Source organism: Rhinatrema bivittatum, unplaced genomic scaffold, assembly GCF_901001135.1.
Source record: "Rhinatrema bivittatum unplaced genomic scaffold, aRhiBiv1.1, whole genome shotgun sequence".
NCBI lineage: Eukaryota > Metazoa > Chordata > Amphibia > Gymnophiona > Rhinatrematidae > Rhinatrema > Rhinatrema bivittatum.
Genome location: NW_021820962.1, coordinates 1 through 127,425, shown reverse-complemented (window position 1 = coordinate 127,425; position 127,425 = coordinate 1). Strand labels below are relative to the sequence as shown.

At 42.0% G+C, this 127,425-nt stretch overlaps 1 protein-coding gene across 1 annotated transcript; it reads left to right on the top strand.

The window, feature by feature from the left end:
- Window positions 1-8,422: 8,422 nt before the first annotated feature.
- LOC115082331 (P protein-like) lies at window positions 8,423-117,503 on the top strand. Its single transcript, XM_029586568.1, has 23 exons — window positions 8,423-8,724; window positions 13,441-13,536; window positions 19,905-20,093; window positions 26,410-26,467; window positions 27,210-27,282; window positions 34,907-35,064; window positions 41,709-41,791; window positions 45,426-45,579; window positions 52,576-52,647; window positions 64,662-64,727; window positions 68,849-68,905; window positions 72,037-72,161; window positions 82,529-82,667; window positions 87,702-87,834; window positions 88,884-89,031; window positions 94,941-94,998; window positions 98,370-98,478; window positions 100,652-100,779; window positions 105,504-105,563; window positions 109,254-109,358; window positions 111,255-111,348; window positions 114,422-114,515; window positions 115,880-117,503. Exons 1-23 carry the CDS (start codon window positions 8,456-8,458, stop codon window positions 115,965-115,967), a joined length of 2,556 nt encoding a protein of 851 aa, XP_029442428.1. The 5' UTR covers window positions 8,423-8,455; the 3' UTR covers window positions 115,968-117,503.
- Window positions 117,504-127,425: the final 9,922 nt, after the last annotated feature.

Sequence of the window (127,425 nt, the reverse complement as noted above, 5' to 3'; positions counted from 1 at the left end):
TTTCTCATCTTGTCTCTCCGGGGTTTCCAATGATTATACGAGCTATCTAACAACCACATTGTTGGAGTTAGAGTTTCTAACTGTGTAGCCATATAGGCATTCTCAATTAGCCTATTTTTGGCACTATATGAGTTTTCCCCGGCCTAACCATATACAATTTCTTTCAATTTGAGCTAGCTCTGTTAGACTCTGCAGGATCAGATAGGAGGATTTTCACCTGATGCCCATATCCTGAATAAGCCAGTGCAGAGGCAACCCCATTGCATTATGGACCTGGTGTGAAAATGTCCCGCTATTTCCCTGCATCTCTCTTATCAGTTCCTTCAGAACTAAACTGCCACATTCCTTGGTTCCCAGGACATCTCTTATTGCCAGATACCCCCGTGTGCCAAAGATAGTCCCCATCTTCCACTGCTCTTTTTTTTGGTTACAGTCACAATTTATATAATAATAATAAAAAATAAAAAACACCCCACAAGGAGCAGCAGTTGTGTGTCTATGAGCTCGCTGCCAGGCCTGCCTTATTGCCACTGAGATATGTCCTGAAATTTGGTTCTGCTCTCTCTGGACGTGCAGCCCAGCCTGCCTGTGCTCTGCTGGTCCACCTCCCGTGCTCTGCTATCTATTCCTGCCTTTTGAAGCTGCTACCTTTGTGCCAATAGGGAGAGGTAGGCATGCAAATGTTCTTCTTGTAGGTAGTTGTCTAAAATCCTATCTAGGTGACGATTCTCCAATTTTTTTTTAACATCAGTAAATCAGTTTGGTACTAAAACTCTAGAACCTATTGAGTGCAGGATTTGCTTATTAAATTTACTAGTAATTCTTAATTGTCTGCTTCCCTTGTGTGGTAAAAGCTGGTTTAGGGCTGGAAGGGACCCTAATTATCACCAGCGATAGCTGAAAAAACCCAAATGTTGGCTTTTAACTTGGAATCACATGAGAGTAAATCCAGGAATTTGTCCATGAGTGAGCATGTGCATAAAGCAAAATGTGATGGTCACTTGTTCTAGTTTGAGGGGAACTGATTACAAAGAGCTAATTCTAATTCTTCAGTGACCTTTTTTTTTTTTTTTTTTAAACTTCAAGCAAAGCCTTGATTCAGAAAACACGAGACTGCTTTCTCACTCGCAGTTCAAAGGGACGAGGAGTATGTTCTCTTTCTCCTCTTCTTTTCCTTTCTCCTTTATTTTATATTTTATTTTGGACAATTCATCACAGAAAATAAAAACCTCCTCATTTGTGCTGCAAGCCGAGAAATAAAGGTAAACATTTTTTTTATTAAAAAAAAATTCTTTTATGAAACAGTGTTAGCCTAGCACCTCACATTCTATAGACTGTCAGAATAGCCTAGTCAAGTGTATTTACATTTATTTATTTAAACCATCTCATCTTCCGCCATTTCCATATTCAATGTGGTTTACAGTAAAAATGTATATAATGAAACAAAAATAAGATACGTAAAATGGATTTGAAAACGTTACGCTATGATGTATGAAATCCTTAACATAAAAAAAACTCAGAATTTACAAAGACGCCATAAGACTTGGAGAACACTTGTGCAAATTTCTAAAAAAAATTATAATTTAAATAACTTCTTTAAAAGTGGGAAATTAGTAGTTAACCGGATATCACTGTAAACTGGTGTAAGTAAATTAATAATGTACAATTTTAGGGCATAGATATCACAAGCATATTTCTCTGTATATTTGAGATGGATCATTTAAAACATTCTCTGAAATGTCACATTTTGCACAAGTTGGGAATTTATTTGTATAAATTGAACTATATTGCCCAGAATTTTGGAGCAAAACGTTTGGCATTATAAAGGTGTAATTTATTCACAACCAGAACATTATGCACTTCTCATGGAAACCTGTTTTTTGTGATTACTGATCCTATTGAAACTTGGCAATGCTGTGTTGCATGTGATATTGGAAGCTAAACTCAAGATGGTACAGGGAACATCCAGACGTTTCTGAAATAGCTTGTGATCATCGAAGAGGAAAGGGCTGTTTAATTAATCGTCCTTTCTGTCAGCATCATTGGAACCACGTAAGGAACTATTCTTTCTCGGAAATATTCCGTTGCTGGAGGCTAAGATGCTTTACTGTTTTTTTGCTGCCACTTTTTCCATGCAATTACACGGAGGCAAGAAATTGCAAACAGGTTGAAGTGGCATAAAAATGGCACGGTGCATTTTGTTTGCTTAATGAAGGAGAAGCAGCTGTGATTTCTGCAGTCCATAGAAAGGTAATAGGCAGGTGTCGCTGGTCGTCTGCATTTCCCTGGCAATGAAAAGTCTGCCCCTGCCTGCAAGAGGCACTGGTCACCGTGGAATTGCCATGAGATACCCGGGTCCAAGCAGATTCTCCTCCTCCCGCTCTGAGGCAGCAGCAGCGTCTCAGACTGCATTCTCTCCTCCTTTGACACCCTCAGCCTGACTGGTGCTTTGTAAGCATGGCAGTACGATATCCTGCACAGATAAGAGCAGCGCTTGGGCCCTTGGATGACACATGAAGAACTAGTCTTGAGGTGCTGCTGTTTCTTCCTCTTTCTGTTGGCCCAATCTGTGCAGGAGGGGGAATGGGGAGATTCTAGGTAAAACAGGGGCTTGGGGATGGATGGGTTATGAGAGATGGCAGCTGTGGGGTGATGGGAGGGGATGTAAAAGAGAGGATCAGTATGTGTGTATGTTTTAGCACTTGGGCTGTGAATGAAGGTACTAAGATGAGAGAAAAAGACCAGGGGAGGAGGGGGAGAAAGATTAGGAAGGGGAGCAGAGCTGAAGCCGGGGAAGGGACCCCTCATTGCTCTGGATTCCCCCCAAGATCCCAGAACTCCTCCTCCTCCACGTCTGGATAGGTGGCAAGCTGGGACATTCTAAGCAAGGCATTATGTAAACGTGCAACATATCCTACCCCTACCCCCTGGTGTAATCACCTACATTTCTCTGTCCCCATCCCTCATCTCAAAGAGTGAGTTTTAACCTCACTAAGTGAGAATGAAGGCCAAAGAGCGAGATTTTTCTGGTGGTGTGTCTGTTTTAAATCTGAAAAGATATGAGTAATATATTGTTTTGCAAGCAATACAAAATGATATTTAGCTTTAATTTAATCCTTTAATTACACAGAAAATATCCTACATTCTTTCCTTTTCTCCTCAACAAAATCCTAAATATTCCCCTCCCCCCCCCCGCTTCATCCTAGACTCGTTCCTTCCTTCCACTTCCCCTCAACTCCAGCCAAGGTCCTTTCCTAATAGATTTTACATGAAAAATTACATTCAATGACATCCTGCCTTCTGAGGTAAAAATACCACTTAGAACATGTATACCCTAGAGGAAAGGCGAAATAAGGGAGAGATGATAGAGACATGCACAGCAGGTGGGTATCTTTCAACAGAAAGGAGGCTCTAGGTCATGGGATGAGGGTAAAATTGGGTAGACTCAGGAGTAATCTTAGGAATCGTTTCTTTACAGAGCTTCTTAGTGAAGGTGGTGGAGAAAAGAGCATACCTTTTCAAAAAAGTATTTTTGGAATCAGATTCTTAATGCGTTCTGAGCATATAGCCCTTGTGCATGATATTAAATATGTCTTAAGTTGATTATGAACCGTGTGTATCTTACATATGATTGTGACTGCTGGATTCCATTCAGAGCAATATGTACTGTGTGTTCACTAAGTCTAGCCAGCCCTTGCTCCCAAGGGCTCAACCTGCGGGGAATGAGGGCTGGTATTGGTGAAGGTCCTGTTGGGTCTCCGCACAGGTCAGTTCCACCAGCCAGCAGTGAGGACCTGCAGTGCTCCTCCCTTTAGGTAGTGACAACCTCGCTTCAGTCCAAGGGTCCACCTTTATAACACTTCTCAGCCTTTTTACTGCTGACCGTTAGATGATTGAGGGGTTAAAGGGGCACTTAGAAAAGATAAGGCCATTGCTTAAAGATTAAATGATTTCTTTGCTTCGATGTTTACTGAAGAGGATGTTGGGGAGATACCCGTTCCAGAGAAGGTTTATGGGTAATGATTCAGATGAACTGAACCAAATCACTGTGAACCTAGAAGATGTGGTAGGCCTGATTGAGAAACTGAAGAGTAGTAAATCACCTGGACCGGATGGTATATACCCCAGAGTTCTAAAAGAACTCAAAAATGAAATTTCAGATCTATTAGTTAAAATTTGTAACCTATCTTTAAAATCATCCATTGTACTTGAAGACTGAAGGTGGCTAATATTTAAAACAGGCTCCAGGAGCGATCCAGAAAACTACAGACCAGTTAGCCTGACTTCAGTGCCAGGAAAAATAGTGGAAAGTGTTCTAACTATCAAAATCACAGAACATATAGAAAGACATGTTTTAATGGAACAAAGTCAGCATGGCTTTACCCAAGGCAATTTTTGCCTCACAAATCTGCTTCACTTTTTTGAAGGGATTGGATGTAATGTATTTGGATTTTCAAAAGGCATTTGACAAAGTTCCTCATGAAAGGCTTCTAAGAAAAATAAAAAGTCATGGGATAGGTGGCTATGTCCTTTCATGGATTACAAACTGGTTAAAAGACACAAAACAGTAGGATTAAATGGACAATTTTTTCAGTGGAAAAGGGTATACAGAGGAATGCCTCAAGGATCTGTACTTGGATCCTTGCTTTTCAATATATTTATTATTTATAAATGATCTGGAAAGGAATATAACGAGTGAGGTTTGTCAAATTTGCAGATGACACAAAATTGTTCAGAGTAGTTAAATCACAAGCAGATTGTGATAAATTGCAGGAGGACTTTTGTGAGACTGGAAAATTGGGCATCGAAATGGCAGATGAAATTTAATGTGGATAAGTACAAGGTGATGCATATAGGGAAAAATACAATGTTAGGTTCCATATTAGGAGCTACCGCCCAGGGAAGAGATCTAGACATCATAGTGGATAACACATTGAAATCGTCGGCTCAGTGTGCTGTGTCAGTCAAAAAAGCAAACAGAATGTTGGGAATTATTAGAAAGGGAATGGTGAATAAAACGGAAAATGTCATAATGCCTCTGTATCACTCCATGGGGAGACTGCACTTTGAATACTGTGTACAATTCTGGTTGCCGCATCTCAAGAAAGATATAGTTGCAATGGAGAAGGTACAGAGAAAGGCGACCAAAATGATAAAGGGGATGGAACTGCTCCCTATGAGGAAAGACTAAAGAGGTTAGGGCTGTTTAGCTTGGAGAGGGAGTGTTTAAAATCTTGAGAGGTCTAGAACAGGTAAATGTGAATCGGTTATTTACTCTTTCAGATAATAGAAGGGGCACTCCATGAAGTTGTATCTATTAATTTAATGTTTGGGTACTTGCCAGGTACATATGAATTGGATTGGCCTCTGTTGGAAACAGGATGCTGGGCTTGATGGACCCTTGGTCTGACCCAGTATGGCATGTTCTTATGTTCTTATTCTTTAGTAGTTTGCTTTAGGCAATTATATGGATTTGTGTAATTCATACCAGTCTCTCTTTCCCTGTTTCTTCAAATCCTGGTGGTTGATATATATTTAGATTTTCTCCTTTAAGCTCACCGTGCAGAATGCCAGTCTTTGTCAAGATGTTCTACTTGCAAATTTTTGCTTGTTGCCACAATAAGTAAGATACTTATGGTTGTGTGCTTCACAACTGGTTCAATTGTTTTGTGTGTAGCGTTTGGCTACCAATCTTGCTTTGTGTTTCTGCACATTTTCCTCTCATTATACTTAATTAGGTTTATATGTTGTATCATTATATTTGCAAGTTTGTCAATTAAAGCTTTAAATTAAATAAATAAATAAATAAAAAATTCAGCAGCATCCTCCAGCCTCTTGGCAATTGAGTCAGTGCCCATGTCTTATTTTTATGAAGTGCCTCTTTTTCTTCTTTTGCTGCATTTCTTCTCCATTTTTCTGCCTCAGCAGGAGATAACATTATTAATGTTTCTCCTTTGGCTCTGGTTCTATAGCTACAGCATCTCCTTCTGTCTGATTATCATTGTCATGCTCTTCAGGTTCTGAAACGGTGAAGGAAAAACATCACCAGCATCTACGTCTTCTTCTTGTAGGTCATTATCCCTGAAAGCTGTGTATGTCTCTGCTTGCACTTCAGCATTGTCAGCCTCATGCTCAGGAGTGTTTTCATGCTTTCAGGATAGGGCCATGTGCTACTTGTGGATCTTACTGATTCATCCTTTCTTTTTTATTAAAATATCCCTCATAGCATATTTTTACTTCTTTTGTTTTGAGATCCAGGATTCTATAATCTTTAGTTCCTACTGCATATCCCAGCATGAGTCCCAATTTACTCCTGCATTGTCGTTTATTTCTCTTCTCTTTGGGACTATAGACATGAGCTTTGCAGCCATACACGCTCAGATGAGATAAATTAAGCTTGCACTCGTTCCACAGCTCATAAGTGTTCTGGGAACGCTAGGAGAACGGTCCCATCTTGAGGGGACTGTGTGCCCTTGGGCCTCGGCACGACCACAGAAGACTCCAGGACAGCGGCGGCCTGCCGCACAGGAAGGAAACAAGGAGCAGGCCCTGACAGAAGGAGGTGGCTTCCCTGCCGCATGAAGAGGATCCGGGGCGGCTCCTTGCCTCGAGGGACCGGCAGGGGCGGCACTAGGCCGCAGTACAGGGCCTCAGCGATGGAGGATCCCTGCCACTGAAGACAGCCGACTGGCGCCTTCCCCCGCGAGGAACAACAAAGCCGGGAGCGGCCTCCTGGCCGCCTAGGAAGTTGAAGGTGCGGCGGTCCAGGCCACGGAAACATGGCAGCGGCCTCGGAGCTTCGGCGGTTTACCAGCGCATGGGGGGAAGGCAGCAGCAGTAGAATAGAGGTGAGGGGCCTGCTCACGGGGGAAACTGTGGGAGGAATCATAACAATAAGGTAGTTTGTAGTCAATTTTATAAATAATCATCAGATAAATGTACATCCAACTGTAGGCATCTAGTCATGTTTAGCAAGCTCTAATTCTTTCTTTCTATCTGTCCATTCCATTCAGGGCTATAGATTTTTCATATTTTATGCCTTTTTCTCTTGTAAATTCCTTCATTTCTTTGCTGCAGAATTCCACTCTGTTGTCAGTTCAAAATCTCTTTTCTCTGAAATTTATTTTCAACATAGGCGCAGTAATTTTTAAGCTTTTCAACAACTTCTCTTTTATTTGACATCAGATAAGTGTTAGTGTATTTTTGAATAGCAGTCTATAAAAATAAGAACATTTTATCATCCTTTGTTTTTATTTAGGGGGCCGCAAACATCTGTACAAGCCAGTTCCAGTGTTTTGTTTGCTATCTTTTGTTTGCAGCACAGGATATTAACTTTGTTTTGCTTTTGCTCTTACACAGCATTCACAGGGATGTTCTTATCTTTGCAGTTGCAAAGATCAAGTCCATCTGCAAGTTCTTTTCTTCTTCCTTTCTTTAGGTATTCATAATTAACATACTCCTGCCTCTGTGCCATAAATTTATCCCTCGGTTTCCATGTAAGCAAGCCTTAATTACATTGCACCTGTCTGTAGGCTTCACCAATTCCAGAAGACTTGCACTAGTCCTTTTTTGCTTTTAGCAATATCTCACCATCTCTCTCCACTATATATTCATTGTTCTTGAGATGGATTTCACTGCCTCTTTGCATCACATAAAGACTTAGATAATTCTTATCCAGTTCAGGCATCCAATAAGCATCCATAATAGTTCTAACTTCCTCCTCATTAATCAAGCAAATTATCTGGGTTTATCCTTTTCCCATTTCTTCAACAGACCTGCCATTTGCAAGGGAAATCTCTGCTTTGTAGTTTGTGTATGAGGCATCCGAATCCAAGTAACCTGTTGACAATCCAATAGCATGTATTATAGTAATTTTCAAAGGCTTTTGCAAATTGCTATAATATGAATTGTCAATAGGTATTACTCGTGCTAAGTGCACAATGCAGGTAAATCTGCTTCTGAAAATTGCTATGATAGTATGTTACATTTAAATTTACATTTTCCTTTGAAAATTGCCCTAATACATTTAAAACTTATGAATGCAAGATGAAGTTCGCATCAGCCATTTTGAGGACTATTTCAAAGTTATTTACTGGGATATAGAGCAATTTAATTAGGAAACACGACCTTTAAAAATTGCCCTCCTCTGGCTGGCTGAAAGTGTACCTGATCTGCAAGTACTTGTACAATTTGCAATTACATAGACCATATGAAAATTATCCCCTTCCTGTTCATTAGTGTCTCTAACAAATCTGCTTTCTTCAGCAAAGCATTAATTCCAAACATTTAGATAAGTCTCCAAGGTTTAGTTTTAATGGATGGAGTTTGTCATAAGTTTTCGTATCAATATTGAACAATTTATCTAGTGTCTTATGTCCATTTATCACTTTGTCTGCATATATTTTCTCTTTTGTAGGCAATCTGTGTATAAGGACTGCTCAGTGGCCACAGAAATATGTACTTGGAAAACAACAACGATGGACATCTCCCTAGAAAGCTGCAGATGGAGCTAACCTTGACATCATGTTTGCATCATGCCGCTTTGAATGGAGAAGTGGGTATGGAACCTGTAACCGGTAGCATCAGCGAGCTGAGCCTGTTTCAGGGCTTGCGGGCAACCGGCGTCATGCAAGATGAACAGAAAAAGCCTTCCCAGAGTATGATACAACAGGGTTACTGTGTTATGGTTGGAGAAGATTTCAATTCACTTGCCATGCAAGGGAGGTAAGATCCCGAATAACTAAATCCGGTACCTTTATCCACTGTCAAGTTTATAAATTGCGCTTTATTTAGATGTGTTCTCACTAAACTTTGTGGGCATCTATGCAGGAATAAATGGCTTATTTTTAGAGGTGTTAGCCATGAATATGGGGTTTATTCAAGGGTTTTCAGGTTTGGTAATGCATGCATGCTACCAGCACCCAAAGGGGGAAAGCAGCCCCTTCCTCGCAAGCAGATTTCCTCTCACTTCCCAACAGATAATCCTCCAAGAGGATACCAGCTTTGCCAAGCAAGCTCCACACCATGAACTCAAATCCCATGCCCATCTGAATGTCATAAAACATCCCATGTCTGGGAAACTCTTCTAGGTGCCCCCCTTCTCACTAGGACCCTTCCCCCTTATCCACAGTGCATGTGGCAGGGTCCTGAGGGGCAGGTATGATGCTTCTGCTCTGTTGGTGCTGACATTCAAGATGGTGCTGGGTGATCCAAGGTTCCCTTTGCTCTGCACAAGCAGGGGGTGGGGATGGGATTGTAGGGAATTTAATAAACGCAAGCTGCAGTCTGGACTTCACTGAGGAAGGGGGGGGGGGAGTAGGGACTGCCGGACAGTTACACACAGGAGGAGGGAAAGGGTAAAAGAGTCGCCGAGCCAGTCCGTCCTGTGGTAGAGAGATCCACAGCTGGGGCCCGGCAATGGAAATGGCCCTTTCTCTCACATTATGTAAATGAGCAATTTTTAGGAGAAGGGATGGGTAACATCCCTGTACCTGCTGATCTTGTAATTCTTGATGGGATATGAAAATGTAATGTTGAGGTTAACCATTCTATCTTTTCGTTGTAGAGGGTTTTATGAATTAGCAGTAGAACGTTATGCTGAGTCCTGTATTTAACAGGCAACCAATGAAGGTCCTTTAATATTGGCGTAATATGATCAGATCTTCTAGTTCCTGTGAAAAGTCTAGCCGCTGAGTTCTGTAATAATTGCAATGGTCTTGTAAGCCCAAAAACATCGAATTACAGGAATCCAATTTTGACGAAACAAGTGCTTGTAAAACTGTTCTAAAATCTTTTGGAAATAAAAGAGGCTTCAATCTTTTAAGAACATTCAATTTAAAATACCCATCGTTAATGATTTTTTTAACACACGCTTTCAGTGTGAATTCACAATCTAGGAAGATCCCTAGATCTCGGACCTCCAGGAAAATGGAATAATTTTTAGCAGTTTCCTGAATTTCAAGTTCCTTTGCCTGGCTTAATTTAGGGGAGATATATAAAATTTCTGTCTTTTTTGCATTCAGAGAGATTCATGTAAATATCTTGAAATTTTATCAAAAGAAAGTTTTATTTATTTATTTGAAGCTTTTTTTATACCAGTATTAGTAGTTACATCATACCGGTTTACATCAGAACTGCAGGTAGAAAATACATCAAATGGGTACTGGGGATGGGACTACAGAGAAAAAGGAGAAGTAGCCGAAAACTGGCAAACAAGAGCAGCAAACTGTGAAAGATAACGGGTGAACAGTGTAAAATAACTTTGTACATAGGTTCAGGTTAAGTACTGATGCAGCAAAGGGTCAAAGGTGCAGGGGATCTAATTTGATGGTGAATTTGATGGTGCAAGGCTCAAGTCAAAGGTATGTGGGAAGTGAGTTCCAGCCTTCTCCAGCAATGGAGAAGGCTCAATCCCTTGTGGAGGTGAGGTGTGCCTTCTTGAGGGATGGCACATGGAGGGTTCCTTTATAGGTTGCTCTGGTGGGACGGTTAGAGAGTATGAGGCGGAACGGTTCATCAAGCCAGTTGGAGTTGTGTCTGTAGATGAATTTATGAATAATAGTAAGGGTTTTATAGAGGATGCGTGAGGGGGATCGGGAGCCAATGGAGGTCTTTAAGGATGGGGGTGATATGGTCAGATTTACGGGCATTTGTGATGATCCTCGCTACCACATTCTGGAGTATTTGAAGCGGTTTTATGGTGGAAAAGGAGACCTAGGAGAAGGGAGTTGCAGTAGTCCATTTTAGAAGAGAGGGTGGCCTGAATGACTGTATGGAAATCATGGGTATGAAGTAAGGTTTTAGTTTTTTTTAGGACATTGAGCTTAGAGAAACCTGCCTTGATGATTCTGTTGATGTATTTCTTTAGGTTCAGTTGCTGGTCAATCAGGACACCGAGGTCTCGTACAAAGGGCTGAGTGGAGCTGGAAATAAATTCTCTACTTGCCTCCCCTCACTCACCGGTGACCCTCTCACTTCTTCTCTGCTGCTGGGGGTTGGGGTCTTAAGAACATAAGAAGTTGCCATGCTGGGTCAGACCAAGCCCAGCATCCTGTTTCCAACAGTGGCCAATCCAGGCCAACATTTCCCTCCTCCTCCTGCCACTGGGCGAGACTTTTACTGTCTTGCTGGTGAGGACTGGGGACCCTGCTAGTGCTTCCGGCTTCTGTCACCAAGCGAGAGTTGCTGTCTGACTGGTGGGAGTTGGGTGCCCATCAAAACTTTCTCTTTCCACTACTGTCAGCCTGAACAAAATTTCTCTGGAGGCTGGATGTGGCCCATGGGCCATACTGTGGTGACCCCTGATCTAGGTGATTAGGTTGATACATTTTTAATCTCTGTATTTGTTATTTTATGTTTTATGTTGTTTACTTCCACCCTGGGTCTTTGGGGAGTGGTGGGTTCTGAATGTGAAATAAAATACATACATACTACAGTATTGAGCAGAGTGGGGTCTAGTCGGTGAGATGCTACCAATTTCTTATCACAGAGCACTGACTCTCATTGCCTCTCTCATACATCCCCTCCCTTAAACTCTCACTCACCTCCAAGCAAACCTCTATTACCCCCCCACGCATGCACTCCCGTACATATCTACCTTCATTTACCTACCCCAGCACACCCCACACCTACCTGCCCCACAGGGACAGGGACAACAATTGATGCAGCTTTTCAATTCACTCCCCCCCCCTCTATACACACTCAATACCTCTCCATATGCACAAACACTCACACCTGCACAAACTACACCCTAACATCCTCACACATACACCTATACTCCCCCAAAAGACACTGCTGATAACCCCCACAGAAGCCCCGTCTGTACAATAAAACTCATCCACATCCAACCTCCCACACACATGTACCCACACCTCCACATCTCATCTTGCAACTCCCCCATATTTATACACACACCATACCCCCAAAACAGACTTTATCATAAACACAACACTCCAAAACACATCCCACTTACATAAAACTCTTTCCAACAAATACTCATATACAACTTGTCACTCACCCACCCACACACTGTCTCACAGCCATATCCACTGCATACAATAATACATAGCCATATCTCCTAATATAAAACTTGTACAACTCCCTGCCTTGTACAGACTCAATGTCACACACATTCATTCCCACAGATCCACACCCACAATACAGATCATCCTATCCCCCAAGTTCACACATGCACACTTTGTACTCTGCACACTCATACGCCTCTCTCAAAGGCCTCCCCCATTGTGCATGGACACATACAGAGGTCCCCTTACACAAATCCCCCCCACGCACATACCCACACCCTGCATTCCTCCCAGTATCCCCACTGCAACATCCCAGGCCCCCATTTGCGCCCTTCTACAGATCAATGTTGGAAAGCATTCCCAAAGCCCTGGCCTCTGCAGCCTTTCCTTGATACAATTTGGGGAAGATTTTCAAAGGCTACGCGCGTAACTCGAGAAAATCTGCCCCTGCGCGCCGAGCCTGTTTTGCATAGGCTCGGCGGCGCGTGCAAGCCCCGGAATGCCATATGTCCTGGGGCTTGCAAAAAGGGGCGTTCCAGGGGCGGGATCATGGGCGGGGCACTGGCCTGGGGGCGTGCCAGGGGCGGGACCGAGGCCTCCGGCACAGCCGCCATGCCGAGGGATGGCGTGCAAGTTACGCCTGCCCAGAGGCAGGCGTAACTTTCGAAATAAAGGTCAGGAGGGAGTTTTAGTTAGGGCTGGGGGGCAGGTTAGGGGAAGGGAGGGGAAGGTTGGGGGGGGTGGAGGGAATGGGGCTCCCCTAGGGCTCGGTGTGCACCCCCTTGTGCGCGCCGACCCCGGATTTTATAACATGCGTGCGGCTCCACGCGCATGTTATAAAATCGGGCGTAGATTTGTTCGCGCCGGGTTGCGCGAACAAATCTACGCCCTCGCGCTTTTTTTAAAATCTGGCCCTTTGTATTCAGTAAAGCTGGAGAATATTTTTCTGACGGTTTCCTAAGTTTAAATTTGGGTGAATCAAACTCCCAGAGAATAATCTACAATGCCTATAATGCTTTACAATGAACATCGTTTGTTAAATGAATGTTTATGATTATATCACTTGCAGCACTGACTACTATATTATATTTCATCTCTGTTGAAAGAATATTAATTAAATATGTTGATCTGTCATTTTTATTTAATAGAACTGTGTGTATATATATATATATATTTATTTATTTATTTGCGTTTTTTCTATACCGGCATTCATGGTTAGAAACCACATCAAGCCGGTTTACATGTAACAAGGGGTGAGAACAGAGAACGGAACATAAACAAGTGCAAGGAGATCAAAAGTTACATTACAACAAGGGTCTTAAACTTGGAGGAGAGATAAGAATAAGAGAGCTGAACTGTAATATATATATATATATATATATATATATGTAATAAAAGCCTTTTATTTTATTTTTAGGTGCTTGTATACATTGCCTAAATTGAACAGCAAAAAGTCAGAGGGTAACTGTCTAACAGAGAAGACACCTTTATTGAAGATTTCATCTGAGAATGGGTTGGTGACCTTTAAGCAAAATTCTTAATTTTCTTTACTATGAATAAGTGATAAGAATAATTTGTGACAGAAAAGCAGACAGACTTGCCTTGAAACACCCAAAGGCAGGGAAGGATTTACAATTCTGACACCCAAAGGCTCTTTTGGTGCTTTTACCCTACCACTCTTCTATAAGGGTCTATTACAAGGTCACAGAAAGCTGTTCCTTGTTGAATGAGATTCAGCAGAGCTGGAGGCAGTAAATCTTAAATACATTGAGCTTGGTACTTAATATCAATCTCTCATTCCATCAACATTGCAATGTTTGAAACCTTCAACATACAAATATGTCTGATTTACTGCCCTCCAAGCCTCCTTGAACTAAATATATCACCGCTAATAGAATTCTTCACAACACACTTAAATATAAAAAACCCACAATAGTGTTAGGAGATTTTAATTTACATATGGACGTCCACCCTTTATCAAACACCTGCCGAACTTTAATGGACATAATGACAGCCCTAGGGTTCACCTTAATTAGACAAGCCAACACACAAAGCAGGATACTCCCTCGACCTGACATTCATAAATAGAAGTTTCTTAGAACACATTAAAAAAAATTACTCACAAATTCCATGGTCCGATCATTTTCTAATACAATCCACCATTAAATATGCTAGTCCCCAGGTAAAACATAGAATAGAACCAATAGAATTTAAGTATCGACCACCATATAACACTGAAACATTAGGAAATGAATTAGACGAAAAACTAAAAGAATTTGAGTTTAAGGATTGCCACTCAGCAACAAAAACATGGATAGAAACAATGAATAAACTAGCAGACGAAATTAACCCAATGAAACACACTCTCATCAGAGAACCAAAACAAACAAATCCATGGTACAACCAAAAGATAAAAGAAACCAAGCAAAATCTGAGAAAAAAAGAAAAAGATTGGAAAAAAACACAAAACAAATGAAAACCTAACTAGATACAGAAAACACCTAGCTTACCACAAGCAAATAATCCTTGATGCAAAAAAACAATACTATAGATCAAACATTGAAAAAATTTTCAAATAATCCTAGAACATTATTCACCATAGTCAAAAACCTAACCAGCGATAGAACAGAAGCTCCCACAGACTTACCTGAAAACAAATGTAATGAAATAGCACAGTTCTTCCATGACAAAATTAGAAACCTAAAAACCAAAATTCCAAATACAACAAAACAAGAAATTAAATGCACAAAAGAAACAGTGCACATTGATCCAAATTTGAGGAAACAACAGAACCTGAAGTAGAAGCTATGCTAAAAAAGATAAACCCAGCCCCACATATAATTGACACCCTACCAACAAACGACATAAAAAAATTAGCATAGTCTCCCCCACATTAACAAAGATCATAAACCTATCCTTAGAGGAAGGATCCCTACCAGATAACCTGAAAGGAGCAATAATTAAACCAATAATAAAGAAAAAAAACAGTGACCCACTTGGTAACTACAGACCAGTCTCAAATCTTCCACTAATAGCAAAATTAATAGAAAAAAAGTTCAAAAACAACTAGCTGAGCACCTAGACAACAATAATATACCGTACCCCTCACAGCACGGATTTCGCAAACATTACAGCACAGAGACCTTACTACTCTCATTGACTGACAGCATAATGAGAGGTTTTGACAATGGTAAACATTATATCCTACTAATGCTTGACCTATCTTCTGCCTTTGACACAGTAAATCATGACATACTGCTAAAGAGACTCGACAAAATTGGATTAAAGGGAAAAACTAAAGCCTAGTTCAGATCATATCTAAGTAACAGATATTATGAAGTTCAAATAAAAAACACACTGTCAGAGAAAATAAATCTAGTAACTGGAGTACCACAAGGATCAGCACTTTCTGCCACACTCTTTAATATCTACCTACTTCCACTGTGCCATCTCCTAGCTTGCCTGGGTATCATACACTACATATATGCCGATGATGTTCAAATATTACTACCAATCAAAGACTCACTGGAAAAAACACTAAACCTAGCAATCATGTACCTTGACATCATTAAACAGCTACTAAACCAAATGGAGCTAGTCATTAACATAGAAAAAACTGAATTCCTTCATCTAGAACGAAAAAAACATGACGGTCATCCAATCTCCAATACTGCTAAAAAAAAACTATCATAAAATTGAAATAGCCGAGAAAGTGCGGAACCTCGGTGTAATAATTGACACAGAACTTAGCCTCAAACAACACATATCATTAAAAGTCAAAGAAGGATATGCCAAACTAATGGTCCTCAGGAAACTTAAACTGTTACTAAATCAAACAAATTTCTGAACAGTCCTACAAGCACTAATATTTGCTAGCACTGATTACTGTAATGCTCTGCTATTAGGATTACTATACACGACAATAAGACCACTCCAAATACTGCAAAACTCAGCCGCAAGAATTCTGGCAAAAGAAAAAGAGATCATATCACTGAAACACTAGCTGACTTACACTGGCCGCCAATTGAATACAGGGTAAAATATAAAACTGTTTGTACAATACATAAACTAATCCACAACGAAAAAGCTGAATGGCTAAACACAGCGCTCCGTGTCCATGTCCCACACAGAAACTTGAGATCCGCCAACAAAGCCCTCCTAACCATCCCCTCAGTCAAAACTGCAAAACTAACACAAGTCAGAGAAAGAGCACTATCATTGGCCGGGCTGATACTATGGAACACCCTGCCCATAGAGGTAAGACTACAGAAAGATTTCAAGACCTTCAAAAAGAGCTTAAAGACCTGGCTCTTTAGAGAAGCCTTTTCACAAAGAGAGCGAGAAAGAGAGAAACTCTGAAAGCTGTACACACAAAATCTTCATACAGCATATTATATGTATGTATGTTTCGGTTGGTTTATTGCACCTTTTAACTTGAATGTATAATCTAACAGAGGTTTTATTGTAGTTAAAGGACAGATTAGACAACATTGGCCATTATTATGAAACTATGCTACCAAGCTTAAAAGGCACCTCCATTACCAATAATAGGAGCAGATACACGTACAATTTACTCTATGTGCCTCCATGTAAACAGTTGTGACGGTATATTACTGAACAACGGTATAGAAAAGATTTTAAATAAATAAATATTATATGAGAGAATATTTATAACAGAACAAACACAGAATGAAAAATACAAAAATATCAAAATATTTATTACAATTATTTAAAAGCTTTTATATACCGGTATTCATAGGAACATCATATCGGTTTACAAGGATCTTAACACAATACATGGAACATGGTGCATGGTAACTTGGAAGAAGAGATGTCAACGGAACATGATAATAATAGAGAATATACAGTAATAATACAATAATAATAGAGAAAATACAATATAGAATTATTAGTGTAATTAACATAAGGCAATTGTTACACTCCTGCACTTACCTTTGTGGCACAGAGCCGCCTTCACAGCGATCCTCTCGCGGCAGGGAGTGCTGCCAACGCCCTCTTCAGCCTCGCGGCCCAGAGGTCGCAGCCCCGGACTCGCCTACATGGCAGGGGCCACCCTCAGCTGATTCTCAGAGGCCTGGATGCTGCTGCTATTTTCGGGGCCTGTGCAGAGGCCCAGCTTCTCCCTGCACTGCTCGCGGCGAGGACGCCACTCTCCATGGTCCTGCAAAACTTCCTGTTCCTGTCTTCCTAAAGTGCGGGCCGCGCCTCCTTCACTGATTTAAAGGGCCCACAGCCGGATATGCCCCGGGCCCCAGCTGGATTCCTCCCAGGGCATTTCCTGATCTTCAGCCTTATTTAAGGGCCCAGCTTCCTGTCCTTAGTTGCCTTCGCAAGGAATTAGTTCCTCTCAAAGGCTTCTCATCTTCGCTCCTGCTGGTATTTCCTGTTCTTCGTGGGATCCCTCATTGTTCTTCATGTTCCTGGTCTCTTCTGGATATCCCTAGTCTTCTCCTGATGTTTTGTGGTCTTCCTGATGTTCCTTCCTGATGCCTCGCCTCCGCTTCTGCTTCCTGGACCCATGGTTCCTCATTGCTATCTCTTCTGGCGTGCCATGTCATGTCTCGTCACCTCATGGCATGAGTCTTCTCGTCTGCAGCGCAAGCCTCCGGAGGGTCATCCTCGCCTGAAGCCAAGTCTCATCTTGGTCCCCTGTTTCATGCCTGACGCCAGGTCTCGTCTTGGTCCCTTACCCTGAATCTCGTCTCGGCCCTCAGATGTGCTTGTGGCTGCTCCATCCATGCCTAAGACTCTGACTGAACCTGCTCCATTCCAGCATGGTCCGTGACCAGCCATGGGTGGCTGTATAGGGCGAGTCTCGGTGCAGGCTTCTACTGAATCTTCGCCATGTTCCGGCTTCATCTTCTACGTATTCGTCTTGAGTCTGCTTCGCACTCAAGCATGATCCGTGACCAGTCCCATGGGTCCGCCTTGTGGTGGACTGTGTAGGGCTCGCTGCATCGCAGCCTCAACCCAGTACTTGACTTTGTTCCTGAACCTTGATCCTGAGTCTTCGTGCTCAAGCCTCTCGTCTGAGTCTTCACGTCCCAAGCTTCTCGTCTGTGTCTTCACGTCTCCTTGTCTTGACTCTTCATGTTCCAGAGCCTTCATCTGTCCTGATGATTTCATAGTCAAATTTTCAGGATATTATTATATATTAAACTTGATAGAAGAAAGGCAATCAATCAGTAATCAAAGCATTGTCCACAATGAGGATGCAAAAGATAAGTTTGCATACATTGGAGATCCCAGTACATGCAAATATATCTAATTTATTTCTTGCATATTCATTGTGGATATCCAGAAAATCCTTTAGACAGGGCTGATGCTAGGGTATTAGATGCCCTAGGCAAACTTTACTCACCCCTCCCTATACACAATTAAAAATAATATATTATAATATATTTTACATGAAAAAGGATATTCAAAGTACAGTCTTTTGAGGGAAAAATATCACTTATGATGGCAACATGTATATTATATTTTCATGTACTACTGTGGTGCCAACCAGAAAATTCTGCAAAAAAGACATTGGAACCCATATGGTATTAGGTCTATTGTAAAGTCAGAAGTAAACCAAATAACATTTCCAATACAGTAACTATTCCATACTAAAACATCATTAACCAACAGCACTCAAACAGAAACAACCATACCTATGAAAAAGCAACAGTGCAAATATTACACCAGGCCTTAAAATACTGATACACTTTCTGTTGGGAAAATTGGCTGGTATAGATCCTTACACAGAAACTACATGCTAGCAGAATATCTCACATGCAGAACATAAACAGACCCTCACCAAATACAGTATAGAGACCAAAAATTATAAATAGAAATGTGCAACAAGTCAGACTTTGTATGCGGTGCAACAATGGAAAAATAGAAACATCACCATTCCTAATCATTTACATTTACATTTATTAAAATTTATGAATTTCCTAACACTAAAATAGGTCTAGGTGATATACAATAAAACATGCATAAAATTTAACAATAAAACATAAAAGTATAAAAAATTAAATATACAAAAATTAAAATACAATTGCAATAGGTTAAAAATATACAATAATAATGAATAAAACAACTGAGTAGGGTGATGTAGACTTACAAATAAGCTAATCTAAACAGAAAAGTCTTTAGAAGTCCTCTGAATGTTTTAATCGTCACATTTCCGAAGTTCCATTGGGAAAGAATTCCAAAGAACTGTACCAGCAACAGAGAGAATACTTCAGAGTGACGAGCCACTTTAATAGATACAATTTCTAGTAAGCCCCACTGAGAAAAATGTAAATTTCTGGATGGTTGGTAAAACTTTAAAATGGCATTGGACCATGGACAGGACTGATAATTGATCAACAATAAAATCAAGAAATAAAAAACATCAATTATAATAGTAAAATAATTAAAAGAAATATTTCAAACATTGGAGTTAGTCAAATGCCAAAATTCCTTCCACATGTAGTTAATGACTTATCCAGATAACATTTATCCGGATAAGTGCCACCAATATTCAAAATTCAGTATTTATCCTGATAACTTTTGAGTTATCCAGATAAATGACTTTGACTAACGACCTCTGGGTGTTTTGGGTTAGGCTGAGATCCTGAGTATGCTTTCTCAGTTTCCACAGTTAAACTCTTATAGTGGTTTTTGACTCCCTATTTAACAGATCACAATTTCTAGTAAGTGCAATTTTGATTTTTGTCTTGAGAGAAACGTTTTAGTTATCTGGCTGACATAAGTGCAGAAGCTGTTTCCTTACAAGTACACATATATTTAATCTGACCATATTTGTATTTTATTGTTATGAAATCAGCTTTCATTGATGGTAAAATCTGTAACATGATTTACTTTATATAGGTTAAAATGCATGGCTCTTCCTAAGCCAGATTTCAGCCTGGCTTATGAGTCTTGGGAGAACAGTTCAGCAGAATTTGAACAAAGATGCCAGCTGGAGAGTGAAGTTGACAGTTTTTCTAGATCTACTTCACTGGAAAAATGTGCACTCGTGGATCGTTTTCTTCTAAAATTAAATATTTCAAACCTAAGGTATGATGCTGAAATTGTAAAATTAAATGTTATTCTTCTTTGATCTTAACAGGATTTAATTTGAAAGCTTTAGCTCACATTCTGTGTTTTAGGAAAATAATCTGTACTGTAGAGCTGAATGCAACAATCCAAATTATCATGAATTAGAGTCCTTCAAATATATTGGGAAAAAAAACCAAGGCAATAACTACCTTTGAGCCAGATGTACACAGAATTTTTCTCAGAAACATGAAATATGGAAAACATCTGGTCCTATATGAGATATTGCAATGAAGGATAGCAAGTAGACCAGTTGTAATAACATGATTCTTATTTCTATTTATTGAACTTGATATACTGTCAACCATGATGCATCTCTTGGCAGTGATGAAATGACAACGCCTACAGAAGATATTGCAAAGACAAATAATCATGTCTTTATTAAAATGTCTTGAATACACAGAGCCAAACGTACTAAACCAGAGATGGCCAACTCCGGTCCTCAAGAGCCACAAACAGGCCAGGTTTTCAGGAGATCCACATATTCATATTCATTGTGGATTTCCTGAAACCTGGCCTGTTTGTGGCTCTTGAGGACCGGAGTTGGCCAGCCCTATACTAAACCATAGGAAACTGCAGAGTTTCAAAAAACTGCAGTAGTAAACTATATTAAAATCTTTCTATGACTGTCAAACAGCCCTAAAAGATTTAGACGAATCAATAGTGTTGCGACCTGTGATTCGAAAATCAAAGTCAAACTTGAAAGTAAATTTCTGCATGGTTTATTTGATGAAAATGTCAGATTATCTCCAAATTTGTTGGATAAATCTGGATTCTTTTGGTAAATCTGGGAAAAATGTGTTTTATATTTATCAAAATTCAAAGAGGATCTGCTGATTTGAAGATAATGACTCTTAATCAGTTGCCGAAGAGACCAAAATCTGCAACAGGGTAGAGATCCAGGAAGGTGAGGAAAACCATAAGGAGGCATCTAGAAAAGCTGGAGGAATGGTTTAGGTTCTGGTGATGCTAAAATATGCAGAATTATGCATCGAGGCTGCAAAACTCCAAGGGGGAGAGGTACAGTATAGGGCGTGAAATTTTTCTAAGCAAGGAAGAAGAGTGGTATCTGGGAGTGAATGTATCTGATGATCTTAAGATGGTTGAACAGGTGGATAAGGCGATGGCAAAAACGTCAGGACGGACAGTGGTCGAGAACAGGAAATGACTAGAACAAGGACGAGACAAAGGCACTTGGAGACTTAGACAAGGCACCGACTCTCAGCATGCCCTACACAGCCCCCCACGGGCTGGTTGCGGACCACGCTGTCCCACTGCACTCCCGACACAACCTAAAGAGGCTGGTCACGGACCATGCAGAGAGCAGGACGAGCACAGGACTGAAGCTCAAGGAGAAAAAGGAATCTGGGCAGCGCTTGAAGGAGGATCCAAACCGGAACAGGGCACCGAATCAGATATGGATTCAGGCTTAACTCATGGATGGTCATCTGGAGACTGGATCTGGCAGAAAAAGACAAGGCTGGAGTACCCAGAGCGAGGAACTGGAAAATCGGGAACAACTAGATGTAGGAACCGAAGAGACTGGAACAACTGGAGACAGGAACCAAAGAGAGTGGAACATCTGGACAACAAGACAAATAAGAACACAGGATCTGTCGAGAGACCAGGAACACAGGACGAAGACAAGGGAGTTCCCACGAAGAAGGGAAGACCTTGAACAAGTGAAGTTGGAGCTTGGAAGCCTCCTGGAGAGAAGGGATCCAGGAGCAGGAAGCTCCTTGCAAAGGCCATGAGGAACTGGTGACGAGCCCTGTTATAGGGCTGAAGAGGCAACGATGAATGATGTCATCAGATGGGGCAGCGGGGCTTTTCCTGCCACTGGCCCTTTAAATCTTGGAAAGAGGCACAACCGCACACCTAAGCAGAGGCCGGGACCAAGATGAAGTCGGCAGCAATGGTGGTGTCCCTGAGACAGAGGTGGAGAGAATTGCAGTGGCACTGTTTGCCGCTAAGAGCCGAGGACCCAAGGCAAGGCTGCTGGTCCAGGGCCACAAAGATCCATAGCAGCAGCACCAGCTGCGAAGAGGAAGCATCGCTGGAGGTGGTTCCCCCGCCGTGAGGAAAATGACGGCATTCGCAGCACCCCTCGGCAGTAAGAGGCAGAAATGGCGGCAGCTTGCCTGCCGTGGAGAGAAGAGGAACGGCAGGCAGGCAGGCCTCAACAGCGGCACCCCTGCCACTCTGAAGAGACCACAGGGCTGGGAAAGGTGAGAGGTTGCTCGTGCTTGGGCCCACAAGTAGCTTCGCAACAGCACCCCCCTCCTCAAGCCTCCTTTATTCAGCTTGGAAGGGATGAAGGTATACCATCCATACCATCAGTGGGAGATCGAGGATCCAAAAAACATGAGCTGGAATTCCTTGATATGGGACTAAAGCGATGAAATATTCAAGGCTGCCAACATGGAACATAGGCAAACAAAGTACAGGTGAGGGCAGAAACACATCACTGAAGGTGCAGATTATATGTCATACTAGATTGCAGGACTGTTTCTTTGGGTTCTCACTTGGATATTGACAACCAAGGTCGTAGGAAAGGTATTGTCCATATACAGCATTGGTAACAGCAAATTGATTTGTTGTTAGGGAATCATTTCTTGAATTTTCCAAAGCTGAAGTTATTGTTGGCAAGCCGAGGAATTTGAACTGCAGAATTGAAACTGGGTTGAAGGATCCTAGGAAAGGCTGGCACTGCGATGATTCTTCTGTGGATGTAGCTGCAGACAAGGAGTCCAGATGACAAGCCAGGAAGTACCAGTAATAACCTTGGCATTTTCTGAAGACTGGGAACATTCCAAGGATTATCCAAGTCCTGGTTGAGCATGGAGTGGCTATATAGCATTTGACACTAGCTGCTGGTTCAAGAGCCAGGCGTAAGGGGTTCCCAGCCACGGGAACCCCTTACGCCCTTACAGCTCCTGAATGATAAAATGTTAGAACAAGTATGAACTCCTTTGCTTGTGGTATTCCGATGGCTGTAGGCTGAACAACAATAAGGCAAACTCAAGGCTCTTCTAAAGACCAGACAGCAACCCATGATAGTCTCCAAGCCGACACTGGCAGCTTATATTCAAGTGTTGCAAAAAGAAGTGTTGAAATGCAGGAACTGCTGGGAGATGGCAACTGATCTTCGGAGTGAGAGATAGAATAATGCCTTGCAGGAGTTTGGGTAGGCGAACTCTTAGTTTACGCCTTCTAAACACAGGAGTTCCTCTTCCACTAAGAAGAAGAGACCAGGGAACATCCAGGGGTTCACCACAAGCCCATGTTCACCCAGAAGATGAGGATGAAGGCACAACTGAAGAATTGAGCGCTTGCACAGTGCAGGGAGGTAGTGCAGCGTTCTGAGGGATGGAAGCTGATTGGAAAAGCCATGTACAGGGAAAGGAAGAACAAGCTGGTAGCTCAAGACCTGATTAGAAGCAGCACCATCCAGGAACCAATTTGAAGATCTTGGATGAAGATTAATGCGAGCGTCTCCTGCAGGAGTTTAGAGCAAAGATCCTGGAATGACTGTAGAAATTGGAGACCACTGACTGCAGTGCGCCCTGTAGGTCGATGAAGCTTGAGGACAAGAAACCTGGAGATCTCAACTGCAAAGTGAGCTACAACCTGGGTGCAGGCACCTCCTGCAGGTCATTGAAAAAACAAACCCATGGGAAAAAATGCAGACATCTCCGGCAAAACTGGAAAAGACAAAGACGAAGGAACCAAAAGCTTAAGCAGCTGTGGAAGCAATTAAACATGGGGGCAGGTGCCTCCTGCCGGTCGCTGAAAAAATAAACCTGGACAAAATACAGATGCTTCCCGGAAGAAGTAGTTGGCAGTCCCAAACAGATGCAGGCACCTCCTGCGGGTCGTAGGTAGCAAGGGAACCAACCCCAAGGCATTGGATACATGAAGGAACTATGCAGTCTGAGTGCAGGCGCCTCCTGCAGTTCATAGAAACCCAGGAGCGAAGTACAGGGATCAACGTTTGGAAAAACAAAATCCTGAACAATGGCTGACGCCTCCAGTGGGTCAAGGGATACACACAAAAATTCCACAGAAAAAAATAAATAGAAGTCTTGTCAAAAATTCTGAAAGTCCAAAATATGGGCCCGCCACAGGAAAATGCTCACTGAGCACATGGCCTTCGCAACCTGTTGCGAGCATGGGAGAGCGGTCGCTTATTCAGGAGAGTATGTGCCCTTGGACCATAGCATGACCCCAGAGCAGTCTCCGGAGAAGCGCTGAGGCAGGCGAGACGTATCCAAGCATGGGCGGACAGGCTGAAGACTCTGAGCTCTCAGGCCTCTGCCAAACCTGAACGCACCAGCAAGGCAATGCTGGTCTCTGGGGTATCCCTCTGGCCACTCGATAGCCCTTTCAGACCTGCTGCATGGGAATGGCAGGTGCATCAGGACAGACAGAGGACAAGATGAAGGCACTTGGAGACTTGGACGAGACGAAGGCACTTGAAGACTTGGACGAGATGAAGGCACTTGGAGACTCAGACAGGCGCTGACCCTCAGCATGCCCCACACAGCCCCCCAAGGGCTGGTTGTGGACCACGCTGTCACACTGTGTGCCCTGTATAACCTAAAGAGGCTGGCCGCAGACCACACGGAGAGCGGGACAAGCACAGGACTGAAGCTCAGGGAGAAAGAGGAATCCGGGCAGCACTTGAAGGAGGATCCAAACCAGAACAGGGCTCCTATGACTGGGAACAAGACACTAGATCAGATATGGATTCAGGCTTAACTCAGGATGGTCATCTGGAGACTGGATCTGGCAGGAAAAGGCAAGGCTGGAACACTTTGAACCAGGAATTGGAGAATCAGGAACAACTAGATGCAGGAACCGAAGAGACTGAAACAACTGGCGACCGGGACCGAAGAGACTGGAACAACTGGAGACAGGACCCGAAGAGATGGGAACATCTGGACAACAAAACAAACAAGAACACAGGATCTGTCGAGATCAGGAACACAGGATGAAGACAAGGGAGCTCCCACGAAGAACAGAAGACCTTGAAGAAGCGAAGATGGACTTCGGAAGCCTCCTGGAGAGAAGAGATGGGATGAGGAATCCAGGAGCAGGCAGCTCCTTGCGAAGGCCTTGAGGAACTGGCGAAGAGCCCTTTTATAGGGCTGAAGAGGCAACGATGAATGATGTCATCAGAAGGGGCTGCCACTGGCCCTTTAAATCTGCCGCGAAGGGAACGGCGGCGTTGGCGGCACCCCTGCCACGGTGAGAGGTAGCAATGGCAGCAGTTTGCCCGCCACGGAGAGAAGAGGAACGGCAGGCCCCCAGGGCGGCACCCCCCCGCCGCTCTGAAGAGACCGCAGGGTTGGGAAAGGTGCTCACGATTGCGCCCACGAGCAGCATCGCAACAAGAATGAGGCAATAGACTACAGAATCCCACCAGCAACTTCATATTTTGAAGAACGCCACTAATGCTTCTGCTTTAGAAATGAATTTGCAGGGCTGCTGTTTTTTTTTGAAATTTAAAGTTTATTGAAAATTATTACCATTACACAAATAATATGTAATATTCTTATCACATGCCTTTTACATATCAGACAAGCGGAAAACACAGAAAAAGCAAATGCTAAACAGCTGTAAGAATAATAATGTCTCCTACCAGTTGTACAAGAACATGCGAATTCTAGTATTAATAGAAAATCATAATCTACTAGCTAACCATGCTGAGACTGCTGTTTTAAACTAGAAAGTAGGCATTTCTACCCTTGAAAATATGTCACCTTAATATAAACTGATGTAAAATAGAAGTAATTTATATAATTTGTCTCTGTAAAGTATTGCTTTGAAGTAAGCACTTCTTAGTCAGTGATAAGTCACCCTTTCAGTAAAATGAAAATTAAATCTTTGTCATTACGTCCTACTTAATATTTTTATATAAATTTAACTGAGAAACATTGTGCAAATATCAGACTTTGATGGGAAATAAGCAGTTCATATCCTGTCTTTTGTTGTTTAAGTAGGTTTATAGACCTTGAATATTTGAGTTTGCAATAAAAACCATTTGTGACTCTAAGAAGAAATTATAATAATGGCTGAAGAGCTCCTACTCACACATTATTAGACGATAAATTGTCAGCTATCAATCTTTATTCACTGGAAAAGTGCAAACTGGCTAATCAGATTGCTGCAGTAATAGACGGGTGCAAAGAATGTATTTGGTCTAGACAATGGCTTAATAATTTTTGTGTCCTTTTTAAATGTTTATGTAATCTACAGGTTTGTTTTTTTTCAGGTGCTACTTAAATAACCTAAAGGTTATAGGACTTTTTATCTTCGTAGTTGTGTGCTCTGTAAGTATATCGTTTGCAACCATATGTGATGGATTAATTTGCTTGCACTGAGTGAGGTTCATTCTCAAAAGCAATCCTGTGAGTGAAATTGGTATTTTACCTGCAGAAAGGGGCTTTTTAAAAATTGCCTGCCTGATACACATGTCCTGTTCACACGCAAGCGTAACCAAATTGAATGGAGCTGTTCCTGGGGGACAGAGTTGTGGAGGGTTTGGAATTATGCACATACATTTGAAAATTAAAATGTTTGCCCATAGATTTTCAGGAAAACTTTCTATGCACTAAATAGCAAATGTAAGCAGGTAGATTTGGTGGGATAATTTCCAAAGCGAACTCATGTATGCAAGTCTGCTTTGAAAATTGATGTAACATCTGCATGTATTTGCTGGGTAATGTATGTGCAATGTTACAATATTACTTCCATTATAATCTGCAATTCTGATTAGTTTTGTGTTCCTTTAATTTCCCCCTTGTTGCTTTCAATTATTGCATGCCTTCTTTTGCTTTTGGGACTCAATGTATCAAAGGATCTTGCCATAGATACGATACAGGATGAGATATAAGCTTTGATATATCATGCTATAATTCTGAAATCCATAAACATTTCATTTACCATTTGGATGTTCAGTGAAAGTTAATAAGATTGAATGTGATTTCTCTGAAGAGCTCATAGAGATTTTGGAATGATGATTTTTGACTATTGCATAATAATACATCACTTATTTTATCTAATTACTAATAGACAATATTCAGCATTTATCCAGATCGTGGAGCCCCATGGCAGATGTTGGCTGTGTCATCTCTGGAAAGCTACTGTATCCCTTATCAATTTTTTTATTGTATTATGCAGTTTCATAAAAGTGAATACAAAATAGTATCCAATCTGTTGGTGATATCAAGGGCTAAGGTTTTCAGTAGGGCATTTAACCTCCACCTGTATTTTAAAGCCCGTATATAATGTATTCATTTCAAAGTCTAGATTGTCTTCATTTCCCCTAACCACTTACCAGCTTCTCAGGAAAAAACCCAGAGAGAGTGAGAAACAGTTATTTGTTTTAACCAAAGATATAAATGTATATAACTTACACTTGAAAAGTTGTTTCTTCATCAGTCATAAAAATAACATAAAATCAAGTATTCATTAAATGAATGCAAATGATGATACTTCTCACCTGCTGCGATAGGCAGAATATAAATATTCTAATAAATACATAAATGAAGTTATCTTTCTGACTTTTGTAACAGCAAAAACAAATAGAATTTCACAATTGCCTGGTTCCTATCCTCAGATTTTTTTGTACTGCTAACTTTCTTCCAGTTCCTGAAGTAATCATCACCTTTAGCCTTATTCTTCTGTCACCATTTTAGGAGTCCATTTCTCCTCTGGTCTACAGCTATCCTGTGGGTAGTAGTGGTCTGCTTTCTCCTCCGGGGTCTGTGCAGGACCGATTAAAAAAAAAAAAATTTTTACAAATTTTTAGCATAATTCTATATGCTTTTTTTTTTTGCCAAGTATTATAATCCAAATCACTTCACATATATTACGCAGGTATACATCTGCAGAAATATAACATTATCTGCAAGCAAAACAGATATCCTCATTTTTACTAAATTCATTTTTATTAAGAAGCACTCACTTGAAAGGAACCCACTCAGATTTTCACTGGCCTTTGGCTGGGTGGCCAATTTGGAATACCTCAAAAGGAGGACTCATTCTTTCAAAAATGAAGAAAAGTACTTCAGATGGAGGACACTCTTCCAAAAACAAAAACAAAATGCAGAACAAAAAAATTGTGTTGAATTTGCATATATAACTAGCAGAACTGAATATGCAAATTAATTTATATAGATGCACCATTACAAATTATTACTATAATTTAAATAGAAATACAACTCACCATATTGTAAAAGACTCAAACCAAGTAATTCACATAATGCGGCATTTTTAGAATTCAGGTACAATAATTCCCCAACACAAAGAGTTTACCAACATGCAAAGTCATTGCCCCATCTCTTGCTCTAGCTTGCTATCCCCACAACCTTCTTACCCTCTGTGGAATAACACTGATGCTTTCTTCCTCCCTCACTCTCTCCCCCATTTCCCCTTCCCTCTTTTCCCCCTTCCAATCCACTCTATCTCTTCCCTGTCCAGAAGTTCCCTCAACCATACCCCTTATCCCATGTCCAGCAGTAAATCCCTGCATCTGGCTCACAGCTGGTACAACTCCTCTCTCCATAGCACCAGTTTTCCCCATCTGCCCAGATACGCCTCCACTTTGCCTTATCCCCCTACCCAGCACCTTGACTCTCCCTCTCTTTCTCATTCACTATTTCTGTCACACAAATGCACATACTCTTCTCCTGTTGTGATGTTGCTCATATACTCAATCAGCAAGTGTTTCTACTCATCACACACAGACCCCTAGATTCATCAGGCCATGATAAATTTAGGAGAAATATGCTGTGTTAGTGTCCTGCGATAAAAAGATGGGTGCAGTTAGGGAAATTAATGAAATACTGCATCATGTATCTAAGTATTACGTCACGCTATACTCCATCGTATCATGCATCATTTTATGTATGGCGTGTTGTTTTCTTTGTTTATATATACTGGCTTCCTGCAGCTGCTTCTTTGAGAGTGTGTCCTAAGTTAGAGGAGGAGATTGCTGAGTAGTTGGAGGCATTGTTAGCGGAGTTCTTTATTCGATTACCTAAATGAGTTTTCCTGTTTCTTGTGTTTCATCTATTTACCTTTACTTTTGTCTGTTGTGTTTATCTGTGTGTGAAAGAAGAGTGTTAGTTTTTGTGCATTTGTCTTGTTTGTCTGTCTGTCTCTTTGTGGAGAGGAATGGGGAGGAGTGGAGCAGGAGAGGATGGAGTGTGGAAGGCATGGAGATAGGAAAGGAGAGGTGTGTGGAGGAAGGAGGAAGAGGGCAGGAATGGTAGGAGCCAGAATAGTAGAAGAAGGAGAAGTAGGCATAGAAGGAGTAGAGATAGGGAAGGAAGAGATAGAAAGAGATGGGAGGGGTAGAGGAGTAGGCAGGTGTGAGTATGGAGGGAGGAGGAGATGAGGACAGGACTAGATAGAGAGGACAGAGGGTGGGGGAATTGATAGGGCAGGTTCAGGGAGGAAGGAAGAGAGGGGAGTGGAAGCAAGAGTCAGGAGAGTGACACCATCTCTACGGAAGTGGAAGTGGCAACCCAATTCTCTGGCAGCTAGGCAGTAGCTCATCTGCATCTACATGCCTACAAGCTCAGTGTTGAGGATAATGAGCAGCTCATTGTCAGGGTCCTGAAGAATTACAACATGCTCTTTGGCAATTAGGTGGTGATGAACTCCAGGGCTGCCAAGGACCAGATATGGTGGACCATCACTCAGGCCATATCCCAACTGAGTGGCATCAAGAGGACTGGAGAGCAGGTGGCCCACCGCTAAAGGCATATCACGGCACAGATGAAGAACAAGATGGCCAACAGGAACAAATACAAGTGCCAGACTGGAGGAGGAGCCCATTTGTCCTGACCCCAATGGAGATCTCATTCAGCAGCTGGGACTGGACATCTGTGAGGGCTTGGTCAAAGCCCTGGATGTGATGCAAACTGGGGCTGGTGAGTCACATCACCTGTAAAGTCTGCTACAGGTGTCCACACTTTTTTGCATAGGATGCTCACATTGAATGATGCAAAATGCACATCTTATGCAAACAGTACATATGTGCTTAGCATTCATACTTATATCTTCTTCTTTGTTTCCACAGCTTTCACCCCAGGTCTCAGCAGTGCAGCCCCCATGTCTCACTGGTTACTTTCAGACTGATGCTGAGATTCAGTGGACAGAGGAAGAGGAGGAGCAGCAGCAGCAGCCCCTCAGCCCCTCAGCTGACTCTTCTCCAAGCTGAACAGCCCTAACCTCTTTAGTCTTTCCTCATAGGGGAGCTGCTCCATTCCCTTTATCATTTTGGTCGCCCTTCTCTGTACCTTCTCCATCGCAATTATATCTTTTTTGAGATGTGGTGACCAGAATTGTACACAGTATTCAAGGTGCGGTCTCACCATGGAGCGATACAGAGGCATTATGACATTTTCCGTTTTATTAACCATTCCCTTCCTAATAATTCCCAACATTCTGTTTGCTTTTTTGACTGCCGCAGCACACTGAGCTGACAATTTCAATGTGTTATCCACTATGACGCCTAGATCTCTTTCTTGGGCGGTAGGTCCTAATATGGAACCTAACATTGTGTAACTATAGCATGGGTTATTTTTCCCTATATGCATCACTTTGCACTTATCCACATTAAATTTCATCTGCCATTTGGATGCCCAATTTTCCAGCCTCACAAGGTCTTCCTGCAATTTATCACAATCTGCTTGTGATTTAACTACTCTGAATAATTTTGTATCATCTGCAAATTTGATTACCTTTCTTTCCAGATCATTTATAAATATATTGAAAAGTAAGGGTCCCAATACAGATCCCTGAGGCACCCACTGCCCACTCCCTTCCTGTGAGAAAATTGTCCATTTAATCCTACTCTCTGTTTCCTGTCTTTTAGCCAGTTTGTAATCCACGAAAGGAAATCGCCACCTATCCCATGATAGTATAGTTTAGTATACTCACAAGTCATGTGCATAGCTGATGCAGGCAAGACTCGCATGCTTTCAATGTGTTCCACAGCAGCAGGACAGCACATTCAAAAGTAGCTGTGGCATGCCTTCAGTTCTGCTACACTGGAACACACTGAAAGCTGTAGCTACAGATGTGCTACTCCCACACTCTATGCTCACATTGCACAAGTGAACCTAGGGCTATTTGGCATTGGAAGACAAACTGGGAACAATGTCCCACCACCCATTTGCCAAGCAATGGTGCTTTGTCTTGGGCTGGCAAGTCACATCCAAGCAGCAGCTTTCAGCTCTTCACATCTACAGCTCACCAGTATGCATGACGTCCCAGTGCTTCTTATTTTGCCATCTGGTGCAGGCGAAGCTGAACCTGTAGAGTATACATGTATAGTAAGGTGTTCCTTAGTATGCCTCCCCCAAGAGTGCAGACCTTGCTATACATGGGCATTCTGTATTGAAAAATCATAGAATACTTGTAGACTCTCTTGGGAAGGTCTGTTTACTAAGACAGGAACAACGTAGCTGATGTGTTGCCTTGGCCATCTCCACGCAAGGTGTACCACAGTGTTTGTAGCACAGTACAAATGTATATCTTCACTGTAGGTATTGTCCACCACAGCTAGGCCTGATGGAATATATACTAAACTCTTGTGGGTCAAGTTAGGACATAGGAAATGATTATACTCCCTTCATTCACATTGAGTAGTGTTGGCTTCCTAGCCAAGGTAAAGATATGCATGTGTAACTGTGTACATATATACAGACACCAGGCATGCAGATGTATATATATGTTTGGGATATTAATGTCTGAATGTGTGTGTCTCGCTGTCTGCCACTCAGGGTGTGTGGCAGTAATGTGTCCAAAACTGTTTGCTGTCTGCCTCTATGGAAATGTATGTGCTATTGGACTCCTTTGAGCACCTTCATAATCATCCAAATGGGCCCTTACAGGCAGAGTGTGGTTATGTGACTTCATTCTCAAAATGCCTCAGGAACATATGTGTGTGTTTTTGGGCGTATCGTTAATACATATCAGCTAATTACAATACAGCTAAACAACTTCACATTGGTGGAAAGGACCCATGGGATATATCCTAATTTTGCATACAAGATTCCATTGACACATACACATGGGCCCTACCGGCTGCAAGTGATCACTCAAGGAGCTTATTCCCCCTCACACTCAGACTGCCAGAGAGCGACACTGACACCCAAACATACTTACAATGAGACCCACACAAAGACAGTAAGTGAGAGACAAATAGAGATGTGCATTCGTTTTTGCCGAATTGGACAATTTCAATGAAGTTGTCTAATTCGGCATGGTTCGGAGGACCCGAATCCCAAAACGGATTTTCCCTGAAATTTGGGAAAATTTCGGTTTTCGGGTTAGCATAGGGGGGAGGGGCACATTTATTTAAAAAAAAAAATCAACCCAACCCTTCAAACTGACTTAATTACAACTCCCCCCCACCATCCCGATCCCCCCCCCCCCTAACACTTACTGAAAGCCGTGGTGGTCCAAGGGGGGCCCCGGGAGCAATCTTCCGCTCTCGGGCCGTCTGGCCTGCCAGGAATCAAAATGGCGCCGGTGGCCCTTTGCCCTTACCATGTGACAGGGGCTACTGGTGCCATTGGGTGACCCCTGTCACATGGTAGGAGCAATGGATGGACAGCACCATCTGGAAACAAGGGCCTACTATCCTTACCCTCTGTTCATTCTATACATCTGAACCAAATCAGGGAGAGAGCGTTATCACGAACAGGACCCAAACTCTGCAACATCTTACCAATGATTCTGAGACTCGAGATCGATTTTAAAAAGTTTAAGCGTGATTTAAACACCTGGCTTTTCAGCAAAGCATATATAGAGTGATTTTAGAGAGCTCTTATCCCTTTCTTTTATGCCTTTTTGAGATGGTCGCCGCATCTCAAAAAAGATATAGTTGCGATGGAGAAGGTACAGAGAAGGGAAACCAAAATGATAAAGGGGATGGAACAGCTCCCCTATGAGGAAAGGCTGAAGAGGTTAGGGCTGTTCAGCTTGGAGAAGAGACGGCTGAGGGGGGATATGATAGAGGTCTTTAAGATCATGAGAGGTCTTGAACGAGTAGATGTGACTCGGTTATTTACACTTTCGAATAATAGAAGGACTAGGGGGCACTCCATGAAGTTAGCAAGTAGCACATTTAAGACTAATCGGAGAAAATTCTTTTTCACTCAACGCACAATAAAGCTCTGGAATTTGTTGCCAGAGGATGTGGTTAGTGCAGTTAGTGTAGCTGGGTTTAAAAAAGGATTGGATAAGTTCTTGGAGAAGAAGTCCTTTAATGGCTATTAATCAAGTTGACTTAGGGAATAGCCACTGCTATTAATTGCATCAGTAGCATGGGATCTTCTTAGTGTTTGGGTAATTGCCAGATTCTTGTGGCCTGGTTTTGGCCTCTGTTGGAAACAGGATGCTGGGCTTGATGGACCCTTGGTCTGACCCAGCATGGCAATTTCTTATGTTCTTTTAGTCTGTCATTTTAGTATGAATGTATTTGATGCCTTTTAGCCTGTTTTTTTGAATGTATTTTTTAGTAATTAATTAATTTATTTTCCTACTATTTATTTGAATTACTAATGTATATTTGAGGGCTTAGTTGCTGTTTCATTTACATTTTAGTCACTATTTACAATTGTTATTTTATTTATAGGAGTTTTATGACTGCTTTTGTTATTGTATTTTTGTGCTATGTCTTGTGAACCGTTACAATGGCTTGTCTTAGTGACAGTATATAAAACTTAATAAATAAATAAATACCTCATGCATACAAGATTCCATTGAATCTTGTATGCATGAGGTATTTATTTATTTCCTAGCCCATTTCCTCTCCCTAGCTATGCTCAACTGACTCACGCACCACACTTCTCTTACCCACTCTGTCACCCCTCACCCACCTGTCATGCTCATCCTTTCCTCCGATCTCGCCCCCCTCTGTCATGCTCTATTCTCACCACAGTCACGAATACTCTGCTTTCTTTAGGAACTGAAACAAGCGACAAACATGAGAGACAGACAATTATAGACCAACAACCAGATGCACTCAAAAGATATATTTACTCAATAACACAGACACAAGACAAAAGAAAAGAGAGAGCAATCGTGAAAGAACACATTTCCAACAGTTCCAAACTACTAACATCTTGCCTATGGCCCTGGAAGAAGCTGCCTTTTATTCCTCTGCAAAAAAGGAGTGTCCCAGAAAATTTAATGGCTATCTATGCACCCCAATTACATCTGTTTGGCCCGTGCTACTTTAAACGGCCAATAAGAGAGTCTGCAGCCTTTTTTTACATTAGCAATGGTTTAGTGCCCGTTCTTCCTGTGGTTTTCTGCATCGGGGCTTTAGCGTGGGTTTTGGCGCATATTTTTTTTTTTTACCTAGTGTGGATTTTTATTGCGGGTCTCATTTGCATACCATAATATTATTAAGCTGAGCAGGGGCCACCGGTATCAAAAATCATTGCAAAAAAAAATAGTGCTGGTTTTTGCACAGGTTTTATTACATCAAGCCCCCATTGTGTTTACAGTTTACAGTCTTGTTACTTTATTGTACTTATCAGTATGTAGGTCTTCTGACATCAACCTATTGCACCCAGCAAAGAGAGATGCAGCCATTTCCCGTTCCGTGCCACAGAAATCTGTGAGAAACTGTTCATGGTCCATACCTCAGGCCTTGTGAGTTAAAGAAATATCTAAGCTAAAGAAACTGTCCCACGCCACATCATGCATTCTGATACGTTAACCCCTTAACAGTTTACCGTCAGCTGTGAATCTTACAGATTATGGTGAGTCTGCCCTTTTAAAAATAGATATTGGTGGACCCTTTATAGCTGACGTAATTGATAGGCGGGCAGAAGAATATATTGTGGTTACCATTGAAGAGATTGAAGAGATTGGACCAATGAAGAGGCCCAGAACCAAGGTAGGTACCTCTAAAATAATTATGTTTTGTTTGTTTTCTATTAACACCTATAGACAGTCAAATGTTCCCCTCTATAATTTGTATACATTAATATGGTGTAAATTATGAGCCCTGCTGTAGTCTAACTGGGGAAGATAGCTGTGCTCCAAAGCCATTTTCATTGGACTCCTATTACCTGACATGAGGCAAGTAGGAAGGCGTTAGAGCAGAGGTTCCCAAGCCTGTCCTGGAGGACTCCCAGCCAGTCGGGTGTTCAGGAGATCCACAATGAGTTTGCATAAGATAAATGTGCATATACTGCTTCCAAAGCATGCAAATTCTATCTTATGCATAATCATTGTGGATATCCTGAAAGCCTGGTTGGCTGGGAGTTCCCCCAGGACGGGTTTGGGAATCGGTGGCCTAGAGCTCTGATGTGTTGAAGGCACAGCATTCACTGTCAACACTTTGCTTTTCTAATGCAATTCTTCTCTTAGACTTAAAGAAAAAAAAATGTAGCGTATTTATCTATGTTTGAAAGAAAGATCTTCTCGTGAAGTCCAATGTCGTTTGGATTAGAGGAAGCCGAGAGAATGGCATTTCCTCCTGGAGAATGTTCTTTGCCCAGAAAGTGCCCATTGTAAAAAAAAAAAGCACTGACTTTCAAAACAAGCCCAAAATAACTCCCAAACGCTATTCTTACCCAGTGCCCTGCCTTGCTTGAATTGTTCCTTGGCTGCGCTCGCTACCTTGCCTTGTCTCTCTCTCCGTTGCAGCCCCCGTCCTTGTTCTGTGTGTCTGACCGGACCCCCTAGGCCATCATACTGTGCCTTAGTTCCATTTACCTTGAGTTATCCATCTCCTCTTGCCCTCCTCCCACCTAGGAGAGCAGGGATTGGCTACTCATGCCCTTTATAACCAGCTATTTTGTGGTTTAAGGTGTGGCTGCTTTTCATTTTAGAGCAGACACCGGAGAAGCAAGTTGTAGGATTTTTTTTACCCTCCCTGCTGAAGCCTCCTGCCCAATCAGGATTCACTTTTTTTTTTTTTTTTTTGTAGGGGATTGGCTTCTGTGCACAACCTGCCAGAGGATCCCCCCCAAGTATCAGCCGGGAACTCTCAGGATTTGGCCCGGAGACTCCAGAATTCTGAACAAATTCTCGGGTCTCCGGGCCAATGTGAGAAAACTCCGGGTGGGACCGAGAAAATGCCCCACGCATCCCAGGTAACTTTTTCTGGCCGCGTGGAGCTGAACGAGGAGGGGGATGACGGTCGCGCGGCAGGAAGGAGGAAGAGCAGTGAGAGCAGTGGCGGCCACTGCGACATTGATAGTCACGGCGGCAATTTCACTTCGGCTGCGATGATCCACGGCTCACGTCTCGCCCCCTCCTCCCCTGACACTTTCTTCACCGCTGCGGCCTGATGGGCTGATGGCTGACCCCCCACTTCCCTTTGGAGTCGCAGGGCGGGGAACCCTCGCTGCGGTCCTGATCAGCTGGCTGCCTTCTTCTTCTCTCTCAACCCCAGCCTCTCCCTGGCAGCACCTCTCTGTCCTGCCCCCGCAGCCACGAGTCGAGGCCGGGGATATCCCAGGATCCTGGAATCTTCCAACATGGGCCATGACGGCCCCCAGATCAACTCCCCAGTGCCTCAGGAGGAGGAGGAGGAAGTTACTGCTGCCCCGCAAGCCGCCTAAAGGAGAAGGAAGAAGCTGTTGCTCCTTGTGGAATCAGGATGGAGAGAGGGGATGAATTAGCTTGTATGTGAGAGTGAGTGAGAGACAGAGTACGTATGGGCATGAGTGTGTGAGAGACTTTGGGAAGGTGTGGGCGTGTATGAGAGAGAATGGTTATGTGCGAGCGGGCATGTGCATGAAAGAGGGAGAGAAGAGAGATAGCATGTGTGGGAGAATAAGAGTGAGTGTCTATAGGAGAATGAGTATATGTGTGTGTGTGTGTGTGTGTGTGAGTGAACATGTCTGTGTATACCCCCTCCCCCGCTAATCCACGACAATCTCAGGGTGACTGGAATTCAAAACTTCCCAGGAATGCTAAGCTTTTAGTTCTGTGAGATAGGTTTTTTGCTGGATTTCCCTTTGGGGGAAAAAGGCTTTCAAGCAGAGGACTGTGAGCACCACTCTACTCCCTAGGTGGGCAAGACCTGTGACAGATTTTTCTGATGGCCAAAACGTAGCCTGTTTTTCAAGAAGGAAAATACAATTTTTTTTTGTTGTTGAAGAGGTTTTAAGCCACCCCACTTCACCGGGAGCCTGGCTGGATCAGCAGGTTTTCAACCCGAGGAGTCACCCTTTCAAGAGCAGCTTGATAGAGCTGAGGAAGAGCGAGGAGACCCCATTCAGAACTCTATTAAGTTGGCACCAGGACACAAGGCTGGGTGTTCGGGAAGACGCTGGACTGTAAGGTAGGATTTTTCTATGCTTGAAGGGGGACCCCTGACCTAGAATCCCAGTTAAGCCACTGGGAGAGCTTTGAGTGCACAATTTACCTCACCGTGGGAAGCTGAACCAGTGTGAAAGAAAAGGACATCTACCTACAATGAAACGCTCTATCTGTAAAGAAAACATCTGAAACTGCACAAGTATTTAAAGATGGACTTTTATTTGCCTTAAAGCAATCAGTAAATTATTATTTAACACCCAGCAGCTGGTCCTGTTTGGCTCTGGTTATTCACAGCTCTCCCTCCACAGGATGCCACAGCTACAAATACACACAAGGAGCACGCTAACTTTTTTTTTTTCATAGAAAGAATATCCCACCCAGCTGGGAAGAGGTCGGCTGGCCGGAGCAGCCTCAGAGATTATAAATGTGATTGTGTGCGCCCTTGGGACTGAGTACCCTGCAGAACCAAGCTTCACCTCTTCCAGCCAGTGCCGAGTCTCGCCCGCTGCACTCCACGTCCGCGCCTTGCTCCTGTCTGACCAGCCTTGCTCCCACCTGTGCGTAGACTTTACTGTGCAGTTGCCCCTGCAGAGACCCAAGGGCTCAACCTGCGGGGAGAGGAGGCTGTCTATGCAAAATACCCTGCTCTGGTCCTGCTCAGCATCCAGCCTCGCAGTCCCGTACCACTGCCTCAGGCAGCGAACCTCCAGCAGAGAGATCCTGACACACGTTCTGTTACTGAAGCAGGACTCTTTCACACTGAGTACGGGACACAGTGAAATAAATTCTGTACAGATCTTTCTGAGAGTAGGATATGGGAAAAAAAAAAAAAGGAAAAGTTAGATTTAAATGACCAGGTAGACTGGTCATCCCTGCTGGGATTGAGATTTCCGCTATTTGTGATACGGTACATGCTGTGGCCATCGACGCCATTGTGGGGGGTCACATGGTTCAGTCCCTTTAAAAAGAGGACCCCGTGAATGGGAACTGTTGTCCGCCATTTTGAAAGAAGTTGATTGCAGCACTCGGGGAGTGAGCAGAGATTTGACAAAGCTGGATTCAAGAAGCTCTTAATACAGACGTTTTTGATTATTTGGTGAGCCGTTACCCCTGATGAAGGATTAATTTCGAAACCTGGCCACGTCGGGAAAGAGTGCTACCAAGTAATTCTTTCAGCGTCCTATCCAGCTAAATTTCATCAGCGTTTATTCAGCTAAGTATCACTGTTCAAACAACGGGAGAAAGTCTCATGAAGCAATTTTCATCAAGTAATGTTACAGGGTCTATTTGGCTAAGTTTTATTAATTTGTGTGTGCATAACCACGGGACATTTTGGCATCACGAACCATCCCGATACAAGTAAGCACTGCTAAGCCAATTTAGACACTACAGGGTGGACAATTCCCATTTCTTTATAATATCAATTTAATTTAAGCACATTGAATTAAGGTTTAGTTTTTGAATTTTGATAAAATATTTAAAAAAAAACCAACAATAAAGGGGGAGGTTGTATGTTTGTGATTAGAAAAAGAATGGGGGAAACCTGGATGGTTTGAACCTTTGATTCAATTTCTCCTAAAAAATGTTTTCCTTGACAATAAGTTTTTTTTTAAATTCGTTTTGAGTCACAGGAGGGTTGAATAATTAAATAACACATTTTTGGTAAATTAGAATTTGTAGCAATGTGGGTTTTTTTGAAAACCAAGTACTTTAGATATTACCTACATTTGTGGTTTTTGTTTTTTGGTTTGTTCCATTGTATCTTATGCATATTCATTAGGGGTATCCTGAAAACCCGATCTGCTGATGGCTCTTGAGGCCTGGGAGTGAATGCCACTGCCCTAAGGTGAACTTTCAATCTTGTACCATCCCCTTACAACACCTTCTTATCAGCGGCAGCTCTGGTACATCCTCCTCCTGCTTTGCTCCACTAAGCATCCACCTCTCACTTTCTTCTCACCTTCTGCCAAGTCCTGCATCCCCCTTCTTTTGCTCCAACAGAGCCCAGTATTCCTTCTCTCTCTCCCGTCTTCTTCTCCCCCGACAGCATTCTCCTTTCTCTCCCTTCACCCCCTCCCCCTGCTCAGCACATAAGCATCTGTTTGCCCCCTTTTTTTGTAGTTCCCAGCATCCTCTCCACTCACTCTCTATCTGCCCAGAATGTTCTCTCCACTCACCCAGCTTACTTTCTGTCTCCCCCTTCCTACATCTATCCAACATCCATTCCCTTATCTCTTGTGGTGCTGGGTCTTAAAAGTGGGTAAGTGGTGCTTGGAGGCTTACAGAGTTTTTTTCCATCCCCAAAATGTGGTTTCTTAGGCGACCACCCACTTCACGTAATGGAAGAATGAGCCTTGTCCAGGAAGAACCAACCTAGTTCCTGGTGAAAAACAGGAGGTGTTCTTGAGGCCACTGGAAACTCATCACTTATTGTTTGCCTTTGTTGTAAAAAATGGTTTAATGTAACTATTCTTCATTAAAGAGGTAACACCCCAATTATTCCTTAGTTATTTAAAGGAGAACTGATGAATTAAAAGGTTTCTACCAAAGGTATCACTATATATATATATATATATATATAAACCCAAACTTTAGGCAATATCCCTGTTCCTTCGTGCTTAACAATCAATACCAAAAAAACCACTCCAAGTGGAGTGGAATACAAGCACATATAAAACTTTTCAATTTATTATACTTCAAAAGATATCAAAAAAGACATTCATATACCATTTACCATTCATAAAATGTACAATTAATACTTATATAATTTGTTGATACTTATATTCTTTTCACAATAAGTTTTCTATAAAATCTATGCCCACTCATACCTCATAAAAACCTTTCAAGTCAAAGCATCCTATTATATTACAGCCCACCAAATCTAACCATGGTACACTTTGTTGCTTAATCTTTTCTTTACATCAATCCCTTAATCTTTACACCAGTACCTTCTTTTATCAATCCCTTAGTTTTTCGCCACTCCCCCAATCTCTTATCTTTACATCAATCCCTTAATCTTTCCACCAATCCCAACAGGGCCCTCGTTTCACCTCACGGCTTCTTCAGGAGAATTTGAAAACCATTATTCTCACACACACGAATATTCAATGTGATATTATCCCAAACAACTTAGGGGCATTCGTTTATGCATTCGTTTCAAAACCATGTACTTCCAATGTTGTTATCCTCCCACTATTTGTTAAATATCCTGTCGTTTTGTAGATACACCACTGGTCCTTCTTGAAGCTCCAACTTCTCTTTATTGTAAATCAATTCACTCGTCTGCACTTATCATCACAGACCGCTGTTTTCAAACCTCAGATCGAACATCAAAAAATGCATGATTTCTCTTCCTTCAATTCTGCTGCAGCGCCCGGCATTCAGTTACCACCAGACACCTTTCTTCTTATGGCTGCTGCCGATATCCTCCGCATATCTCACATCTTCATCCTTCCATTGCTTATTATCCACGGCAGTTGCTCCTCAAGACGCTTACTCCTTCAGCCCTCCATTTTCCATTCTCACAGCTTTTCAAACGCGGTGACTGAAATCACAGTAAATTGTATTCCCAATACATAATATACATATGGATATGTGGTTGATGTGATAAATAAAATATTTTTGGGAAAAGAACATTTATCTTCATATATAAATGTTATATTAATGTTTTGGGAGGATTCTGTATAAGGATATTAGTACTGTCTGGTGTTTTTGGAAAATATATATATACTTTGTTTTTATTTGTTAACCTTTATTTCTATCTACAAAAGCTGTAATCTTTCTGTGTTGAATGTCAGAAATGGGAATACCCCATATTAATTAAGTTGGAGAATTGTCACTGTTTCTCTCTGAATATGTATGCAAATTAAACTCAAGTAATTGTATTCACCTGACAGCTTTAAAACAATTTCCAGAGTACTTCCTTTATGGTTCTTGGCAAGACCTGCTAAATTAATTTTTTTCGGAGAAGGGTATGTCTTTTGCTAGAATTATAGAAAGATGGCTGTACCTTGAGGTTCAATAGCAGTAGTATCCAATATTGCTAATTTGCTAGTCTAACAGCTATATATGTTTTACTTTATCTCTCAGTTTAAAAGATATTGAGATAAACAGAAGAATTACAAAGTTGCCAGGCATTTTTTTTTTACTTTGCTAATAGTGTTTTTTTATAGTCCATCTCTCCCATCACCACATGTGCATAACTCATTTCCAGTTGATTTTCTATATATTGTATATAATTTATAACATAGGTTAAATCTCTTTTAGGTTATCTATAATTGGACTATACCTTTAAATTCCAGAAGAAGAAACCAAGTTACTAGAAGCAGAACTTTTGAAATACATAAAAGGTTAGTTTATATATTCAATATCACCACATTCAACAAGCTTTATTATTTATTGCTTTTATATTCCACAAAATTCATTTTTATGTTCAATGCAACTCATACTAGTACACTCAGACTTTAAATACACATTATATAAACAGCACTCATACAATAAAACAATAGATCATATTAAAAACTGTGCAGCAAACTTTTATCACAATATTATCTGAAATAAAATCAACTATATATCATCACATGCTTGTTTAAAAAGGATGGTTTTTATCAATTTTCAAAATATTAAATAATCAGTTTCATGCACTATATACATGGGTTCCGATTAATATTGGAAGTAAGCTATGAAATTGCCTTGCTAGGTTAGTTAATTAAGCATGCCACTTCAGTACAGAATCTGTAATTCAGACTCAGGTGCATTTTGTGGAAAGATTTGAGAATGAGATGAAGAGACAAAAAAGAATATCAAGATTAAAGAGAAAAATAGAACAATGCCAAAAGAGAATGTTTTTTGAGTCTACTTTCCAAAGTGAAAGAAGCCTTACTTGTGTGCCTAATATATTTTTAATGTGGACAAGCAGACAAATAGCTGCACAAGTGGGTGGCGTCCTCCTGTGGTGCAGGGACAGAGCACGCTCTCACAAAGCTCAGAAGAAAAAAAAAAAGTCAAAGCTTCTGAGCATGCTCAGGGGTTTCCTGTCCTGGTGTTGCCATGTGAGTCCCCTCCATTTTTATTTCATCCACTCTAATAGCTGTCAGGATTCAACTAAGTGTCACCATATTGCAGAACTCTCCAGCAAAACCACCTTTACCAGTCGAGGGCAGTAAGAGTCATAACAATAGTATAAGGACCAAATGCAGATGATTTTAACAAGCAAAGTACTTGCTTTTATTATCATTAGTTGGAATATTTTGAATAAAAACCCCCAACCACAGTCACAAAGGCTCTTACTTTGCTTCACACACTCACATGCACAAACATAGGAACTTTCTTGCGCGCGCACACACACACACACATATTGTAACATTTGGCTGGTCGTGGCGGGGGCTTTGTCATATAACAAGATTTACGATCCAAACAAAAATAACCTCCCGACCTAATCTCAGGTATGGGAGCACCTGTTTGTTAAACATCTCCATGGAGCAACTGTTTATTTCCCTTTTCTTTTAGAGGAGAAAGAAATGATATGCAAAACCTCATCTTTCATTATATTTATTTGAGATAAAATTCTACATGGCCATGGCAAAGTTGCTCTATTCATCCACTTTCCCTCTCAGCCCCCGGGGCTCATCCCTAATATCTTTCATTAACAGGGCATGTAACCAATCCATGCTTCATTCCCTGATGACAAGCATTCTTATATCACATCATTACTCTTATTGACACATAATTTGTCCAATCACAGACCTAATTTAGGGTCTGCTAAAAATAATTTATTGTCCCATTGTAACCGTCCAAATATTTAAATGACGCCCATTTTTCATACGTACTAGGTGTCATCAATTTTATCATGCTAGATGTCAGTTGCAAGGTCTGATGGAAATTGCACAACCCATTCTTCAAGTCAGCATATAGCCTGTTCCATATTTTGACTACAAGTTGTTTAAAAGAAATTCTAACAATGCATTCACTACTTGAGATAATAGCAACTCAGAACAATAACATGCTTGCTAAGCTCTACAAAAATATAAAATGTTTCTTTTTCTTATAAATCTACTGTGCTCCTACATAAAGCCATTTTACTAATATAGAGACCAATAAGAACCCAGAAAAAGGTAATTTTTCCTCAATTTCCGTGACTCCAATGACTGGCTGCACTCAATCTGGATGCTGCCAATCTACCCTGATGCTAAGACTTCCTCCTCATGATGGGGAGACTGCCAGCGGACCTCCTTCCAGCAGCACCACGCTGCCCCTGGATCTTATGGGCTCTGTGGTGGGAAGTATTGTGGCATCCCTATCTGATGACATCAGGCACAGGGGCCATTTAAAACCTCACTCTTGCAGACCATTTAAAACCTCACTCTTGCAGACTTCCAACACTTCAGCAACAGGTCCCCTGCTTTGTCCTTGTGCCTTGTTTGTGCCTCTGCTGTTGTTTTTGCCTTGCCTTTGCTTTGCTCTGGATCTTGTCTTGTCCATGCCTTGCTGGTCTCCCTTTCTTGCCTGGTCCATCCTGTCTTGTCCCCTGGTGTCTTAGCCTGATTCTCTGGTATTGACCTCTGCTATGGAGCTCGACTAATCTTTGATCACCGCCTGTCCTGACCCTTGGCCCGGACCTGGTTACTGTCTGCTCACCACTGGCCCCGACCTCAGCCCGTGCCTGGACTCTTTCTCGCTGACTGCTCTTAAGGGATACTCACCTAAGACCTGGACCCCAAGGGCTCAACCTGTGAGGAATGCGGCTGCTATAGGGGAAGCTCCCACTTAGTCCCAGCAAGGGAATGTCTGCCAACTGTCAGCATGGGCTTAGTAAGTTTAGTTTCTAGGCTGCATCAACCAGAGCTAAAGCTAGCTTATGGCCAATATGGCTGAGGCCGTAGGCGCCATAGCTCAGGGGTGCTGCCTGTCTACCACATGATTCAAGGCCTTCACGCTCACGGTCTGTTTCCCACCCAACCTTGACCACTACCTCCACTGTGTCCAAATGCTCCACCGTTTTCCCTAATGGCACCTCTCTTTTTTTATGGCCCCTGCAGCTGAAACTTAACTTTGCACCTACATTTCCTGCAGGCATTTTTCCCATTCAGAGCAACGTAACTTTATATGGCTGTCTGAAGCTGACATGTTCAGTTTATGGTTGCAGGACACACATTTCTTTGCAACTTGGTGATGCATATTTACCACTGTACAGTACTGACCCTATGCCCCTGCCTCTGAGAGAACAATTTCTTAAAGCCATTTAACTAGTTAAATGACTAATTACCTGCATAAGAAGGGCTTTCTGAAAATTGCCCACCCTCCCTTGGGTAAAAGCGAATGCACTGTAAAACAGAGTACACACTTTTAACTGCATTAGAGAGGAGGAGGCATTCTCGGGACAGGGAAGGGAAATGCAACAGTTAACGTAGTTTTGTATTTTCAAAACTATGCACTTTGCTCTGAATGGGAAAAATGCCTGCAGGAAATGTAGGTGCAAATATCTGCTAGAACTTTTTTCCCAAGGTAATTTTTGAAAGGAAAAGTACATGAGTGAACTGGTGCAAAGGGGAAGGGGAAAATGCATCTGTGGTTTCTGCAACCACCTGCAAACATAATGTGCCGAACTTTTGAAGCACCTTGATTAGATTATGTAAACTGCATATGAATTTAGTTCATGGCCTTTTGCATAATTATACGTATATACAGCGTACACTGGAATGCAACGCTGATTTCAAAGTCAGTGAGGAAAAGTGCTGAATCAATGAATGGAGTTTACACAGCAAAGTAAGATCTCTCCTTCACCAAGCACTCTAGTTTTACCTATTATATTTCTTCTAAATCAATAATGGCTGCCGTTGCATGGAATCTGTGCACTGATAACATCCGAGTTCCACAAAGTTTGCTGCTCAAATATGATCTGAAGAATGTTAAAGTGTGCAGAAGTCTCTAGATTGCTTTATTGATATGACTTGTAATCTGATTACTACTATTTCTTTCATTTAGTGATTTAATCTCAATAAACATTCAGGCTATCCTGCAAGAGACTGAAAGTGTCCCTCTTTCCATGGCTCATCAGTACCTTTATGCAAACATAGAGACTCAAGTAATCATTGCTGCAGTTGTTTTAGCAAGTGTATATGTGCTTATCATATTTGAGGTAAGTCATGCATTCTCTCTCTTTCTCTCAGAATTGCATATAATATATGTATGTATATATATATATATTTATATATGCCATTACAGTTTAATTGATGATACACTTGTGTAAATACCATTTTTTCTGTTACTCCAGCACTTTTACTTTTGTCCACAGACTTACGTGATGGCAATAATCCTCTTCCTCTGTAGAATTAAAAGCGAATGCCTGGTTGTGCTAGCTGCGCAGGGGCGTAGCTGGCGTGGAATGACATCAGATTCCAGCGTGCCGTCACGCAGCACACAATGCAGCTGAAACACGTGCCATCGCAGCATTTCACTGGTGACGCTAGGCTTTTTTGTGGTTCTCAAGAGCTATGAGCCACTAAGTATCTAATATACTCCCCATGCTGTGCTCGCCTTGATCGACAAATTGCATGGAAGTACCTGGTACTTTCCTTCCGGCTCATGCGAGCCGGAAGGAAAGCCTGCAGGAACACTGGCGAGGCAGTGGCGAGGCATTGAATGAATATATGGCTTCACCACCCGTTGCAGTGCAGTGATTGCGCTAGCCACTAGTGTAGCTAAATAAGATGTTGCAATTGTACTTCATGAATCATCATTGCAATGTTTTACCTTGTTGCATACTTCCATACATGACAATCTCTATACCTCCTGTTGTCACAAGTTGCCAGTGACATTTTTGGATAAATTTAAAGGTAAAATTTGTACCGTTTTATTTTCTACTTTTTTTTTTTTATAAAGGGAAAAGAGTTCTACCGTTAAATTTATCACAACTGCGTTATTTTCACCTCGCAAGCTGAGAAGTCCCCGGACAGGCTTTGATCGCATTTTGGGCTGCTGCTGCTACAGAGAGCACAGAGGCTCTCTCAACAGTTAACTTTTTATACCACTGTAAGGGGGGGGGGGGGCCACTAATAACTCAGGGTGAGGTTTGTGGGGTGGGGTGGATTCTTGGGGGGGGGCAGTTTTACATGCACAGTCTTACGTACGAACAGCACAGTTATCATCAATGAAGAATTAATGTGATTTGGAGGGATGAAAGGTGAAAGAAGAGTAGACTTGTACCATGTTCTCTCTACCTAGCTCGATAACGCCCTAACGCATTTTGATAAATGACCCCCCCCTTTTGTTTTTTGTTGAAATTGGAGGCACTTAAAATTGCTATGTAAATGTAACCCTTCGTGGGGTGTATTAAGTCCCAAGGGAACACAATCTTATTTATATCTTTGGGGCTGCCGCAGCCATTCATTCCCAAGCTAAACTCTTAATCCCGGGGGGGGGGGGGGGGGGGTGACTTTTTATGGGGGGGAAGCTCTCGCTTATTTCTCAGACGATGAAAAGCATCGTCAGCATCCTGCGACCAGCCTGGGGATTTAAAGGGCCTCTCTTCTCCAGGCGTCCTCCTCTTCCAGCGTGCATCGGACCCGAAGACGGACCTAGAGGGCAGCGGTGGTCTGGGCCTGCGCGGTCGGCGCTGAAAGCCCGTCGGGGTAAGGCCTCCCTTCGACCCGCTCTTACCCCTCACGGGCTCCCACGCCAACCACGCGGCTGATTTCTTCCGGTCCTCCTCGTCATCGATCCCTGCTCCAGCCGGCTCCTCTTCGCTGCAGCCAATTGCGCTCAGGCGCCGACGTGACCTCAGCATCCCGCGACCGGCCTGGGGATTTAAAGGGCCTCTCTTCTCCAGGCGTCCTCCTCTTCCAGCGTGCATCGGACCCGAAGACGGACCTAGAGGGCAGTGGTGGTCTGGGCCTGCGCAGTCGGCGCTGAAAGCCCGTCGGGATAAGGCCTCCCTTCGACCCGCTCGCAGGGTCTCCTGGGAGAGTAGAAGTCCGGTGTGCCCACAGACACAGGGAAAGCGCGATCGGGTTTGAGACTAGAGGTCCGATGGAGCAAGGAGGACCAGAATAGCGTAGGTGCTGACAAGGCGAGGAACAGAGCCAGAATCTAGGGACGAGGTCAGGCAAGCAAAGGTCAGAGTCCAGAGGTCAGTCTGTGGGATGGTCAACAAGGCAGAAGTCATATACCAGAGGTCAGACGAGGCCACAGGCAGGCAGTAGGCAGGCAGACAGGTCAAGGAACAAGCTGAGGTCTTGAGGCAGGTGGCAGGCAAGCAGGTCGAGGAACAAGCTGAGGTCAGTACCAGTTAGATAGTCTGGAGGTACTACCTGGGGAAACGTACGGATGAACACAGGAACAAGACGAGCAGGAACTAGGATGCAGGAACAAGGCAGGAACAGGACTGGAACAGAAGGATCCTGGAACGAGACTTGGAACAAGACAAGAGCAGGAACAAATGCAGAGGCAATCTAGCAAACAAGCCGACCCAATTGCTAAGGCAAGGAAGCACAGACAGGAGCTTCCTTATATCGGGGGATCAATCAGGGTGCGCCATGGAGCTAAGGCCCGCCCTTGGTCCTACAAGAGGCCAGGCGGTCCGTACGCATGCGCATAGGGGCGTGGCCAAAATCGTTGAGGACGCTGAGCCTCTGCGTGAGGCCTGGCGTGCAGTGGAAGGCCCGGCGACTGCTGCCGCGGGATGCCGGGGCCTAGAGGAGCTGGCAACTACCGCTAGGGAGGCCGACACGGGATCTGCCATGGGATCGTGAAGGTGAGCAGGCCTGTGCGCAGGCGGCTGCGGACAGGACGCATAACAGATTGTGCATCTAGAATTATATTTTTAAACAATGTCCATGCCTGTTGAACACTTTTTTAACCTTTGCAGCTGCACCTTTCAGTTTTTTTCTATTTTCCTCATTTTATCAAAGTTTCCCTTTTGAAAATTTAGTTTTAGAGCTGTAGATTTACTTATTGTCCCCCTTCCAGTTATTAGTTCAAATTTGATCATGTTATGATCACTATTGCCAAGTGGTTCCACTAAGAATTACATCTAAAATAGCTCCCTCTCTCATTGGTTCCTGAACCAATTGCTCCATGAAGCAGTCATTTATGACATCTAGGAACTTTGTCTCTAGCAAGTCCTGATGTTACATTTACCCAGTCAATATTGGGGTAATTGAAATCTCCCATTATTATTGCACTGCCAAATGGATTAGCTTCCCTGGTTTCTCTTAGCATTTCATCATCTGTCTGACCATTTTGTCCAGGTGGACAGTAGTATACTCCTAGCACTATACTCTTACCCAACACACATGGGATTTCTACCCATATAGATTCTACTGAGCATTTAGTCTCTTGTATGATCTTTATCCTGTTGGACTCTATACCCTCCCTGACATAAAGTGCCACACCCCCACCAAGTTGATCCTCCCTATCATTGCGATATAATTTGTACCCTGATATAGCTCTGTCCCATTGGTTATCCTCCTTCACCAGGTCTCTGTGATGCCAATTATATAATATCATCATTTGCTGCTATACACTCCCTCTCCCATCTTACTTCTTAGAATTCTGGCATTGGCATACAGACATTTCAAAGTGTGTTTTTTTGTTTGTATTAATAACCTGCTTTTCAGTTCTTAGGGATAATTTGGAGATCTTTAGCTCAGGTAATTTTTTACATCAAGGCACATGGACTACGTTTGCTTTTATTTTTTTATTTATTTATTTTGAATTTTACTATACCGGCATTCATGTAGCAAATAAATATCACGCCGGTTTACATTAAAACAGTAGTTATATACGTTGCATAAGAGCATTACATGGAACAGGGGAAAATGTAACTGGGATCCATGAAGATAAATAACTGGGGTAAATACACACTACTAATATAACAATCAGGTATAACGCCAACCATAATGATAGTTCAAGAAATTAACAGTAATTTATTGGAACCTCTCTATTGGGATGCCCTAACTCTCCTGTTTCATTCGTATCCTTCAAGGATACATTTCTCCGACCCATGCACTGCTGAGGGACTGTCTGCTTTCTACCTTGTTCTAGTTTAAAAGCTGCTCTATCTCCTTTTTTAAAGGTTAGCACCAGCAGTCTGGTTCCACTCTGGTTATGGTGGGGCCCATCCTTTCGGAAAAGTCTCCCCTTTCCCCAAAGGTTTCCCCAGTTCCTAACAAAACTGAATCCCTCTTCCTTGCACCATCGTCTCATCCACGCATTGAGACTCCGGAGCTCTGCCTGCCTCTGGGGACCTGCGCGTGGAACAGGGAGCATTTCAGAGAAAGCTACCCTGGAGGTTCTGGATTTAAGCTTTCTACCTAAGAGCCTAAATTTGGCTTCCAGAACCTCCCTCCCACATTTTCCTATGTCGTTGGTGCCCACATGTACCACGACAGCCGGCTCCTCCCCAGCACTGTCTAAAATCCTATCTAGGTGACGCGTGAGGTCCGCCACCTTCGCACCAAGCAGGCAAGTTACCGGGTGATCCTCACGCCCACCAGCCACCCAGCTATCTACATTCCTAATAATTGAATCACCAACTAACCTAACTCTTCCCTCCTGGGCAGTAACCCTGGGAGATTTGTCCTCAGTGCGAGAGGACAATACATCACCTGGAGAGCAGGTCCTTGCTACAGGATCACTTCCTGCTACACCAGGGTGATGTTCTCCTACTGGGAGACCTTTCTGATCCAAGGTAGCACTGGGGCTGCCAGACTGGATCTGGGACTTGGCTACTATGTCCCTGAAGGTCTCATCAATGTACCTCTCTGTCTGCCTCAGCTCCTCCAAGTCTGCTACTCTAGCCTCCAGAGATCGGACTCGTTCCTTGAGAGCCAGGAGCTCTTTGCACCGAGTGCACACATACAATCTCTCACCGGCGGGTAAAAAATCATACATGAGACACTCAATGCAAAAGACTGGAAAGCCCCTCTCTTGCTGCTGGACTGCTGCCTTCATCTTAATTTTGAGTTCCTAGTTAAGTTTAGGATACTAAGGGAGTTGGAAATAGAGTACTTTATATTTACAGATGAATTTACCAATTAATCAGCTAGTGCCCTACAAGGGGATGATTAAACTTTCAATAAGGGCTGGTACAATAGTATGATTTAGATAGGAGCCTGATTGATTTTTAATGAGAAAGTGTGTCTTGCCTAAAAATCAAGGGTTGAGTGGGTGGGAAAAACAGACACTAGAATTAACTACCTCTGGCTCGCTTATTACCTCAGACACACACAAACTCTAAAGAATATATCCCACTATATCACCTTTCTCCAAACTTTTATAAGTCCAAAGATTTCCCAAAGCTATACTTACCAATCCTCTTCAACTACCATTAAATTGATCTTCACTCAAATAATTGAAGGGTTTGAGATTCGCGTGCCAATAGGCTTGCACTTCCTGTCCTCTTCACATAAATATGAATCCCAAAATAATGTATGGCACTACAATATAAACTGTTCAATACATATATTAATTGCTTTATTTGTTTGAAGGACAACAGGAAAGAACACTTGTTTAAACAATATACTCTTTTTCTGAAAAGGTAGAAATATCCAGACACGGCCGTGTTTTGCACCAAGGCTGCGTCAGGGGGATGGTGAGCATTCACATCAAGTCAAGATAAGGAGTGTTTCCCTGGCCATCACAGTACCTCAGCAATGTGAAAGTTATATATATGATATCTTGGTTGGAGGCAGCATTATGAAGGAAGCTACCAGCAAAAATGGGACCACGAGGGGTCAGAGATTAATATCATTTCAGTACAGCGTTTCAAAAGTAGATTAATGCCAGCATAGGAGTATGTGAAAACTCGAGGATGAGGAAGCTTGTCAGGATACAGTGTGGTTTGTTTTGAGCCTGGTCTGTCGACAAATTCTCTTTACACAAAACGAGTCAGGAATTTTTTATTTCTAAGGAGTGAGCGCCTAGAGCATTGCTGCACCCCCAAACCTCTGATTGCAATTGAGAGCTTGGAACTTGCATCCAGCTCCCAGTGTATCCAGTATTATTCTGAGAGCAATGCTGGTCACGTAAGCTAACAGTGTTACTGTCAGAGTATTGCTGGGCTGATAGCTTGAGTGGCCAGCATTGCTGTCAAAGCAACGTTGGACGGACCCAGGAGCTGCACTTAAGTTTCAAGCTCCTGGTTGCAATTAGAGGTCTGATGGAATGAGAGTAGGGTGGGAAAGTCAGGACTGAGTTGATGGGAGTAGGGTGATATAATGTTGTGGTCTGACATTAATTGCTTTTATAGCTTTTGGAAGAGAAGGGGGACAGTAATCTTTTGGGGCCTAAAAGCCTGCAACTTGAAATATTTACTTTTGGGGGTCCTCAGAGATTGGTCAGCAAGACCTGCATTGTTTTCACTGGGATGGGGGGGATCAGGTGCGAGACCTGCTTGGAAGTATATTTTTTGTCTATAATTGTTGCTTAACCAACAATATTTTTAAAATATTGTCGGTTAAGTTAAAGTTATCCCGGAACTCATTCCAAGATGATTTTACTTCTCCACTGGCCGACATCTTGATATATCAGAGTTGTCCAAATAAGCTATTTTGCTATCTCAGCTCGATTCCAGAATACTCTCGAAACGCCTTACTTTATCCGGCTAAATTTTTGCTGGATACTCTCTTATCTAGCTAAAGTTTGGTCAGATAAGTGCTAGGAGTATTAAAGACTTTAAGATGGATACCCTAAAAGTTATCTGGCTAAGTGTCTCTGAATATTGACCTCAAACATTCTTAAATTTAACCCTATTATGCAAAAGTCATTCAGTGCATTTTGCAAAAGGTTTTGCTTGCATATTTTTATTTTCTGTGAATTTTATCCCTTCCTGAAGTTTCAAGAAGGCAAATCCTTATAAAATAGAAAAATCTTTTCAAAATGTGCCAGCAAACTGGTTAGAAGACGTTTTCCACTATTTTCTTTGAAATAAAACTTCCCCTTAACAGAGAAACCTAGAAATGATGACAGAAAAGGACCAGTGGTCCATCCAGTCTGCCTAGCAAGCTTCCCATGGTAGTATCTGCTGCGCCGTGCAGGTTACCCCAGTTTTGCTGATGATATTTTCAGTTCATAATGCTTACTTCCAATGCAAGAGCCATCAGTATGTAACAATGTCCTTTTATTTTCATTTTAGATTGTTCACAGAACCCTGGCAGCTATGCTGGGCTCGCTGGCAGCCTTGGCTGCATTGGCTGTGGTAGGCCAGGTAAGTTGCAACATTTAATCTATAACTGTTGTACATTTGCACAGCAGCAGAGTATAATATTGAAATGCTATAGCTCACAAATAATTTAAGTAATAGACATTTGGCATGTAAAATGAAGTGAATTTTTCAGAAAGTTAAAAATAAAAATATGTTTTAAGAGAATTATGACTATGCAATCCTGATTTAGGGGCCTATGCTAAAAATATTCTAATTTTCTGTCTTTGGGGAAAAAAAAGCTTACTACAGAGGATCCCTATATAGCAACATTAATTTTTAAAAAAAACAGGCAGTAGCTAAAGCAAATGATATCATTAAGGTACCCTTTTTTGTTCGGATTTTTAATTTATTTATGAGGAGATGTGTATACAGTTTCTAAAAGTTTATTTTATTTAGCTATTCCCACAGTTATGACTCTAAGTAAACCATGGTTCTGTTTTTTTTAATCCTCTTCAGATGTCTTACTGATAAATGTAAAATATGAATAATGAGTGTCCCCTCCTTCACGCATGGTCTGTGGACCAAAGATGAGTACCACTATGACAGCAGCCCACCCCTCCTTTGCGATGCTGCTTCTTGGCCCAATGCAGATAATTAGTTTATTTGATTAATTGCATTTCTTTTAGTACAAATCAATGAAATGATTGTTTCCCTGCAGGCTGAGCCCTTGGGTTCTGGGGACCAGCAGGACTTAGGCAATGGTCCTACAGGGCAAGGAGAGAGAGAGAGTCCAGGGCCAAGCTGAGGTCAGGGCAGGCAGTGAGCAATCGTGGTCCAGATCTGGGCGGCAGTCAATGGCAGGCTGCAGGCAAAAGAGTAGGTGCAGGCAGTGGTCAGATCTGAGAAGTCAGCACAAGGCAAGTGTTGTGACTGTGGGCTGAGGAGAGATTAGCTCTACCTGCAGGGAGTAGCCCTGCAGGTCCTCGCTGCCAGCAGGTGGACCCAGGCAAATCAGAGGAGCTTCACCTATATCAGCCCATGTTCCCCTTGGGAAGATCCTTTGGGTGCCATGGTCAGCAGGACTTAGACAAAGGTCTCTGCTGCAGACTAAGGCCATGGTCCAAGGGCAGGCAACATTCAGGCAAGAGTCCAAGCAAGGGTCAAGGCCAAGTATCCAACCAAGGGAGAGAAAGAGTGACGGATAAGGTGGAGACAGGCTGCAGGCAAGGCAGGAACAAGCAAGGTTTACCTTATGTCTGTTCCCTACAAAGGCTGGAACAGACTGGGAAGATGAGGGCTAGAAGCAACATGCACTACAACGTTGCTGAGTATCTGAAGGGAGTCTGGACTGCCTTTATATAGGACCAACTGGTGATGTCATCTAAAGGCACTGCAGGGATTTTCCCGCCGTGGGCCCTTTAACTCCAAGATCATCTGAGCGAGCATGAGCTAGAGGAAACCGGTGTGATGCCGCATTAGTGAAAGAGGCCCGGGTGCATTGGGGTGAGTAGTGCGGCTTACAGGAGACTCCCGCAAGCCATGAAATGCATCAGTACCCCCCCTCAAGCCCCCTCCCTAAGGCTTTGGGTTTTGAGGGGTACTGCTGTGGAACACTTTCAGCACATTGGGGTCCAATATATTGGATGCTGGTTCCCACGAGTTTTCTTCTGGGCCATAGTTTTTCCAGGAGATAAAGTCCTCTTTTGTTATGACCTCCTGGTGGTCGGGCAGTACACTGGAGGGCCAGGAAAGCACCAATGGTTTAAGCAGTGAAATGTGGAACACATTGTGAAACTTTAAGGTAGGTGGTAGCTTTAACTGATAAGGGACAGGGCCCATTTGCCATAACATTGGAAATGGACCAATAAAGCAGGGTGCCAGTCGTAATGAGAGAAGCTGCAGGCATGTTTGGTGCTTAAAATCAAACCTTTTTCACCCATCTTAAATTGGGAAGCTGGCATCCTTCAGGCATCAGCTGTTATTTTGGCTCATGTGGCAGCCTTTTCAATCAATTGGTTGGTTCACTTTGATAGGTTATATAGTTCTTGTGCTGAAAGTTGAGCAGTGGGTGAAGAGATTATCATGGGTATTGGCAATGGAGGCAGGAAGGACAAAGACGTTGGCTGTGTTTATATGGTTATTGTGGGAGATATCAGCCTAGGGCAGGAGGTCAGCCCAATTGTACTGGCATTCATTGACATAGGAGTGCAGGAATGTTTTAAGAGTTTGGTTAGTACGATCCAGTGGCGTAGCCAGAATTGATTTTTTGGGTGGGCACAAGGTTAACATGGGTGGGCTGTAGGCATGCAGGTCTACTAGTTGTTTTTTTTACTGATAAATAATGCCAAATTATGCAGCATAGCATTCACATCTACGCCTAAGTATGAGGTTTACTTAATGATACAAACATAATTCACGGTGATTTGTGATACTTTAGCCTTCTTATTATTACGATTTTATACACGGCTCCTACCTGTCCATAAATTTTGAGAGAGCGGTTGTGTTGCTTATATTTAAATTGCTAACATCTCAAAATATAGATATATATTTTTACCTTTGTTGTCTGATCTTTGTATTTTTCTAATCAGTTGGTCCTGGTCTCTTTTTCCCATTTTTTCCCTTATAGCTCATTTCCTAATTCCTTTTCAGTGTCTTTCTCCTATTACTGTCTTCTTCCCTTCCACACACACACACACACACATACACGCTTTCTCTCACAGACTCCCTCTCACACACTCAAGCTGTCACTCTCATATGCTCCCCCCCCCCCACAAGCTCACATTCAAGTTCTCACTTTCTCACCCCTCCCCAGGCTTATATTCTTATGCACACACAGACGCACATCCAGGCACCCATTCTCACCCACACACATAAACCCAGACTCCTATTCTCACCCACAAACCCATGCTCCCAGTCTCACCCACACATATTTAAGCTCCCATTCTCATCCATACATATACACATTTAAGGTACTATTCTCACCCACACATACACACATTCAAGCACCCATTCTTATCCACATATTCAAGCTTCCATTCTCACCCACCCACACAAACCCAGGCTCTCATTCTCACCCTTATATACACACATTCAAGCTCCCATTCTCACCCACCCACAAACCCAGGCTCCCATTCTCAACCACACATACACACATTCGAGCTCCCATTCACCCACATATTCAAGCTTCCATTCTCACCCACATACACACCCAGGCTCCAGTTTTCACCCACACACACTCCCATTCTCATCCACACATACACATTCAAGCACGTGCACAGCTTCCGCTTTCTCCCCCAGAGCAGGAAGATCAGCTGCCTCTCCTGCTGCCACCCGTTCTCCTGCTATCTTCTTCGGGCGTCGGGCCGTACTGCCCGCTGAACTTCCTGTTGGGGGGGGGGGAGCGGAAGCGCAGCGCACAACGTCCGCTTCCACCCTCCCCCCAAGCAGGAAGATCGGCGCGCAGTACGGCCCGACGCCCGAAGAAGATAGCAGGAGAACGGGTGGCAGCAGGAGAGGCAGCTGATCTTCCAGCTCTGGGGGAGAAAGCGGAAGCTGTGCGCGGCGCTTCCGCTCCCCCAAACAGGAAGTTCGGCAGGCCGTTTGGTCCGAAGATAGCAGGAGAACGGGTGGCAGCAGGAGAGGCAGCTGATCTTCCTGCTCTGGGGGAGGAAGCGGAAGTTGCGCGCGGCGCTTCCGCTCCCCCCCCGAACAGGAAGACCGGTTGGCCATGCGGCCGCAGCAGCGCTGCCCCACGTGTGCCGTGATGGCGCGCGAGGCGTGGGTTCTCTTGTTCGCTGTCGCGGGGATGGGATCCCGCGACAGCCTTGCAGTTCCGGTGCCAGTTGGGTGGGCCTGGGTCTAAGTTGGGTGGGCACCTGCCCACCCAGGCCCACCCGTGGCTACGCCACTGGTACGATCCGCTTGCCTGTTGTCCTATGGGTGGTAGACTGTCATATAGTCAAGCATGATCCCAAATTTCTTGCAGAGGGACACCAGTATCGGGTGGTAAATTGAACTTCTGTGGAGGTGCAGAAGGAAGGCCCGGCAATGGGACGAGGTATGCCATCTTGGAGAAATGATTATCACCCATATCACGGTGGTGCTGATAGAGAAAGGGAGGTCCATGATAAAGTCCATGGAAAAGTGGGTCCAGGGTTCCCTGGGGGCCAGCAACAGTCCAGGGTCGGCCATGTAAGGCTTTTTGCTGGGCGCAGGTGGGACATGAGTCGACATAGGTCTTAACATCCTGCTTCACTTGGGGCCACCAGTAGTGCCATTGAAGCAGTTCAAGAATTTGTGCCCATCCAGGGTGTCCTGCTATAAGGGAGTCATGGGCCCATTTTAACACTTTTTCATACAATCTGGTGGACACTACTGTTTTCCCTGGAGGGATGAATACCATAGTGGCCAGGTGTATCTTAGTGGGATCAATGATATGTCTTGGAGCTTCTGGGATGTCCTCTATCTGAAAAGAACAGGAGAGGGAGTCTGCTAGTTGATTTTTGAGAGTGGGGGAAGTATCAAAACTCAACATTGAAACAGGCAAAGAACAAAGACCAGAGAGCCTGCCTAGGGTTGAGCTGCTGAGCTGGATGTAAATATTCAAGGTTCTTGTGGTTCATATATATAGTGATGCGATATTGAGTCCCCCCTCAAGAAGATGATGACACTCTTCTAGGTCCAGCTTGACTCCCAACAGCTCCCGGTCTTCAATACTGTAGTTGCGCTCAGCCATACAGAACTTCTTGGAGAAGAAGGAACATGGTCAAAGAGCACCTTCAGAGTTCTGTTGGTTGAGGACTGCCCTACCTCAAGGATAGAGTTATCTACCTCCATAATGAAGGGTCACATGGGATTCAGGCGGCATAGACAAAATCTGTGAAAAAAGGCATCCTTTAGTTTCTGAAAAGCATCAGTAGCTTCTGGCGGCCAAACTTTGGTGTTGGCACCCTTACAGGTAAGGGTAGTAAGGGGGCTGCCAAGAAGGAGTAGCTAGAGATAAATTGGTGTAATAATTAGCAAACCCTAGAACCTTTGCAAAGCTCAAAACCCAACCTGGTGTGGCCACTCCAGGACAACTTTTACCTTGGCCAGGTCCATCTGAAATCCTTCTCAAGAGATTATATAACCAAGGAAATGGAGTTCTCTTGCTTGAAGAGACATTTCTCCACTTTGGTGCAGAGGTTATTTTCTTGGAGACACTGAAGAATGGTCTGAATATCTCTACGATGGTCTGGGAAAAAAATCAGTATGTCATTCAGATATATGACCATGCAGGTATGCAGTAGGTCACAGAAGATCTCATTGACCATCTTTTGGAAGACTGCAGGGATGTTGCAAACTCCAAAGGACGTTCTCAAATACTCATAGTGCCCATTGTGTGCATTAAAGGTGATCTTCTATCATCTCCAGCCTTGATGCGGACAAGATTTACGTGCCATGGAGATACAATTTTATAAATATCTTGGCACCCTGTAGATGATTAACGATCTTGGTTAGTAATGGCAGGAGGAACCTGTCCTTTTTCATAAAAGCATTCAAACCACAATAATCTATTCACAGTCTGAACAATCCATCTTTCTTTGTGATGAAAAAGAAACCAGCTCCTGCCGGAGAAGAGGACGGCCAGATGAATCCCTGTGCCAGATTTTCTTGAATATAGGCTGACATGGAAAGTGTCTCTGGTGGAGATAAAGAGTAGACCTGACTCCACTGGAGCATAGCTCTGGGAATGAGCTCAATGCCGCAGTTATATGGATAATGAGACAGCAGGGTCAGCGCTCTTTTTAGAGTATACTCTGCATATCATTGGTGAGATGGTCCCACAGATACCAAGCAGGAATCTGTATACCCATGCCCCAGTGGTTCTCCAAGGTGGACCAATCAAAATGAGGTTGATGTTGTTGAAGCCAATGCAGGCCTACTATGATGGGTTTAACGGCTTTGGGAATAAAATGGAAGCTGATTTTCTCCTTGTGCAAGAGAAAAAATCAGCTTCCATGTTAGGTTAGTGGCTTGGTGGTCCAAATAACCTATCCCATGAGAGGATCCCCATAGACTGAAGATATTACAAGCGGCAGAGACATTTGAATAGTAGGTATTTGCAGCTGGCAGACCAGGTCCTGCAGAATGAAGTTCCCCACAGAGCCAGAGTCTACAAAGGCCTGGGTGAAGAAACATATTGGGTCCAGATCTACTGTAACTGGCTAGAGGAGTAGGGGAGCAGGGACAGTAAGACCTAGGGTCATCTCCCTGAGCGACCCTAAAAGCAGTGAGTCAAGAGATGGCCTCGGGCCATGCAGTAGAGACAGAGACCCTGTTGCCTGTGATGAGCCTCTCTCTCCTGGGGTTAGGTGGCAGAGGCCCATTTGCTTCAGTTCCTCCTCTGGAGGAGAGGCTGAGAGTGCAGCGGTAGCAGGTGAGAGCAGCATTGAAAGCAAGGGACCAAGGTGATTCTGCATGCTGGATGGGTCTCCTGGGCCCTTTCCTGCAAATGTCGGTCTATCTTGCCAATTAGGGCAATAAGGGCCTGCAAGGAGTTGGGAAGCTCCCAGGCAGCAATCTCATCCTTAATCTTCCCCAAGCGGTCTTCCAGGTAGATGGTGAGTAGGCTGTCTTCCTGCCAATTTAGTTCAGAGGCCAGGATTCTGAACTCCATGACTAACTTGCCTAAGGTTCGGGAGCCCTGGCAAAGATTGAGTAGATCAGAGGCCATTGAAGCTGCTTGCCCTGGCTTCTCGAAGACAGATTAGAATTGTTCCATGGACTGCTGAAGGTCAAGTAGGATGGGGTTCCCTTGTTCCCAGAAGGGAGAAGCCCAGGCCAGCACTGTTCTATCTAGCAGAGAGAGGATTATAGGTTGTCTTGGCTTGGTCATTAGGAAACAGAGAAGCCTACAAGTGGAAGTGCATTCTGCACTGGTTGAGAAATCTCTGACACTGCTGGAAACTGAGGAACAGGCCAACTGGGTACTAAAGAAAGGGATGGCACTGGCATAGGAGGAAGCAGTATGGTGGGAGAAGTCAGGCGTCCAGGCAGGTAGTGAGGCAATCCGTAGCTGTAGCAAGGAGCTCCAAGGCACCTTGTTGACGTTGTAGCCTGCGAGCTAAACCAGGGATGGCTTAGAGCAAAGTCAAGTGTGACGAATCCATGGCCTCAGCAAACTATTGTGTCTGTGGACCCTTGGGGTGAGATTGGTTCTACCTGCAGTGAGGAGCCCTGCAGGTCCTCACCACCAATAGGTGGACCCAGGCAAAGCAGAGACCAGTCAGGAACTTCACCTATATCAGCCCACATTCCACTCTGATTGAATATTTGGGTGCTGGGGCAGGACTTAGGCGAAGATCTCTGCTGTAGACTAAGGCTATGGTCAAAAGGGCAGGTTATGGCCAGGAGTAGGCAGTGTCAGGCAAATTGAGAGTCGAAACAAGGGTCGAGGTAGGCAGCATTCAGGAAAGTCAAGAGTCCAACAAGGCCAAATACCCACTAAGGGAGAGGAAGAGAGATGGATAAGGTGGAGACAGGCTGGTAGGCAAGACAGGAATAAGCAGGGCAGATGAAGGCTGGGCTAGAAGCGACATACACAACAATGTAGCTGGACCTGTTGCTGAGGTGTCTGAAGGGTGTCTGGACTGCCCTTATATAGGAGCAAGTGGTGATGTTATCTAAGGGTGCTAGATGGGTTTTTCCACTGCAGGCCCTTTAACTCCAGGAGCATCTACACACATGCGCATAAGAGGGAACTGGCAGCATCCTGCTATGTTGGCGGGGATAGCGGTTTACTGCTGCATTTGTCAAGGAGACCCGGCCGCTTTGGGGTGAGTATGGTGGCTGGCAGGAGACCCCCTCAAGCCATGAAACAAACTAGGAAGGGAAGGAGCAAGACAGGGAGGTCTGGACTAGACAGAACAGGCAGGGGAGGCAAGGACAGGACAGGTCGGATGAGGCAGGGCAGGAACCAGGAAACAGGGACAGTGGCAACACACTCTGCAGATCAAGGCAGGAGACCTGTTGCTGAGACGCCGGATTTGAATATCCAGCTACGTTGAAATCATCAGGGAGTGCAGGGTTGAGGTTTCCCATTGCAGGGCCTTCTTAACATAGCGCACAGCATGCGCCTGCACCTAGTGGGGCTGGTGTCCGGAGAAACAGCATGGCAGTATCTATGCCACTGGAGAGAGCTTGGTATGTTGGGGTCATCCTCTGAGCAGCGAAATGTTACAGTACCCCCTCCGCAGGCCTCTAGGCTTTGCTTCTGGGGAAAGCATTGATTGAAGTCTTTCAGTAACTGAGGGGCTTGAAGGTTGACTGCTGGCATCCACATGTTCTCCTCTGGTCCGAAATTCTTCCAGGAGGAAAGGTATTCTAATCTATTCTGGCCTCTCCTGGAGCCTAGGTTCTCCTAGGTTCGAACTCTGTGTCCATCTTGGATGTCACTTCCATGGGACTGGAGGTGTTGCTATGACAGCTAGGACAGGATTAGTGGCTTCAGTAATGACAAACATGTATTTTCAGCATGGGTGGCAACTTTATTTGGTAGGCCACAGTCCTTACCTGCCTTAGAATGGGGAATGGTCCAATATACTTTGGTGTGAATTTGATGGAGGACATTTTAAGCTGAAGATTTTGAGCCATATCAGATCTCCCACTTTAAATTGTTGTGCGGGTCTTCGCTTTTTGTCGTCCTGGTTTTTTAAATTGGTTAACTGCCATGGTGAGCAGTTGACTGGTCCTCTGCCATAGGGCTTGGAGATCATGGCTCATAGCATGGGCCACTGGGCAAGATACCAAAAGCAGGATTGAGAGAGTATCCTACGGTATTTGCCATAGATGACCTGACACAGTGACAACCCAGTGCAACTCCCTATGTGATATTTATGGTGAATTCTGCCCAAGGGAGGAGAGTAGCCCAGTCATCATGTCATTAACATATGATTTGGTTGACCCTTTCCATCTGACCATTACCTTGCCGGTGATATGCTGATGTGAAGTCCAGTCTGATTCCATATTTTACAGACCTCTTCAGAATTGCGCTGTGAATTGAACTCCATGGTCAAAGAGAATGTAAGAGGGAACCCAATGGAGACAAAAGATTTGTTGCATTAAGCGACCAGCCAATTCTGGTGCAGACAGGAGGCCTGCTAGAGGTGTAAATTGAGCCACTTTAGAGAAACAATCTACCATGACCCATATCATTGCATGGTCATTAGAGAGGGAGAGGTTGTAATGTAGTCAGTGGACAGGTGGGTCCAGGGTTTCTTAGGGGCTGGCAATGGCTGTAACAGTCCCCCAGGGTGAGCATGAAAGCTCTTATGTTTGGCACAGATGAGGCATGATTCCATGTAATGTTTCATTTCATAAGAAGAAGAAGAAGGACATGGCATACTGGGTCAGACCAAAGGTCCATCAAGCCCAGCATCCTGTTTCCAACAGTGGCCAAACCAGGCCACAAGAACCTGGCAATGACCCAAAAACTAAATCTAAACAGGGCTCGTCCGGGATGTCACTCTTCATTTGAGTACATACAAGAAAAGTACAGAATAAGCTTGCAGGTCTGAAAGTTTATCAACTTAATCATCAAATGTATTAATATTTCTTATAATGGCAACTCCACTGGGTTTATAATAACAATTCAACGGGTCCCCCGAAACGGACCCCGTGTTTCGCCGTCAGGCTGCGTCGGGAGGGACAGATGTCTTTATACCAGCATTCTGTAAACATAAATATATACATCAGAACCAAAATAGAGAGGGCAAGCTGACATAGAAATAAGAATACATTATCAACATACCGTATTAGTTGTAAGTCAAAGTTTCCAGGGAGTGCACTGGCTTCCAGTATTACAGCAATTTAAAGTCCACATTTTGGTGCGAAAAATACAGCAGGCTCAGAGAGAAGGAAAAGTAGCCAATCAGAACGCTAAGATTCTAAACCAATGAAAGAGCAGAAAGGACAGCCAATCCAATCACTGCAGAGGAACGTCAGATAAAATAACTCCACTCTAATTCAGCGTTCAATCCTTTAGGTGTAACTGTGTCTAATAAATAAATCCATTTTTGTTCCCGCTTCAGTAACAACTCAGAATAGTTGCCTCCCAACAACGGGAGACAAACCATTTCAAGAACAAAAAAGTGCAGATCTTGTAAAAAAAAAAAAAATGTGACGCCTGGATCCAATGGTTTTTTATGTTAGAACAAATGTGGGCTTTAAATTGCTGTAGTACTGGAAGCCAGTGGGTATGTGTGAGTGCACATGTGAGAACATGTGTGTATGAGAGAAGAGAGTATGTATGTATGTGAGAGAGTGAGCATTCATGTATTGGCATGTGTGTATGAGAGAGAGGAAGCATATGTGTGAGAGCATGTATGCACCAAAGCATGTGAATATGAGAGAGAGGGAGCACATGTGTATGTGGAAGCATGTGTGTATGAGAGAGAGGAAGCATATGTGTGAGAGCATGTGTGCACCAAAGCATGTGTACATGAGAGAGAGGGAGCATGACAGAGTATTGTCATTCTGCTTGTGGGAGGACCCGCTCACTCACCCCCCAACACCAGCTTTCTCTGTCAGCACTGGATAATGTCACCCATTTGTGTGGCTGATATTTATCCTGCTTGTCCATGGAGAATGTCATTTATGACTGCAGTGCCACTTTTCCATCATTCACTAGCAAGTTTGCAGCTCCATCGGAAAAGCATTTTTTTTCTGCTTCCTAGTTCCACCGCGCTGCACAGAGCTGTAGGGGCAGCGCTGCTGCATTGGTGAGAAGCAGACCTCGGGGGATCTGGAAGCAGTTGGACCTGTGGGGAGCACCAGGCTGGAAGAGAAGGCAAGGCAGCAGCAGCAGAAATTTTAGGATGGAACTAGGAAGAGAGAGAGCAGAAGCTTTGCTTCAACCTGGTTAGAAGGGAGGAGGAGGAGGAGGAGACGACGTGTCAGCCCGCGTGAGGTTGGAGGACCGCAGGAGGGAGGAAGGTGACAGCAGCAGCAGCAGCTTTGTACCAGAAGATGAAAAAGGGCAGCATCATCCTGTAGGATGCTAGAAGTGATAGCTGGACACGGGGATCAAGACTGCAGAGGGGAAGAGAGCAAAGTGTGTGTATGGGGGGGGAGGGTTGAATCAGGGGAGTGGTAAGAGAGGGAAATGGAGGAGGCTGGGCAGGGGGAATGGAAGTGGAGGGATTGAGCCTCAGAAGGGTGAAGCTGGCAAATTCAGCATTGAGTCTGGGGAAAGAGAAGAGGGGAAGAGAGCAAACCTAGGAGGGGGGGGGGGGGGGGGAGGAGGGGAAAAGAAACTTCATCTGCCTGCTGTACAGGGGATCCCCCCCCTTCCCGCCGGCCTTCTCTGCAGATGAATGTAACGTGGGCCTCAGTACCAAACATTTTGCCCAGCTCTGTCCTAAACCACGCCTGAAGGAAGAGGGACGCCAGCCTGCCGTCCATTTTCTCACTTCCAAATAAAGTCAAGAAATTGTTTTGTTTTATTTTAGAATTATTTCCCTCCTGTCTACTCATAGCAAATTTGAGTTTTGTCATAAGCAGAAGGGTTTGGGATTTCTAAGAGGTAAAAACATATGTGAGAATGTGTTAAGCATGTTTAAATGTTTTGGCAAAAGTTGTGATCTCTTAATTAGGTTGTTGTGTTAATGTGTCAGTCATATTCTGTGATATTTTGTAAAATGTTTGCCTTAGTTGTAGGACCCTGCTTAAAATGAATTGCCTTCATTCTAGCTGTGAAGAACCCTTTCTTACCCGTTTTAAAAGCCTTTTATGCTATGTTGCTGAGGAAGGTGGATCTGACGACGTTCTGCTTGTATAGGCGCAGAGGAGATATAGCTGCTTATTCTCGGTATTCTGCAGTGAAGAAACAGGCAAAAGATTGGCGTAATGCATGTGCTTTTAGTAATAATTTGTTGCCAGTATTTTAAATTATTGTGAAAAGAAATAATTTTCACCTAATTAATATTCATCACAATATATGTGAAAAGCTTACAAGGGAACGGAGTTTGCTTTTAGCAACTAATCACTAGTTTGTTGATTCATTGTATTGACTATTAATCTTATTTTTTGGATTGCAGAGGCCAAGCCTAATCAATATCGTGGAATGGATTGATTATGGAACACTGGCACTGCTGTTTGGGATGGTAATTAATATGCTTTATGTATATCTTTCTGCCTCTAAACTGTTTGCACATTTTCTTATCTGATTTTCAGGGAAAGGGGCCGCACGTCATGGAAGTGTCATGAGCCACCTATTTCTGGGGAGAGGATATAATTCCACTATTTATTATTTGTAAACTTGCTAGTGAATGATGGAAAAGTGGTATTGCAGTCATAAATGACATTCTCCATGGACGAGCAGGATAAATATCAGCCACACAAATGGGTGACATTATCCACCAGTGCTGACAGAGAAAGCTGGTGTTGGGGGTGAGAGAGCGGGTCCTCCCACGAGCAGAATCACAATACTCTGTCATGCTCCCTCTCTTTCATGTACACATGCTTCCACATACACATGTGCTTCCTCTCTCTCATACACACATGCTTCCACATACACATGTGCTCCCTCTCTCTCATATTCACGTGCTTTGGTGCACACATTCTCTCACACATATGCTTCCTCTCTCTCATACACACATGCTTCCACATACACATGTGCTCCCTCTCTCTCATATTCACGTGCTTTGGTGCACACATGCTATCACACATATGCTTCCTCTCTCTCATACACACATGCTTCCACATACACTTGTGCTCCCTCTCTGTCATATTCACATGCTTTGGTGCTCACATTCTCTCACACATATGCTTCCTCTCTCTCATACACACATGCTTCCACATACACATGTGCTCCCTCTCTCTCATATTCACATGCTTTGGTGCTCACATGCTCTCACACATTTGCTTCCTCTCTCTCATACACACATGCTTCCACATACACATGTGCTCCCTCTCTCTCATATTCACGTGCTTTGGTGCACACATGCTATCACACACATGCTTCCTCTCTCTCATGCACACATGCTTTCAAATGCACATGTGCTCCCATCCAGGACAAGACGAGGAACTGACGAAGTCCAGACGAGACGAGAAGCTGGGCGGAAGGACATTGGCACTATCTCTCAGGACGCCCTACTCAGCCCACCCGCGGGACTGAGTCATGGACCACCCTGTCCCACTGCGCGCCCTACACAGCCCGAGGAGGCTGGTCACGGACCACGCTGGGAGCGGGACAAGCGCAGGGAAGGATCCAGTCGAAGCAGAACTCCCAATGACGGAGCCGATGTCGTCCGAAGCTCCACCAACGGCTGGCAGGACATGACGGCTCAGGAGCACAGGACACCAGTCCACCTGTAGGCTAGTCCACGCTCGGGCAAGACATCATCCAAAGGACCCCCGGCCTAACAGGTACCAGAAGGCTCAAGAGCGCTGAAGACGAAGACACAGGAGCAGGACATCAAGGAACCTGGAACATCAGGGAGCAGAAGGCCAAGATGAGACACCAGGACACTGGACCTCTCATGATTTTAAACACCTCTATCATATCCCCCCTCAGCCGTCTCTTCTCCAAGCTGAAAAGTCCTAACCTCTTTAGTCTTTCCTCATAGGGGAGCTGTTCCATCCCCTTTATCATTTTGGTTGCCCTTCTCTGTACCTTCTCCATCGCAATTATATCTTTTTTGAGATGCGGCGACCAGAATTGTACACAGTATTCAAGGTGAGGTCTCACCATGGAGCAATACAGAGTCATTATGACATTTTCCATTCTGAGTGCTTCAGCACACTGAGCTGATGATTTCAATGTATAATATACAATGATTAGATCTTTTTCCTGGGTGGTAACTCCTAATATGGAACCTAACATCGTGTAACTACAGCAAGGGTTATTTTTCCTTATATGCTACTCCTTGCACTTGTCCACATTAAATTTCATCTGCCATTTGGATGCCCAATCTTCCAGCCTCGCAAGGTCCTCCTGCAATTTATCACAATCCATTTAACTACTTTGAATAATTTTGTATCATCTGCAAATTTGATTACCTCACTCGTCATATTCCTTTCCAGATCATTTATAAATATATTGAAAAGCACCGGTCCAAGTACAGATCCCTGAGGCACTCCCCTGTTTACCCTTTTCCACTGAGAAAATTGTCCATTTAATCCTACTCTCTGTTTCCTGTCTTTTAGCCAGTTTGTAATCCACGAAAGGACATCGCCTCCTATCCCATGACTTTTTAGTTTTCTTAGAAGCCTCTCATGAGGGACTTTGTCAAACGCCTTCTGAAAATCCAAATACACCACATCTACCGGTTCACCTATATCCACATGTTTATTAACCCCTTCAAAAAAAATGAAGCAGATTTGTGGGTAAATCTGTTGACTGTGTCCCATTAAACCATGTCTTTCTATATGTTCTGTGATTTTGATGTTTAGAACACTTTCCACTATTTTTCCCAGCACTGAAGTCAGGCGAACTGGTCTGTAGTTTCCTGGATTACCCCCTGGAGCCGTTTTTAAATATTGGGGTTACATTGGCCACCCTCCAGTTTTCAGGTACAATGGATGATTTTAATGATAGATTACAATTTTTAAATAATAGATCTGAAATTTCATTTTTGAGTTCCTTCAGAACCCTGGGATTCATACCATCCGGTCCAGGTGATTTGCTAACTCCTCACAAACACCCTGTTCTGAAAATCAATTGAGGTTTACCTTACTTCTCATCTTATTTGTGCTTGTTTTATGTGGTCCTGCTCCAGGCCCATCCATAGTCAACACCAATCAGAAATATTTGCTAAGCAATTTTTGGTTTTCCTCATCAGCCTGTACATATTCCGCCCCTTCATCTCTGAGTCTCGCCACACCACTGTCTTCCTCTTTCTGGCATCTCAAGTAGTTTATGAATGCAAATCTGTTCTCCCTTATCTTTTCAGCTACCTCTTTAGAAAACCATAGCATCTTCTTTTTCCTATAGAACTAGCTGAAAAGGTAAAAGAGAGAAACGTAAACACTACAAGAGCTTTTGAAGCCCCTGCATCTGGTTATCCACAGAAATCCTACTCTCTCTTTCCTATCATTTAGCCAGTTACCACCCAGCCACAACAGGACATTGAATCCTATCCTTGGACTTTTAAATTTGCTGATGGGTCACTTATGGGGAACTTTGTCAAATGCTTTATGAAAATTCAGCTACATTTTATCCACCAACTCACCCTGGATTGTCCACATGTTTATTAACCCCTTCAAAAACATCTAACAGCTTTGTAAGGCAAGCTTTCCTTTTGCTAAATCGATGTAGGCTCTGCCCCTGCTGCTGACTGCTGCCTCTCACTCAACTTCTACTCCTGCCTGCTTACCTCTACAAATCCTCTGTCCCTCTGCTCGTGTCCCTGCTTAATTCCACACAACCCAACACATCTCTAACATGCCCTACTCACATTGCTGCTGTTCGCCATTCTCTGACCTCGCGCACACAAGACGACAAAAAGCAGACTACCAAAGCTAACACACTCTCCTTTCACTGACGAGCACAGAGAGGAAAAGATATTAGACAATCAAGCAACTATCTTTCAATTCAATCTTTCCTCTGTCCAGAAATCCACCTTTCCTGAATCCAATTTCTGACAGCTATCGAGGGGAAAATCTGGGTTTGCATGGCTTTAAGAAAGACTGCACTGAGCACGCTTGATGGCAAACACACATTAAAAAATAATACTTGCTATTATTAGTGTGCATTAGATATACTATCTTGACACTCGTAAACAGCACTAACACATGCTGCATTCATTATGTTACTTTAAACATATCCCTTTTTAGTAAATTCTGCACGAATGTTCTTCCCTTAACGAATGGTAAAATCTGCCATTACTATGCGTTAATGGCAAAAAATAATGCAGTTTAGTAAATAGTCACGAGGTCTTATCTTTTGGTACTGTATTTCAGAGATTTAATGATGTAGCAAAACTGGACTCAATCAATGTAACTGTCTTTATGCCTCACCTTCCTGGTGCTATGTTTCAGATATTTAATTACTCTATCCTTGTGCTCATTATGCCTTTACCTGGCTGTACTATAGTCTTACATATTTTCTAACTTGTTGAAACTAGCTTTGAGATCTTTAGTTGGAAAAGTATGTAAGAAACAAATGATGATGATGAGAGTACATTGGATTCATGTTGCTTAATTTCTTATGTAAGTAATTGCAGTGGCTTACTGTATTTTATTATGGTTTTTAACTTGCTTTAAATATTTCTCTTTCTTTCAGATGATTTTAGTGGCAGTATTTTCTGAAACAGGATTTTTTGATTATTGTGCTGTAAAGGTAGGTTCTCAGTATAATATCAGCTAATACAGAGGCCGGCAATCTTTTGTGGTCTACTGCCAAAAAAAACCCTACGAGACACTGCAAGTATTAGAGCTGCTGCACTGCCACTGTAGAACTGATAAATCCGGGGGAAAGGGTCTAACTCTGGCCGTAGTTGCCAACATTGATTCACCCTCCACTCGACATCTGCTGTGAAAAATGATGGCACTGTGAGCATTTTTAAAACTTACAGGATAGCTATGCTTTTCTCTTGCAAGAGCTGTCGGTGTTAACATTATTCGGCAAGAATTGAAGCAACATGCTGACAAGAAGGTGTTTAATGTGCCACAGAGGTCACCGACCACCGTACGCATAAATAATTTGCTGCCATTTCTCAGAACTGATTTGTATTTCTTTTAAATGTAGAAAAGCAGGTTAGTATTGGTTTACAATGAATAATTAATTGAAAAGCTTTGTGTATGGGTTTTCAGATAATGAAGAAATTAGTGATAATTGAACCACATTATTCAGCATTTCATTAACACTCCTTTTAGGAGTTGTGTCTGCAAGTGTAAGAAGCAAAGCATTCTGGAATATACAATATAAATGTATTATTATTTTTTTTATTTACTTATCATTTTATATGCAGCTGGCAGATAACTCCTAATATGGAACTTAATATCATGTAACTACATTGTGGATTACTTTTCCAGATGTGCATCACTTCGCACTTTTCCACATTAAATTTCATCTGCCATTTGAATGCCCAATCTTCCAGTTTAGCAAGGTCCTTCTGCAATTTTTCACAATTCACTTGTGATTTAACAACTCAGAATAATTTTGCATTGTCTGAAAATTTGATCACCTCACTCACTGTTCTCCCTTTCCTGATCATTTATAAATATATTAAAAAAGCGCCGGTTCCAATACAGATCTCTGTGGCACCCTACTATTTACCTTTCTGCACTGAGAAAACTGACCATTTAATCCTCTGTTTCTTATCTTTTCACTACTTTGCAGTACACAATAGGACATTGCCTCTTATACCATGAATTTTTAATTTTTTCAGGAGTCTCTCAAAAGGGGACTTTGTCAAACATCTTCTTAAAATCCAAATGCACCGCATCCACTGGCTTACCATTATCCACATGTTTATTAATCCCATCAAAAAACGTAGCAGATTTAAATAAACTCGTGATGCCTGCACTAGCATGGTCTTCCCATGCACGCACCCGCTGCTCACCCGCTGCTCTTCCAGGCCACGGGGGGGGGGCAGGAAGAAGAGAGCATGCCGGTGCCGCTGACTCCTGCTCTCCTGTCGCGTTCTGCCCGGGCTATCAGCGTTTTTAAGCCTGGGCGGAAGACCTACTTCGCTTGGGTAGGGGGAGCAGCTGGGTTAGCGGGGGACCGGGAAGTGTGGCGACACACCTGCATGTTCTTGGCGACACGCTGGTGTGTCGCGACACACCGGTTGAGAACCGCTGGCCTAGAGAATGGAATTGGGAAAGGGAGGGGGCTACTGCAGAATGGGGAAGGGCTGGCAGCAAGCAAGAGCTTTACACCGTGATGCAGCAGCGCTGGACTGGGGGCACTCAGTGTGTGAGCACATAAGCAGCAGCACAACAGTAACATGTCTGTGTGTGTGTCAGAGAGCGTGAATGAGAGAGACGCGCTCATACATACTTTGTAAGAGAGAGTATGTGCGAGGGTATCTTTCTCTCTGATACAGACACAGAACCACACTCTGTGTGTGGGTGTGTCTTTGGATCTGAGAAAGAGTAGTATATGTCTGTGTGTGTCAGAGAGAGTGAATGAGAGAGACACGCTCATACATACTTTGTAAGAGAGAGTATGTGTGAGGGTGTCTTTCTCTCTGATACAGACACAGAACCACACTCTGTGTGTGGGTGTGTGTCTTTGGATCTGAGAAAGAGTATATGTCTGTGTGTGTCTTAGTGTGTATGTGCCAATAAGATTTCTACAGTCTAAAAATCTGGTTGTGACTGAGTGTGTGTGTGTGTATCTGACACTGGCTGGCAGTATAATTACTTACAATTGGTTCAAAAGCCAGATTGGGAATCCAGGATATATATCTCCTATAAGAGATTTAAGCAGATGTGTAGGGGGCCCAACCGATTTCCATGGATGGAACGGGTGCTGCAGCTCTGCTCTCCCCTGGTGTAGAATGTGTTCAACTTCTTAGTTATTTAGAAAAGATGATGATTTTATGATTTTATCTCTCAATGTATAGTTATTTCTTTTATTTTTCTTTTATTTAGATATTTTAAGCAAAATGGATAATATGTAACTAGTTTTTTTAATGTTTAATTTTAAATGCAATTTCAATTACCGATGCTTAATCTGAGATGTAAACCGACATGATATGTTTTTACATGAATGCCGGCATATAAAACCAAGCAAATAAATAAATAAATATGTATATTTTAGTTTAATTTTGCCAGGTTCAGGTTTAACTTGGCGTGGTTTTAGGAATTGTTTAAGCATGCGCTGCAGGGAAAGTGCATGAGGGCATCAGATACCCCGTGGGCTGATTTTGAAAAAAAGCCTCCCGTGCTGATATTTTCCCGCAATCCACCCCTGTTAACAGGTGTAAAATTTTTAGATAAGTTTAGAAATATACTTATGCACTTGTATGTATATCGCTTACATATTAAAAACTTGTGGAAGTGCTTCCAAATCCCACCCCAGAATACTCCTAAATCACTTCTTTTTTTTTTTCCACCCAAAGTACATGCAAATGCTTAAGTTTTATAAAATAGCATAGATATATATTTATTATTTATTTATTTATTGTTTTTGTTATACCGAGTTTCATGATAGGCATCACATCAACCCGGTTTACAAATAACAAGGAGTGTAAAGCATAACGTAACGTAAAAAACAATATTTTCAATAAGAACCTTGAACTTTAAATACAGTGAATCAGAAAAAGGGAGAGGGAAAGTTACATATATGTGTGCACAAATGCTACTGGCATTCGTATATACTGTTTTTATGTATGAAACTCCTGCATAATTCTTTGAAAATTCCATCACATGCATATATATATATATATATATATATATTGATCAGGTTGCCTTGATGTTTCTAGTGTAAAAAGTTGACTTTTTCATATTTATGTATATTAGGCATACCAGTTATCAAGAGGCAGAGTGTGGGCGATGATAATCATTCTGTGCCTTATTGCGGCAATGCTTTCTGCATTTTTGGACAATGTTACCACGATGCTTCTCTTCACTCCAGTAACCATAAGGTGCGTATGTACGTTTAATATTATTCATGCACTGTATTGCATTGGTTGCATTTGTTTTCAGTTGCAGAAATGAAATGTTGCTTGCTTGCTGTGGGATAGGAGTCTAAAGGAATTGTATTCTTTTGTGCTGATGGAAAAAGTGCTTGCTACTACAGCTGGTTCTATGTGTATATTGTGATGGGTTCCTGTTGTGTAATGCAGGTTTTGCTAAGTGCTCAGGATAGTAAATTGCCATCTGAATCCTATCGGCTGTGGACCTTGGGCTTCTTTACTTGTTGGAAAGACCAGACAAGAACATGGCCATTGATGGAGATTTTGGATGAATTTTTCACTGACTCAAAATTGTTTTTTTTGTCCAGAGTTTAGGATTTGAAAGAGTGAACAGCCCTTGCTGATGTCCAGGTTTAATCGGCTATGTGAACCTGCTTACTTTCATTTTCGCTCAAATGGAGAGCATGATTTATTTTTTTTCTGGTGATTATGCGCATATGACCTGCTACTGCCAGACAATATTTTGTTTTGTTAGCGTTTCTTTCGTATTCATTCTGCATTTGACATTTTCGGTTTCTCCTGAAGATATGGGCCGACACTGAGGTGTGATGAACACGGTATTCCCTGTGGGGTACGGGGGTGTGGGAAGTAGAGCATCAGGCAGATGTGCAAGTGAATGGAATTCTGGTGCAGCAAATGATGTTTGTGTGAAGTTAAGTGCTGAGTGAAAAAGTACATGGGGTTTGCTTTATTTTCCTCAGGTGAGGTGAGGTGTGTGTTTGAGGAGTCTGGGGGTTTGAATATGGAGATTAATGGGAGTGGTATTGGGTGGTTGGATATGTAACCAGTAGCTAAATGTGGGAGGAGAATTGGGAATATTAGCATGTTTTATTGCCCAGATTGATATTTTTTTAAGCACGATGATGTTTTATATGTTGGGAGATCCCTTTTGGATGTACCCTCCTTGAAGGTCATCTACCCTATGTGTGTATTTATTATTACTCTTGGTTTAATTGCATGGTTTATTCTGTATTGTAAGAAAACAGATGGTACAGATAATTGAGAATAGGCCCTGTGAATGTGATTAATGTGCTAAATGCCACGTCTAGTAATGCTGTGTTAACCTGTCAGGTTTATGTCCTTAAATGTAAATGGCATTAGCAATCCAATTAAAAGAAAGAAGGTAAGGTCCTGAATTTTGTTCCCTGCAACAATCCAGACATTGTGCTCCTGCAGGAAACTCATCTAAAAGACACTGAATTAAAGTAGGGGCTGGGTTAATGCTTGCGCCTTTCTGTCAGCATTGCCTACAAAATGGAGTGGCAGTGCTATGTAGTAGGTCATCTGATGTTCAGCTGATTTCTCAGCGATCAGACACAGGGTTGATAAAATAGGAGAAAATGAATATGGGGCCAATTTTCAAAGAGTTTAAGCTCCTAACTATTGTAGTTGGGCTCCTAAAATGGCCCGTTTGAAAACTTAATAGGGTTTACCTCAATGTAAGATTCTAATTTCACTAGAGTTTCTAAATTTAGGGGCCTAAAAAGTGAATGGCTATGGGAATGGTGTTAGGGCAGGGGAACGAAGGAGCTTAACACTGATTTTCAGCAATTTAGGAGCCTACAAGATAGATTTTAAGAGTCTTGCGTGCAAATGCCGTTGTGAGCCCATGGACGCGCCAGTTTTATAATAAGCGCGCATTTATGTTTGCATGTTATAAAATTGGCTACCTGCCTGCGCAATTTTATACTGACGTCCACATGTGCGTGCAAATCCCATCTCAAGCACGTAAGAGAGGGGATTTTAGTAGGTACACGCAGTGACGCAATAGGCCTATTTCCCAGTTCCCTCCCAGTTTGCTCCAGTAAAGGAACGGACTTCCTAAACCCCCCTAACCTAACTTACCTCCCTTTTACCCTACTACCCGACCCCTTAAACCCCACTGACCACCATTTATTTTTTTTTAATGACTTACTCGCTGTCCATAGTTGGAAGCAAGTTTCGCAGTTGTGGGATCCCGGCACGCTAGTGCGCGTAATTGACTTCATGGGTGCAGTCCCAGCCTTCCCATGCACAAACCTCCCCCACCGTCCCCACCCTTTTCTCACCAAACCTTTTTTATCCACGTACCGGGAGACATGCGCAGTCTGAGGGCCTCTTAAAACCTGCACGGCCCGCGCGTGTCCCAGTCATGCGCGTATCTCCCGGATTTGTCACGTGTAGGACTTTCAAAATTCGCCCTTAAATCTAGGAAAATGAATAGCAGGCCTATAGCTAGGATATTAATTTTTAGGTCCCTAAACGTATATGAATTTTCTGCTGAAAACTTAGGGTCCTAAATTTTGAAGGTCAGTTTTTGGGAATATCGGCATCAATTGAATTTGAAGGAAAGGGACTATGTATGCTAGAATTAGTTAATTCTTTATTTCTAAGCCTCTGATGCCAGTGATGATTAATACTGAGATTCAAGGTATTTTAATCTCATATCAAGCAACTGTTTTTCATTGATTTAATAAAGGAGCCAAATGAGATTAAATCTTATGTTGAAAGAGGAAGACTTCAAAGCCCTAATTGCTACAGTACCAGAAGTATATATTGCTTTTAAAAAGGACTCTCCACTATTTATGGCAGTAAAATAGGATGATTTCAAAAAGCCATTATTAATTATACTGCTGGGAGAAATAAAGAGAGGAAGTCAGATCTGTCAGAACTGGAAAGGGATATTAAAGAAAGAGAGCAATGACATTCTAAGAGTACAAATTAAATTTTATTAAGACAATTGCAGTAGTTGAAATAATCCCTGGAAGAAAGGAGGAGCAGGGGTGATATGATACAGACTTTCAGATACTTGAAAGGTTTTAATGATCCAAAGTCAATGACAAACCTTTTCCGTTGGAAAAAAATCAGCAGAACCAGGGGTCATGATTTAAAACTCCAGGGAGAAAGACTCAGAACCAATGTCAGGAAGTATTTCTTCACGGAGAGGGTGGTGGATGCCTAGAACGCCCTTCCGGAGGAAGTGGTGAAGACCAAAACTGTGAAGGACTTCAAAGGGGAGTGGGATAAATACTGTGGATCCATAGAGTCTAGAGGATGTGAATGAAGAGAAGAGGCATGGGGGTGGCTTGTGGGAATGACAGCTACTACCTGGAGATGAATATCCTTATTCAATAAACGTTCACACGGTTAATGCGACTCCAACAATGCTCTATGCTTCAACGGCAAGAGGAAATGTGGAAAAAAGGATTTGCATTCACAAAAATGTGGGGGAGTAGCTTGCTTGTTGCGGCGGTTGCTACCCCAAACCAAATAAGCCTGATACTTCACTTTCAATGCATATCCAGCGTAGCTCTCTGCTTCAATGGCAGGGGGGAATGAAGATGAGAGGGTTTACATTCAGACAACAACCAACAAGGACTGAATTGCATAGTCTGGTGTGATGGAGTGCAGCGCTGCCGGGGGCAGGAATGGATAAGATACCATAAGGCAGCTAGTAATACTAGAGCCCGCCAGCAGGTGGAGCAGGTGAAGGCGGAAACTACAAATCCCAGGTTCCTAGAACCACCACCTGACCTGTAGGGAGAGCCTGGAGGTGAGCAGGTGTCAGACTTAGACACTAATGAGTCACACAGGTGAGCCTGGGGAGCTAGAGGAAGAGGGCGTGCCTAGGTAGTGGCAGTGGCCAGAAAAAGCGAGTGCCAGGAAGCAAAGGGGGAGAAGGAAATGGAGGTAGGTTCCGGGGGAGAGGAATCCTCCAGCTGTCTCAGGGGCACAGCCTAGCCTGAAAAGGGAAACAGATAACCTGTACCCTAAGGGAAGTTAGGGCAGGGGTGTTTGCGGGTGAACTGGAGAGCCAGGGGGCTCAAACAGTGCCTTTAATCCAGCACATGTGTTAAGGGTGTTTGCGGGTGAACTGGAGAGCCAGGGGGCTCAAACAGTGCCTTTGCTCCAGCACCTGTGTTAAGGGGTTAGACTGCTGGAGAGCGGGGGCAGGGTCATTTGTTCAGCTCCTGAGGGGACGGAGCCAATGTAACAGATTCAGCTACTCTGCTTTATAAAATTGCTTTGAGGAACTTCTTTCTCTCTGTGTTATCTTTGGGGGTTGGGGGACTGCTTCAACCCCACTCCATTCAAAGAGAACCCAGAAGCCCCGCAAAACCAGGGCCTGTGGAGACCTGAACCAAGGGAGTCCTGTGCGACTAAGGGACTCCAGGGATATCCAGGACTCGCGAGGGGCCTGAGCTGGAGGCAGCGGAGCGGCACCCAAGGCAGCACGGGCGGTGAGCCTTCACACTGGGTAAACAAATAAGCGTGGGAGTAGCTTGCTTATTGCAGCAGTTACTACCTCTAACCAATTAAGCTAGATACTTCACTTTGATGCAGCTCCAGCACTGCTCTCTACATCAATGGCGGGGGTGGAAGGTAACTAGAACCAAAAAGTTACTAATAAGGGCCAAAAGTAACAGAAGTATGAGAAAAAATAAGTGTGAAAGCTTGCTGGCAGACTAGATGGGCCGTTTGGTCTTCTTCTGCCGTCATTTCTATGTTTCTATGGTTCTGTTCACAAGCATGTGCCAGGAAAAATAGTGGAAAGTGTTCTAAACATCAAAATCACAGAACATATAGAAAGACATGGTTTAATGGAACAAAGTCAGCATGGCTTTACCCAGGGCAAGTCCTGCCTCACAAATCTGCTTCACGCTTTTGAAGGAGTTAATAAACTCCGGATAAGTAGCACTTTTAAGACTTATCTGGCTAAATAGTGGCAATACCGCCAGTTAGCTAGATAAGTCAGAACTTATGCAACTACTTAAATATCTATTCATGCATATCTTTTTTCATGGGCGTGAATGTTGCAGGGTAGATATACACATATTTTATAACTCATGCATATATGATACGTGCAGTTTATAGGGATGTGCAGCAGGGACAGACATTTTTATAGAGGAGCTGTCTTCCCTGGTGAAGAATGATCTAGCCACCCGCAAGCTCCCAGAATCTCTGAATGGTCTTATCGTCTTGGCTGGGAGAATCAATTGCTGCCTCTAGCAATAGACCAGGGATCTCCACCCCCCATGCAGACCATTTGTGCTAACCCCTCAATTTCAATGCCCTTTCTCTCCCACTCTGATGACAGCCTCAGCCCAGGCAAGTTCGGAGGAGCCAATGCAGCTCAGCCAGGGATTTCTCACCCCAGAAGAAAGGTTCAGCAGACGTCAGATGAGACTTTGTTTCTACTGTGCTGGGACTGGGCACCAGTTTGCATGTTGCCTGCTGAAGCCTAGGATCAGATGGGGGAATAATCCTAGGTTTCATGACTTTAGCTCCTCAACTGACACTCCCGATGACCATTGCTGCGGGTAACCAGGAATTCCCTACTCTTGCGACTTTGGTTCTGGGGGAAATTTCATAATAAAATACCTTGTCGACTATTTACATCTTCCCCCAGTCACCAGGAAAACATCCCTTGTCATTTCATCTATTCTCAGAGAGCCATTTCACAGTTCAATCACGCTGGCCACTACTCCCCTGCATATATGCACTGGTTTACTTCACGTGAAGAGCATGGTATTTCTCATCATCATTAAGGCTGTACACCCCATCATGCTGGGTATTCCATGGCTACAACTCCATCCACAGTGATTTGGCCAAGTTACAGCTATCTAGTTGGGGATCTTATTGCCATGACAAGTGTTTGTAATGAGTAGAACCTCCTCTCCACTTACCTTTAGCAGCCACTCTAGTGTACTTGCCCCAATAATACACTGACTATGCTGAATTCTTTTCTAAAAAGGAGGCTGAGATGCTGTCCTCTCATAGGATGTATGACTGTTCCATCAATCTGCTCCCCAACTCCGAACCTCCTCGTGGCTGGGTGTACCCATTATCCATCCTGGAGACTAAAGTGATTATTGAATACATCAAGGAAAATTTTGACCAGGGTTTCATCTGACCCTCTATCTTCTTGGCTGGGGCTAGCTTCTTCTTTGTCTTGAAGAAGGATGGTTCACTGCACCCGTGCATTGACTACAGAGGGCTAAATGCTATTACCAAAAAGTACCTGTACCCTTTATTGCTCATCACCGAACTATTCGACTGTCTCCAAGGATCAAGTGTGTTCACTAAACTGGACCTTCACAATGTCTACAATCCACTTCGGATTCTGCCCGGAGACGAGTGGAAGACGGCATTCAATACACGAGATGGGCACTGAGTATCTAGTAATGCAATTCAGTGGGCAAACCATGACTGCTCTTGTTATTATTCTCTGAAGCCAATATTTAGCAAGCTAATGAGTGGGAACGTTATCTACATAACTTTAGCACAGGTATTTTTCTCACCAGACGTAACCATCTAACCTTATCTGGCTAGTGCTGAATATCAGTGTTCACTAAAATTTAACAACATTTTTCTTTCTGGCTGAATTTTGTACATGTAATAACTTACCTGGACAAAATGTTGCCAGTCAGTGAGGAATAATTTTCAAATGTCAGGATTTATCCACACAATCAGACCATTATAATTACTTCAGAATATGGCAGCAAGAATAATAACAGGAACCTGAAAAAAAGATCACATCACTCAAATATTAGCGGAACTACACTGGCTCCCAGTAGAATTCCATATACAATATAAAGTATTAAGTACATTACACAAATTGATATAGGATGAACATGCTAGCTGGCTTAATACCACAGTACGATTACATACTCCACAGAGGGCTCTACGATCGGCAAACAAAGATTTACTACCAGTTCCATCAATAAAAACAGCACACCTTACACAGGTTAGAGATAGGGCCAACTCACTAGCTGGTTCAAAGGTCTGGAATGTAATGCCAACTAATCTGAGGTTGCAGCAGGATCATAAGCAATATAAAAAGGAACTGAAAACATGGTTATATACCCAGGCATTTAAACAAATGGAAGAATCAAAGAGCAAATAAGTGATATATTTATAAGGTTTTTAGGAATTATATTGTTATTTTATTGGATTTTACTTTATTTTTAGTGATTGTATTTAAATTTGATGAATTTCAAGTTTTATTTGGATATTAGTATTTAATTGATGATTTTATGATTTTAGTTAGATTTTATTTATTTGATCGATAAGATTGTTTTTTATGTGAACTGTAAACCGTTGTGATGGCACCCCAAACGACGGTATAGAAAAATTGTCAAATAAATAAAATAAATAAATAAACTTGAAAAGTTACCCAGAAAAAAAAATCTTTGAATATTAACCTTTTAACTGCTGACAAAAGGGAGAAATTTATCATGCCGCGATATTTTATCACGGGGGGGCATAATATTACAGAGGGTGATCCTGCAATATTTTGCTCCTCCCCCACAGAATATCACGGTACTATCGGCATGTTCTTTTTTTAATTGCTGAAAAGCTATGCAGGAAAAAAAGAATGTAGCAGAAACTGCAAAAAGCAAGATTGCGACCCAGTTTGCATTGGCACTACTATCATTTTAAAAGGTCAAGTGGCCCAAAACCCTCTCTGGATGTGTCAACCCCCCTCCTCAGGATCTAGCAAGACCCCTGCAGCCTCTAGAAGTGGTGTTGACCCCAAAAGTGAAAAAAAAAATAGAATTGAATTGTGTGGCTATGCCCCACCCCTTTCCCATAACCCTCCCCTTTTCAGAAACCCCCTGTTGCAAGCAAAGCCCCCCCCCAGTAGCAAGACCTCCCCCTTGCCTACAACTCCCCCCCAAAATTAGGCCCTGTTGGTGTTGGATGACCCCCAAAAATGCCAAAGAAGAAATATTCAGCCTGTAATACTGCCACCAAGTAGATTCCATGCAGGAACTCAACCAGAAAAAAAACAACTACCTGGATAAAGATGTGTCAGTTTTGAAAGGCTGGCTCCTTAACCCACTTAGGGCCTAATTTGCAAAGAAATTTCTGCACAATAAACTCTTGTTTTATATACATTATATGCATAAATGGTTTTTATAAAATAACCTGGGGCTTAGTGCAGGTAAAAGTATGCCTGCAACTCAGTTATATTTATTTATTTATGTATTTATTTTTAGTTTTTATATACCGATCTTCTTGCATTAGATACAAATCAAACCGGTTTACAATGAACAAAGAACTTGCCTGTAGGCGATACATGGAACCATGAACGTATAAGAAAAAACTCTGGGTAACAGAATCATAAAGTAAATTGACCAGGAAAACAATTAGCATTACATAGTAATAAAAGTCACAATAAACGGTCGATCCAATTGATTGAGCATGGATCCATTAGGCAGAAAAAGACTAAAGGGTATCTGAGGGTCTCTACAAGGTAACATGAGTTAGAGAAAAAGTGAAAAATGAAAGAGAACTTATAACAAACCAAATCATAATTGTGAAGAGAAATGAGGAGGGATATGTTGCGAGAAATGGAGAGCATATGTTAGCTAAAATGAGGGTTCTGGAAACGCAAGGTTGAATAACCATGTTTATATAATTAATATACAATAGCCAGTTAATAACCAGTTATATGCGTGCTTTATCCTGAACTGCAGAGAGGCATTTCAGGGAGTGGAGTCAGGGCGGAGCTGGAACTTAAGGCACATACTTTTTGATTTTAAAAAGTATGGGTCTGATCTTCAAAAACATGTACACGCTTAAAAATGCGTTTTACACTTGTAAATGCACTTTATCCAAGTAGGTGGGCTTTTGAAAATAGCTACACTATATGCCATTGAATTGTCCATAGGATTTACTCACGTAAGTGCACTTTATGCAGGGAAATGGCTTTTGAAAATTGCCAAAATATTAGTTATATTTACACGTGTGAATTAGGGATGTGCATTTGTTCGGCATTCATTTCGCAGTTGGTGCATGTCGCTAGTGTGTGGGTAACTGTTCATGCTTGGACAATGGGAAACCTATGTGCGTACTGCGAAACGAATGAAACGAATGCCCCACGAATGCACATCCCTAGTGCAAATCCTTTTGAAAATTATCCCCAGGGACAGTAACTTTAAAGCAAGGGCAAACACCCATGTATGCATGTATATGGATGTGTGGTATAAAATAGGTGTGGCCCCTGTATATATGCTCCTAATTTTAAGCGTGTCTGCGAATTGCAGGGAAATGTCTGCATTTAGACAAATACGTAAAGGAATTGTATAACGTGCGTGCGTCCAGGAAATGACCAGTTTAACCAGTTCGCCCACCAGTTTGCCCGGTCTATAGCTATAATCCTTAAGACCCCCCCCCCTGTTTCTTTAGCCTGCACTCCCCACAGCTGAGCCCGATCCCTCCGGCAGTTCATATCTGGCTAGAAATGGTTTTATTCAGACGTACGCCTCATCGTTAGCAGAAGTAACTTTGCGCTGAAATTCACCTGGACGTGTGCCCATTGGACATATGCGCATATCTCTTGGTCCCGCCCCAGAGCACCCATTCCCCGCCCACATTCTACAGTCCCGCCCCAGAACACCCATTCCCCGCCCACATTCTACGGTCCCGCCCCAGAACACCCATTCCCCGCCCACATTCTACGGTCCCGCCCCAGAACACCCATTCCCCGCCCACATTCTACGGTCCCGCCCCAGAACACCCATTCCCCGCCCACATTCTACAGTCCCGCCCCAGAACACCCATTCCCCGCCCACATTCTACGGTCCCGCCCCAGAACACCCATTCCCCGCCCACATTCTACGGTCCCGCCCCAGAACACCCATTCCCCGCCCACATTCTACGGTCCCGCCCCAGAACACCCATTCCCCGCCCACATTCTACGGTCCCGCCCCAGAACACCCATTCCCCGCCCACATTACACCCCTTTTTTTTTAACCAGATGCGAGATATTCACTCTTTGGTAGTTGCATGCGAATGTGGCAGATTTATAAAAACCGACTGGTTGCGCTTAAACGACAAATGCGTGCGCACCTCCCGGTTTTGCCATGCGCGTCGCTTTTTAAAGTTTGACCTTTAAATGTGTAAATTTAACTGCATAAATTCCATCCTCTGACACAAAAAGGTGCGGCTTTAATCTGTCTCTTACGTCTGAGTTTTCAATGCAAATGTAAGCACATAAGTTTGCTTTGAAAACTGAGGGTAAAGCTTCTGCTTTAAAGATATGTACAAATCTCACTCCTCCGCGCAGGGTTATAAAATTGCCCTCTGAAACAAATTTAAGTGCTGAAAATTTGATTTGTCTGGTTACATTTTGCAAATATCCCCCAACTGCGCCCAATTGCCCGACACATGGAGGAACACAATAACTGTGTACACAGCTAAACCATAAACACTGAAAATCCAGTTTAAATCTGATTTAAATCCTTTCTTTCACCCCGGAAATACCGCCCATGTTTTGGGGACAATTTATGCTTACGTGCCTGCTCCTGTTTTCCTTTTCATTCCCGCAGGTTGTGTGAAGTGCTTAATCTAGACCCTAGGCAGGTCCTGATCGCGGAGGTCATCTTCACAAATATTGGAGGAGCTGCCACGGCTGTTGGAGATCCACCAAATGTGATTATTATTTCCAGTCAGGAGCTAAGGAAGACGGTAAGTACCAGAATACAGTAGGATAAATGAATGAAATTAGGAGGCATCTCTAAGCTGTCTGGAGCCATTTTAGCATATATATTCTTATAGTATTGTGAAAATTTCATTTAACATCAGTCTCATTGCAGCATCATAAAAGCTATGGGGCATATTAGCTTAAGTGATCAATTTTCAGAAAATGCTCAGTTCCTACATTTAGAACCTAGGATAGTGCAACCTAAAAATCTTTTAAAATAAATGTGTTTTTTCAGTCTAATTTAGGTACTTACGTTTAGCTGAAAATGTACCTAAATATAGGAACCTAAAGCTTGGGGGTAATTAAAAAAGGATTTACATGTGTAAATGTAACTACTGTTGTGGCAATTTTCAAAAGAGTGGTCCGGACGGCAAGTTGTAATACTACCGTCGTCTGGCTTGCTGATGCGGTATCATTCTATTAATTCTATTTAATTTAACCTTATATAATAATTGGTGGTTACGCACGGAGAAATAATATACAGTGTCTTTTTGTTGCGTTTGGTTTGCAATTTTCAAAAGCCATTTACCCGTGTCAGGTGCACTTATGTGGGTAAATCCTGTGGACAATTCAATGGCATATATTGCAGCAATTTTCAAAAGCCCACTGACGTGCGTAAAATGCATTTACACATGTAAAACCCATTGTTAAGCTTGCAAACGCTTTTGAAAATAAGGCACTAGGGGTGTAGATTGAGGACTGCATTGCATTTGCTTAGATTTTGGTGCCTAGTGCTGAAAATGAATGCTGACAATCTAAATTTTTTTTTTGCTCTGCCCTAACTCCCAACCTTGTAGCCACCAATTTTGGGACATTGAAATTTAGGATTCCTAGTGATGATATGGTTCTAAAGTTAGGTGCTCTCAGAGGGGCTGGTTTAGGTGCTTAACACCCTGAAGGGCCTATTCACTAACGGGTAGATTTTAAAAGACACACGGGCGGTTCCTGGCGCGCGCATATCGACGCGCCAATTTTATAACACGTGTGCGCCGACGTGCATGTTATAAAATCCACTGCACGCGTGCGCAGCCGATTTTATATCAGCGCACATTGGTCCATCACAGAGCGAATCGATCCGGTCAGCTACTGCTCGAGGCTGCCTTCCTCTTTAAAAAAAAAAAAATACACAACGCGTTCCACGTCTCGCGCCTCAAGCCCCCGGGTGTCCTCCTGGCCACAGCGGGAGATCCCGGAACCCCCAGGACCTGTCAGCTGAAGAAAAGTCGTATCAGGTAAAAGAAATACTGGACATACGACGTCATCACAGGAGGTGGGAATACCTAATTGCCTGGGAGGCTGGCCTCCATCCCACCCCGCCTCGCCCCACCCAGACCTCACCCCCCTGGCCCTCCCCTTTCTCAGGGCCCCGCCCTTCCACCCACAACCCTTGTTTTGTGTTTTTTTTTATACGCGTGGCCCTTTGAAAATGTACTTGCGATTGCATAACGTTGCATTTCTTGGCATTGGATTCCAGCTGCCAATCCTTCCACCCCCTCCTTGAGCTTTCTTAGATTGTTTCTTTTTTTTTTTTCTTCCACACCTTCAATCAAGCCTGAACACTCTGCTGCAGATCTTAGTGTAACCTGCAAAAAGACAAACTATTCCTTCTAATGCTTTCACAAAGATATTTAATAGAACAGGCCACAAATGGCCTGTTCTATTAAATAGGCAATATATCTCAGTTATATTATGCCTTTTATGCCTTTTAATGTTATTTAATGTTATTTATTGTTAATTGGTTTCAATGTATCCACAGTTTCAGTTCCTTGTAAACCGGTGTGATATGTGTATTATACAGGAACATCGGTATATAAAAAAATAAAAATAAATAAATAAATAAATGATCACCGAGGCACTCCACTTTTCACTCTTCTCTCATAGTAAAATGATAAGTGATGGTTAAAAAAAAAAAAGCTCACGTGTCCATCCAGTCTGCTCAGCAGTTTTTTTTTAATTTATTTTTATAAGTAATGGCAATCACTTCATGCAGGCTACCCCAATGCCTTCTGTTGTGTTTTTATTCCTAGGGATTTCTCTGCCCTCATTTACTATCTTACTGTAGTAATGTTGGGTTTTGTATTCCTAGGGATTTCTCTGCCCTCATTTACTATGTTACTGTAGTAATGTTGGGTTTTTATTCCTAGGGATTTATCTGCCCTCATTTACTATGCTACTGTAGTAATGTTGTGTTTTTATTCCTAGGGATTTATCTACCCTCATTTACTATGTTACTGTAGTAATGTTGGGTTTTTATTCCTAGGGATTTATCTGCCCTCATTTACTATGTTACTGTAGTAATGTTATGCATTTATTCCTAGGGATTTCTCTGCCCTCATTTACTATGTTACTGTAGTAATGTTGGGTTTGTATTCCTAGGGATTTCTCTGCCCTCATTTACTATGTTACTGTAGTAATGTTGGGTTTTTATTCCTAGGGATTTATCTGTCCTCATTTACTATGCTACTGTAGTAATGTTGGGTTTTTATTCCTAGGGATTTATCTACCCTCATTTACTATGTTACTGTAGTAATGTTATGCTTTTATTCCTAGGGATTTATCTACCCTCATTTACTATGTTACTGTAGTGATGTTAGGTTTTTATTCCTAGGGATTTATCTGCCCTCATTTACTATGTTACTGTAGTAATGTTGGGTTTTGTATTCTTAGGGATTTATCTGCCCTCATTTACTATGTTACTTTAGTAATGTTATGCATTTATTCCTAGGGATTTATCTGCCCTCATTGACTATGTTACTGTAATAATGTTATGCATTTATTCCTAGGGATTTATCTGCCCTCATTGACTATGTTACTGTAATAATGTTATGCATTTATTCCTAGGGATTTATCTGCCCTCATTTACTATGTTACTGTAGTAATGTTGGGTTTGTATTCCTAGGGATTTATCTGCCCTCATTTACTATGTTACTGTAGTAATGTTGGGTTTGTATTTCTAGGGATTTATCTGCCCTCATTTACTATGTTACTGTAGTAATGTTGGGTTTGTATTCCTAGGGATTTATCTGCCCTCATTGACTATGTTACTGTAATAATGTTATGCATTTATTCCTAGGGATTTATCTGCCCTCATTTACTATGTTACTGTAGTAATGTTGGGTTTGTATTCCTAGGGATTTATCTGCCCTCATTTACTATGTTACTGTAGTAATGTTGGGTTTGTATTTCTAGGGATTTATCTGCCCTCATTTACTATGTTACTGTAGTAATGTTGGGTTTGTATTCCTAGGGATTTATCTGCCCTCATTTACTATGTTACTATAGTAATGTTATGCTTTTATTCCTAGGGATTTATCTGCCCTCATTTACTATGTTACTGTAGTAATGTTGGGTTTTGTATTCCTAGGGATTTCTCTGCCCTCATTTACTATGTTACTGTAGTAATGTTGAGTTTTTATTGCTAGGGATTTCTCTGCCCTCATTTACTATGTTACTGTAGTAATGTTGGGTTTTTATTCCTAGGGATTTATCTACCCTCATTTACTATGTTATTGTAGTAATGTTGGGTTTTTATTGCTAGGGATTTATCTGCCCTCATTTACTATGTTACTGTAGTAATGTTATGCATTTATTCCTAGGGATTTATCTGCCCTCATTTACTATGTTACTGTAGTAATGTTGGGTTGTTATTTCTAGGGATTTATCTGCCCTCATTTACTATGTTACTGTAGTAATGTTGGGTTTTTATTCCTAGGGATTTATCTGCCCTTATTGACTGTTACTGTAGTAATGTTATGCTTTTATTCCTAGGGATTTATCTGCCCTCATTTACTATGTTACTGTAGTAATGTTATGCTTTTATTCCTAGGGATTTATCTGCCCTCATTTACTATGTTACTGTAGTAATGTTGGGTTTTATATTCCTAGGGATTTATCTGCCCTCATTTACTATGTTACTGTAGTAATGTTGGGTTTTTATTTCTAGGGATTTATCTACCCTCATTTACTATGGTACTGTAGTAATGTTGGGTTTTTATTGCTAGGGATTTATCTGCCCTCATTTATTATGTTACTGTAGTAATGTTGGGTTTTTATTCCTAGGGATTTATCTACCCTCATTTACTATGTTATTGTAGTAATGTTGGGTTTTTATTGCTAGGGATTTATCTGCCCTCATTTACTATGTTACTGTAGTAATGTTGGGTTTTTATTCCTAGGGATTTATCTACCCTCATTTACTATGTTATTGTAGTAATGTTGGATTTTTATTGCTAGGGATTTATCTGCCCTCATTTACTATGTTACTGTAGTAATGTTATGCATTTATTCCTAGGGATTTATCTGCCCTCATTTACTATGTTACTGTAGTAATGTTGGGTTTTTATTCCTAGGGATTTATCTGCCCTCATTTACTATGTTACTGTAGTAATGTTATGCATTTATTCCTAGGGATTTATCTGCCCTCATTTACTATGTTACTGTAGTAATGTTGGGTTTTGTATTCCTAGGGATTTATCTGCCCTCATTTACTATGTTACTGTAGTAATTTTGGGTTTTTATTCCTAGGGATTTATCTGCCCTCATTTACTATGTTACTGTAGTAATGTTATGCTTTTATTCCTAGGGATTTATCTGCCCTCATTTTTATTCCTAGGGATTTATCTGCTCTCATTTACTATGTTATTGTAGTAATGTTATGCTTTTATTCCTAGGGATTTATCTACCCTCATTTACTATGTTACTGTAGTAATGTTATGCTCTTATTCCTAGGGATTTATCTGCCCTCATTTACTATGTTACTGTAGTAATGTTATGCTTTTATTCCTAGGGATTTCTCTGCCCTCATTTACTATGTTACTGTAGTAATGTTATGCTTTTATTCCTAGGGATTTATCTGCTCTCATTTACTATGTTACTGTAGTAATGTTGGGTTTTTATTCCTAGGGATTTCTCTGCCCTCATTTACTATGTTACTGTAGTAATGTTGGGTTTTTATTCCTAGGGATTTATCTGCCCTCATTAACTATCTTACTGTAGTAATGTTGTGTTTTTATTCCTAGGGATTGGATTTTGCTGGATTTACTGGATACATGTTCTTTGGAATTTGTTTTGTTCTTCTCGTTTCTGTACCGTTCCTCCGACTGCTATACTGGAACAAAAAGTTATACAACAAAGAACCTAGTGAGATTGTTGGTAAGTTTGGCCATGAGTGCATCATACAATTAAATGAAAATGGGATTAATAAATTGTATTGAAAACCTGCATTGAGTGTTGCTTTGCAACAAATATTCTGTGTATTTCACTCTGTATCAATTTTATTAACATATTGAAAACTTAAAACCAGGCAAGTACTACCCTTGAACTTGTACAAGTTTTGAAACATTTTGGGGTACATTTTCAGTAGCATTCCTAACTGAAAATTATATACCTCTCTTTAAACCTGCACAAAACAATCCAATATTCAAACACAAGATACCTGCATAAACTGTGTTTGAATATCCAGCTGTTAGTCAAAGAGCTGCCCATAAAATTTTGGTTTTACTGTCATTCAGCACTAATTGATTGGACAAAAAACACTCTTTAATCCTCCTGTAACATTTCTGAAATGCTTCATCTAGAAATTCACTTGTTTTCACACTAGGTATAAAAAGTTGTACATCATCTGCATATAATTTATAAGCCAAACCCCCTCCCTCCCCTTTTACGAAGCCCCGGGACTTACGCACATCCTGGGACGTTGCACGCGCCAGTGGCCTATGCAAAATAGGCGCGCTGGCGCGCAAGTCCCCTACACACGTAAATCCGGCAGGATTTACGCGCGCAGGGCTTTTAAAATCTAGCCCTATCTGTTTACCTAGGTAAATGCCTGTGGACATTGCATTTTCTGGGGTAATTTTGTAACAGCCTGCATAAAGTTGTGGACTGTTGTCAAGTACATTTTTTTGTTCATTTTTTGCACTGTTTAATTTTACTTTTGTAGCTTTTTTGCTGTGACTGATTAGTATTCCCAGCATTTCTGTGTGTTTGGTCTGTAGGCACTTTTCTAGGAAATGTGTGACTTCTGGGTTTTGTGGGGCCTCAGTGTCCCTATAAACTACCAGGAGATAGCTTGCAGGCAGGATAGCAGCCCAGAAACAAGAGGGAACTCAGCTGACATCTTTTTTCCCCCTAAAAATGTTGTAGATATCGCACCTGATATAAAGACAAGTTTTGTATTTATGCTATTCCATTTTTTTTTATAGAACTAAAACATGAGATCTATGTTTGGAGAATGACAGCACAACGCATAAATCCTGCAACTCGAGAAGAAACAGCAGTGAAGTGCCTCCTGATGCAGAAAGTCCTCACTTTGGAAAACTTGCTCAGGAAAAATCTCAGAATGTTTCAGAGGTAAATTGCATTAAAATTCCATAAAACTATAGCAAACTGCAGAGGAGCAGTTTTAGTCCAATGCAGCCATGCATTTTAGAAGACATTTTCTTCATTTATATAATAAAGTATAACTAAATAATTTTTAAAGTTAGCTGCTTGAAGCCAGGATTTTAAAAAATAAATTATACATTGCTTATTTCAATATTTGTATTATCTAGTATAATGTAGGAAAAACTACTGCAGCAAAATTGTGTTTCTTTTACTATAATTATCACTTGTAATGATAAGAGAAACATATCTTAAATGTAATGCTTGTAAAGGATATTGCTTTCACAACTGTAGAAAATCAAGCGGCCTTTTACTGAAGAGCAATATAAGAGTACATTAGCGTGAGGTATTGGAGAAAGTCAGATCCATTGTGAGCTTTGCTGCAAGTGAAATAGCGATAAGTGGGATTGCTTATGCCCCCGCAGACCTGTTGAAACCATCACCTTAGATAGGTAGGGCTGGGGGGAATCTCAGAGCTCAGACCCCTTTGCTGAACTGAGGGAGAACATAGGGAGGGGTTAATATCTGGGGCATTGAGCGCCTTGTTGACCCGGGGAAGATTTTAACAACCTCCCGATCAGGGCATGAAGCCTTGTGACCCTAAGGGGAGGGGAAACCAGGATACCGATGGTACATATTGCACATTGGAGGGGGGGAGTGGCTAAGACATTGATAACATGATTAGCAAAATCGGCAGGTTTCCAACTATGGTTTCTTGAGTTGAAGTTCATGTTTTTGGGTTACAACATATTGTGTGGCTTAACAAAATTTTCATTATGCCTTTTAATATTTATTTATTTTATTTAAAAACTTTTATATACCGGTATTAGTATGCATACATCATACCGGTTTACAATGTAACTTTAAAGGTAGAAATTACAATGAACAGGGAGGGCGAACAAGGAGGAGTATACAAAGAGCAGGAGGTGGAGGAATTAAAGCAATAAATAAAAACTGCAACGGACTATTTACAGGAATATACAAGGCGTAGGCAAGATACTTGCAGAAGTCTGTGTACTTAATCAGGGTAGGCTTGTCGGAAGAGCCATGTTTTAAGTTTTTTTCTGAACTTGGCGTAACATGGCTCTAGCCTGAGAGTGGTAGGGAGGGCGTTCCATTGTTTAGGGCCTGCAATGGATAGTGCACGGTCCCTAGTAGAGGAGAGGTGGGCTTTTTTCAAAGGGGGAATGGAGAGGGTGCCTTTGTTGACAGTGCGAGTGGGTCGTTCAGTGCGTATAGGACGAAAGGGTTCATCCAACCAATTGGAATTGTGCGAGTGGATGGACTTGTGCACTATGGTTAGAATTTTGAAGAGAATTCGGGATGCGATGTGCACATACTTATATTCGGGATGCGATGTGCACATACTTATATATGATGCACATACTTATGTGCACATACTTATATTCGGGATGCGATGTGCACATACTTATATTCGGGATGCTGATGTGCACATACTTATATATGATGCATCTCATTATTATTTTTCCACTTTAAAGGGATGTTTTTGGTGTCAGTTGAAATGCAAGGCAATATCTCTATTCCTTGTTGGTTCATTCCTAACATTCTACTTGCTTTTTTTGACCATCACCATGGACTAAGCTGAGGATGTCAACATAATGTCCACAAGGACTCAAAATCCTATTCCTGTGTTATGACTCCCAATACTCAACTCACCTGTAGTTGGGATTATTTTTCTCTGTATGTATCACTTTGCACTTTTCCACATTAAAATTAGCATGTTTCCAACTATGTCTCTTGAGTTGTAGTTCATGTTTTTGAGTTAAAACAGATTTGTGTGGCTTAACAAAATTAGGATTATGCCTTTTAATATTATTATAAGCTGATATGCACATATGATGCATCTTATTATTATTTTTCCCATGTTAAATGGTTGTTCTGGTGTCAGTGGTAATGCAAGCCTATCGGTTACCATTAAGGGCCATATGTAATTAAAGAGCTACAACACTTTTTATTTGACAAAAAAAGCAGAGCACAAACTAAAACGTTTTTTTTTTAGATATATCAAAAAAAGGAGGAAGACCTGAGGTGGGGAAAGTGAAATTGAAAGGTGACCAGAAGCAATGTGTGGAGAAAGATGAAGAAATAGCAAAAATATTAAACAAATACTACAGTTCCGTGTTCACTAAAGAAGATCCTGGCGAGGAACCATTGCTGGTTCACAAAACCATGGATGGAAGTGGGGTAGATGCAACCCTGTTTACAAAAGAGAATGCATGGGAAGAGCTGGGAAAACTGAAAGTGGAAAAACCAGGGGTTGGATGATGTATATTCCACAATACTAAGGGAGCTAAGAGATGTGTTGATATGACCGCTGAAAGACCTGTTCAATACATCCCTGGAAACAGGAGTGGTTCCATGAGATTGGAAAAGAGTGTTGGTGGTCCCGCTTCACAAGGATGGTAGCAGAGAGGAAGCCAGAAACTACAGGCTAGTTAGTTTCACCTTTGTGGTGGAAAAATTAATGGAGACTCTGCTAAAGGAATGGATTGTGAACTATCTACAGTCCGCTGGGTTGCTGGACCCGAGGCAGTATGATTCACCAGGGGGAAGGTGCTTTCAGATAAATCTGATTGATTTTTTTTTGTTTGGGTGGTTAGAGAACTAGATGAAGGAAGAGCGCTCATTGTGATCCTTTTGAATTTCAGCAAAGCTTTTGCTACGGTCCCGCGTAGGAAGATCATGAATAAAATGAGGAGCTTGGGAGTGGGTGCCAAAGTGTTGGAAGTGTATTACAACATGGTTGACTGACAGGAGACAGTGTGTAACATAAATGGAAGTTATTCTAAAGAGAGAACGCTGTTATGTGGAGTGCCACAGGGATTGGTTTTGGGATCAGTTCTGTTCATTATCTTTGCAGAAGGGCTAGAAGGTGAAGTTAGTCTATTTGCAGATGATACTAAGATCTGAAGAAGTAGAGAGAATGAAATATGATTTAAGAAAGCTTGAAGAGTGGTCAAATATTTGACAGCTGGGATTCCATGCCAAGAAGTGCAGTCATGTATTTGAGGGTGCAGTAACCCAAAAGAGTGGTATGTGATGGGGATTGTAGACTAATATGCAAGGACTGGGAGAGGGACCTGGCACCTGCAGCTGCACATTTCTGCTCTCTAAAGATGAACAAGACCTAGTGCTTTATGTATTTTTAAAGTAAGCTTCTGACTAAAGATTTATGTGATGACAGCATTAGGTACTAGACCCAGAAAGAAGGCCTATTGTTTGGTCAGAGATGATAGATCTTCACAGTAGAAGAGTCCAGTGGTTTGCTATAGCTGCACTATGACATTAGCATAGCTATTACAAGCTATTGGTCACCCACAGAGTGAAGACTTTGCTACAGTACCTCTAGCCAAGCATTTCTACATCTATTCCACTGGACAGCATATGGAGGTGAACACTAGCTAGCTAGTGCCCATCTCATATGCATGTTCATGTACCCAAGAGTTAGCTAAGAGTATGCTCTCTGGAGAAGGCAACACGAGCCACTTGGGAAGCTGCACAGTAAGAAGTTTTCTGTTTTGCTCAGTCTTCCTTGGGAGCGTACAATGAGCTTTCTGTTTTGTGGCCTAGGCCGTATGGTCTTCCATGTGAGAATTATGCCTAGTTAGAATGGTCAATGGCACTCTAGCATGCAAGGTCATGAGGGTCCCAAATCTTTTACCTAATGAACCTTAAGACAAAAGCCATCCAATGAAAAGATACAACCAGAAAGTGAAGTTTCAAAGCATGTGACCACTTTATTAAACAACATGTGTAGTGACAAGAATCAAAGCAAGTCAACATCTTTAGTAAAAACATTTTGTTAAGATCAGTGGTCCGCAGGCTATCCCAGTGGATCACCGATCTCACCTCCAGCCTGCCCGAATGGGTGCACCACATCCTATGCAACAGGAGCCATCCTATGGCTTGTGCCACCATCTATGGCTGGAGCACCATCTCTGTCTCCAGCCCTGGGTCCTGTGCCAATGCAGCCGGATGCTGGGGGAGATACTAGGGGAGAGAAGTGGTCAGTCGCCACACTGCTTCTGCTTCTGCCCCTCTCCCTGAGTGCCAATGCTGCCTCCTCCTTGCCCACGACTGGTCACTGTGCTCAGCTGGCCTTTGATGCCAAAGTTGGTTGGGCCCTCCCTAGATACACGTCCCCAATTTTGCCTTTCTTAAAGGGCCAGTGGCACGAACAGGCAAACGGTTCCCTGTGATAACATAACCACTTGGGGGACTATCTGGAGGCCACTGCTGCACTTGCTCCTTGCCTCAGCAATACGTCGACTCATTGGAGTAGTGCTTTGCCTCTGCAGTCCTGATTCCTGGTTCCTGATCCTCGCTCCCTCTCTTGTGTGACTTCCTGAGCTCCTGTGTCCTGGTCCTTGGCAGTCTGGTTTGTATTCTGCCTTCTCATCTTTGTGTTCAGTCTCCTCTTTGCTTTTCTTCAGTGTCTCATCCTGTTCCGGTGACTCCTTGTCTTTCCTTGTTGATCTCATTCGGATTGGACTCCTGGCTTTGACTTTGATTTGGACCTCAACACTGCTTGACCTCTGCCTGCCTCTGATCAGTGCCTGCTTCTGATTGTACTCCACCTGCCCCAACCATTGCCTGGACCACAACACTGCCAGAACGCTGCTTGTCTCTGACCACATCCTAACCCTGGATGATTGCTGCCTGCCCGACTTTGCTTCTTTTTTCATGCTGGCCTGCAACAACTTTATTTCAATGGATCTTGATCTCCACAGAGACCTGCATCTAAGACCAGCTGCCCCAGCACCCGAGGGCTCAACTTAAGGGGAATGTGAGCTAGTAGTGGTGAACCTCCAGTTGAGCCTCTACTTCAGCCAGCTTTGCCTGCCAACAGTGGGGACCTGCAGGGCTCCTCAGAGCTTATGCCAGCACAAATATGTGATGGAAAGCGAAGGTCCAGACAGCCCATGTTGAAAGAGTGCCCTCAAAGGGGGATAGCCTAAGGGCCATGGCAGCAGTTCAAGTAGAAGGCAGTAGGACCATGACTGGAGAGCTCAGCTAGGAGGCAGCAGGACCAGGAGATGATAGAACTGCATGGAGGCAGGAGCTCCAGGAGATGACACAGCAGCAGGATAAGATGAGAAGAGACACCAGCAAGACTGTGACTGGAGACAGCATCAAGGAAGCAGGACTATGGGCACAGCATAACCAGTAAGTAACAGGTCAAAACAGGCAGACCAGTAGACCCTTATGGGTTCAGAAAAGTTAGCTTTTGTAGCCTACCTTGAATCCAGTTCCAAGTTCAGCTTTGCAGCTTCCTCTATTTTCCATGGGATCTATAACTGTCAAGTGTCCCGCCTTCTCTGCAGCTGCAAACTTTCTCGATTTATTTCACCTGGGAGCCTAACAGGGTCTGGAGGACCTGGTCTTCCCCCCCTCCCCAACTCTTCCTTTCTCAGATGCCCCAGTTGGTAGCAGGGAACTTAGGAAATGCAGTCCAAGGCCCCTGTTTTCCTTTTCTATGGCCTCTAGGCCGAAAGCGAGGCCTGGGATTTATTTAATGTGCCAGATAGGGACTTGAGAAACCTTCGTCCCCCCTCTATAGTGACACCAATGATTTAACAACACTAATCTAAGCTCCACTTACTTACTAATATAAATATCACCTTCTGTTTGGTATGTGAAATCCGATAACTTTGTGCAACCTGCAAACGGCCTCCAGAATCATTGCAAGCACCTGTGCTACAGATGCAATTAGTGCATCATCTGGGAAATAAAAAGCAGATAACAGTTTTGAGCTATTGTAACTAGAGCATATTCTTTGGTACAAATATTTTCAAATGTCCACATCTTAAATTAATCTTCCACTAACAAGGGTATTATAAAATTGCATTTTCGTTTAGACAAATTTCACAAGAAGATAAAAATTGGGAAATAAACATTCAAGAACTCCAGAAAACAGTAAGTAGTTGACATCAAGACATTTATATATTTCTTTTTTTCTACAAAACTTGCCTTGAGGTCCTTCTCATATCAATAATATGATTTTATTCAATGTGGAATGAAAGCTGATAAAACTATATATAAAATGTTTCCTCCTAGAGAAATTTCTCTATAGGGTCTATGTAATATATTAACATGCACAATAACTGCTGTTAACATAACACATGTTAATGAACATACTATGGACGAAGGCATTGACACATCTGAAAATTTGCACTGTTTGGTACATATGCAATCATTTTAAATTGGGGAGGGTTATTTTCAAAGTGATTTGTAAGGGCAGAAGCTGGTTTCACTGCATCAATTGTTGCCCTCCCTCAATGTGGTTAAGTCTATGCTTACTGCAGAACCTTCATCTGCTGGTAATAGGTTGGACTTGCTAGGAAAGAATACGTAAAATCTTTCTAGAACATTCTTAAATGGTTAAACTGTGTTTACTGAGTGTTAGCTTTTTTAAGCTACTATTTATTTACCAATATTAAGAACTGTGTGAGTTTAGAAAGAGGAATTTGGGTTAATGTTGTGATTTTGTATAAGTTAGTATTTGTTAAGAATTGTAAGCCTACCTGCAGAACATTGCTATGAAGCATTACTAAGGTGGGCTAAATGAGAATTTGAAAAAAGCTGGCAGAAGAGGCAAAAACTCATAATAAAAACTTTTTAAAATATATCTGAAGCAGGAAGCCTGTGAGGCAATCAGTTTGGACCCTTAGATGATCAAGGGGTTAAAGGGCACTCAGGGAAAACAAGGCCATAACAGAGACCAAATAAATTCTTTGCTTTGGTGTTTACTGAAGAGGATGTTGGGGAGAGACCTGTGCCAGGAACTGTATTCAGTAGTGAGGATTCAGAAAAACTGAAACGAATCATGGTGAAGCTGGAAGATGTAAGAAGGCAGATTGACAAACTAAATAGTTGCCTTAAAAGGGTGGCTCCTACCACCCTATTTCTTTGATTAATGTTGATATGAAAATCTTGGCTGATATTCTGGCTAATAGATTAAACAGTGTCCTCCCCCAAGTGATTAATACTGACCAAATGGGTTTTGTGAAAGGACGACGGGGGTAAAAATATATGTGTGCAGGCTGATTACTGTGTTGAGTTCCACTGCTACAGCCTAAATGCAGAAAAAGCATCCAGTTCTTTATCGTGGGACTATATGGTTTGGGTACTGTCCCACGATGGGTTCTCAGGTAACCCTAATGCCCATATCCTCATTAATGGAGTCCTGTCAGACTCTTTGGTTTTGCAATGTGGAGTTGGCCAAGGTTGTCCCTTTTTGCCTCTGTTGTTTATCTTGGCGTCTAAATTGAGGCGGGAGGCAGGTGAAGCAGGCCTCACAATCAAGGTCCCTGTGCCATCCATGAGTTCAGTCACTTGTCTACCTATAGCACAAGTCCCTTGGCAGTAAACAGATTAAATTAGCAGGCAGCCTGTTGCGGTAGAGGTCGTGTCTCGTGGTCTGCCTCATGCCATTTCCTTTCCTTTATTAAGACGTACCACCAAGTTATCATCACATCTTTACGAAGCCAAACATACCGTCTCAGCTTAATTCTAAGAGTGGCTAACGCAACAAATCAAAACAATTCTGCACTGATTATATGAATTAACAGTACTGGACTGTTACAAATCACTTCGTAGCTGATCTCAATCGAATTCTGAGGATAGAAAAATAAGAGGCTGGTTCACCTTGGTAGTGAGCAGATTCAATTAGCTTTCAGTTGCAGGGCAAAAGCGAGCAGCCAATTGCTGTAGGGGCTGTCTCCAATGGTCTGCCTATCCCAACCTCTGTATCGTCTTGAAATCCCACCGTTCCAGCAGCCCCTTAAAGAGATACTACACTGGTTGCCATCCTAAAGTGTTATAAGGAGCAGTTCACTAAAGGTGGATTACACATGCACATCATCCATTCATGCACAAGAGACCGGAGACCATTTATTAAACTGGAGCATTTGTTGTTAACACCGGTACAAACTCAACAAACAGCCTGGCTTCACAAGTTCCGCCAAGTAAATCCCCCTTCTTTGCTTCCGGGTTCATTCCCACAACGCCAGCAAGTTAATTCTTACAAGTTAGTGAAGGAGACCCTCATAAGGACAGGTTCCGGAGGGGTAATGGGATTAGAAGGGGGATCCGGGCAGGTCCCGTGCAACAAACTAGGGCAATTGCTTAGCGTGCATAAGCTTTTGGGGGTGCAGACTCCAGCCAGCAGAAGGCCCCCGAGGGGGTGCTGTGGCCAAGCCAACACCAAAGAAGAGAGGGATGCGCTGGAGCTGCTGCCAATAGATAATCTGGGGGAGGGACTGCACGAAGGAACGTTTGCCTAAGGCAGCAAATAGTCGTCTTGCACCGGCCCTGGGTCTGGGGCGGGGGCATTGAAGGATTTGAATATAGGGAAAGGGTTAGGATCTTGTCAGAAGGGGGAGAGTTTAACACTGAGCACTAGGGGAGAGAAAGAAGGATTTGGGGGATTTGATTTTTCTTTATATTGAGTCTTGGGAATGAGGCAATTGGGACTCGGGGGGGAAGATTTATTTTTTTAATTTTTTGGGTATTGGGAGAGAAAGGGATGAAGAACTTGGGGGACGTGTGTTTTTATTATTCCGGTCGTGTTGGGCTGGAGGGAGGGAGGGAGATCGGGGGGGGGGGGGGGATGTTTTAACAGGACTAAGCCCATTATTGCTGAATTTCAGCAGTAACTGGCTAAGGGAGTCATCGAGTAAACGTTGAAGATTTATGCCAAAATAAACTGGCACTACAGGATGCTTTTCTTATGATGCTGGTTCATTTAAATAACCTTAAACTACAAATGGGGCATTTTTCTTGCAGTTAAGTCTGGCAAGAAACTTAATTGCATGAAACTGTACTTCACTTTCACTTCTGTGATTTTTGTTTTCATGGGATTTAGCTAATGCTGAATCACTGCTTTGCTGATCCGCATGATTTTTTCAGCTCTTAAGTGACTCAGAATATTTTTTTTGTGACTAGGTTCACAAATGCTAAATTATGCCTGCTAAACCAGCAAGGATCCACATCCAGAATTCGCAAATGTGATTAAACACATTATTTATGCAAAACTGCGTTTGCAAAGCCATTTTTGGCTTAAGTGCATCGGCCCCTAAATTTACTAAATCTAACCAAGCAAACGTTAACTGACTAGATTTAATCAAATGTTCAGTTAGATTGAGATGAAAAATCACCTAAATATAATTAAACTGTTATCTTAGCCACTAAATATTTTTTTGGCCATCTGTTCCGTATGAATTTGAGAGTTTGATGGCATATTTGCAGGATCAGTTCTTTTCTTATAGTTTTTGCTTTATCTACAGCACGGGATAGCAGACAAGATTCTTCTCATCAAATGCCTTACTGTGTTGGGTTTTGTTATCTTCATGTTTTTCCTCAATTCATTTGTTTCAAGCATCCACCTGGAGCTTGGTAAGTCATTTCCACTGCTTTAATTTACACTGATTGTTAAATTTTCAAAGGATTTAGCTCCCTAACTTTGGAAGGCAGTATCCTAAATTGACGCCTTTGAAAATGAACTAGGGCTATGTCCCTAAATGTAGTTATACGAGGACTCTAAATTTAGGACCATAAAAGGTAGTTGGTTATGGGGGTGGATATAGGGCAGGGGAAAATGGGTCTCTTACATCAATTTCCAACAATAGCCACCCTAATTTAGGGTATTACATCTAGGCAAATGAACGGCAGGCCTACATTTAGGTACATTTTCAGCCAAAAATTGACTAGGTATCTAACTTAAGGTCCTAAATTTAGGGATTCAGCTTTTTTGTATATCATCCTCATTCTTAATTGCAGAGTTTTAGTAGCTATATGGGTTCTGGTGAAGATAGAGCAAGGACCTATGTGGTTTCAAAATTCATGTACATCTGTATCACTGCATAATTCATATGTTGGTTCAATAAAAGGTGTCATCATCTGAAAGTGTACAGTACATGACGGAGGGGTTAAAGGGGCTCTTAGGGAAGATAAGGCCATTGCAGAAAGACTAAATTAATTCTTTGCTTCTGTGTTTACTAATGAGGATGTTGGGGAGATACCAATTCCAGAGATGGTTTTGAAGGGTGATGAGTCAGACGAACTGAACCAAATCACTGTGAACCTGGAAGATGTAGTAGGCCAGATTGACAAACTAAAGAGTAGCAAATCACCTGGACCGGATGGTATGCATCTTAGGGTACTGAAGAAACTAAAAAATGAAATTTCTGATCTATTAGTTAAAATTTGTAACCTATCATTAAAATCATCTGTTGTACCTGAAGACTGGAAAATTGCCAATGTAACCCCAATATTTAAAAAGGGCTCCAGGGGCGATCCTGGAAACTATAGTGAGTTACAGGCACTAGTTACCTATCCACCTTACACTAAACTTCTGCAGGACCGGGCAGTACTCCACACTCACCCTAAATTCCTACCTAAGGTAGTTTTGGAGTTTCATCTCAATCAATCCATCATACTACCTACCTTTTTTCCCAGGCCCCATTCCAATCCAGGAGAGCAGGCTCTGCATACCCTTAACTGCAAATGGGCTCTAGCATTCTACCTAGACCGTACAACTGCCCACAGGGAAAGCACTCAAATATTTATCTCTTTCCATCCTATCAAATTGGGACAGCCTGTGGGTAAGCAGACTCTCTCCTCCTGGCTAGCAGACTGCATATCCTTTTGCTATCAGCAAGCAGGCATTCCTTTTCACGACCGTATTAATGCACACTCTGTAAGGGCCATGGCCTACGATCAGTGCCGCTTCCTGACATTTGCAGGGCTGCCACCTGGAGTTCTCTCCATACTTTTACAGCCCACTATTGCTTGGACAAAGCCGGAAGACAAGATTCCATCTTTGGACACTCTGTATTGTGTAACCTATTTCCAATGTGACGTACCATCACCCTTCCGCCTGCCCGGTGGGGTTCAGGATGCCCTCTACCAAATTCCACCCCAGTTATTGTGCCGGTTGCAAGCCTTTGGGTACATTTGGTGCATATCTGGACATCCTCAGCTCGGTACTCGCCCATATGTGAGGACTACCATCCTGCTTGTCCTGTGAGAAGGCAAATGTTTCTTACCTGTAACAGGTGTTCTCACAGGACAGCAGGATGTTAGTCCTCACGAAACCCGCCTGCCACCCCGCGGTGTTTCTTATTTTTTTCGGCACTGCCTGTAGCTTTGTAACAAGACTGAAGGGAGACCCCTGCTGGCTGCAGGGTTGGTGCCGTGCTGGGCATGCCCAGTAGGGGCCAGTCAAAGTTCTGGAAACTTTGACAGAAGTTTTCCGTGATTGGGCTCCATCCTCGATGTCACCCATATGTGAGGACTAACATCCTGCTGTCCTGTGAGAACACCTGTTACAGGTAAGCAGCATTTGCTATCTCTGGCCAAGAAGATGACACAAGGATTAATCTACAATACCCATCTGTTGCACAGAAAAAAGGAAGAAAAACTCTTTCATTTCTGAAATTGAATCATAACTTCCTTTTTATGTAGATGACATAGAAAGCCAAGCATATTAATATGGATGATGATGCATGTGTCAGGCAGCGGCAAAATGTTCAGATTACTAATTTAGTTTTGCTCATTTTAACCACAGGATGGATTGCAATTTTGGGGGCTTTATGGCTGCTCATATTAGCCGACATCCATGATTTTGAGATGATCCTACACAGAGTGGAATGGGCGACCCTCCTGTTCTTTGCAGCGTTGTTTGTCCTGATGGAGGTAACGTTTCTGAAAACAGACAGATGTTTATTTAAAAATACCTCTGGGCTACTTTTATGTGCAAGAGTGAAAGGGAGTTTTAGCATTGTAAATACTAATTATAAAGAAAGATGTGGAGTAAAATGAATTACTGTGGTCTTTAACATTACAGATTTTTTTTTTAAGCATTTCAACATAAGAATCAGAGAAATATGAGAGCACAAAAAGGCCGCATGGCCTATCTAATCTGCCCAACTAATTTAGCTGCACAATTCCCATCATTCTCTCAGAGATCCCCTGAATTTATTCCATGCTTGTTTGAATATCACTTTTGTCTCTACCGCCTACGGATAATTTAGCAAGATTTGACTCATAAGTTCTGTATTTTATCCCAACAAAACACTGTCTGCTAAACGTGTGTGACGTTTTTTTCTAAGTGATAGAATGCAAACTGTTTCACTTCTTCCCTGCGAGGTCTTGATATACATCGTCAGCCAATTTCTCTTTTTTTTTTACAATGCTGATCACGTGCTTTTTACATACACACAGGATTGCATTTAGTGATGGAGACAAATCATAATTATTCAGTGCAAAAGCAAGCTCCCTGTCTGAAACCTATATTTAAGGCTCAGGGCAAAGTCACACTGCTTTTTTCGGGCAAGATTTTCTGTGGAATTTTCTGGCTTACAAAATGTGCAGCCAAGCCGCACATTTTACTTTCAGAAATTAATGACTGCCAAAGGCAACCTCCCTAGGCACACGCGCATCTCTGCTCTTCATTTAAAGGGCACCTAGCGGGAAAAGCCCCGCGGACTTTCTTGATGACATCATTGCCTCGTCTCTCCTGCATCCCTATAAAAGGGCTTCACTGTCAGTCCAGCTTTGCCTTCACAAGGGGTGGGGTTGTCTTGCTCCTGGAGTTCTTGTGACATCTCTTCGATCCTGGAGTCTTTGCTTCTTCAAAGCTTTGTTCTTCATGAGAGCACCTCTATGTTCTTGGTCTTTCATCGTCGCCTCATCCAAGTCTTCTCAGCCTTTGCCTCATCCAAGTCTGTCAAGTTCAGGATGTTTCAGTCCTTGTTCCAAAGTTCTGCCTTCCAGCTCTTCTCTCATCCTTTCTCCAGGCATGCCAGCATCTTGGTCCGTGACCAGCCCTCAGTGGGTTGTGTAGGGCACCTCTTGGCTCAAGGCCTGTCTCCAAATCCGTCTTCGCTGGGTCAAGACCTCAGAGTCCATCCTTGTTTTAGATTTCCAAGTTCCAAGTCAAGTTCCCAGTTCTGGTCTTGTGGTGCTTGTCCGGCCAGCAGATTTTTATTTATTTATTTTATTTATTTATTTAAGGATTTATATACCGGGGTTCCTGTATAATATACATATCACCCCGGTTTACAATGAACAGTAACTATCGCTTCAAGTTAGCGGTTTACAATGAACATGGTTAATCCAAAATAACAGGAAAAAATATATAATAATGTTAACAATTAAGAAGTAATAATAAATAGATAAAATAACAATTAATAAATAAATAATAATAAATAAATGAAAAAAATGAAAAAAAACCAAAAACTAACTAACATTAAACATCCATGAAAGGTAACAGTGAATAAGATAACAAGTTATGTGAAATATGCTGGGGTAAATGGATGATATGTGACCTGCTCTTAGCTCTGCGGGAATGCTTGTTTAAATAACCAAGTCTTAAGTTTCTTTTTAAATGTGGAGTGGCATGGTTCAAGGCGAAGGTCTGTGGGAAGTGAGTTTCAGAGTGAAGAGCCCGCTGTGGATAGGGCGCGTTTTCTCAGCGCGGATTTAGCTGGTTGGGTGATTAGTCTGTTCTGATAAGCGCTTCTGGTCGGTTTCATGGATGTGTGTAGTTGAATTTGGAATGTTAGCTTGAGAGGTGCGATGTTGTACAAGGCTTTATGTATCATCATTAAGGATTTGAATTGGATCCTGAATTTAATTGGGAGCCAGTGGAGATGAAGGAGGATTGGGGTAATATGATCTCTTTTTTTGGCATTTGAGAGGATTCTTGCTGAGGCATTAAGGACCATCTGAAGTGGTTTTGTGGTGCATGCTGGTAGGCCTAGAAGGAGGGAGTTGCAGTAGTCCAGTTTTGGGAGTATGATGGCCTGTAGTACCATGCGGAAGTCTCTGTATAGCAGGAGTGGTTTTAGTTTCTTTAAGGTTTGAAGTTTAAAGAAACATTCTTTTGTAGTGTTATTGACGAATTTGTTGAGGCTGAATCCGCTGTCTATGATGACTCCTAGGTCTTTTACTTGTTGTGAAAAGGTATCCAGGCTTTGGCTAGTATTAAGAGTTGTGGGTGAGACATAGTTTTCCGATTGCCATGTTACTCATGCCAAGGGATTGTGGGTGAGACATAGTTTCCAGATTGCCATGTTACTCATGCCAAGGGATGTCCCGCCCCCAGCATGTCTGTGGCAGGTTGTGTAGGGCATATAGTGGGACAGCATGGTCCACAATCAGCCTTTGGGTTATGTAGGGCGCATTGCGGTGCAGTGCCCTGTTGAAGCTGAACTCAAACCTGATCCTTCGTCCATGTTCCATGTCTTGTGTCCTCAGCCTTCGTCTGTCCTAACGCTCAAGCTGTTCCCAAGCGGCAGGTCTGAAAGGGCTATCCAGTGGCTGGAGGGCTGCCACAGAGGCCAACTTCGCGTTGTTGGGTCTCACTCTGTGCGAGCAGGTTCACTGGAGGCTTGAGAGCTACGTTCCAAGTCCATGCTATGTCCAGCCTGGATAAGCTCACTTCCCATGGTGCCTATCTTGGAGCCTCGCCCTGAGGTTGTGCCATGATCCAAGGCTCACTGTCTCTCGAACAAAGCAACCGCAGTCCCACGCTCGCAATATACACCATATATCTACACCATTTTATGCATGTAGTGTAGGGGAATTCTGAGGGGGGGAATCATTTGGGTGGGATTTAGATTTATATGCATATGTTTTGATTTTAAAAAGTATGAGGTGAATTTTAAGAGTTGTGTCTGTGTAAAAATGAACGTGTGTGCCCACACAAATAGCAAATATTTGTGCAAACATACAACAGAAAGTAATGGTACACAAATAAATTTACTCGAATAAAAAGGACTGGGGGGTGTCAATATTTACGCGTATAAGTTGCTATTTTAAAACCTGCCAAAGCAGGTTTTAAAATAGCAACTTTGCATATTTACACCTGCTAATTATCTGGTGTGATTCAGAATATAATTCTTTATAGCCAGATACTGACTGGGTGAGGGATTTGGGTAAACTGGCGGGAATGAAGGCTGAAGAACCAAGGGGGGCCTTGATGGCCTACAGATAGACTGGTAATTGGTTAAACTGGTATTTTCTTACACACGCTCATATTATAAAATTTGATAATTCACGTGTGTAAAAGCCAACAAGTGCTAAGGAAAATACGTGAGTTAAATTTCCTCATGTGAATGATTAAAATTAGGAGCACAAATACGAGCTCATAGCAGATGTCCGCAACTTATCCGGATAAGTTTTGACTTAGCTGGATAAGTCATCAAACGCTAATTATCCATTCATTTTCCTTATCCGCTTAAGTAGTTCTTTTACTTCCCCAGCTATCTTATGTAGCCAGATAAGTCTTAAACAGCACTATGTAGCCACATAAATCTCCGCACTGCTATTTAGCACGATTTATTTATTTATTTAGCATGATATTTTTGCCACTTAGCCGGATAAGGCAAATCTTATGTGGCTGTGTTTAAAATATGCAAACATGTTGTTGGGTCGATTTACCTGTAGTTTATATAGCGTGTGCACATTTGCGCGCAGGATATAAAAATGTGTGTCCAGAATGCGTGCACGTGCATCTGTACAGCTGTGTATATGTTTTAAAGTCCTCCTCCCTGTGGTACATTTTCTTGGAAGAACTCTGTGCACAAATCAGCAGTTGTGACTTGTGCTTTGCTGGGATAATTTTCAAAGTCAGTTAGGAGGAATGCATTTACTTTGAAATGTAGTGCAATTTGTGAATTTATGGGCCCACAAATTTGTGTGGGTTGTCTCCCAGAATGGGGGGAAAAGCTTTATTGTATCAGGCCCTTTGGTTAAACGGTTTTGACACTTGACCTTGGATTTTAAAATCGATGTTTATTTGCATGCTGTGTATTATATTAAGAAGAATGTGCTGGATATGTTGAAAAGATTACACCTACGGATTAACAGGTGAATTTTTCAAGGGACATCATCATTTTGAAAAGCCATTTACCCACATTAAGTGCACTGAATGCAGGTAAAACCTATGGCGTTTACTGTAGCCATTTTCAAAAGATCACTTGCGTGAGTAAAGTGAATTTCCACGTGTACAGCCCAGTCCTAAGCATGTTAATCCTTTTGAAAATAATCTCCAAAGTGTGCCTGATGTGGAGTCCTTCTGCAAAACAACTGCTGCTGGGTGCCATTTATGGTGATATCAATTTTTTTTTCTTTTCTAGATTATTGAATAACATTGTAAAATAATGTACATGAAAGAGCTTTTTTTGCAGGGGACACTGTTCAGCATGATTATTTTAGTAGAGGGTACTGTTTGGTGCTTTAGTTGGCACTAGCATGATCCCCCAATGGAGTCCAATAACAAGATTTAAGTATTTTATTTTAAGATCCCCTTTTTTTACTACATTTTTGAGGGATTATTACAAGCTTTTAGTTACATTATCTATAATGTTGGGGTTTATTTTACCATTTACTTATTGGTGCTGTTGCTATTTTAGGCTCTGACTCATCTGCACTTAATAGACTATATTGGAGAACAGACAGCTCTCTTAATAAAGGTAAACATCTTTTATTAAACTTTCCAGTATGTATCATGTTGTATTGTATGGTAATTTGCTATAAACTGCATTTCATGTTCTGTGACCTGCTTGGAGTCTGATAGGATATGCAGGAAGTTAAGTGGGAGCAAATAAATAAAAAAAAATAGAAAGGGACCTGTGTTTATCCATCCATTTGAGAGCAAAATAATTTTCCAGTCACCAAATTTTATCATGTAAGAAGAAAAATGTAAATATCTTCAGTTAATTTGAAAGCCAGGCACATCGGGTCAGTATTTTCAAAGAACAAATCCTGCCAAAAATTTCCAGCAGTTGAAGGTTGCAGAATATTGATGACTGCTCCATTCCAAAAAAAAACCTCTTCCTCTCTCCAGCAACTTGAGAGAGAGCAAGAAAGCCAGGCAGAGAATAAGAAACTGAACTGGTGGTACACCCGTCACACAGCATCCTCCTCATATACACAGCCTGTCCACAGATGCATGCATTACCCCGACACACACACAGACGTCACAGTTAGCCACCCCTCTGAAAACACACAGGTACTTTTCATACACGCAGCCCGCCACATTCTATTATTTCTACACAAACATTCATTCACACACCCCACCCCCATGCATAAAACAACCTCTCCCCTTCTCACACGCGCACACATCTCTCGACAAGTACATACATACCCAACAATGTTCTCTGCATCAAGATATAGCAAACTGGTTCTTTTTTTTGAGTGCAAACTGCCTGTGCTTTCAACAGTCCTGAAGAGAAAGTTACAAGACTACTCTATCAGGTGGAGATTAGAAGGCAGGCTAGCAGTGTGCCTTAAAGAAAAAGGTCTCCAATATGCATATCTTCAATAAAAACCCTAGCAAAACTCGAGAGACAGGATTCATAATCATGATAGTGCTCTTTTGGGCAGGACAAATACAGTTCCTTCTCCTTCTGAAGATATTAATTGGTGTGACTCATTCTACTACTGTCTAACACCTATTATAGGTAAGTTATTTTACTGTCTCCTTTTGTAATTTTGTCCATAATCTTCCATGACCTCTACTGAAAAGAGCAAGAAACCTGTGAGAGAGTCAGTTGGACCATTAGATGACAGAGGGCTTAAAGACTAAATGGTTTCTTTGCTTCTGTTTACTAATGAGGATGTTGGGGAGACACTGGTTCCAGAGATGGTTTTCAAGGATGATGAGTCAGCTGATCTGAACCAAATCACTGTGAACCTGGAAGGTGTAGTAGGCTAGACTGACAAACTAAAGAGCAGTAAATCACCTGGACCAGATGGTATGCATGCCAGGGTTCTGAAGGAACTAAAATATGAAATTTCAGATCTATTAGTTAAAATTTGTAACCTATCATTAAAATCATCCATTGTACCTGAAGGACTGGAGGCTGGCCAATGTAACCCCAATATTTAAAAAGGGCTCCAGGGGCGATCCAGGAAACTATAGACCAGTGAGCCTGACTTCAGTGCCGGGGAAAATAGTGGAAACTATTCTAAAGATCAAAATAATAGAGCATATAGAAAGACATGGTTTAACGGAACATAATTGGCATAGATTTATCCAAGGAAAGTCTTGCCTCACAAATCTGCTTCATATTTTTGAAGGGGTTAATAAACGTGGATAAAGGTGAACCGGTAGATGTAATGTATTTGGATTTTCAGAAGGCGTCTGACAAAGTCCCTCATGAGAGGCTTCTAAGAAAACTAAAAAGTCATGGGATAGGAGGCGATGTCCTTTCGTGGATTACAAACTGGTTAAAAGACAGGAAACAGAGAGTAGGATTAAATGGTCAATTTTCTCAGTGGAAAAGGGTAAACAGTGGAGTGCCTCAGGGATCTGTACTTGGACCGATGCTTTTCAATATATTTATAAATGATCTGGAAAGGAATACAACAAGTGAGGTTATCAAATTTGCCAATACAAAATTATTCAGAATAGTTAAATCACAAGCGGATTGTATTTAAATCTAAATAAATAAATAAATTGCAGGAGGACATTGTGAGACTGGAAGATTGGGCATCCAAATGGCAGATGAAATTTAATGAGTACAAGCGCAAGGTGATGCATATAGGGAAAAATAACCCTTGCTGTAGTTACACAATGTTAGGTTCCATATTAGGTGCTACAACCCAAGAAAGAGATCTAGGTGTCATAGTGGATAACACATTGAAATCGTCGGCTCAGTGTGCTGTGGCAGTCAAAAAAGCAAACAGAATGTTAGGAATTATTAGAAAAGGAATGATGAATAAAACGGAAAATGTCATAATGCCTCTGTATCGCTCCATGGTGAGACCACACCTTGAATACTGTGTACAATTCTGGTCACCGCATCTCAAAAAATATATAGTTGTGATGGAGAAGGTACAAAGAAGGGCAACCAAAATGATAAGGGGAATGGAACAGCTCCCCTATGAGGAAAGGTTAGGGCTGTTCAGCTTGGAGAAGAGACGGCTGAGGGGGGATATGATAGAGGTCTTTAAGATCATGAGAGGTCTTGAACGAGTAGATGTGAATCGGTTATTTTCACTTTCGAATAATAGAAGGACTTGGGGGCACTCCATGAAGTTAGCAAGTAGCACATTTAAAACTAATCGGAGAAAGTTCTTTTTTACTCAACGCACAATTAAACTCTGGAATTTGTTGCCAGAGAATGTGGTTAGTGCAGTTAGTATAGCTGTGTTTAAAAAAATAATCCATGAGATAAGAAATGGGGAGCAGCTGAGTGTCAGGGGTCCCCCCTTTCATGGCCCTGAGATGCTGGAAGAGAAACTGTTGCCTGTATGTACAGCCTGTCAATTCATTATTGCCCTTTAATGCATACACAGATAACAGTGTTTAGGAAGTTCACTGGTAGGATGTAAAGTTTATGCAAATGACAGACACCATCACTCCTCTCCCAGCCCCCAGTCCTCAAGTTTCCAGTCAGGGTCTCTGGAAATGTTGGCAACCCTAAGTGACAGTGAGATATTTTAAAAAAAAAAATTAAAAACCTGTGCAAATAAATACAGTGTGACAGTAGCTAAAAGGATTACAGTACCTGAATGTAAACCGGTGTGATATCTCGATTGAGATCGAATGTCGGTGTATAAAAATAAATAAATAAATAAAATAAAAATAATGTTGAACAAAAGCAATGTTGATACAGAAGACTGTAATAAAATGCAAAATTCACACACAAAAGCAAAGCACTATGTATCCTCCATGAGAGAGAGAGTGATCCAAATGCAAGGTCAGGGAATACTATAAGAAGAATAGACGCAGGAGTGATTTGCTGATTTAGAAAAATGCTTCCCGCTGATACGTTCCCTTGCTTTGTCAGTCTGGTTTCCTTGACAACAGTCCCGGTTCTTATCTGACTTCACTCATGGAATAATAGGCACCAGGGCTGGTTGCTAAAGAAACTCTCACATGACCCGCCCAGCCTCAAGCTCTGTCTTTTCAATGCAGCCACTGCTTTTCAATGGAGAAACAAACAAATTAAACAAATGATGTATGTTTCATTCGTGGCACTTGTTTTTGGGGGTCATTTGTTAAAAACAAGTGCACATCCCTATTGCTAATATATTACTGTGAGCCTACACAATTATACTGTTAAAAATGAAAGAGGCAAACTGTATGACTTGTTTCATTATAAACAGGTTTTGTTCATTTTTATGGTCTGAATCTTCCTTTGTCTTTATACTAGGGAGTTCCAGAGGACCATCGACTTGCAATTGCTATTATTCTGGTGCTTTGGATCTCTGCTTTGGCATCGTCCCTAATTGACAACATCCCATTCACTGCCACAATGGTAAGACTTTGGAGCTAGTTGATTTTATTATTTTCTGTTATACAGAATTTCAGGTGGCACATACAGACTGTAAAGTAAGAAACTACATATGTTTAATTAAATAAATGTATAACATGGAACAAATAAATAAATAAATATAACCATACTCTAAAATGGATTCTATAAGTGAGCCAATACAATTATCCAGGCTCATTGGGGCTGGGTGAACAAAGCCATATGGTAAGTGAAAGTCCTCAGTTAAGTAAAACAAACAGTTTTGTACAAAAATGAGAAAAGAGAATCTGGAAAACTATGTACACTGATGCTCATAGTGTGAGCCATAGAGTCTGAGATCTAGAGGCAGTCATGGAAGAGGCTAACTTGGATGTCACAAAGAAATGGTATATGGAAAACAGTGACTGGGGTATACCAGACCACAGTCTGTTCAGGAAGGACCAGGAAACACGAAAGTGAGGAGCCATGCCATGATGTATATAAAGTAAATATTAAATAAACAGAATTGCAGTGCTTATGAGGTAAGGAGGAGACACCAGGTTACTCTGGAAAAAGAAAATGGAACATTTATTTAAATTGTTGTATTATACAACACAGAAAGAGAAGGAATAGAGAGAGAAATGTAATTGCGGATATTCCCTAAATTGCTAAGAAAAGGGGAAGTGCTATTGTTAGAGGATTTCATTCTACTGGATGTTGGTTGGGAAAACCAAGCTGTGGTGTTTTCTAGAAGAAGGGCTTCAGGGGTGATCTGGGAAACTACAGACCGGTTAGCCTGACTTCAGTGCCAGGGAAAATAGTGGAAAGTGTTCTAAACATCAAAATCACAGAACATATAGAAAGACATGGTTTAATGGAACAAAGTCAGCATGGCTTTACCCAGGGCAAGTCTTGCCTCACAAATCTGCTTCACTTTTTTGAAGGAGTTAATAAACATGTGGATAAGGGTGAACCGCTAGATGTAGTGAATTTGAATGTTAAGAAGGTGTTTGACTGTGGACCTCATTTTCTAAGAGGCTCGCACGTGATACCAGGATGGGGGCGGAGTCGGCCCCGGAAGAGGAGGAGTCTGGGCATCACCGGGGCCGACTCTGCGCCGACGCCGCGGACAGCGAAAAGGTAAGGGCCCTTTTCGCGTCCTATTTCGCTCCCAATAGCTGCACCTCCTATGGTGGCGCTATTGGGTGCGAAACCGGCAGCGATCGCACTGTGATGGTGCGATCGCTGCCGGCTAGCGCAGGACTGCCCCCCATTTCAGCCCTCCGCCCCTCATTTCCTAAAGTATCGCAGGCCTGCGATACTTTAGGAAATGAGGCCCAAAGTCCCTTATGAGAGACTTCTAAGAAAACTAAAAAGTCATGGGATAGGAGGCAATGTCCTTGCGTGGATTACAAACTGGTTAAAAGACAGGAAACAGAGAGTAGGATTACATGGGCAATTTAATCAGTGGAAAAGGGTAAACAGTGGAGTGCCTCAGGGATCTGTACTTGGACCGGTGCTTTTCAATATATTTATAAATGATCTGACAAGTGAGGTTATCAAATTTGCGGATGATACAAAATTATTCAGAGTAGTTAAATCACAAGCAGACTGTGATACATTGCAGGAGGCCTCTGATCTCTAGAATGTGAAATGGTCACAGAGGTTGTGATCAACAGCACCAGAGAGGCCTGGAGGAGAACCCGGACCTGTAGCACCCCCTAGTCTAGGATAAAAGCAGGGAAACGGGGGATCCGCTACATAAAAATCTAAAAAAACTAGAAACAAAAAAAACAATATTTGAAGGCATTGTTATAAGAAAAACTAATAAAACCACATAACATGTTTTGCTCGGCTCTAACAGTAATTGTACATTTTTTTTGTCATTGCTGTATTTCTCTTTGCATTTTGTTTTTATGACAGATTCCTGTGATTCTCAACTTAGGCCAGGACGTGGATGTTAACTTGCCTGTGAAGCCGCTGATCTTTGCACTCGCCTTAGGAGCTTGTCTCGGAGGTGAGGAGCAGCATTTTGCTTTTGATATCAAACATTGATCCCTAATAAGATGAAAGTACCTTGGTAAATCATTGATAAGCTTCACATAATAGTTTTATTCTAAGGAAACCTTTGCTATTCTCTATAGTATGATCATTTCCTTTGGTTTTGCTTTTATTATAAACAAACACAGATTTCGACAAATTATTGATGAAGCCATACTAGGAGAAAGTGAAGGTATGGAGCTAAAAGCTACCCAAAATAACCTGGGTATAGCCTGTTTCGATAGAATTTGTGATATTTAGTACGTAAGGAGAAAACCTACAATCCAGCATCCAGTATTCCCCCAACCAGTAAACTTGCCACAAACATTATGGGTTTAGGAAGACGGGCCAGGTAAGAGCTAGTGTTTTTATTGGGCCTGGTTGGTGTTTCTGACAGAACATAAGAAAATGCCATACTGGGTCAGACCAAGGGTCCATCAAGCCCAGCATCCTGTTTCCAACAGTGGCCAATCCAGGCCATAAGAACCTGGCAAGTACCCAAACATTAGATAGATCTCAAGCTACTATTGCTTATTTAATTGCCATAATAGTAGTTTATGGATTTAACCTCTAGGAACTTATCCAATCCTTTTTTAAACCCAGTAACACTAACTGTTGAAACCACATCCTCTGGCAATGAATTCCAAAGCTTAACTATGCGCTGAGTGAAAAAGAATTTTCTTTGATTTGTTTTAAATGAGCTACTTGCTAACTTCATGGAGTGCCCCCTGGTCCTTCTATTATCTGAGAGAGTAAATATCCGATTTACATCAACCTGTTCAAGTCCTTTCATGATTTTGTAGACTCAGTCTCTTTTATAAACTGAACAGCGCTAACTTCTTTAGCCTTTCCTCATAGGACAGCCGTTACATGCCCCTTATCATTTTGGTAGCTCTTCTCTGTACCTTCTCCATCGCAATTATATCTTTTTTGAGATGCGGCGACCAGAATTGTACACAGTATTCAAGGTGCAGTCTCACCATGGAGCGATACAGAGGCATTATGACATTTTCATTTTATTCACCATTCCCTTCCTAATAATTCCCAACATTCTGTTTGCTTTTTTGATTGCCATAGCACACTGGACCGACGATTTCAATGTATTATCCACTATGACACCTAGATCTCTTTCCTGGGTTTGCAATAATCATTGTGATCTGCAACAGCAGCCATGGGTGTGCAATAAAAAGTTTTTGTCCCTGGTACAGCAAAAAAAAAAAAAATGTAGTTATTTCTGACATTAAGTCTTATGTTAGTGTGCATTAATCTATCGTGGAATGCAGTAGGACACCTAGATTTGCATTAACTCCTCCCACTTGCATACTAGAAATAAAATTTGCATGTTAGCTTGCATTGCACTAATTATTGCGCGCACATCGCATGTTAGACGCCATTTATCGTGCCATAAGGCCCTAATGCAATTTGATAAATGACCCTCTATGAGACATGCTAAATAAAAGGGAGTTTGAAATAAGAAAGCCTTAATAAGAAGACATCCTATTTTAAACTCTATACAGAAACAGAAGCCAATTAAAGTCTTGCTAGAGAGAACGAACATAATTGTATTTTTTCTTTATGAAAATTAATTTGACTGCTGTGTTCTGAATAGTCTGCAATGTACAGAGACATTCAAGAAGACTAAAGGCCTATCTTTTTTCCCTTGCTTTTTGGGATAATGCAAAATAATATTTAATCTCTGAGCAAGTGTACCTAATTATACTGTGATTGTTTTGGGGTTTTTTTTTTAACTTTGTAATTGTATCCTTCTCTGTGAATTATATTTTTACATGTGAACTGCTTCACACATTTATGTAGAGTGTGGTCTTTAAATTTTATAAAATATTCATAAATGATCTAAAAAAAGGAATGGCAGGTAAGGTGGTCAGATTTTCAGATGACAAAATGATTCAAAGTTGCTAAAATTGCAGCACATAGTGAGGAACTGCAGAAGGACCTTGTATAGAAGAATTGGCATCTAGATGGCAGATGAAATCTATTGTGAAAAAGTGCAAAGCAATGCACATAGTGAACATCCTAAATACAGGGGCATAATGATGGGTTCTATAATGGGAGTCACCAGCCAGGAAAAAGACCTGGACGCTTTGTGAAAAATTCCTTGAAAATCTTCAACTCAGTGTCTGGTATCAGTCATAAAAAGCAAATAGAATGCTAGGAGTGATCCAGAAAGGAATGGAAAATATTATTATATTGCCTCTTTGTCGATCTATGTTGCGACTGCACCTTGAGTACCAAATGCAATTCTGGTTGCCCCAACATGTCAGAAGAACTAGATGAGGTGCAGAGAAGGATGACAAAAATGATAAATGGACGGAGAGGCTATGCTGGTTAGGGCTCTTCTCCTTGCAGAAGATGGCTGAGAGGGGACAGGATAGAAATCTATAAAATCACAAGTGGGGTGGATCAGGTAAAGAAAGGACAGTTGGCCCTTTCAAATAATACTAAAACAAGGGGACACTCCATGAAACTAACAACCAGCAGATTTTAGACAAATAGAAGGTACTTTATCACTCTTCGAACATCCAGGCTGTGGAATCTGTGGTCAAAGGATGTGGTCAAGGCAACTAGCATAGCGGGCTTTAAAAGAGGCTTGGACCAGTCCCTGGAGGACAATTCCATAAAATATTAGCCAGGTAGATTAAAGAAAGCTATTGCTTTCCCTGAGAGTGAACAACAAGAAATAGGACCGGCCACTGTCAGAGACAGGATGATGGGCTAGATGGAGCTTGGGCTGACCCAGCATGGCATTTCTTATGTTCTTAAGAAGGACAAAACAGTTGTATGGCAAGTAATCCCAATATAACATAGCAAACAGTTAGATATATTTTATCTTCGGCAATTGATTTCAATATTGAGTAAATTGTTGCCTGTTCGTTGGTATTGTGTTAATGCTTTCTATGCATTCCTTCTAATTTTACTTTTGTTTTTCTAACCATCAAACCTACAACAGAAAGTCATTTTGCGTGAACTCAGAAGTAAAGGAACAAAACGGAGCAGAAATGAAAACATTTAGCTTCTTGTTTTAATTACAGGCAATGGAACATTGATCGGAGCATCTGCAAATGTTGTTTGTGCTGGAATCGCAGGACAACATGGTTATGGTTTCTCTTTCATGGAATTTTTCAGGTAACTTCATCTGTGGTAATTCTTTGATTTCATAAAAGAAGTTGCTCACAATTTTTTCAAATACCGTAGTATTTCTGGCTTCAAAGTACATTTGGTGCTAATGAAGAGATCACTAGTGTGTGAAACTGCTTAGTGGAATTTTAGGGTAACTTTGTATTTTCTTGAACATTTAGAAGTGTAAAGAAATGCATAATTACCCACAAATACAGGGTCAAACCTAAGTTTTGGCCAAAACTAAAAAAAAAAAAAAAAGAAGTACAATGGACCTGATTTTTGCATGCATAAAACTAGATATATTCATCTTGAGAAAATCTTATGTTTGTACAGGCTTTCTCACAATGGAGTGTTAACTAAATCAGCCAGTATATGTTTGACATTTTCTTATTTGAATTGTATGTGTATTTAGCTATTTATTGTATTTTTTTAGATTTGATTTATTGTTTTTATTACTAATTTTATCTGTATATTGCTTTGTTAGCTTTGCCTATTTTATTTGTACATTGCTTTGTTTTATATTTGTAATTAATTGCAATTAATCAAGTATTAATAAACAAACATTTTATGAATTTAAATGCACTTTACCTGTGTAAGTGGGCTTTTGAAAATTTACTAAAATATGCCATTGAATTGTCCATACGTTTTACTCACATTAAGTGCATTTAATGTGGGTAAATGGCTTTTTAAAATTTCAGGATACTATATTACATTTACATGCATAACTCTTTTGAAAATTCTACAAGTCAGTTTGCTTGCACTGTTTTGAAACAGTGTGTGGTTTTTTTCCCCCAGGACTTAATTTCCTGCAACTTCAGGAAGACCAAAAAAAAAAAACATAGCATAAAGCACCACAGGATAAATGCCCACCTTGCTCTATGCACAATCGTAGCTTTCGTGATTTTTTTTTTCTTTGGAATTGTTTTCCTTCTAGATATTATAGGATATTAAATTGATTAGTATGCATTGTTCTAAATTTGTGCAGCCAGACTCTGCAAATTTATATCCTCCTTCTGTTTTATGGGTTAGTGACATTTAAACCATCAGTTGACAATAACATCAATTATTGTCATCCTTTTTTGGTTCATATATTTATCAACGGCAAGAGGAAATGTGGAAAAAAGGATTTGCACTCACAAAGTGGGGAGTGGCTGGCTTGTTGCGGCGGTTGCTACGCCAAACCAAATCAGCCTGATGCTTCACTTTCAATGATACTGACTTGTAATGCATTTAACAGTAAGCATGCATCCACAGGTGCATTCAGTGCATGCCTACAACTCATCATTTCCTCTAATTCCTTGTACGTTAAACAACATATATTACATGTGTATAATGCATGTCTTGAATTTTTTTTTTCTTTTGATCCTCAGGTTGGGATTCCCCATGATGATCGTTTCCTCCACCAGTGGAATGTGTTACCTTCTTGTCACGCATGTTGTACTTGGATGGAATGCTTAGTAGTCCTTTATTTCAAGGTCAAAGGAATTTTCACTTCCTAGTCTAAACCTAAAAAACCCCCAAAAAACATTTTATAATAAAAAGGATTCACAAAAGTTATATGAATTTGATTAGCAATGAAATTTTAAAACTTTGTTCATTTTCAAATGTGCAGTTACCGTGGAACAAAATAATAAGCAAATGTTAACTTGGTGTATTTGTATTCTTGTCACAAGGGTCTCCACAAGGGTCCATTACCTGCTATTAAGTTCACTTAGAGAATAGCCACTGCCATTAGCAATGGTTACATGGAATAGACTTAGTGTTTGGGTACTTGCCAGGTTCTTATGGCCTGGATTGGCCACTGTTGGAAACAGGATGCTGGGCTTGATGGACCCTTGGTCTGACCCAGTATGGCATGTTCTTATGTCCTGCTTCCATCAGGATATTGGGATATTTTACACATTTGCATATTCAATCCAGTTAAGTGTGAATCTATATTTTTCCAAAACAGGATGGTGTCCCTTTAAACAAAACAGATCTACACAAAATATTGGGCTGTGTAGACGTTTTGCTAGAGGTGCTTCTCAGAATCTCGGCTAAGCAAATGAAAGATGTAATCAGCCTAGTGATTACAGCAGCGGCCTGCGAACCAGGGTTCAAATCCCCACTGCCATTGTTTGTCACCTTGGGCAAGTCACGTCACCATCTATCGCCTTGGGTACAAATTTAAATTGTAAACCTTCTGGGAATAGAGAAAAACACCTACAGTACCTGAATGTAATGGGAAAGCGATTTTAGAGGATTTTACCCGGGTAACTAAGCAGCTACCCGGGTAAAACCAAGGTTTAAAAGCTGCCCTTCCCCTCTGCATGCTTTAAACAGTTCAGGGGCTTTTACTTACACCGCAAAGAGGCCGGCGATGAACACCCACAGATTTCATTTTGAAATCCGTGTGCGTAATTTATTGCACGGGCTTTGCACCTGTTCCAGTACTCGGGGCCCAAGTCAGCTCCTACACTTGGTGATATTTTCACTTTGCAGTTCCTTTGTAGGACCTGAGTAAATTACAAAATTTGCACTCAAAATAGGAAACGTCTTCGTAAGCAGAGGATGGCATGTGATAGTTAAAGAATGGTACCAAATATAAATCCAAAGAACTGAAAATTGCTTAGAAATTATTAAAATGAAAAGTAAATCAAAATGTGATACAAATTCACTGAAAGATGTTAAAAATAAAATTCATGGAGCCTCTTAAGACAAAATAACAAAAGTAATTATATTAATTCAGCTAACATTGAAATTAAGCCAACTATGTAACAGGGGTCAAAATTAAGGGAGAAACTTTCCACCTGTTCTCAAAGAAAATTGCCCATAGAAAGCAAACCCACGGAGATAATGCAAATCATTTTTCCATGAATACTTTTTCCAGTAAAAACACTGGGCCTTAGCAATAAGCCGGGCTGAGCCTACCATGGTTTCTTACTTGTGTTTTAGCACAGGTTTTTTGGCACTAAACTTGCCCAGGTATGTAATAAGGGCTTTAGCACAAAAAAAAATGATGGCAAGCTCAGCAAATCTGCTGCAAATTGCAGGGAAATGAGCCTTATTAGCTATCACTCTGCAATGCAAGGAGGCATCCCCAGTGAGGGAACAGCCCTACCGGAGGGGTAAATTGTCCTCTGGCAGGGTTTTCCGGGTGGGATACAAATATTTTCCTCCAAAACTCTTGGATTAGTAAACTGCATGGGTTATTTGAAAATTTATCCTCATGAAAAAATATCTTGGAGAAAATGTCAGCTTGATGGGATTAAATACTGCATGAACTTAAAAAAAACAGGGGGGAAAATGTGTGATATATATAACAGGAAATAAAATTATCCACGTCCCAATGTGTTTAAAATAGCATTTCTGAAATGATTATATTGAACTAGTAGATATTGGAAGTTTTAAAAAATAATTTTGAAAAAAAAACAAAAAACAGAAAAATTAGAGATTATTCCGACCAATGAATGAATTTCACAGCAACTGTCTTTGATTAAAATGCTGACCACTATTGTAAAAGGTCTTTTCCTCCATTTTCCAGGGGTGTTTGGTAAAAGCAGCACTGCACACTATGGTTTAAAATATTGATGTGAATAATTTTATTTTCTGTTACATTAAAAAGCATATATATAAAATTTTGCACTGTGTTTCCTCTAGCATTGTTCAAATGGACTTTCTACCTAAGGCTAAATGTTGCACATCAATACTGTTTTTTCCATTGCAACAGAATTAGGAGTATCCACATTTGTGTTTATTGAAATCTGATAAATTGAAAAGACTTCATATTTTTCTTTAAAATAATTTTCAAATAGTCATATTTCCTTGTGTTTTGTCTATCACAGTTTTAATTACGAGCTATATGTACTAACATAGAGGCAAATAAATCATTATCTTTAAGCTTATGCATAGACAAAAAAGAAAGTCTACAATTTCCTTTTTTGTCAAATAAATATATAAAGCCAGGAGAGTGAAGGGCAATTTTCAAATAAATTTACCAGTTTACCCAGTTTGAGGACTTATTTACTAATCTGCATTAAAAAGCACGTCGGACCTTGTCAGCGCTGAACGTACGATATTCACGCACGATGTCTCTTGGAGCACCACGATGAGGGAGATCCACCGCTGAAGGTACAGTGGGATTTTGTGTTTGATGGACTGAGAACTTGATTTGATGCATCCTCGGATTCAGGGGTCCCGGGCATTGCCACAAGGGAAGGGTTCGCACAAGACTTTCTGTATCTTCTTTGAATTTACGATGCAGTTTTTGTATTGCTCTTGTTGAAAAAATCAATAAATAAAGGAGGGAGGGGGAGGAAGCACATTAACGAGCCCTTTTAATGCTAGTTACTTCTCAGGGGATCTATTTATTTGGTAGCTCCGGATGAGTTACATTCGGCTTCAGTAAGTATTCCCCTGTCCCCAGAGGCCTTTCTGCTCTAAATTATACTTGAGGCAATGGAATGATTTGTCCAAGGTCTCAAGGTGTGGCAGTGGGATTTTTGAACTCATGTTTCTGCGGCTTTCAGCCAGCTAATCTAGCCGTCAGGTTTACTTCTCTACCGTGGGGACTACCGCAATTTAGTGAACCCCACATTCAGGCCAGTAATGCATGCTGTCGCATTACCATGCAAAATGCGCTCTCAGCTGCTCCCTCCCCCCCTCACCAACTTTAACCCTCAGTGATGTCCCCTTCACCACACTACATGCATGGGGCTTTCCCTCACCCATAGCACCCAAAGCAGTCACTCCCCCTCCCCTCCCCCTGAGGTAGTTTAACTTTCCAAGGTGTATCATGGAATGTAAGGTTTAATGCAATAAGGCTTTTTAATATTAATAAGTCGCTTTGGGCCAGATTCTTTTTTGTGATATCAGTAATGCTCACCTGATCGTTACCATTAATACTCACTTAACATGGTTTTTAACATGTATTGACATCTTATTGTGGCTTAGTAAATAGGCCCCTAAACTGACGGTCTGAAAATTGTTTCCTCTCAGTAAGGCTGATATTATGTTTGGAGTTTCACAGCAATGTGCACTTTTAGCTGGATTATAAGGAAGGGTTACCAGAAGTGTGTTATGAGTTTGCATTGGAAAACAGCGGGCTTAGATTGAATTTTCGAATCCACGCATGTTATTTTCCACAGTAAAGTTTATCAACAGAAAAAAAATGTATGTAAGGTCTACAGGAAGGTAGTTTTCGAAAGGGAAAGGTCTCAGCTTGCACCTCTCGGAGGGCAATAATCAAAGCCATTTCCATGGATAAAACATATATGTTTGGAAGCCATATAAAATGGAGATCGATTAGGGGAAGCACTTACACAGATAGTTTTGAATAATTAAAAACTACTTGTGTAAATGTGCCTTAAAAATGTACCAGTAAAAAAAAAAAGCAGATACAAATTGTGCAGCTACTTTAACAGGGGGGCAATAATCAAAGCAAAACTATATGCATTGTTACATGTACTTTAACAGGGAATGGAGTAGAAAGGAAAATTGGTTCTTTACTGCTGATTTTCATTCCTGTACCACCACAGATCAGTCCAGACTCCTGGGTTTTGCCTCCCTGCCAGCAGATGGAGACAGATAAAGTTTCACTGACACTGTACATAACCCAGTGTGCCATCGGCAGTCCCTCAGTACCCTCAGTACCCAAGCCAAGATGACAACAACCATAAATTTCTAAGCAAGCTTCTAAGAAAACTTGCTCCCCTCCAACGAGCTAGAAGAAGTTGAAGTTACCCAAAAAGACAATGGAAAACTCATTTCCCAAGTTTAACATAATCAGCATTGAAAATTCATATATCCAGACATTTTTTCTTTTATTATCATACAACTATACTGCTGACTATTCACACTCCAGCACTCGGGCCCGTCGTTGACACACACACACACACATCATTAAACCTAGCCATGAGCAGGACGCAGACATTCTACAGCCTAGAAAACATTATTTAAAAATAAAAAAAAAAAACCAAAGATTGACTTTTCCCTTCCTTCCTGAGTAGAAAATGGAGGGTGGCAGGGGAACCACATGTCAGATTGAGTCTAAAACAAATGGAAAAAGGACAGTGAGGAAAGAAAGCAGTATATGCAAATACACATATGGGGCATTTACTTAAAGATAATCAGCATGCAATCTTCCACCGCTACCATGTCTGGCTGTGTACCAGTTTAAATCATTATTCAGCTTTTGTGAATTCAGTTGGATTAGTCTTGGCTGGCTTTTGAGGCAATCATTGTTCAACCTTTGTGTGTGCGACCAAATTAGTCTTGTCTGGCTTTTGATGTAATCCCTTTTTCAAGCTGGCTTCCACTTTCAGGTGTATGCACAGGGGGTGTCAAAATATCACAGTTTCCCCCATGTTTGACATCCTCACTATGACAAGTTTCTTTATCCATGTGTTCACATATTCCTGCATCCGTATAATTAAGTAGACACAAACTATATTACTTTACTGTAGGACTGGAAAGTGGCCAGACAGGAAGAGATTTAAATGTGAATTAAAAACATGGCTATTCAAAAACACATATAATTTAATTTAAAAACATCAGAGCATACAGAACCACAAAGACAAGGACAAAAGATGATGGTAATCGAATCATTAAGAATAAATCAAACAAGAGAATGTGAGACTCTCAAAATGACCCACTGACTAAGATGTGAAAACTAATCATTTCATTTTAATTATCCATACTCTTCTTTGCCATATGTACTACAGAAATTTTAATATATACTAGAAAAAAAAAATGTAACTTGGTAGATATTAATGCCCGCCTAGGAATACCATCCCTGTAACTAATCTTTGTTTCTCTGTTTGTTGAATTATAAATATGAATGTAAAGCATTGTGATCTTTACATGGAATGACAGTATATAAAATGTCTAAATAAATAAACAATATTATGCCCATTTTCATAAAGGACTCCAGTGGTAATCTCGGAAAAAGATCAGAAAGCCTGATTTCAATACTGCACAAAATGGCAGAAGCTACTCTGAAGAACAAAATTACTAACCTTCTGAATAAACAGACTTATAGAGCAGAGCCAGCTTGAATTTTGCAAAGGGAAATCTTGTCTTACAATCTGTTAGATTTTTTTTAAACTCTTTATTTAACAAACCTTTTTGGGCATACATCATATATATATGTCCAATATACATCCATTACACAGCACATTACAAAAATGACATCATGGTATATATATAGCAGGTAATTAAAAATTAAAGGGCTACTATCCTCACTCTGTATAACCATACACATACAACAACATATGAGGATTGATATTAATTACTTAGAATATAATCTATTCATACTTGTTCTAACCAAGGGAATTAGTATGTGTATGGATATATATAGCAGGTACAGGAGACCCTTAATCTAAGTGATACAGACCCCATAACTTTTTCATATTTATAAAATTCCCTTTTTAGGTCAAAGCTGCAACTTTTCTAGATCAGCAACATCTTGGACCTGGGTCCACGAAAAAACCAAAGAAGGAGTAGAATTCCAAACGGTAGCAATAGTGAAGCATGCCGCCAATGACAGCTGGCCCAGTAATTTCCGGCACTTCACTGGGACAAAGGACCCATCCCATTTCCCAAGAAGACTCAGTAAAGGCTGAACATGTACAGCAGTATTTAAAGTGAATCAGAATTTTCTTCCTCATGATGCAGTGGTTCAGACATTAACATTTAATGTAAAAATATGTAAATCAGTAGCCAGCATAAATCAGAGGGAACAAATGTAGAGCATGGGAAGCCAAATACATGTAGAGAAAACGCAGAGAATGAGATGAACCCAATAAGTCAGCAATTAAGAATTGAGACGGAAGGTCCCGGGACATAAGTGAAAGGGACAAAAATAAATTCATGAAAGAAAAAAGCGCAGACAAAAAAAAGGCTCGGTGCACTAAGAAGTTCCCAGTGGAAATGGGAAAAATACCTAGGTGGAGGTGGTGGGGCAAGGAAACAGGCCGCTCAGTCCTCCAACATTAAAAGGAATAATAAAAACGAAAACTGTTGCCAAAGTAGAAAGAAAAAAGCAAGCAAAAATACCGACCACAACATTCGTGACAACTGACAAGGAGAGAAAATGTTTAGTAATATGGGATGTACATTCACTAAGTAAGAATCAGCAGATCACAACAGTCCCAGTAATGTCCATAAACCTGGTCCAGACGTCCAACATAGAGAGCAGAACAGCAAAACCACGATCATCATCGGGGATCGGAGAAGTGGAAACACAATTGGGGATCCTGGACCAACGAGGAATTGCAGGAAAATAAGAAACAGGAGAGCAAGGCAAGGAGGGAGCCAATAGGCAAACGTGGCGGCAGGTCAGGTTCCTTAGGTCAGTGAAAACGATGATGCCGACAGGAGAAGAGACAAAACAAAAATGGCATCAAAGGTGAAGAAAGTCAGGTGACCATCGGAGAAGACCATGTTAAACCATCCAAGTATGTAATCAGTTTTTCAGGTCCTCATAAGAGTGAGTAAAATTATTATGGGTCACCCACATCCTGGCTGGATACATTAAGGCACACTGAGCTCTGGCTTCTTGCAGAAGTGGTTAAAGTACCAAAAATGTCTTCCTGTGGGCAGCTGTGATCTTCGCCAGATGCAGAACAAAGGTAAGGCGCATGGATTTGTAAGTGACTGGTGATTTGGCCTTGGCAGCCGCCAATATCAATAGCACTTGTTGATATTGCAAAATCTTCAGAAAGATGGTCCTTGGTTGCGTAGATTAAGGCATTGGCCGAGAAGGGATACAATGTACATGTTCTATCTCCAATAGCAATTTAAAGTACAGGCCCAGGCTCACTGAGATCAACTGCCTGAGAAACAGCAAAATGTCACATCCTTCTTTGCCTTCGGGAACTCCAAGAATGCAAATGTTATTGTGCCTATTGTAGTTTGAGAGATCTTCAAAGTCGCATGGAAGAGAAGTCAATTTTGCGTCATAGCCTGGATGTCTGCAACCACCACCACCACACAAATATTCATCCTGCGCTCTAAAGAGTCCAGACAAGGAGGTAAGGCCACAACATTAGCAGCCAAATCTGACAGCTGTAATTTAATAGCGCAGGTAGTTTCCATGTTCTGGCCCAGCATTTCTTTTAGCTGCTGCAACTCAGTAAGGATTGGATCAGGGCCTATGGTGCCCTCCCTGCTGATGCCTTCTCTGGGGAAGGGGGATCATATTTGGTTCTTTTTTATCCCCAAAGCTACAGCAAAGCCACTTTAATCTTCCCAGATTTTGATGTAGCCATTTCGTAAGCCTGTACTATTATTGCTGGAGGCAATGGGGCAAAAAAGGCAACAGTAAATTGAAAAATAGCAAGATCATCTGAGGAGCTGAGGAACTAAGCTGCTATCTTCCTTGGTGCTCACCAGCATCCCAAGGATGATTGGCTTGACTGCTTTGGATAAAATATTGAAGGAGATTCTTTCCTTGTGCAGGAACCCAATTCGAAGCATGATAGGAAAGTTGACCAAGGACAGCTGATCAGGGAAGGGCTCGCCATAAAAGAGGATATGGTAAACAGCTTATCCAGCATCGCTGTGGGAAAATGAACTAGAACCTCATTGATAAAGCCACCAGCACCTGAGTCCAAGAATACTTCGGTATGCACCTCGGTATTGTGGGAGGTAAGGCAAACTGCCACAAGCAACTGAGGAGAGGATGAGGGCTGGCCTAGTTTTGTCTGCAACGCATAGGAAACGCTGATGTTCTTGTCGGATTGGAATATGAAGGTAGGCCTCCGAGAGGTCCAGGGAGGCAGCTGCAAATTCAGCTGGCTTGTGCTTGAAGACTGTGTGTGCGCACAGATTTTGAGCACCTAAGCAAGCCATGACTAGGCGCATGCACAACCTATGCAGTCAGGAACTCTATGCCGAAGAAGTTGTGTGCGTAGACTGTGCGCGAAGTTGTGTGCGCACAGCACGCACATACCAAGGCTGTGTGGAGGGCAATGTAAGGTGCACAAAATTGCACGCAAGATGGTGCCGATGCAGCCTACCATGTGCCGACCAAGCCTGAAGCGGGGCCTAGCCCACTTGGGGGGTGGCCGCTCAACCTGCTCGGATGCCCATTTCTCTTTACTGCAATGGATCGGGAATGACGTCAGTATGGTATGCCGAGCAAGGAGACCGGAGGAAGCCTTACCGAGCCCCTCCAATGTGTCTGAATGGGAAAAATCCTTTTTTTTCCCCACTTACCTGGACTCAGCACTTACTGGCTGAGTATGGAGATGGTCTCCGGCTGTGGGGGGGGGGGGGGGGGAGAGGGTTTTGGTCGTCACCCACCACATTCTGCTTCCTACAACCCGCTGCCAAGTCCATACCGGGAACCGGCTACCGGACCAAGGCACAGCTCAGAGGGATCTCGGAAATCACTTCAGGAATTCTTAATTGGGGAGAGACCATTAGGCAGCACTGCAGAGAGTGGGGCTCAATCTTTCTTCAATTTAAAGGAAACGAGAGATAGTGAAGAGCTGAGGTCACTGCAGGGGTGTATCTAAGGTGACATCTGCACTGAACCTGACTCAGTCTCCATCTGCTAGCAGGGGAGCATAACCCATTGGTCCTGAGTCCATCTGGCTACATGCTAGGAAAATGTCTTCATTTTAAAAGCACTGACTTATGTAACAGATTTGCCAATACCCCACCGAGTTCCTGTTTTCACCCGACAATGTTTTTTTTCAGGGGGGACACAGAGCAAAAGGCAAACTTTAACTGGCAAACAAACATCAAACATGCTGAAATCATAGAAGATTATCAGACAAAATCTCTTCGCCTAACACAAGCACTTCTTTGCACTTGGCTTTGCAAAAGTGTCATGCAGTCATGGTGCTTTAATTTTTTTCAGAATGTTATTGATGGTCCAGTGATGATTATGTTTTGAACCACTGTTTGTTTGTTTTTTTATGAGTAGCTTAGAGGAAGAAGAGTGCTTGTATGAACTGGCCCTTTTTCACTATTTTTACTTTGATTTGTTAGTTCAGATCGTTATTGCAATATTTGAAGTTCTTTATGATTCAATTTTTTCCCTAATATTGGGTAACGCCTTTTATTTTTACATTGGGTTTATTGGGTGCCTTTTTTCAGTGTTCCTGCTTTATATTCATACCTTGTGGTAATTGAAATCTCCTATTATTGTGTTTTCATGTTTGGCAGCTTGCATAATTGGTTATTATTTAAAGTGCTTGTTACCTGCCTTAATAGATAAGTCTCTTTCTGCATGTATTATCCTATTGAAAACTTCCTGATATCAAATTAACAGAGTTAAGTTATAAATTAAAGTAAGGTGCTTTTAAAAATAGTTATGATGATTATTATGTTTACTTCAGACTTCACACCAATGATATAAAGTGGAACAACATAATTAGGATGCTGGAAGTCAATTCAAATGCAGGATCATCATCACTGCCATTTTATCCTGCTCCCTAGACGTTAATAATTAGGTGCTCAAACGTTTGGTACACTTTACAATTCTCCATAAAACTAATTATAATTTGTTGTCATTGGAAGTATACAGATATTTTGGAGTTATTTTCATATGGTCAATGATGCTAAAAGTACAGGATTTAAAAAAAAAATTGTCAGAACTTACAGGTCTTCATTCTTCAACTGGTCACTGCTCTAGTCGCTAGGCCATGCTCCTTTCCTTTGAGGATTGCCCAACCTCTAGGAATTTAAAACTTTTAGAAGGAGGCTCAAGATGGTATCATGAGAGATGCTGCTTGGGGCACTCAGCATCAATACTTTACTAAAATTTCTTACTTATTTCCATGGTTAAAACATAAAGGTTGGACCATGGGGAGATCCCCAGCTCCTCCTGCGACAGTCCAGCTACGTCAGGCTTCAATTCCAGAGTTCACGGGTGGCTTTACTGTCCCCATTGTTGGAGACATCTGGTGCCGTGTCAGGATCTGGAGCAGCTGGACCTGAAGGTGTCAGAGTATCAGCAGTCAAACTGTGCCACAAACTCTAGCGAGGGTCATGGCAGTTCAGGCAAGAGGATCATCATTGCCTTTCCTGGTGGGATCGATGCAGCGGGCATTTAGGGATGCCCTAACTCCAGGCTTTGCAAGAGGTGGATGATCCCCGATGGAACAACTGCTGCAGAGTTGAAAGGAGATGGGTGCTCCGAGGGAATGGCTGTTGCCGCAAAGGCATCCCTTAAATGTATTGGGGCAAATCACAGCACATGAGATTAATATTCCTCAAGACTTTCATCCAAGTCTCCTTTAGTGAAACCTGAGTCCACTACTTTATTTACTATTTGGACTGCTCTTGCTTCTATGGAACAATTTTTGGCTTCTATAAGCCACCCTTCGATATGCATTCCAGGATGAAAGCCCAAAAGAATAGTACAACCTTATGTGGAGAGGATTGTGAAATTGGAACAATCCTTGGCACAAATAACATTTATTCGATTGACTGCGATCCACGATAAAAATTGTTATTCATCATGGGCTTGAAAAGACTGGAGAATTTCAATAGGGTTTTAAAAGCTGATTACTGAATTTCATAAATCCTCTCACTTTCTCCGTACGAATTGTTATTACATATTGCACAGAAGTGCTGAGAAATCCAGATGTTGGGTATTTCCACTCATGAGCAAAATTTTCCCTCCCCCTTACCCTAATCTTAAGAAAATAATCGTTTCAACTCTGAAAGGGTAACTGGAGAGCGGGTTCAGAATCTCTCAGCAGATAGGAGGAAGAGGCTATCAGAGCTACATTTGCATTTTCTCAGCATAGAAGGTAATACAATGAGGCTGTATTTTTGGTCCTGGCAATTGCCTGGAAGATATGAAGTTTTCCCAAACGTAGGTCGTGATACTCGGAAAAGAAGACCGAAGTTTCTGTGTGCCAGGAAGGTGTTGACTCTTGGTGCAACTTGTGTTGTTTAGATTTCTGGTGGGGGGGGGGGG

Coding starts and splice junctions, on each gene's coding strand:
- LOC115082331 (XM_029586568.1), top strand. CDS start 8,456: ATGTACTTGGAAAACAACAACGATGGACATCTCCCTAGAAAGCTGCAG. Junction 82,668..87,701: donor GTCAGGAGCTAAGGAAGACG/GTAAGTACCAGA, acceptor TTTTATTCCTAG/GGATTGGATTTTGCTGGATT. Junction 100,780..105,503: donor CGTTGTTTGTCCTGATGGAG/GTAACGTTTCTG, acceptor TTGCTATTTTAG/GCTCTGACTCATCTGCACTT.